The following is a 144179-nucleotide window of genomic DNA, read 5'->3' on the forward strand; positions in this document are numbered from 1 at the left end:
AAAACCCCTCAGGCATATTGGCGAACACCTGTGACTCGCAGTCGTTGCCAGCCATCTACAAAAGTAGGCAAAAATTCCGAATAGTCAAATCATAAATTTATGATGACCAACAGAAAATAGCTACATTTGCAAAATGCTGAAAAAGCACTAAAAACGATAATAACCGATTAGCAATCGCATCTAGTGGCTTCCTACAGTCAGCCTGCCTCTGATACCAAGTTTGTCACAACCGGTTTTCCAATAAAACATTTATTGAGAAACCGATCCCTTTAACGGACCAGTAGAGAAGAATCCTTCTTACTGGTAGACAAATTCTTGATTACAGAAATATCTAGGAGTACTAAATATAATACAAGGTTGAGCGGAGGCTGCTCAACAATTTATTACAAGCACGCCGATATTATACATAAAGGCGGATATGACACAAGGGGTCTGGTGGCATAACTACTGACTCGTAATAAAAGTGGTGGTGGATATGTCACAGTGAAGTGAGTGACAGGACTCCTAAATCTTACAGCTCATCGAGCGTCGGAGTGAGGCTCGAGGACTTTTATTTTGGGTAGCGGAAGTGTATATAATACAAGTGACCAAATCCAGGATCGCACGGGACTGACTGGGACTCCTCTAGGCGTCGGATTCGCTATCGAACTCTTCATCCATAAGATCGCCTTCGTCAACATCTGGCCAAATCAACAAGCCAGGTGAGTACTATGAAAGTACTCGCAAGACAGTTTGGACATAAGATATAAGAAATGCAAACATGATGCACATGAGCAGATTAATAATGCGCACTCCGATAATAAACTTTGCACTGCATGGGAAATAAAAAGGAAGTCGGGCGGTAGTCCTCCCGAAATCCCAATGTAATACTGAAGGCCAATCGAGTGTCTAAAATGACGCCTCGAAAGGGTACAAATAAATTAACAATGCCGCAGTCGGGCGTCAGGGCGACAGCACATAAAGGGCTTATATTGGAATATAAACGACAGTGCGTGCCACAGTCGGACGTCTGAGCGACATCACATAAAGGGATTATATCAAAAGTAAATAACGAGAGTGCCACAGTCGGACGTCTGAGCGACATCACATAAAGGGCTTATATCAAAAGTAAATAACGAGAGTGCCACAGTCGGACGTCTGAGCGACATCACATAAAGGGCTTATATCAAAAGTAAATAACAAGAGTGCCACAGTCGGACGTCTGAGCGACATCACATAAAGGGCTTATATCAAAAGTAAATAACAAGAGTGCCACAGTCGGACGTCTGAGCGACATCACATAAAGGGCTTATATCAAAAGTAAATAACAAGGGTGCCACAGTCGGACGTCTGAGCGACATCAGATAAAGGGCTTATATCAAAAGTAAATAACAAGGGTGCCACAGTTGGACGTCTGAGCGACACCCCATAAAGGGCTTATATTTCATAACTCGATATTCCAGTAGGTCATGAATCTAAATCATCTCAAGGAAATACTCAGGTACGAAATAATAAAGTGGTTAGTCCATCCACATGAATAACATTCAATCTGGGTTACCACTCAAGCTTGTTCACCGGGGATTCTCACTGAGAGTGACACAGGGACTGATGTGGATATGGATATGGATATGTTGACCAAGGTCCTTGACCATGGACACAATTTCTCAGAAGTTTTTGACTCTGCAGAGTTTGTACTTTTAACCACAGCCAACGGATTTCAGTAGTCACAAGGGACTAGTTCCGTTTACGGTATTTTAGGAGAAACACATCTAACAAGTACACACCCATTCCACATTCCGTTGCCAGGAATCACCCTAGGCAACGTTCGAGAAAAACCTTGAGACGGGGAGGCTACAACCTCGCGTAGCATGGGATCAAATTTATATCGCGCGCTCTAAGGGGTGCCCCCCTCTCGGTCCCAACCGGAAACACCCATGCCCCCTGACCGGATGACTGGCTTTAATCCAGGGCCATGGAACCCTCATCCCGGCCCCTCTGTTTGGTGTGTACGCGGAAAGAGGTTTGCAACTTACTAAACCGTATTCTTTGCAGAAAACATGTGGCAGCACGAAAGGGAACGAACGGTAACGTGGCTCGGTCCACGTTAACGTCGGAGTTTAACGGTTAACATAAGACTGGCATGCTACAACAATACCATCTTACTACCTCTCATGTCACCACATGATCAGGTCATCTCCCATCAAAAGATCACATCAAACTTTGAAGCACACTGGTAGTTGCCTTGCATGCAACGTAACACTCACTGATGCTCATATGCCATGCACAAACTATTCAAGAAAACATGCAAAACACTCATCATATCAAAGGTTCAAACATGCTTGCCTGGTTCGGAGAAGTCGGAGTCTAGCTCGGCGAAGTTCGCGGCTCCGTCACCTCCTCCGGTATCTACGGTATAAAGAAACCGTATACTAACGTGAATACCGTGTGTGTATAAACATTTATTCCAAAAAAATTCCAAATAAATACTATAAAAAACTAGACAAAAATATAAGACTGACAAAAAAAGAATCAATCAAAAAGCATATTTTGTTTAAAAGATATAAAGGTTTTAGTCCAAGGACTAATCTGTGATTAAACAGAAAAGATCCAAGGGCTTGTTTGAAAAAGCAGAAAACGCTTCGGTACGAAATATGCCAGCCCAGAAGAAAAACACACTTTGCCCGAAGGCACCTTCAGAAAACGGTTCGAAGAAAAGAGGGAGAGGCTGACGGGGGGTCCCACCCGTCAGGTTCAAACTTGAACAGAGCTCGCCGGCGCCCGAAGGCTGCGGTGGTCGCCGGCGTGGATCCATGGCGAGGTAGGGGGATCGGAGGGTACCTACGGGTTCAGGGTGTCCTTCCGCGTCGGTGGGTGGTGGACTTGGCCGTCGGCGAGCACCACGTCGACGGCGACCTTATCTCCGGCGGACGGTGGTTCGGGCGAGGATGAAACTCTCCGGTGGGTGCTGCAAACTTCAAATTGGGGCGCGGGTTAGAGAGGTGGATGCACTAGGAGGCTACTGGCATGAGTTGAGAGGCGGGGGTGCAGGCACTGGAGCGAATCTTGCCGGATCCCGAAGCGGGTCGAGGCGGCCGGAGTTGGGGAAGAAGACCTCCTCGAGGCCTTCCCAGTGGCTTGGCGTGGTTCTTGTGGGGTGGAGAGATGGTGCGTGCTTGAGATCGAGCTCGGGACCTCCTTTTATAGTCGATCCGAGGAGGTGGCCGTGAACGGGATAACGCCAGCGAGCAATTACGCCGAGGCAGAGGTCGGGCAGGAGGTTTAGGTGATTGGGCATCATCGTGGTGGTCCACTGGTACCGTTTCTCCGCTAAAACCTCGGTCGGACTTGGGTAATGCTCCGGCCCTCGACGGAATGGCCGTACGGGCACGTCGGCGGCAGGGAGCGCGCTCCGGGCCTCCCAGTTCACGACGACGGTTCTGCAGCGTGCACAGGGGGGCGGCCACGCGGTGGCCTCTGGTGGCTTGGGCTGTGCTGGACGGCGCCGTCCCTCGCTGCGCCTCTCTGGCAGCCGCAGCGGGTGCTACTGCCGCCGCTCACGGGGCGATGCACCTCGGCCAGCTCGCCGCCGACGCCCGCAACCTTCCAAGAGAACGTGCGGCGCGGTGGCTAAGAAGGAGGAACAGGGAGCAAGGCGCCACTGCAGCTACTGGCGAGATCGACGAGAGTTTCTGAAGAAAACGACACTGACACCTGAAACTGCTTCTCTGAAACTCTGAACTTGACAGTAACAGTGCACGCCAGGTGTTCGATGGTATGTTTTGGGCACGAGGAAAAATTTTCTGGAGCTGGGACTTGGTGAGGTGACCTCTTGATGCATCTAGAGGCTGCCTGAATTTTCTCAGACTTTTAGGAGAAGAGAACAAGTGAATTTCACCAAATTTTGCAAATATGGTCCAAACTTGCGGCAAGCACATTTTGAAAATTTTGAACTGGGGACCAGTGGTTCTTCATGGATCTTGGTTGAGGGTCCTAGGTACTAGCCAGGGAAACTTGTTTGGAGGCCAAACTCAAAGGAAAACTAGTGATTCCTTTGTAATTCTCTAAGGGCCAAAAATAGGAGACAGAAAAGATTTTGATTAAAAATAAAAGGAGATAAAATCATGGGGGAGTTAAACTTGCTAGATTGGAAGTTTGACTTGCACAAAGTGGGAAGATGGCCTTTGGGAGGGGGATTTCAACTTAGGTCATGGCAAGAGATAAATTTTGAAAGGGAAAGGATCACCCCATAAGCCATAGGGCTATTTATAAAAGAAGAGATTTTCAAAAACTTTCCCAATGAAAAACACTTGTGTTGAGTCAACACAACATGAAAAACCCTCAAGACCAAAGATCAAGTTTTGGATGAACCCAAGAAAAATACTTGTCATAAAAGAAATTTTTTGAGAACGAGAGTCCTTTAGAAAGAAAATTTTAAATAACCTCCTTCAAATCATAATAAAGAATTTGATAAAACCAAACAAATTTTTTGGGTGTGACAACTGTGCGTCTAAGGCTAATGGTAACAGGACGCGGGGGACACAATGTTTACCCAGGTTCGGGCCCTCTCGATGGAGGTAATACCCTACTTCCTGCTTGATTGATCTTGATGATATGAGTATTACAAGAGATGATCTACCACGAGATCGTAGAGGCTAAACCCTAGAAGCTAGCCTATGGTTATGATTGTTGATCTCGGTCCTACGGACTAATCCCTCCGGTTTATATAGACACCGGAGGGGGCTAGGGTTACACAAAGTCGGTTACAGAGAAGGAGATCTACATATCCGAATCGCCAAGCTTGCCTTCCACGCAATGGAGAGTCCCATCCGGACACGGGACGAAGTCTTCAATCTTGTATCTTCATAGTCCAACAGTCCGGCCAAAGTATATAGTCCGGCTGTCCGAGCACCCCCTAATCCAGGACTCCCTTAGGGGGTCGGGTAGTTTGTGCTGGACTAGATTTGCTTCCCTCACATAGGAAAAAGATTCAAAGAGAACAAACGTGAGACAACGCAGATATGCTGCTTGGCTACATACTCTGCATCACCCATTTATACGTGTGGACGCATATGGTGCTTGCATGTCCCTTGTCCCATACAACTATTTTGCTGTTGTTAATCTAAGAATGTTGCTGGAAAATTGAAGCAATGCCACTGTTAAAAGTAAACTACATTCTTAACGAATGTTGTTTTAAGAGAATGTCTTTGTTAATATGAATCAATGCAACCGCTTTAGAAATGCTAATGTCCTACTTTGTTTTCCATCAAGATAAGTTAGATGCTTCTTTTTGTTGCCATTTGTTTCATCCTCCTTTATTGGCCAGTAATTGTTTCATTCTTTCCTCTGTTAAAATAGGGATATCTATTCAACTTGTTGCTATAGCAAAATTAAATTTCACACCGGCGACTTTGCTTGATTTCAGTGCAACTGCACAAAACGAGATTGGATTTCCTATTCATGTTGGCAGATTTGTAGGTGATCTTGTGTGCGTCACGACAGGTTGCTACTTGCCTTCATTCACATGATCGAGCAGTGTGTTTTGAGATGCTGTGCTACTTGTATTCGTACTATTTTAAATAAATGTTGAATTGAAGCTATTGTACTGCTCTCTATTCCCATTAAGTAGTGAACAAAAATGGTACCAACCCAGACATGATGCTTGTTTCTTTGTTACAACAAACCTCTGCATCACCCCCTTTATAAGTAGATTGAAGCACATGGTTTTGTTGCGTCCACTCTCCCCTGGAACTGTTTATGCTTTTTGTTAATCTAATGCCGCTGGTAAAATTAAGCAATGCCACTCTCAGAATTAACTACTGAATCTTAGTTCAAAACTGCAACACTTGTTAGGCATTGGCGGGATTACCATTTTTGTGGCCGCATGTTTCATCCTCCTTTATTGGCCAGTAATTTATTCCTTTTTTGCCTCTGTTAAAACATGGATATCTATTCAACTTGTTGCTATTGCCACATTTTTCTTTGCTTAATTTTGGTGGAACTGCACAAAAGGAGACCGGATTTCCATATATGTGTTGAGATCTCTTTTAGGTCATCCTCACGAGTTGTTTAAATCTTGGTCTTGAAAGGTCAGTACCGACTTTCCTCAGAATTAACTACTGAATCTTAGTTCAAAACTGCAACACTTGTTAGGGATCGGCGGGAGTACCATTTCTGTTAGGGATCAGCCAGAGTACATGTTTAAGAAATGTATTGTTCAGATAATGTCTCTGTTATTATATATCAGTTACAGTGTTTTACAAATGGTACTATCCTGCTTTGTAGTTCTTCCTACATGTTTAACCAAGGAATTGTTAAGATAATGTCTCTGTTAAAATGAATCAGACGCATTGTTTTAGGAATGGTACTTTTTTGCTTTGTCGTTCTTTATACATGTTGAAACAAGGCATTGTTAAGATAATGTCTCAGTTAATATGAATGAATCACACTGATTGAGAATTGCTACTCTCTTGCTTTGTTTCCCATTAAGATAAGGTAGATCAATAGATGTTTTTCTTCTGGGAGTACAAGTCATCAACCGTTATTTCTCAGTAATTGTTTCCCTTATGCCTATTGTTGCTTACAGGGATATCAAAATTAAAGCTCGGGTTTATTCCGACTTTGATTTAGTTGAACTGCATAAAAGGAGCCAATGTGTCTAAGGAAAACTACTGCATTAGTGTGTCCAGTTGGTCTTACCACTTTGCACAAAGAAGCAGTCACTGTTTGCGCTACATTACACAAGGAATGATCGAGAAGCTTTACAGAATATTAGTAGACGCTGGTGACATGACTAGTCTGCAGAGAGCATAGGAAACTCTACAACACGTGGAGTGCACTGGGCAAAAAGTGCCCAAACAAGTACAAGAAGCCAGGACAGGACTCCAAGTCTGTCAATGTCATTCTAAGCAACAATGATGGGGCATCTGGGTATGGTAATCTGTTTACCGTACTTCCAGTTTGTTAGTCCACCGATTGGTGGGTTGACACTGGGGCCAATATTCATGTGTGTGCTGATGTGTCTTTTTTTCTTGCAGCATATAAATACGAAATCCATAGGGATGCTCAGCTTGATTTTAGTGGAACTGCACAAAATGTTCAGATGGTTCGTATCCTCCATAATACTTCATCATGCACAATACATCGAATGGTTCTCTAGTCATTTGTTGTCACCTTGAGCCACTGAACTATCAGGTGACAAACTGATGACAAACCCTGCATGTTCCACAATCATAGGCATTATATATTTTGAATGGGAAAAGCTTGTCAAAGTTTAATCATTGATGTTAGCAAGAAGACATTAGTTTAATATATTGGAATTGGAAAACCTTGTCAAAATTTTCTCATCTATGTTAGCCAGAAGACATGCATTTGATATTTTTAAGTGGGACACCCTTTGCTGTGAGCAACGTCAATCATTTTTTCCTATTCCTGTCTTCAGTTCGGAAATATTTACTCTGCTGAGATGCAGTCACATTAATGTTGACTTATGTAAGGTATTTTAAGAGTTTGTTTTCAATGTTGTCTATGTAATGCCAGGCCTTGTGAGTTTGTTCTGAATGTTTTCTATGGAATGTTGTGGCATGCGGCATCACGAGCTGCTCACCGTGCCTCCTGAGAATAATGCTTCATATTGTTTTGCATGTTGAGCTAATGCCTATGATTTGCATGTTATGAAGATCGTCCTCTTCTGCTGTTTCTATGCTTAAGAAGTCCATTGTCTTATGTTTCATTCATAGCCTATACGACAACTTGGGTAGGTTCGAGGTGAAACCATGTGATCTTCCGACCAACTCATCATCTTAGGCCGTGATTGGATCGTCGTTTTCCAACCAAAACCGCTTGTAAAACTGACGCTTGTAAATAAAAGCAGATGGTCTCAGGCGAAGCGCTTGGTTGGTCGATTTCAACTAGTAAAATATACACTGGTCTCTCAAATTACACGCGTAACACACCGGTTTCCTTTACAGACCTCGGTCCCTCGGTTTCATTACGCCTGTATTTTACGCGTTGTTTCCGATGATGAGTAAATTACACTTGTATCTTAATACAGGTGTGAAATAAACCAGAGCTCCCAAGCGCGGCCTTACCGTTTCATGTCGTCTCAGTCTCTCGAAGGTCCTCATAGGTGTCCGATGATCCTGGCTTCCAGAATGAGCAGCGGGCGCTGTATCAGACCATCCGTAGGGCCCGCGAGGCCCTGTCCGCCGTCCTTCGAGTTGTTGCGCTCGCTGTGGCACCGAGCATTGTCAACATGGTCAACGAATATGAGGATTCAGGACATGACTTTATTTTGACTGGATGATAGTAGGGACCCACTAGGGCCATAGCCGTACGTATGCAAGTGCCTCCTTATTATGTACAACTATATTTTTTTGCTTCCTCCTGGTTTCCTCACATCACGGTCCCACACCATTCTCAACCTATGTAGTTAATAAACGAGAGAATTGCACAAGGAGCGGCCGGCAGCTGGGACCAAGCAGCTCGAGCAGTATTTGTGTTTTTGAGGTGTGAGCACTGCAGAGTTTTTCTTGAGCGGTGTTTTCGTTGTTGTTCAGAGGAGAGCAGGGTATTAACTGGGCGGGCTGTGGCCCGTCTAGCCCAGGCCAGATATCCAGCCCAGATATTAATTTTTTTCAAGCTGAAAATGGCTAGCCCAGCTATACTTTTTTTTGAGGAATACCCACGCAAGGTCAACTTGTTATTCTCCGCCCCGCTGGGCTGCAAATCTTTCCTAGGAGGGATGCATTAGGCTTAACAAGAAAATGGGCTTTAAGAAATAATAAATGGGATGTAAATATAAAAACTGGGCAGTAACTATAAAAAAATGCAACCAACACGTAATTAGTTTATAAAATATTATTTTTGGATTTTAAAAATTTTAATTTCATTAATTGTTGCGCGCGCAATGTTTCATTGGATTTCTACGTAATACAAATTTATATTGAAATTGTATTTAATCTGACTAGAAATTTCAGGGTAAAATATTTCGAATCCCATCAAAATGTGGGAAATTTTATTGAATTCTGTTTTGAACGGTTGGTTGAAATTATTAATCGTTGTCCTAGCTAGAAAATGGGATGTACTTTTAATAAACTGTAAATGGGCTGTAGTAAATTCCATTAGAATTCAAAAATGGGATGTACATTCTTACAAATCGCAAATGGGCTATATGTTCTCTGCCACACACTTGTGGGCCTACTAAGTTGACGCGTCCCCTAAAAAAACTAAGTTGACGCGTATCCAAGGCTTTGTTAACTTATAGTCAACACACGGTTCTAGCATCAGTGGCCGTGGATGTCCATCCAACGGATGTCGTGCTTCTTCTTCAATCTCGGATATTCTAGCTTCAGCCGCCCAAAAAATGATTCCTCCCCCTGACATCTGGGGCGCACCGTTTCGGAGGCTGACCTGTGGGCCTACTAAGTTGACGCATACCAAGGGCTTTGTCAACTTAGTCAATATAAACGATTCTAGCTGCAATGACTGTACGATGTCCATCCAACGGCCGTTGTGCTTCTTCAACCTCTGGTCTTCTTGCTCCAGCCACCCAAAGCAGCGCCGGTCATGCCGCCTGCTACTGCCTCCCATGGCCGGCTGTGTTGCCACAGAGGCTTCACCGCCCCCTACTACTCCCACCGCTGGCCAGGCCATCCCTCTACTCACCCACACCCCTTGTTATTCTGCAGCTACGGCAGCCTCACACCATAGCCGAACCACTGAACCCTTGTACTCCGCTCCGTGTGGGCATCCACTGTTGCGTCTTCCCTGGCTCCGCGTCGTCCCCTTCCTAGGCCTCGCCGTCGTCCACCGCCCTGGTGCTCTCGGCGCGGTGTGGTCAATGTGGTCAAGGAACGACTTCCATTGGAAGAGTACAGTACGTGGAGAGGCTGATAGCTGGGTCCATGGCTGCAGCAAGGAAGTGCCTCCTTATTACATGGAAAATAATGATTCCTCCACCTGACAGCAGGGACCCACCTAACGGGCCACCATATTTCGCGAAAAAAAAGTTTCCCCCTGACTGCTGGGACTCACCAACTACATCTTTGCACGCAAGGAAGTGTGTCCATATTACGGGTAAAAAAATGATCCCCCCGACTGCTGGGACCCACCAGCTACATCTTTGCACGCAAGGAAGTGCCTGACAATCGGGACCCACGTGGTCGAAGCATACGTAGTGTTGCCATTCTGGTCGCGAATGTGTACGTACATACTGGTCGATGTAGAGGCGTGCACGTGTCGTAGTAGAGGCGCGCACGTAGCATGTACACGTACGTACAGCGGCCAGGGTGCAAGAAAGTAAATACGGCCACGTACGTACATACTGGCGGGGTCTCGAACGCCTACTCGCGCATACATACGGTCAGGGCTCGTGTACATGGCTGGGTCGGAACGGGGAAACTGCATTGTCGTCGTGTTCATGGGGAGGCAACGGAATGTGTCGTGTTCATCGGGAGGCAACGGAACGCGTGCTGTTCATCGGGAGCCAACCGGCTTCGACGGAACAGCCGATGGAAACGAGGCCTGGCATACCGCAGAACGGAGGAAACGGCCCTGTGTTCGACCGGCCACGGTCGAAACAGGATCATGTTCATCGGGAGGGGTCTGGCGTACCGCAAAACGGAGGAGACGGACCTCCTACGGTCGAAACGGGGTCCTGTTGATCGGGAGGGGTGTGGCGTACTGCAAAATGGAGGAAACGGACTTGTGTTGGAGCGCTACGGTCGAAATGGTGGTCCTGTTCATCGGGAGGGGTGTGGCGTACCGCAAAACGGGACTCCACGAGATACTGTTCATCTTCACCGTTGACCTCCTCCAGCCTCCACGGGCTACTGTTCATCTACCGTCGATCTCCTCCTGCCTCCACCTGCAGCTATTCATCCACAGGCTCCTGTTCATCCAGCCTCCACCGCGCACTCCTCCATCGGCTACTGTTCAACCAGCCCTCTCCACGGGGTCATGTTCAACCACGCCTCCACGGGCTACTGTCCATCCAACCCTCCACCGGCTACTGTTCAACCAGCCCTCCATGGGGTCGTCCTGTTCATCCTACCCTCCATGGGGTCCTGTTCATCCACCCCTCCACCGGCTCGATCGATCGTGGTCCTGTTCATCCAAGGGCAACAGCCTCTACTACCACGGGGTCCTGTTCATCCAACCCCCCACCGGGAACTGTTCCTCCAAACCCCCCCCCCAACAACACTCACTGTTCATCAAGAGGCAGCATCGATCGGCTTTAGTTAGCAGCAGTAGCTAAGGAATCACTCGGGTTCAGTTAACAGCAAGGGATCGATCGATCGCTCGGGTTCAGTAACGCGTAGCCTGTAGTGCAATCGCTCGGGTTCAGTTAGAGCCCAACGCCTTGCTCGGGTTCAGTTAGAGCGCAACACCTCACACACACGCGCGCACGTACGAGAGAAACGTGCATCGCTCGGCCCCCGACCACCCACCGTAACCGGGAACTCCCCCGATATTTTCCTCGCCCTCGCTTCTATCATGGTTTTTTCCGTCATGGATGGCCCAAAGAATGTCTTGCAGCTGCGTCTCCGGCCCGCCCAGGATGAAAAGTCCATTTTTTGTCATGATTTTTTGTCATAGAAGTAGGATCCCACCACATCTATGATGATACCGGGTTTTGTCACAATTATTGTCATAGAAGTGTCATAAGCATGACAGAAAAATTTTCGTTCGGCCCAAAATGTCAAGGATGTGTCTTTTTTTTGTAGTGACGGTTATTCATTTAAGTCAAAGAATAATTGTTGTTCTATTTACATGAATAAAACCTTCTACGGTCATACACTCAGTACAAATGGTTTATTGAATCTCAATCGTGGTGATACACATATTCATAATATTGATGCCAAAAGATGCAAAGTTGATAATGATAGTGCAACATATTTGTGGCACTGCCGTTTAGGTTATATTGGTGTAAAGTGCATGAAGAAACTCCATGCGGATGGACTTTTGGAATCACTTGATTATGAATCATTTGATGCTTGCGAACCATGCCTCATGCGCAAGATGACTAAAACTCCGTTCTCCGGAACAATGGACTGAGCTACTGTCGTATTGGAAATAATACATACCGATGTATGCAGTCTGATGAGTGTTCAGGCTCGCGGCGAGTATCGTTATTTTCTGACCTCAACAGATGATTTGAGCAGATATGGGTATATCTAGATGAAACATAAGTCTGAATCATTTGAAAAGTTCAAAGAATTTCAGACTGAAGTGGAGAATCATCATAACAAGAAAATAAAGTTTCTACGATCTAATCGCGGAGGCAAATATTTGAGTTACGAGTTTAGCCTTTGTCCTGGTTATCTCGCGGGCGGGCTCGCGAGACGACAGATGCCACGGGGTGGCTTGAGGTGAGGGCAAGACTGCTCTCGAGGTCAAGGGACGGGATTGGGCAAACAACACGCGGTGATTTACCCAGGTTCGGGGCTCTACGAAGAGATAATACCCCTACTCCTACATGTCTGAATATATATGCGATGTACATGTCTCGCAGTACAGAGTTGCTCCTGGAGCTGTATTATAGAACGCAGCTATGGGCATCTGGCCTCATGTACGCATGCGAGTAGTATGAGTGCTCTTGGCACTAGTGGCTGGATGAATGGGTGTGTGTGCTCGGGAGCATGTATGCATGCATGAGGGAGTAAGTGGGCATGTGTGCCTTGTGGCTTGTGGCTGAATGCAGGTGTGGCCAGGGAGCCGTGAGTGGATGGATGGATGGATGGAGCTTTTATGTGTGCATCGGTGTGTGTCCCCTTGAGCAAGGCAATGCTTTCTTGGCCAAGGGAGTGACCTCTTGCCCAAGTGAGAGCCTCCCCTGGGTCACTTTATACACTAGTGCCCAGGGACAAGTAGCACTGTACATGATGTCGTGTATGACGAGTGAATAGTATATGCTTTATCAGCAACAGTGGTCGCGGTATGGCCGTCTTGTCGGTGTCGTGTCAGATGGGACATCCTAATTGGCTTCGCGTAGCAGGCCGGCTGGAGCAGTCGGACAGGGAGCCGGCCGGGCGACCGGGATGGCTAGTTCGGCCGGGTTGAGGGACTAGGCCTGGTTGAGCAACCCGGCCAAGTGCGAGCCGGATTGAGGGGCGTTGCTGGCCCCGATGTTTTTGAAGCATCGTTCGCCGTCTTGGGCCTACCCGGGGGTCATCCCCCCGACAGTAGCCTCTGAGCATCCGGACAACTTGGAAAAGTTGCGCAGAGGGTTTTAGCGAGCGTCGATGTAGTAGATGGCGTCAAAGATGCCGGTTGCAGCCGGCGGCGGGCCTACAATAGGCGCGGCGTGTTCCGAGTGGGGGCACGCGAGCGCACCCACTGGGTGTAGCCTCTGAGCCTCCGGGCAACTTGGAAAAGTTGGGCGGAAGGTCTTGCTATTGATGATGAAGCCGACGGTGACGTCGAAAGCGTCGGGCGCGGACTCGGGATCCGCCGGCTCATCGGCGTGGGGCCCTGCCGGACGCGGAGTCCGCCGGCTGATGAGGGCGCGAGGCCCTGCCTGGCGCGAACACGGAGTGTGCTGGCTGAGTGGGGGCGCGGGAGCGCACCCACTGGGTGTAGCCTCCGATCCTCCGGGCAACTTGGAAAAGTTGCGCGGAGGGTCTTGTTGTTGATGAAGCGGACGGTGGCGTCGAAAACACTAGTTGCAGCCGGCGTCGGGCGTGCAACCCGCGTGTAGCCTCCGGGCGAGGAGGAGGTTACCCACGGCGATGATCGTGCAAAAGACAAGGTTAGTCCGTGCAGATATATCAAATGTTTGCTTTCAGCATTGTAAGTTTTATGCGGAGGGTTTCGTCCGAGCCCCCTTCAGTCTTTTTCATGTCCCCTCCACTCTTTGGCTTTGCCTCTTGTTAGCTAGACAGTCCGGTGCCGGTCTGTAGTTGTTACGAGAGTGGCTGCGGAGTGGAGCGTACAATACTCGGACTATGGGAGCGGATTCGACCGAGTAGATACTCATAAAGGAAACGGTCGGGTTGCCCAAGTCGTCTTCTCCCGGATGTTTTTCACGTGGGGTGACCTCCACCTTTTGCTCTCACTTAGCCGGACAGCCGCGTGACGATCTGTGGCTGAGAGCGGACCTTCGGTACCGTATGCGCTACTAAGCCGATTGCGGGAACGAACATATCGGGCCGAGTGGCCAGCCTCCGGGCCAAGACTAGCCGGCGCTGGGGCGAACAGTGATGTAGCTGTAATAAAGGCAGAGGTGGTCCTCGAGCGTCGCTCGGGCTTATCCGTGTTTGCACATGGTGTGAAAGTATACGGGTAAGGAGCTCACATTGATTTCGGACGAGGCAGAGGTTGCCGAATACAGCCGCCGCGGCTTGGCGCTCGCGGAACGCGCCGGCACATCCATTGGGGGTAGCCTTTGAGCCTCCGGGTGCTCAAAGGGAGTCCAGCCGGTCGGGCCCGACCGGCTGGGCGGCGGAGCGGGGTGTAGCCGAGCCGGCTTGGCACAGCCGGCCAGGCGTCGAGGCGGGCGGGACCGTCGGGGTAGCGGCGATGCGGATACGCAGGCGCAGCCGGACGGATGGCGACGCGGGCAGTTGGAGGCGTCTCGCAGCCCTTTGTTTCCTTTTTCAGCCGGCATCTCTTTTTTTTGCTTTCTCTTTTCCTCACGCAGCATCTGCCCGCGGCGGCTAAGCAGCGCGGGCACGCGAGGAGCCGGCAGGGGCGGGACGCGGCGGAAGACGGCGGTCGGGTAGCGGGGAAGCCGGCGCAGGCGAAGCCGGGCAGGTCGGGTTGCAGGGAAGCCGGCGAACACGGGAGCCGGACGGCCGGGTTACGGGGAAGCCGACGAGCGCGGGAGCCGGACGGCCAGGTTGTGGGGAAGCCGGCGAGCGCGGGAGCCGTACGGCCGGGTTGCGGGGAAGCCGGTGTCAGTGTCAAAACCGGCCGATCTCGGGTAGGGGGTCCCAAACTGTGCGTCTGAGGATCGATGGTAACAGGAGGTGGGGGACACGATGTTTACTCAGGTGCGGGCCCTCTTAATGGAGGAAATACCCTACTTCCTGCTTGATTGACTTTGATGAGTATAGGGGTTACGAGTGTTGATCTACCTCGTGATCGTAATGGCTAAACCCTAGATGTCTAGTCTGTATGATTGTGATTGCCCCTACGGACTAAACCCTCCGGTTTATATAGACACCGGAGGGACCTAGGGTTGTACAGAGTCAGTTTACAGAGAAAGGAATCTTCATATCCGAACGCCAAGCTTGCCTTCCACGCTAAGGACAGTCCCATCCGGACATGGGGGAAAGCCTTCTATCTTGTATCTTCACGGCCATCCACTCCGGCCCACGTCACACAACCCGGACGCCCAGGAACCCCCTTATCCAGGACTCCCTCAGTAGCCCCTGAACCAGGCTTCAATGACGATGTGTCCAGCGCGCAGATTGTCTTCGACATTGCAAGGCGGGTTCCTCCTCCGAAAACTTCAAAGTAGTTGATCAAACGAACTATATCCGGCTCTGTATAATAGTTACAACCCTGAACCACAAGGGCATAATACTTAAACAAAAGATAGGTTATGTCTTCTGATAGCTTTTCCGGTGAGGCGTTGTGTTTCGGCTTTATTATTATTTCGAACCGTTTTTTAGCCTCCCGCTTCGCGTTCCGAGGCGCGGTCTTCATTGACACGTCTTGTCAAAGCAGAGATCGTGTCCCCTTATTGCGGGATTCTCATCAATATGGGTTTGGGTAATCCAACCGTGCCGTTTGCATGACCCCTTGGGAATAGGCGAGCTTTAAGGCTCATGGGGGGACGCTCGATATTCACTGCCTTTATAAGAAGATAAGGATCCATCTTTTTACCACACGCCTTTCTCCTTCCTCGGCCCTTCCGTCCCTGAGCTCCAGCGCCCAAGTTCCAAACATTTCCCCTCGCCACCAACCACTCCAGCCATGTCCGGATCCGGCTCGCAAGGCAAGTGGATGGCCTCCTCCGTGACGGAGAAGGACATCAAGGAGCTTCGGGAGGCGAGGTATTTGACAGCAGAAATTAAACATAGACTCCTTGCCAAAGAGCAGGTTATCCCCACTCCAAAGCCCGGTGAGAGGGTTGTATTCCTCCCTCACTTTCTCCGCGGACTAGGGTTTAGCTTACACCCCTTTGTCCGAGGTGTCATGTTCTATTATGGGCTAGATTTTCACAATCTGGCCCCGAACTCCTTCCTCCACATCTCGGCGTTTATCGTCATGTATGAAGCATTCCTCCGCATCCCTCCACACTTCCGCCTGTGGCTCAAGACTTTTAATGCGAAACCGAAGGTGGTCGACGGGCAACACGCAGATTGTGGTGGTGACATGGTGAGCAAGCTTCCCAAAGCTATCTGGCCCAAAGGGGCCTTTGTGGACACTGTCAAAATATGGCAGCAGGAGTGGTTTTACATCACCGAGCCCCACGGCACCAAGTGGGTGGCCGCCCCTGCATTTAGATCCGGACCCCCGCTATGGCTTGCGTCATGGACCAACAAGGGTCTGGACTGGGGATCATCCGACGAGGTGCTGATGCTGCAGAAGCGCATCAAACATATCATAGGGAAGAACACCAGCCTCACATATGTGATCCAGGTGATGCTCATCCGTCAATCCCTTCCCTGCCAACGCCAGCCTCTCCGCATGTGGGAGTTCAATCCGGAAGGACCACAAACCTTGAAGCGATTCTTCGGCACAACGCACGAAGCAATTTGGAAGCTACTTTTCAAGACTCAAAAGTCGTGGCCAGGGACATCCGAGGACATCGGCCTTGACTACAATCATCCACCCTCCCCAGTAAGTGCTACCTTTATGAACACAACATAGTTCATTAATCAAAAGAGGGAGTGTACTGATAACTCCGTCCTGTAAAACAGAGCTGGATGAAGAAGGCAGAGCGGATCAGATGTTTCAGCTCCATTGCCCGAAAACCCAGTAGATCTTCTTCTAATGAGGATGCTGGTCCCGGTGCCCTATCAAGCGCCGGAAAAAATGTCCAGAAGAAGAACAAGGGAGCCAAAGATGGCCACCGCCGCAAAGGTACTTCGGACGCGATGTCCGGAGAAACCAATACTCGCTCCTCCGAGGAAGATGAAGACGGAGAGGAGGAGGAGGAAGAAAGCAATCCTTCCCCGAAGGGGAAGAAGAAGAGGGCAGCCTCCGAAGACCCCAAGGCGGGGGCGTCCAAAATGGAAAAATTATCTCTCCCAAATGGCTCTGATTCGGACGCCGAAGCCATCCCCGAGTGGCGCCCCAGGCCAAAGCCCCTCGCTGAATCGTAAGTATCCAAAGATGCCTTACATAAGTTCGGTCTTTATGATTACGGTCCTAACACATTGTATGGTGCAGTCTAGCCCGAGATCTCCCCCAACAATCATCGGAGAGGAATTCTTTAGATCCAGGGATGATGGAGAGCGAGTCGCCTCCGCGAGCCTCCCCGCCAACCGCCATGGACGACACCGAAGTGTTGTCCCACCGGGCCACGGAGCAGTGCAGGAGACCCTCAAAACGGCGCCAGAGGGTAATGTCTTGGCTGCTGAGAAAATGGGGGCCCAATCCCCATGAAGACCGATGGCGGGGGCCTTGATCAGTTCGGCCCCCAGCCGACCCTCGTTCCGGAAACCCAAACGGTTACAGAACCAAATAAGCAACCCCCTTCAAGCGAGGGAGTGTCGACTCCTACGGCAACCTCCACTAGTCCGGAGGTGCTGAACACCCTGATGGAGGCACTGCGACATGCTTACATGTCAGAGGAGCACCGCACCCTAATGGGTGTGGTGGTTGAAAAGGTCCAGTCCGCCAAGAATGGACTGAACGAGGCCTTCACTAGCCTGCTAACAGGCTTCGAGGTATGCAATGTAATATCCCTAACCTCTTTTCATATGAAAAGATGCCTGTGTATAGCTAGTAGCCCCTGAGACTCTGATCGTCCCTTTTGCTAAAAAAAGGGGGGACAGAGGATCGATAATTTTCGCAGGAGATAATATGCTTGTATACGTTGAAATGTAGGCTTCCTTGTTAGCGGCGACCGCTCAGGCTGCCGAAGTATCCGAACTTAAACGTAAGCCGGGGCTGGCCGATGAGGATCTAGTCCGCATCAACAAGAGATTGGATGAGGCGCAAGGTATATTTTAGAACACTTTGTTCCTGCCTGCAGATTTTGTGTCAAAGCTCATGCGCTGCTATGTGTATGATTCTAGGCAGCACGACTGCGGTTGAGGCCCTTCAGGGTGAACTGACCAAGGCCAAGGAGCAGGCAAGGGTGAACAAGGCGGCTGCTGATAAAGTGGCCGAGGACTTGAAGGCCGAACAGGCTGTCCGCTACCAGTACGAGGAGCGGGTGACCCAAGTAGAGCAGGTGCTCAAGGACGCTGCTGATAAGTACAAGTCCCTAGAGGGGAAAAGTAAAGCCCAGGAGACCGACCTTGCCGAGGCCCTTAAAGAGGCAGAGGAGGCGCGGGCCGAATCCCGAGCGGCGCGTGAAGAGATTAAACAAGCCGGACAAACAGCGACCGGTAAGCCCTTTCTTCTACAGTGTAAATTCGGCAATCAGTCATATGTTTTACTCACGCAATTGTGGAATGCTCCGGATGCCTTTGCGGATCTTCCGAAGAGTACCACCGATGCCACGCAATTCTTCGGGGCTCAGGAGGGACACGCGACGGAGGGACTATTCTGGTCACAGTTCGAGGCGCGGGAGCACCCAGCGATGCTAAATGACCAGATGGCGCGGTGGGCCGAGCTGCATAGGATGTCCGGATCGGCCATGAGGGACGTCATAGTCCGGTTGTGGCCAACCAAACCCGTTCCGAGAAGCTATTTTGGCCTAGTGTGGCGACTTGTTGACGCACTACCCCGTATTGACGCGGTCAAGCGGTCGTCATGCATAGAAGGTGCACGGCTGGCCTTTGCCCATGTCAAGATGCACTGGGCCAAGATGAAGGCCACTAGAGTGGCCATTGAAGGTCCGCCCGGAGACAAGGTCCACCGTACGCCAGAGCGCTATTTTGAAGACGTCCTAGAAGGTGCCCGCTTGATAGAGGGCCAGTGCTCAAAGGACATCTTGTTCGAGTGAATGTATCCGGACTATCTAGACAATGCATTATAAACCAAGTTGTGTAATATATTTGTGCCTGTTATCTTGAATTACTTCTCCTCCTGTGCGTCCGTTTGTATCTTTGAGAGTTTGCCAGTCGTCGGCTTCAGCCCCCACGTAGATAGTATGGGGGTGTTCCTTATAGCACATAATCACACTTGACCCAACGTCTTGGTCCGTAAAGGAGGTGTTAGTGCGACGAATGAGGCAATCGGACTATGTGGCTTTACCACTCTCACTTAGCCATAGGAGTTTGACAATGCGGTTGTAAGATAGCCCCTGGTGCGTATGCGGCTATCGAACTTAGATGCCTTTAGACGCGTGACTGAACAAGGCCAGCCCTTCGTGTAATACGGGAGAAATCGCTAGAGATTTAATAAGTCACCGGATTGCTGACCAGCTCTCGCCGCATCACGACAGTCAATTTTCGGCTTTTTGTACTGAGGTGCTTGACCGGGCTAGCCGTAAACACAATCGCAATAGTTCTCCCTTTACTACCTTAGCCAAAAAACGGAACGTAAGGTGGCAAGCACAGGAGCCGGGCAACCCAACTATTGACCAAAGACGTGATCCGGAGCCGATGCATATAATGCATTATCCAGGACGCCGAAGTGTACTCTGAGAGTGTTCGGACTTTCTGTCGTTTGAAGATATATATATATATATATATATATATATATATATATATATATATATATATATATATATATATACGGCTTGAATAGAGCCCCTAGCGATTTAAATCATACCAAGGTGTATATGCCAATCTGACGCAAAAAAGAAAAGAAAGGAAAACATATTTAAGAAATAAGCTGATACCAAACAAGGCTGGGCAAAACTGTTTCCATTATAGTATGATTGGTACGTCAAAACGTATATTTACAGAAGATGCAATAAGCATCACGGCTATTTTACATGCCAATAACAAGGGAAAGCTGTATACAGGTGCTAAATTTGAAAAGATGATCTAGAAGATCCTTTGGACACTCTGCCGCACGTCAGCGCCACTTTTCACCTTGGTGTAGAATCCTTTGAGAGGATCTACAATCGAGTACGTATAAGGGGCCTAGAAGGGAGGCCCTTGTTACCACCAGAAGTTGATGTGGGTTATAGAGAACCTGAAAAATAAAAACAAGAAGAAAAAGGTGGAGCAATATGAAGGTCTGGATAGGGTCGAGCCGTACCGTGGACCTTATGTTTAACCTGCCTCCGTCATTTCCCATGGAATTTTTAACGTGTAGTTATGCACGCGCGGTGCATATGCCGCTATCAGGCTGGGGCGTTGACAGAGGCTGAATTGTTAATCTAGCTTTGGATGAGCCGGACTGTTGTTCTGCAGGGTAGACCGGACTCGTTTAATAGTGTCCGGGGGCTTGACTACAAGTGTAGTATTCGGCTTAGCGAGGCCCCCCTGCACCTCAGCTGCGAGGGCCATGGTATGCTCCTCTGTACGGAGGGAGCGCTCCATGTTTCCATTGACTGTTATAACGCCACGTGGTCCAGGCATCTTGAGCTTTAGATAAGCGTAGTGCGGGACTGCATTGAAACGGGCGAAAGCGGTTCGTCCGAGTAGTGCGTGATAACCACTGCGGAACGGGGCGATGTCGAAGATCAGGTCTTCGCTCCGGAAGTTATCCGGTGAGCCGAAGATGACTTCCAGCATTACGGATCCTGTGCAACAGGCCTCTACGCCGGGTATTACCCCTTTAAAGGTGGTTTTAGTGGGCTTGATTCTTGATGGGTCAATGCCCATTTTACGGACGGTGTCCTGATAAAGCAGATTGAGACTATTGCCGCCATCCATAAGGACCCGCGTGAGGTGGAATCCGTCAATAATATGATCAAGGACTAATGCAGCCGAACCTCCATGACAGATACTGGTCGGATGGTCTCTGCGATCAAAAGTGATCGGACAAGCTGACCACGGGTTAAATTTGGGGGCAATTGGCTCGATGGCGTAGACATCCCTTAACGCGCGCTTGCGCTCCCGCTTAGGGATATGGGTAACGTAGATCATGTTCACTGTTTTGACCTCGGGGGGAATTTCTTTTGTCCCCCTGTGTTCGGTGGGCGAGGCTCTTCGTCGTCGTCCTTGCTGGGCGGCCCTTTCCCCTTGTGTTCGGCGTTGAGTTTGCCGGCCTATTTAAAGACCCAACAGTTTCTGTTGGTATGGTTGGGAGGCTTGTCAGGGGTGCCATAAATCTGGCAAGGCCGATCGAGTATTCTGTCCAAATTTGATGGACCATCTCTGTTTCCTTTGAATGGCTTCTTCCGTTGACCGGATTTAGAGCCACTGAATCCGGCGTTGACCGCCATGTCTTTGGTACCTTCATTATTGCTTTGATGCTTGGGCTTGTTGCGCCGTGGCTTTCCATTGCCATCCCTGGTTTCGGGGGTGCCGGGGTCGCTGGTGCTATTGCTTCTACGAGCTAGCCAACTATCTTCTCCCGCGCAAAAGCGGGTCATAAGTGCGGTGAGGGCTGCCATGGACTTCGACTTTTCTTGGCCGAGGTGTCGGGCGAGCCACTCGTCTCGGACGCTGTGTTTAAAGGCCGCGAGGGCTTCAGCATCCGGACAATCCACAATTTGGTTCTTTTTAATTAAGAACCTGGTCCAGAGTTTCCGGGCTAATTCTCTGCGTTGCTGGACTATGTGAATGAGGTCATCGGCGTCTGGCAGCCGAACATAGGTACCTTGGAAGTTGTCTCTAAAGGCATCCTCCAAGTCTTCATAGCTGCCAATAGAATTTTCTGGGAGGCTGTTTAGCCAGTGCCGTGCTAGTCCGTTTAATTTGAGCAGGAGGTATTTGATGGCACGGAGATCATCACCGCGGGCCATGTGGATATGGAGAAGAAAATCTTCGATCCATACTGCGGGATCTTTAGTACCATCGTATGATTCAATGTTCACAGGTTTAAATCCCTCGGGGGAACTGGTGCTCCATAACCTCATCGGTGAATCATAAGGGGTGTGCGGCGCCTCTGTATCGAGCGAAGTCGCGGCGCAGTTCGGATGAAATCCGAATGCGGCTTTCGGCTCAGGTGAGGTTGTGCCTGTCACGCCAGGCCTGACGGCCGTCCTCTCGCGTCGGAGCACGCCCCCTCGACCCATAGATTGATCTTGTCTGACCTGCTCTATTGTCCAGGTCCTTGCTAGGTCGTAGGTATAGCCCGGGGCTGTCGCCTCCTTGCCTCGACGGCGGGGTGGCCCGGGCTGGTGTTCGGCGTACGTAGTCGGTCTGTCCCGTCCACGTGGTGGTCGGTCAGCTTCGTCAGCAGCTTTATTCTTTGGTGGTATCGGCTCAACGGCCTCGTCGTCGAATTGTGGTAGTAGCTTGCGCTTCGGGCAACTCTTAGTTGGGCGTTCGAGGCCGTATTCTTCAGCTGCCAGGACATTAGTCCATCTATCATTGAGTAAATCCTGCTCAGCTTGAAGCTGCTGCTGCTTCTGTTTCAGGCTTCTTGCAGTGTCGATTAGCCGGCGCTTAAAGCGCTCTTGTTCGAGGGGTTCTTCTGGCACGATGAAGTCTTCGTCGCTGAGGCTGACATCCTCTTCGCAGATCGGTAGGTAGTTACTATCCTCCGAGCCTTCGTTCCCGATAGGGTCATCGGGGTTAACTTGCCCATCCTCCCACTCATCCTGTTCGGATGTTGGCTCGGCAGGGGCTTCGGGGTCTTCGATATTCTCCGGAGTATTATTGTCTCCGGCGCCGGTATTGCTGTCTTTGTCGCGACGCGATTTTGAGCGGCGCCGCTGACGTCGACGCTTTGGAGGTGCCTCAACAGGCTTGTCCTCAACCAGATCCTCCTTACCGTCGTCTCCCTCTTTGGGTGTGTCCACCATGTACACGTCGTATGTGGAGGTGGGCGTCCATCGTCCGGTAAACGGAGGGTCTTGGCCTTGTTCATCTCCGGCATCGTCGTCCATACCGTCGATGTCTTCGGAGGTGTAGTCCAGCATGTCGGTTAGATCTTCCACAGTGGCTATGACGTGGGTGGTGGGTGGGACGTAAAATTCTCCGCTCTCAGCCCCTAGTCCGGGCTGGGCATAATTCGGAAGCGATTCTTCCATAATGGTGAGTGATCGCATTAAGTCTAGAGCCTCGTTTAGGAGCGAGGTTTGGACAGAGAAGCGAGGGCCAGCAGGGCTGACCGGGGCAAGAGCCTCCTGGCCACGCCTGCTTGACGCGGACCTCGAGAGCTCGGATTTAGAGTCCAATGGAGAATCCGGCACTTTAGCGACGGGGAGAGCTCGGTTTGTCTTCGGGTTTGCCGATGACACCGTTCCCTCCGGATCTCCGGTAGCAAGTTTCATAACTGCAGACAGTCCGGCGGGCTCTAAACACCCATCTTCGGACCTGGTAGTGTGCTCCGGAACTAAGGCCGGAGCGACGATTGGGGCCGCGAACCCTTCGTAGATCAAGTCTTCGCGGATAATAGCGACATACTTCAGATTTCCAAAACTGATCTGATGACCAGGGGTGTAGCTGTCGATCTGCTCCAAGTGGCCAATCGAGTTGGCATGCAGTGCGAAGCCGCCGAATACGAAGATTTGGCAGGGGCGTAAAATCTCCCCTGAAACAGCATTATTGTAGATGATCGAACGAGCCATCCAACCTTCTATCGACAACACAGAGGAGCTCTCAATCAAAGCACCAATGTCGGTGTCAAAACCGGCCGATCTCGGGTAGGGGGTCCCAAACTGTGCTTCTGAGGATCGATGGTAACAGGAGGCAGGGGACACGATGTTTACCCAGGTTCGGGCCCTCTTAATGGAGGTAATACCCTACTTCCTGCTTGATTGACTTTGATGAGTATAGGGGTTACAAGAGTTGATCTACATCGAGATCATAATGGCTAAACCCTAGATGTCTAGTCTGTATGATTGTGATTGCCCCTATGGACTAAACCTTCCGGTTATATAGACACCGGAGGGGCCTAGGGTTGTACAGATTCGGTTTACAGACAAAGGAATCTTCATATCCGAACGCCAAGCTTGCCTTCCACGCCAAGGAAAGTCCCATCCAAACACGGGGAAGCCTTCTATCTTGTATCTTCACGGCCCATCAGTCCGGCCCATGTCACATGGCCCGAACGCCCAGGGACCCCCTTATCCAGGACTCCCTCAGCCGGCGAGCACGGGAGCCGGACGGCGGGGTTGCGGGGAAGCCGGCGAGTGCAGGAGCCGGCCGGAGCGGAGTGGGCGGAGGAGCAGCCGACGCGCGGGGACGCGCGCAGATGCGAGGGGCACCGCGGCAGAGCGCCGGCGAGGTGGCGGACCAAGGCGAGGCAGAGAGGACGGCCGAGCGGAGCCGATGCGCGGGGAGCGGTCGGTGGTGACGAGGACTGCGCGCGCGGTAGCATGCTGATGGGGGAGGCGCGGCGGCGGACGGAGCGGCGGGGTGACTCGGGCGGAGAGCCGGCTGGCACGAGGGCCAGGCGCGGACGAGGCGCGCGAGCCGGACGGTGGGCCAGCAGGCGCGGGCGGGTGGCCAGCCAGCGCGGGCGGAGGTGCGGCGGGACGATGCAGACGCGAGAGGAGGCGGTGCGGCGCAGCCGGGTAGCCAGGGAGGCATGGACGCGGCGCGGCGGGCGCTTGGAGCCGGCACGGGGAGGCGGCCGGAGACGCGTGCGAGATGCCGGCGAGGCCGGCTGGGGAGGGAGCCGGACCCGGAGCTGGCCAGGGCGGGCGCTCGGACGCGAAGGAAGCTGGCCGCGGGGCGAAGCCCGCGCGGCGCAGTCAGAGCCGGCACGTGCGGACCCTGCGGACGGCCGGGTCGCCGGGTGGCGGGGGAGAGCGCGGACGCCGGCTGGCGGGGCGGCGGACGGCCGGGTTGGCGCGGGGCTCGTAGCGGCTGAGCGCGTGGAGGCAGAGCAGCCGGCTGGCGAGCGGGCGCGGCCACGACGGAGTAGTCACAGGGACGACGCGCGCGGGAGGAGCAAGCGGAGCCGGTCTTTCCCGCGTGCATGACGAAGAGGCGGAGCCGGGCAGTAGGCAAGGCGCAGCTGGCCAGACGGCCAAGCAGAGCAGCCGGCCAGGCCGCGGCCGAACGAAGCCGAGCCGACCCGAGGACGCTATTGCCAGGGAGTGTGCGAGGTTGTTGACTAGGAGCGGGCGAAGCACATGTGCATGCAGCCAGCCAAGCTGACCACTACCTTGGCTGAAATTTACTTTTCTGTGGAGCCGGCCAACCAAGCTACTTTGACTGAATCTAAGTTATTGCGTGGGCGTGTGCATGTGCAGCCGGGCAGCAAAGAGCTCGTCGTGGAGGAGCGTCCGGCGCGCAGGCGCGCGCAGGCGCGAGGGGCGCCGCGGCACAGGTACGGCAAGGTGTGGTCGCAGCAGGACGGAGGCGCAGCGGAGCAGAGCGAGTGTGTAGTGTATGGTCAGTGTATCTGACTATTGTCTGACTATTATATGGGCAGCGAGAAGAGTGGAACTTGCGCCGGTGAGCCTGACACTGCGAGGACGGGCGTCCCGCGAGCCCGATGGCGAGGCGGAGCAGCGCTGAACAGTCGCTTGGACGGCAGGGCGCGAGGCTGCGGATGCTCGCGGGGAGTTGGTGAACGTCCGCGGCAGGGCCGGCCCATAGATATATGGGGTCCAGGGACAAGACAGCAATAACGGGCCCTTGTGTTTACTCAAAAACTGATCAAAATATTTATATTTCAAAAGCAAAGTAATATCCAGTACATAGCATAGTCTGATGATCTTAATTTGGACTCTAAAACCGACAGTACAAATTATTTATTGATAAGTGAACTACACCATGATAGTAATGAAATGATGTAGTTCGACAAAAGCTCGCTTTCCACAAAAGCTTGCATTTCTAAATTTTAATGGAGACTTAATTTTGTCCTGCAAAAAAACAAAATTCCTGTCAAAACTGGATCAAATTCAGCAATCATCTCTACACATGCCAAAAAATTACCATTATTGTGCTGGTAAAGTTTCTCACTAGATCCACGAAAAGCCAAGTTACGTTTACCAAGATATTTAACAATGGCTACTAATCTCACTAACACTTGTCTCAAACGTTCTTTCTCCTTATTGATTTGCTGCTGCAAATCCTTATCGATGGTTTTATTTTTGGCTAGTCTAACTTTTAACTCATTCCAAGTGTTCATGGTTTTAATATGCTCTACACCATTTTCATGTTCTTTAAGCCTCTCGCTAAGATGCTTCCAGTCACTCAATCCATTACCTGCTAACACACTCTTGTTGCTATGGGATTTGAAAAGCTTGCAACGAAAGCAGTACACTTTGTTAGCATGTTCAGAGTAAACCAACCATTTCCTGTCATGTACCTCTCCATTGCTTAACTTTCTCGAATAATAAGATTTTGAAAATGTCTAGAGTTACTATCTGAAGGGAACACAATATCATCATTTCTTACGGGACCCTTCTCAACTAAAATATCTCTAGCCTTATGATCCAGATTATCCCAGTTTCGTGGATCAAAAATATCAATAGTAAATGGTTGTTGTTTATCAACACTCGGTGATTTCGAATTTGGTGAATGAGATACATTTTCTTGCTCACTGGAATTGCTATTACCGCCATTCATATCATCAATAGAATTTGTATTTTCAGCTGGTTGTTCTTCAACACATACTATGGCCAATTCCAGGGGATCTCTAGAAGAACTACCAGGTCTGGAAAAAAATTCTTAAGTGATCCTTTTAGGGATTTTACCTCTTCATTTTTTTTCCTTTTTTCTCTTCCTTTTGGCACTACCAGATAAATGCTTTCTAGAGGACATCTCACTAAACAAGAAAAAGCAGCATAAAAAAATTAAAGCAGGGAACAAATGCACCTGAATGTCGATGTAGGTGGCCAAATCAGTAGATCCACAGGTTGCTGTCAGCACGAACGAGAACACAACACCCCTCCTTCTCCAGTTCAGCAGTTCTCCCAAGCACTCAAACTTAGATCCGCTGAAGTCTGAAGAGCAGAAGATAAGAAGAAAGATGTGGAGTCGTCAGAGGGGGAGGGTGTTGGGGATCGTTGCAGAAATTAAAATTTTCTACGCATCACCAAAACAATCTATGGAGTCTTCTAGCAACGAGAAGGAAAAGAGTGCATCTACATACCCTTTTAGATCGCGAGCGGAAGCGTTCAAGTGAACGGGGTTGATGGAGTCGTACTCGTCGTGATCCAAATCATCGATGATCCTAGCGCCGAACGGACGGCACCTCCGCGTTCAACACACGTACGGAGCGGGGACGTCTCCTCCTTCTTGATCCAGCAAGGGGGGAGGAGAAGTTGATGGAGATCCAGCAGCACGACAGCGTGGTGGTGGAAGTAGCGGGATCCCGCCAGGGCTTTGCCAAGTGCAAGCGGGGAGGAACAGGTGTCACGGGAGGGAGGGAGGCGCCAGGGCTTGGGGTACTGCTCCCATGCGCCTCCCCACTATATATAGGGGTAGAGGGGGCTGGTTTCTTGCCCTCCAAGTCCATTGGGGCGTTGGCAAAGGTGGGGGAAAGAAATCCTATCATTTCCCTTCCCCACCGATTGTTATCCCCTTTTTTAGGGATCTTGATCTTACCCCTTCGGGATATGATCTTATTCCTTCTAAGGTGGGATCTTGGTGCACCTTGACCAGGGGTGTGGGGCCTTGCCCCCACTACCCACGTTCATGTGGGTCCCCCCATGCAGGTGGGCCCCACTTCGGAACCTTCTAGAACCTTCCCGGTACAATACCGAAAAATCCCGAACATTTTCCGGTGGCCAAAATAGGACTTCCCATATATAAATCTTTACCTCCGGACCATTCCGGAACTCCTCGTGACGTCCGGGATCTCATCTGGGACTCCGAACAACTTTCGGTTAACCGCATACTAATATCTCTACAACTCTAGCGTCACCGAACCTTAAGTGTGTAGACCCTACGGGTTCGGGAGACATGCAGACATGACCGAGACGACTCTCCGGTCAATAACCAACAGCGGGATCTGGATACCCATGTTGGCTCCCACATGTTCCACGATGATCTCATCAGATGAACCACGATGTCGAGGATTCAATCAATCCCGTATACAATTCCCTTTGTCAATCGGTACGTTACTTGCCCGAGATTCGATCGTCGGTATCCCAATACCTTGTTCAATCTCGTTACCGGCAAGTCAGTTTACTCGTACCGTAATGCATGATCCCGTGACCAAACACTTGGTCACATTGAGCTCATTATGATGATGCATTACCGAGTGGGCCCAGAGATACCTCTCCGTCATACGAAGTGACAAATCCCAGTCTCGATTCGTGCCAACCCAACAGACACTTTCGGAGATACCCGTAGTGCACCTTTATAGCCACCCAGTTATGTTGTGACGTTTGACACACCCAAAGCACTCCTATGGTATCCGGGAGTTGCACAATCTCATGGTCTAAGGAAATGATACTTGACATTTGGAAAAGCTCTAGCAAACGAACTACACGATCTTGTGCTATGCTTAGGATTGGGTCTTGTCCATCACGTCATTCTACTAATGATGTGATCCCATTATCAATGACATCCAATGTCCATAGTCAGGAAACCATGACTATCTGTTGATCAACGAGCTAGTCAACTAGAGGCTCACTAGGGACATGTTGTGGTCTATGTATTCACACATGTATTACGATTTCCGGATAACACAATTATAGCATGAACAATAGACAATTACCATGAACAAGGAAATATAATAATAACCATTTTATTATTGCCTCTAGGGCATATTTCCAACAGTCTCCCACTTGCACTAGAGTCAATAATCTAGTTACATTGTGATGAATCGAACACCCATAGAGTTCTGGTGATGATCATGTTTTGCTCTAGGGAGAGGTTTAGTCAACGGATCTACTACATTCAGGTCCGTATGTACTTTACAAATATCTATGTCTCCATTTTGAACATTTTCACGAATGGAGTTGAAGCGCCGCTTGATATGCCTGGTCTTCCTGTGAAACCTGGGCTCCTTGGCAAGGGCAATAGCTCCAGTGTTGTCACAGAAGAGAGTCATCGGGCCCAACGCATTGGGAATAACTCCTAGGTCGGTAATGAACTCCTTCACCCAGATTGCTTCTTGTGCTGCCTCTGAGGCCGCCATGTATTTCGCTTCACATATAGATCCTGCCACAACGCTTTGCTTGCAACTGCACCAGCTTATTGCCCCACCATTGAAAATATACACGTATCCGGTTTGTGACTTAGAGTCATCCAGATCTGTGTCGAAGCTAGCATCGACGTAACACTTTACGACGAGCTCTTCGTCACCTCCATAAACGAGAAACATATCCTTAGTCCTCTTCAGGTACTTCAGGATATTCTTGAGCGCTGTCCAGTGTTCCATGCCGGGATTACTTTGGTACCTTCCTACCAAACTTACGGCAAGGTTTACACCAGGTCTGGTACACAGCATGGCATACATAATAGACCCTATGGCCGAGGCATAGGGGATGACACTCATCTTTTCTCTATCTTCTGCCGTGGTCGGGCATTGAGCCGTGCTCAATTGCACACCTTGCAATACAGGCAAGAACCCCTTCTTGGACTGATCCATATTGAACTTCTTCAATATCTTGTCAAGGTACGTACTTTGTGAAAGACCAATGAGGCGTCTTGATCTATCTCTATAGATCTTGATGCCTAATATATAAGCAGCTTCTCCAAGGTCCTTCATTGAAAAACACTTGTTCAAGTAGGCCTTTATGCTTCCCAAAAATTCTATACATCAACAGTATGTCATCCACATATAATATGAGAAATGCTACAGAGCTCCCACTCACTTTCTTGTAAACACAGGCTTCTCCATAAGTTTGTGTAAACCCAAACGCTTTGATCATCTCATCAAATCGAATGTTCCAACTCCGAGATGCTTGCACCAGCCCATAGATGGAGCGCTGGAGCTTGCATACCTTGTTAGCATTCTTAGGATCGACAAAACCTTCCGGCTGCATCATATACAATTCTTCCTTAAGAAAGCCATTAAGGAATGCCGTTTTGACGTCCATTTGCCATATCTCATAATCATAGTATGCGGCAATTGCTAACATGATTCGGACGGACTTCAGCTTCGCTACGGGTGAGAAAGTCTCATCGTAGTCAACCCCTTGAACTTGTCGATAACCCTTAGCGACAAGTCGAGCTTTATAGATGGTAACATTACCATCCGTGTATGTCTTCTTCTTAAAGATCCATTTGTTTTCTATCGCTCGTCGATCATCGGGCAAGTCTGTGAAAGTCCACACTTTGTTTTCATACATGGATCCTATCTCGGATTGCATGGCTTCAAGCCATTTGTTGGAATCCGGGCCCGCCATTGCTTCTTCATAGTTCGAAGGTTCACCGCTGTCTAACAACATGATTTCCAGGACAGGGTTTCCATACCACTCTGGTGTGGAACGTGTCCTCGTGGACCTACGAAGTTCAGTAGTAACTTGATCCGAAGTACCTTGATCATCATCATTAGCTTCCTCTCTAGTCAGTGCAGGCACCACAGGAACATCTTCCTGAGCTGCGCTACTTTCTGGTTCAAGAGGTAGTACTTCATCAAGTTCCACTTTCCTCCCACTTACTTCTTTCGAGAGAAACTCTTTCTCCAGAAAGGACCCGTTCTTGGCAACAAAGATCTTGCCTTCGGATCTGAGGTAGAAGGTATACCCAATGGTTTCCTTAGGGTATCCTATGAAGACGCATTTTTCCGACTTGGGTTTGAGCTTTTCAGGTTGAAGTTTCTTGACATAAGCATCGCATCCCCAAACTTTTAGAAACGACAGCTTAGGTTTCTTCCCAAACCATAATTCATACAGTGTCGTCTCAACGGATTTCGACGGAGCCCTATTTAAAGTGAATGCGGCAGTCTCTAAAGCATAGCCCCAAAATGAGAGCGGTAGATCGGTAAGAGACATCATAGATCGCACCATATCCAATAGAGTGCGATTACGACGTTCGGACACACCATTTCGCTGAGGTGTTCCAGGCGGCGTGAGTTGTGAAACTATTCCACATTTCCTTAAGTGTGTGCCAAATTCGTGACTCAAATATTCCCCTCCACGATCTGATCGTAAGAATTTTATTTTCCTGTCACATTGATTCTCAACCTCACTCTGAAATTCCTTGAACTTTTCAAAGGTCTCGGACTTGTGTTTCGTTAGGTAGACATACCCATATCTACTCAAGTCATCAGTGAGAGTGAGAACATAATGATAGCCACCGCGAGCCTCAACACTCATTGGACCGCACACATCAGCATGTATGATTTCCAATAAGCTGGTTGCTCGCTCCATTGTTCCGGAGAACGGAGTCTTGGTCATCTTACCCATGAGGCATGGTTCGCACGTGTCAAATGATTCGTAATCAAGAGACTCCAAAAGTCCATCTGCATGGAGCTTCTTCATGCGTTTGACACCAATGTGACCAAGACGGCAGTGCCACAAGTATGTGGGACTATCATTATCAACCTTACATCTTTTGGTACTCACACTATGAATATGTGTAACACTACGTTCGAGATTCATTAAGAATAAACCATTAACCAGCGGGGCATGACCATAAAACATATCTCTCATATAAATAGAACAACCATTATTCTCGGATTTAAATGAGTAGCCATCTCGAATTAAACGAGATCCTGATACAATGTTCATGCTCAAAGCTGGCACTAAATAACAATTATTAGGTTTAAAACTAATCCCGTAGGTAAATGTAGAGGTAGCATGCCGACGGCGATCACATCGACCTTGGAACCATTCCCGACGCGCATCGTCACCTCGTCCTTTGCCAGTCTTCGTTTATTCCGCAGCTGCTGCTTTCAGTTACAAATATGAGCAACCGCACCGGTATCAAATACCCAGGAGTTACTACGAGTGTTGGTAAGGTACATATCAATAACATGTATATCACATATACCTTTGGTGTTGCCGGCCTTCTTGTCCGCTAAGTACTTGGGGCAGTTCCGCTTCCAGTGACCACTTCCCTTGCAATAAAAGCACTCAGTCGCAGGCTTGGGCCCATTCTTTGGCTTCTTCCCGGCAACTGGCTTACCGGGCGCGGCAACTCCCTTGCCATCCTTCTTGAAGTTCTTCTTACCCTTGCCTTTCTTGAACTTAGTGGTTTTATTCACCATCAACACTTGATGTTCCTTTTGATCTCCACCTCCACTGATTTCAGCATTGAATATAACTCAGGAATGGTCTTTTCCATCCCCTGCATATTGAAGTTCATCACAAAGCTCTTGTAGCTCGGTGGAAGCGACTGAAGGATTCTGTCAATGACCGCGTCATCCGGGAGATTAACTCCCAGCTGAGTCAAGCGGTTGTGTAACCCAGACATTTTGAGTATGTGCTCACTGACAGAACTATTTTCCTCCATCTTACAACTGAAGAACTTGTCGGAGACTTCATATCTCTCGACCCTGGCATGAGCTTCAAAAACCATTTTCAGCTCTTCGAACATCTCATATGCTCCGTGTTGCTCAAAACACTTTTGGAGCCCCGGTTCTAAGCTGTAAAGCATGCCGCACTGAACGAGGGAGTAATCATCAGCACGCTACTTCCAAGCGTTCATAAAGTCTTGGTTCTCTGGGATGGGTGTGTCACCTAGCGGTGCTTCTAGGACATAATCTTTCTTGGCAGCTATGAGGATGATCCTCAGGTTCCGTACCCAGTCCGTATAGTTGCTGCCATCATCTTTCAGCTTGGTTTTCTCTAGGAACGCGTTGAAGTTGAGGGCAACATTAGCGTGGGCCATTTGATCTACAAGACATATTGTAAAGATTTTAGACTAAGTTCATGATAATTACGTTCATCTAATCAAATTATTCAATGAACTCCCACTCAGATAGACATCCATCTAGTCATCTAAGTGAAACATGATCCGAGTCAACTAGGCTGTGTCCGATCATCACGTGAGACGGACTAGTCAACATCGGTGAACATCTTCATGTTGATCGTATCTTCTATATGACTCATGCTCGACCTTTCGGTCTTCCGTGTTCCGAGGCCATGTCTGTACATGCTAGGCTCGTCAAGTCAACCTAAGTGTATTGCGTGTGTAAATCTGGCTTACACCCGTTGTATTCGAACGTTAGAATCTATCACACCCGATCATCACGTGGTGCTTGGAAACAACGAACCTTCGCAACAGTGCACAGTTAGGGGGAACACTTTCTTGAAATTATTGCGAGGGATCATCTTATTTAAGCTACCGTCGTTCTAAGCAAATAAGATGTAAAACATGATAAACATCACATGCAATCAAATAGTGACATGATATGGCCAGTATCATATTGCTCCTTTGATCTCCATCTTTGGGGCGCCATGATCATCTTCGTCACCGGCATGACACCATGATCTCCATCACCATGATCTCCATCATCGTGTCTTCATGAAGTTGTCACGCCAACGATTACTTCTACTTCTATGGCTAACGTGTTTAGCAATAAAGTAAAGTAATTTACATGGCGTTATTCAATGACACGCAGGTCATACAAAAAATAAAGACAACTCCTATGGCTCCTGCCGGTTGTCATACTCATCGACATGCAAGTCGTGATTCCTATTACAAGAACATGATCAATCTCATACATCACATATATTTCATTCATCACATCCTTTTGGCCATATCACATCACAAGGCATATGCTGCAAAAACAAGTTAGACGTCCTCTAATTGTTGTTGCATGTTTTTACGTGGCTTCTATAGGTTTCTAGCAAGAACGTTTCTTACCTACGTGAAACCACAATGTGATATGCCAACTTCTATTTACCCTTCATAAGGACCCTTTTCATCGAATCCGATTCGACTAAAGTGGGAGAGACAGACACCCGCTAGCCACCTTATGCAACTAGTGCATGTCAGTTGGTGGAACCTGTCTCACGTAAGTGTACATGTAAGGTCGGTCCGGGCCGCTTCATCCCACGATGCCGCCGAAACAAGATAAGACTAGTAGTGTCAAGAAAATTGACAACATCTACGCCCACAACAAGTTTGTGTTCTACTCGTGCATAGAAACTACGCATAGACCTAGCTCATGATGCCACTGTTGGGGATTGTTGCAGAAATTAAAATTTTCTACGCATCACCAAGAACAATCTATGGAGTCTTCTAGCAACGAGAAGGAAAAGAGTGCATCTACATACCCTTGTAGATCGCGAGTGGAAGCGTTCAAGTGAACGGGGTTGATGGAGTCGTACTCGTCGTGATCCAAATCACCGATGATCCTAGCGCCGAACGGACGGCACCTCCGCGTTCAACACACGTACGGAGCGGGAACGTCTCCTCCTTCTTGATCCAGCAAGGGGGAGGAGAAGTTGATGGAGATCCAGCAGCACGACGGCGTGGTGGTGGAAGTAGCGGGATCCCAGCAGGGCTTTGCCAAGCGCAAGCGGGGAGGAACAGGTGTCACGGGAGGGAGGGAGGCGCCAGGTCTTGGGGTACTGCTCCCATGCGCCTCCCCACTATATATAGGGACGGAGGGGGCTGGTTTCTTGCCCTCCAAGTCCATTGGGGCGTTGGCAAAGGTGGGGGAAAGAAATCCTATCATTTCCCTTCCCCACCGATTGTTATCCCCTTTTTTAGGGATCTTGATCTTATCCCTTCGGGATATGATCTTATTCCTTCTAAGGTGGGATCTTGGTGTGCCTTGACCAGGGGTGTGGGGCCTTGCCCCCACTACCCACGTTCATGTGGGTCCCCCCATGCAGGTGGGCCCCACTTCGGAACCTTCTAGAACCTTCCCGGTACAATACCGAAAAAGCCCGAACATTTTCCGGTGGCCAAAATAGGACTTCCCATATATAAATCTTTACCTCCGGACCATTCCAGAACTCCTCGTGACGTCCGGGATCTCATCCGGGACTACGAACAACTTTCGGTTAACCGCATACTAATATCTCTACAACTCTAGCGTCACCGAACCTTAAGTGTGTAGACCCTACGTGTTCGGGAGACATGGAGACATGACCGAGACGACTCTCCGGTCAATAACCAACAGCGGGATCTGGATACCCATGTTGGCTCCCACATCTTCCACGATGATCTCATCGGATGAACCACGATGTCGAGGATTCAATCAATCCCGTATACAATTCCCTTTGTCAATCGGTACGTTACTTGCCCGAGATTCGATCGTCGGTATCCCAATACCTTGTTCAATCTCGTTACCGGCAAGTCACTTTACTCGTACCGTAATGCATGATCCCGTGACCAAACACTTGGTTATGATGATGCATTACCGAGTGGGCCCAGAGATACCTCTCCGTCATACGAAGTGACAAATCCCAGTCTCGATTCGTGCCAACCCAATAGACACTTTCGGAGATACCCGTAGTGCACCTTTATAGCCACCCAGTTACGTTGTGACGTTTGGCACACCCAAAGCACTCTTGTGTTATGCTTAGGATTGGGTCTTGTCCATCACATCATTCTCCTAATGATGGGATCCCGTTATCAATGACATCCAATGTCCATAGTCAGGAAACCATGACTATCTGTTGATCAACGAGCTAGTCAACTAGAGGCTCACTAGGGACATGTTGTGGTCTATGTATTCACACATGTATTATGATTTCCGGATAACACAATTATAGCATGAACAATAGACAATTATCATGAACAAGGAAATATAATAATAACCATTTTATTATTGCCTCTAGGGAATATTTCGAACAGAGGGCACCTCTATTTAACTCAAAAGAGGAACGGGGTTATGGAGGGGAAGAAAAGAAGAACACGCATCGTCTCCTCTCCAACGTCCAGCTGATGGGGAGCGAGCAGAACGTTGAAGAACGAAGGGGAGTAGATTGGGGAGTCGATTGGCGCCTTTAGTCTCCATTAATGGCCGGCGGCGATTTTGCAATCGGATACGGCACGGGAACGGCGGCGGCGCGGTGCTGTTTTGGGAGTCTCGATTTGGGGAAGAGGAGATGAGGAGCACGGGAAAGATTGACCGACGCTGAACGGGCCTTCTTTACTCTCGCTGAACGGGAAAGATCGACTGACTACTAGAGGAAATAATACCTGGGCTGGGGCCCCTGCCTTCCGGGGGCCCAGGGCGGGCGCCCCGTTTGCCTGGCCTATGGGCCGGCCCTGGTCCGCGGAGAAGAGACCAAGGCGGACGGAGCAGAGGCTGTCGGCGAGGATGCGCCGTCCCGCGCGGCCCTCCCGGAGGCGTGTTGATGTCGAGCCCTTGAGCGTGGCCGGACAGACGGCGATGACATCGCGGTGATGATGTCGAAAATGGCGAGGCCGACGATGGGGACGCATCGTCCCGTGTGGCCGCCCGGGAGGCGTGTTGATGTTGAGCCCCAAGCACTACCGGAGAGACGGCGTGACCAGGCGGTGATGATGAAGATGGTCCCGCCCGGATCACGGTTTCGCGGCAGCTTGCCCCACGGTGGGTACCAACTGTCGTGGTTATCTCGCGGGCGGGTTCGTGAGACGACATATGCCATGGGGTGGCTTGAGGTGAGGGCAAGACTGCTCTGGAGGTCAAGGGACGAGATTGGGCAAACATCACGCAGTGATTTACCCAGGTTCGGGGCTCTCTAGAGAGATAATATCCCTACTCCTGCATGTCTAAATATATATGCAGTGTACATGTCTGGCAGTACAGAGTTGCTCCAAGAGCTGTATTACAGAACGTAGCTAGGGGCATCTGGCCTCATGTACGCATGCGTGTAGTATGAGTGCTCTTGGCACTAGTGGCTGGATGAATGGGTGTGTGTGCCCAGGAGCATGTATGCATGCGTGAGGGAGTGAGTGGGCATGTGTGCCTTGTGGCTTGTGGCTGAATGCAGGTGTGGCCAGGGAGCCGTGAGTGGATGGATGGAGCTTTTATGTGTGTGTGGGTGCGTGTTCCCTTGGCCAAGGAAATGCCTTCTTGGCCAAGTGAGTACCTCCCCTGAGTCACTTTATACATTAGTGTCCAGGGACAAGTAGCACTGTACATGATGTTGCGTATAATGAGTGAATAGTGTCTGCTTTATCAGCAACAGTGGTCACGGTATGGCCGTCTTGTTGGTGTCCTGTCAGATGGGATGCCTTAGTTGACTTCGCGTAGCAGGCCAGCTGGAGCAGCCGGACAGGGAGCTGGCCGGGCGGCCGGGATGGTGAGTTCGGCCGGGTTGAGCAACCCAGCCAAGTGCGAGCGGGATTGAGGGGTGTTGCTGGCCCCGATGTTTTTGAAGCAGCATTCGTCGTCTTGGGCCTACCCGGGGGTCATCCCCCCAACAACCTTCATTTAAAACAATGTGGAATAGTTTCACAACTCATGCCACCTGGAACACCACAATGTAATGGTGTGTCCGAACGTCGTAACCGTACTTTATTAGATATGGTGCGGTCTATGATGTCTCCTACCGATTTACCACTATCGTTTTGGGGTTATGCATTAGAGACAGCTGCATTCATGTTGAGACGACACTGAATTGTTTGGCAAGAAACCTAAGCTGTCGTTCCTTAAAGTTTGGGGTTGCGATGCTTATGTGAAAAAGCTTCAACCTGATAAGCTCGAACCCAAATCGGAGAAGTGCGTCTTCGTAGGATACCCAAAAAAACTATTGGGTACACCTTATCACAAATCTGAAGGAAGGTTCTTTGTTGCTAAGAATGGATCCTATCTAGAGAAGGAGTTTCTCCCGAAAGAAGTGAGTGGGAGGAAAGTAGAACTTGATGAGGTAATTGTACCTTCTCTCAAATTGGAAAGTAGCTCATCATAGAAAACCATTCTCGTGATGCCTACACCGACTAGAGAGGAAGCTAATAATGACGATCATGAAACTTCTGATCAAGTTACTACTGAACATCATAGGTCAACCAGAGCACGATATGCACCAGAGTGGTACGGTAATCCTGTTTAGGAAGTCATGTTACTAGACCATGACAAACCTACGAACTATGAGGTAGCGATGATGAGCCCAGATTCCGCAAAATGGCTTGAGGCCATGAAATCTGAGATAGGATCCATGTATGAGAACAAAGTGTGGACTTTGGTGGACTTGCCCGATGATTGGCAAGCCATAGAGAAAAAATGTATCTTCAAGAGGAAGACTGGCGCTGATGGTAATGTTACTATCCACAAAAGCTCGACTTGTCGCAAAAGGTTTTCTACAAGTTTAAGGAGTTGACTACAATGACACTTTCTCACCCGTAGCGATGCTTAAGTCCGTCCAAATCATGTTAGCAATTGCTACATTATGAAATTTGGCAAATGGATGTCAGAACGGCATTCCTTAATGGATATCTCAAAGAAGAGTTGTATATGATGCAACCAGAAGGTTTTGTCAATCCTAAAGGTGCTAACAAAGTGTGCAAGCTCCAGCAATCCTTCTATGAACTAGTGCAAGCATCTCGGAGTTGGAATATATGCTTTGATGAGGTGATCAAGGCATACGATTTTATACAGACTTATGCTGAAGCCTGTATTTACAAGAAAGTGAGAGGGAGCTCTGTAGCATTTCTGATATTATATGTGGATGACATATTATTGATTGGAAATGATATAGAATTTCTGGATGGGAAAACTATGTTTTTGCTACTCTAGTTTTTTCCCACTTTGTTTATGCCACTCTAGAATTTGACATCTCACTTTTGCCACTCTTAGCTTTTGACAATACATCACAAATGCCATTTAGTGGCAAAAAAGATAGTTTTTTATTTCACTTTTGCCACTCTTAGGTTTTGCAATGTATCACAATTGCCACTCTGAAAATTTTGCTTTTGCCACTGAATGGCAAAATTGATATATTGTCAAAAGCTAAGAGTGGCAAAAGTGAAATGTTAAATTCTAGAGTGGCATAAGCAAAGTGGGCAAAAGCTAGAGTGGCAAAAACAAAGTTTTCCCTTTCTGGATAGCATAAAAGGATACTTGAAAAAGAATTTTTCAATGAAAGACCTCGGTGAAGCTGCTTATATATTGGGCATCAAGATCTATAGGGATAGATCGAGACGCTTAATAGGACTTTCACAAAGCATATCCCTTGACAAGATTTTGAAGAAGTTCAAAATAGATCAGACAAAGAAAGAGTTCTTGCCTATATTGCGAGGTGTGAAGTTGAGTAAGACTCAAAACCCGACCATGGCAGAAGATAGAGAGAGAATGAAAGTCATTCCCTATGCCTCAGCCATAGGTTTTATAAAGTATGCTATGATGTGTACTTGACCTATTGTGTACCTTGCCATGAGTTTGGCAAGGGGGTACAATAGTGATCCAGGAGTAGACCACTGGACAGCGGTCAAAATTATACTTAGGTACCTAAATAGGACTAAGGAAATGTTTCTCGGTTATGGAGGTGACATAGAGTTCGTCGTAAAGGGTTACGTGGATGCAAGCTTTGACACTTATCCGGATGACTCTGAGTCCGAATCTGGATACATATTGAAAGTGGGAGCAATTAGCTAGAGTAGCTCCGTGCAGAGCATTGTAGACACAGAAATTTGCAAAATACATACGGATCTGAATGTGGCAGACCCGTTGACTATACCTCTCTCAAAAGCAAAACATGATCACACCTTAGTACTCTTTGGGCATTAATCACATGGCCATGTGAACTAGATTATTGACTCTAGTAAAACCCTTTGGGTGTTGGTCACATGGCGATGCGAACTATTGGAGTTAAATCACATGGAGATGTGAACTAGATTATTGGCTCTAGTAAAACCCTTTGGGTGTTGGTCACATGGCGATGTGAGCTATTGGTGTTAAATCTCATGGCGATGTGAACTAGATTATTGACTCTAGTGCAAGTGGGAGACTGAAGGAATATGCCCTAGAGGCAATAATAAAGTTGTTATTTTATATTTCTTTATATCATGATAAATGTTTATTAGTCATGCTAGAATTGTATTAAGCGGAAACTTGATACATGTGTGGATACATAGACAAAACACCATGTCCCTAGTAAGCCTCTACTAGACTAGCTCGTTAATCAAAGATGGTTAAGTTTCCTAACCATAGACATGTGTTGTCATTTGATGAACGGGATCACATCATTAGGAGAATGATGTGATGGACAAGAGCCATCCGTTAGCTTAGCATAATGATCGTTAAGTTTTATTGCCATTGCTTTCTTCATGACTTATACATATTCCTTTGACTATGATATTATGCAACTCCCGAATACTGGAGGAACACCTTGTGTGCTATCAAACGTTACAACGTAACTCGGTGATTATAAATATGCTCTACATGTGTCTCCGAAGGTGTTTTTTGGTTTGGTATAGATCAAGATTAGGATTTGTCACTCCGAGTATCGGAGAGGTATCTCTGGGCCCTCTCGGTAATGCACATCACGATAAGCCTTGCAAGCATTGTGACTAATGAGTTAGTTGCAGGATGATGCATCACGGAACGAGTAAAGAGACTTGCCGGTAACGAGATTGAACTAGGTATGAGAATACCGACGATCGAATCTTGGGCAAATAACATACCGATGACGAAGGGAATGAAGTATGTACAGTTTGACCGATAAAGATCTTCGTAGAATATGTAGGAACCAATATGAGCATCCAGGTTCCGCTGTTGGTTATTGATCGGAGATGTGTCTTGGTCATGTCTACATAGTTCTTGAACCCGTAGGGTCCGCACGCTTAATGTTCGATGACAATTTGTATTATGAGTTATGTGTTTTGGTGACCGAAGATTGTTCGGAGTCCCGGATGAGATCACGGACATAACGAGGAGTCTCGAATAGTAGAGAGGTAAAGATTGATATATTGGACGATGATATTCGGACACTAGAATGGTTCCGGAGTGTTTCGGGTTTGGAGTATCGGGAGGTTACCGGAACCCCCCAGGAAAGTAATGGGCCAACATGGGCCATAGGGGAGAGAGACGGGAGCCCACAAGGGGTGGCTGTCAGTGTCAAAACCGGCGGATCTCGGGTAGGGGGTCCCAAACTATGCGTCTAAGGCTAATGGTAACAGGAGGCGGGGGACACGATGTTTACCCAGGTTCGGGCCCTCTCAATGGAGGTAATACCCTACTTCCTGCTTGATTGATCTTGTTGATATGAGTATTACAAGAGTTGATCTACCACGAGATCGTAGAGGCTAAACCCTAGAAGCTAGCCTATGATTATCATTGTTGTTATCTTGGTCCTACGGACTAAACCCTCCGGTTTATATAGACACCGGAGGGGGCTAGGGTTACACAGAGTCGGTTACAGAGAAGGAAATCTACATATCCGAATATCCAAGCTTGCCTTCCACGCAAAGGAGAGTCCCACCCGGACACGGGACGAAGTCTTCAATCTTGTATCTTCATAGTCCAACAGTCCGGCCAAAGTATATAGTCCGGCTGTCCGGATACCCCCTTATCCAGGACTCCCTCAGTAGCCCCTGAACCAGGCTTCAATGACGATGAGTCCGGCGCGCAGATTGTCTTCGGCATTGCAAGGCGGGTTCCTTCTCCGAATACTCCATAGAAGATTGTGAACACGAGGATCGTGTCCGGCTCTGCAAAACAAATTCCACACAACACCGTAGAGAGAAATTTCACAAATCTAATCTGCTGACAGCTTTTGACAGCGTGACATCATGCCGTGGCCCGGTCTTTATACGAACCATTTTCTCCCAGCCTGCTACTACACGTATTGCGAGGCGGTTTTATTGGCACGTCTTGTCGAAGCAGAGATCGTGTCCCCCTTATCACGGGATTCTCATCAATAGGGGTGCGGGTTACCCAACCATGTTTGTTTAATATGACTCCTCGATTTTAGGAAAGTCCCAAACGGTCACACGGGGGACGCTCGATATTCGTCCTCTTTATAAAGGGGCCAAGGCCTGTCCTTTTCTTCCCACGCTCGATCCTTCCCCTCCCGTACCTAGAGTTCCAACACCCAAGGCTCAAGCTCAAGCACTTCGGATTTTTCGACTATGTCTGGATCCAACCTTCAAGGCCGGTGGATGGCCTCCTCTGTTACAGAGGAGGACATCAAGAAGCTTAGGAAGGCCAGGTATCTCACCGCCGAAATCCCGCACAGGCTGCCTGCTCAAGGGCAGGTCATTCCCACTCCCGAACCCAGCGAGAGTGTTGTATTTATTTCCCACTTCCTCTGAGGGCTAGGTTTCAGTCTCGATCCCTTCGTGAGGGGGCTTATGTTCTATTATGGGCTAGATTTCCATGATCTAGCTCCGGATTCTATCCTTCAAATCTCATCGTTTATCGTCGTGTGTGAAGATTTTCTCCGCATTACCCCCCACTTCGGCCTGTGGCTCAAGACCTTCAATGTGAGGCCGAGGGTGATTGACGGGCATCACATGGAGTGCGGAGGGGCTATAATAAGCAAAGGCGCCGACGCCCCATGGCCAAAGGGTTCTTTCATGGAGACTTCTGATTTATGGCAGCGGGAGTGGTTTTACATCACCGCTCCCCGAGGTACGAAGTGGGTGGCTGCTCCAGCGTTTCGCCCGGACCCTCCACCGCAACTGGTGTCGTGGGTCAACAAGGGGCTGGACTGGGGGCCGGCTAACGACGTGCTGACATTGCAAAGCCGCATCCGAGACCTTCTCAAGAGGAAGGTCAGCCTTGTTAAGATAATGCAAGTGATGCTGGTTCATCAAGTCCTGCCCTGCCAACGTCGTCCTCTCCGTATGTGGGAGTTCAACCTGGAAGGACCGCGAACCGTTCAACAGTTCTTCGGCATGACGCTCAAAGAGATGTACGAGTCATTCTTTGGATCACGAATAAAGTGTCCGGACACCACCGAGGACGCGGGTCTCAATTGCAACCGCCCGGATACCCAGGTAAATACTTCTGCTACCGAACAGACCATCCTTTATGTCCATTATGACATCCTTCTAAAAATTGCTCTCTGCCAGGACTCGCTGAGGAAGGCGGAGAGGATTAGGTGTCCGGCCCCTCTCCCCGAAGGCTCGGCAAATCCTTTGGTGACCAGGATGCTTGAGCGCGCGCCGTATCAGGAGCCATCAGGAGAAGACGAGGGGAGGAATAGAGGAGCCACATGCGGGCTTCATACTTTACACATCCAGATCGGGGGAGTGAGTGCCTCTACAAAGGAGGATAGTCGGGGAGGTGAATCCGAAATCCCCTCTCCCCATGGTAAGAAAAGGGCCGCCTCTGAAGACTTGGAAACGGAGGTTTCGAAGCGGGGGAAGAAACCTTCGCCAGGGGGCCCTGCCCTAGAGGGCGTTCTTACCGTACAGCGCCCGCAAGGGGGCCAGCCCTCAACCGAGCTGTAAGTGAAAAAAGGTACTTTGGTAAGTATATCCTGTTTTATCTCTGAGAATAATAACCGAAACATATTTGTTGTAGTCCAGCTCGTAGCCCTTCTCCACAGAGTTCGTCCTCGAGGGATCTTCCTCCGGAGATGATGGAGAGCGAAACGCCTCCCCCTGCCTCCCCATCACATGGGGCAGACGAACCCGAGGTGTCGTCACGGAGGATTTCTCCTGATCCGCCAAGGCCAGTAGTTGATACTTCGGCCGCCCAGAGTCTGGAATATCCGGCTCCCGAAGAGAGCTTCAGGAGGAGTCCGGGATTGCCCGGCACATAGCCGGACACACTAATGGGCCTTCTGGAGCGAGCGGCCATTCAGAGACACATCGTGCCTTAATAGGTACGGTGATTGAGAGGATTTCATCCGCAAAAAGCGGTTTGTATGAAGCTTTTACGAGTCTGCTGAGAGGCTTTGAGGTACGCAAAAAATAATATATGTATTTTTGACGGTATCGTACATGCTAGATGTGCTCTGCATAGATAGTAGCCCCTGAGACTCTGGTTGCTATCCAAAGATGGCGAACAGAGGATCATAATCTCTGGTAATAATCGCGCCGCTTTATGTGCAGGCGGTGAGCGTCCGGCAGCTGACCGGACTGCTGATTTTGCCATGCTAAAGCGGCAGCTTGACGTGGCCGATGCCGACATCGCGCTGGTTAACAAGCGGCTTGACGAGGCCTAGGGTATGTATATTCGGCTTGTCAGCAAATGTTAAGAGGAGCATGATGCTAGTATCTATAATATGTTGTGACTGCCGATGGAGTTGCTGCCGTGGAGACCCTTCGGGGGGAGCTTGCCCGAGCCAAGGAGCAAGCCCGAATAAGCGATGCGACCGCCCTGAAGGCGGTCAAAGAGTTAAGAGCCGAACAGGCTGCTCATCGCCGGAGCGAAGAAAAGATAGCCCAGATGGCTACCGAGCTGAAAGATGCCGCCGACCGTCGTGAGCTCCTTGAAAAGGAAAGTCAAGCAAAAGCGGCTGACCTAAAGAAAGCCCTGGAGGCAGCCAAGGAAACCCGCTCTGAAATGAGAGGGATAAGGGGGGAGCTTCGTGAAGCTGGAGATATCACAGCTGGGAAGCCCTATTTGTTGCGGATGAAGTTCGGAGATCCGAAGTATGCCCCTCTGGATCAGTTGTGGAGCGCTGCAGACGTGTGTGCGGACCTGGCAAAGAGTGCGGCTGATGCGACCGAATTTTACAAAGATCGGAAGGACCATAAGGTGGAAAGGTTATTCTGGTCACAGTTCAGTGCTCCGACGCGTCCGCTGCCATTGAATGAAAGGATGGCCGCCTGGGCCGAGCTCCATAGGTTGTCCGGGCTTGCTATGAGGTCTGTCGTGGATCATCTTTGGCCACGAGGACTAAGGCCGAACAGTTATTTTACATTAGTGCAACAATTCCTTGGCGCTGCGCCGCATATCGACGCTTTGAAGAGGTCGACGTGTATTGAGGGTGCGCGGATGGCTCTTGCCCGTGTTAAAACATACTAGGCCAGGATGGAAGCCACCGCTATTGCAACCCGGGGTCCGGCGGAAGGCCAGGACCCAGCCGAGCACTATTTTGAAGAAGTCCTAGAAGGCACCCGTTTAATAGAGGCTCAGTGCTCGAAGAGTGCCATGTTCGAGTGACATGTATCTCCATTGTAAAAACAATGCTATTTTGATTATAAAGGCTGTGTTTATACTTTTGCCTAAAAGTATTATAGTGCCTCCTGTGCGGCCGTTTATGTATGTATATAACCTGAAAGTTTGCAGTCGTCGGCTTCAGCCCCCACGCACATAATGCGGGGGTGTTCGAGAAAAACGCGTAGTCACTCTTAATCCAACGTCTTGGTCCGTTAAGGAGGTGATAGCGTAGCGAACCAGGCAATCGGACTATATAGCTTTAACACTTTCACTTAGCCATAGGAGTTTGACGGTGGGCCTACTATATAGCCCCTGGTACTTCCGCGTTCATCCGAAGATGGTGTGCGTATGTACGTGACCGGGAAACCGGTCCTTCATTAATGCGGAGGAATCGCGAAGATTCCGCTGAGTCATCGAGTGGTTGACCAGTCTCGCGCTGTATCATGACAGTCAGTTTTCGGCTTTCTCTACTGAGGTGCTCATCCAGATGAACTGGGGCACAATCGCAGTAGTTCTCCCGGTGCCGCCTTAACCGATAGAGTGGAACATAAGGTAGCAAAACATGGGAGCCGGCAAACCCAACATTTGACCAAAGACATGATTCGGAGCTGATGCATATAAGGCCAAACTCGCAACGCCGAACACTCCCTAAGGTATTCAGACTTTATAATGTGTACTGGGCTGAATAACGCCCTTGACAATAAGCCCTGAGTTTCCAGGTATGAGCAATAGTCTGGTGTGACAAAAATGCCGAAAATGCCAGTATCCCTCCCGGTTGTATAAAGTACCCGGAGGGGAAGAAGCAACAAGAGACATTAAAAAGGTTTATGCAGGGTCTTAATCTAAAAAGAAACCTTTGAGCGGGGCCCTGGTGCACGTCTGCGCCTTTATCTCCATTGTGCCGTATCCTGGAAGGGTGTAGCGCGATGATCATCTAGAAAAAAAGAAAAAACCCAGGTGAAAGACTTCGTGCGAGGTGTTCGTTAATCGGAGTGAACCATGAAAATGCGATATGTTATTGTATTGACAGGGTCGAGCCAAACTGTGGGCTCCTTTTGCGGACAGCCCCTAGCATCTTTTATGGGGAAATCATAACTGGGCTGTTACATTGAGTGGAGCGCCAGACTCGTCTAACCGTGTTCGTGGTCTAAACGACCAACCATTTATCCTGGTTGGAGGGGCCGCTCAGTGTTCGGCTGCTAGAGCCGCCACGTATTCTTCCGCGCGTAAGGAACACTCTATATTTCCGCTAACTGTGATGACGCCGCGTGGACCGGGCATCTTAAGTTTAAGGTAGGTGTAATGCGGTGCTGCATTAAAACGAGCAAAGGCCGTTCTTCCGAGTAGTGCATGATAGCCGCTTCGGAATGGAGCGATGTCGAAGGTTAATTCCTCGCTTCTGAAGTTGTTGGGAGAACCAAATACAACCTCTAGTACTAGAGAGCCCGTACAGTGGGCCTCGACACCTGGAATCACTCCTTTGAAGGTAGTGTTGCTTAGGCTGATTCTTGATGGGTCTATCCCCATTTTGCGGACAGTGTCCTGGTATATAAGGTTTAGACTACTGCCGCCGTCCATAAGGACTCGAGTGAGATGGTATTCATTGATTATTGGGTCGAGCACCAAGGCAGCCGATCCTCCGTGCCGGATACTGGTCAGATGATCCATGCGATCAAAGGTGATCGGGCAGGCCGACCAGGGATTGAATTTGGGGGCGACGGGCTCCACAGCGTATACGTCTTGGAATGCGTGTTTGCGCCTACTCTTTGGAATGTGAGTTGCGTAAGTCATATTCACTGTTTTGACTTCTGGTGGGAATTTTCCTGTCCTCCAGTGTTCGGCTGGCGAGGCTCATCCTCGTCTTCGCTTGGCGTCTCCCTCCCTTTGTGTTCGGCATTTAGCTTGCCGGCCTGCTTGAAAACCCAACATTCTCTGTGGGTGTGATTTGCAGGTTTTTGGGGGTGCCGTGAATCTGACATAATTTGTCTAGAATCTTGTTTAGGCTGGACGGTCCATCTCTGCTGCCTTTAAATGGCTTCTTCCATTGACCGGGTCGAGAGCCCCTGAATCCGGCGTTCACCGTCGTGTTCTCTGGGCTGCTATCGTTGTTTCGACGCTTGTTTTTGTTGCGTCGCCGTTTCCCGTTGCCATCCCTGACTTCGGATGTGCTTGGGTCACTGGTGCCGCTACGGGCCAGCCAGCTGTCCTCACCCGCGCAAAAGCGGGTCATAAGGCTTGTTAAGGCTGCCATTGTCCTCGGCTATGGCGAGCCATTCGTCCCGGATACTGTGTTTGAAGGCCGCTAAGGCTTCGGCATCCGGGCAATCTACTATTTGATTCTTCTTAGCAAGAAATTTGTTCCAGAGCTTTCGGGCTGACTCTCCGGGATGTTGAATTATGTGACTTAGGTCATCTGCGTCCGGAGGTCGGACATAGGTCCCTTGAAAATTGGCCCTAAAAGCATCCTCAAGTTCTTCCCAACTCCCAATTGAGTTTTCAGGAAGGCTTTTCAACCAGTGCCAAGCTGGTCCTTTCAATTTGAGGGGTAGGTATTTAATGGCGTGGAGATCATCTCCGTGAGCCATGTGGATATGAAGGATAACATCCTCAATCTAGACCCCAGGGTCTGTCGTTCCGTCGTATGCCTCTATATTCACGGGTTTAAATCCTTCCGAAAATTCATGGTCCAGCACCTCATCGGTGAAGCATAGGGGGTGTGCGGCACCCCTGTATTTGGACGTGTCGTGGCATGCTGTCGACGGTTGTTATGTTTGGTGCTAATTCCTAGCTGGTATTCGATCAATGTGATTGTTTTGGTAGCTCTGATCCTGTGCCGGAGCGCGCTTCCTAGATCCATAGATGGATCTGGTCATACCGGACTTTTTGTACAGGAGCTCACGTAAATCATGTGCTGACTTGTGTGCGGCATCATTAGCCATCTTGTCATGGCCACAGGGCGGTCGGTCCGGCTAATCGGTCGTTTTCGGCTGGATGGGCTCTATGGCCTCGTCGTCGAATTCGGGCAGCAGCTTGCGCTTTGGATAGCTCTTTGTGTGATGATCGACGCTGTATTTTTCTTCTATGTCGAGCACTTTGTTCCGCCTGCGGTTGAGCGTATCCTATGCGGCCTTAAGCCTTTGCTTCTGCTTCTTTAGGCTCCTCGCGGTGGCAATAAGCACTTCGCGAAGGTCTTCTTGTTCCAGTTGCTTTTCCGGGATGATGAATGCATCGTCGCGACTGTCCTCCTCTTCGGAGGCAGGTTTATGCGTTTTATCTCCACCGTCACTATGATCGGACAGCGGTCCCGGATTATCTTCGCCATCCCCTGGCTCATCCTGCTCCATTGCTGGGTCCCTGGGGTCATCCGGGGTGTTATTTCCTGCGCTGTTGTTGCTGTTTTTACTGTGGCGGGATTTGGAGCGGCGCCGACGCCGTCGCTTTGGTTGCTTATCAAGGGGATAATCCTCTGTTGCATCCTTCCGTTCCTCGCCGTCACTTTCTCTGGGTGTATCCACCATGTATATATCATATGATGAGGTGGCTGTCCAGCGCCCCGTGGGCGGTGGTTCCTGTTCTTCTAAGACATCGTCGTCCATACCGTCCATGTCTTCGGAGTCAAAATCAAGCGTGTCGGTTAAGTCGTCGACAGTGGCTATTAAGTGGGTGGTGGGTGGGGAACGAATTTCTTCGTCGTGCGCTTCCCACTCGAGCCGGACATAGTTCGGCTAGGAATCTCTCGACAAGGAAAGAGACTTTAGTGAGTTTAGCATGTCACCCAAGGGCGAGTGCTGAAAAATATTCGCGGCGGTGAACTCCATGACCGGTGCCAAATCAGATTCGATAGGCACGGCTGCACGCGGTTCGGATCCTGTGGCCGGAGACGAGTCCGAGGGTCCAATGACACCACTCTCACAGGAGGTGGAATCAGTGTTAGGCTTCGATGCCGATGAGTGTGCGGCTTCCGTGGCGAGGTCCATCGACCCACCCTTAGAAGGCACGATCTTCTCCGGAATGATTCCCGGTGCCACCGCGGGTGCGATCTTCCGAATACTGTCCGACGGCAGATCAAGGTCATGCCCGCCGTGACCGTTCGGCGCACCTGGCGTGGGCTCGAATCCGTCGAAGATCAAGTCTCCGCGGATGTCGGCGGTATAGTTTAAGCTTCCAGACCTGACCTGATGGCCAGGGGCATAGCTATCGATCTGCTCCAGATGGCCAAGCGAATTGGCCCGTAGTACGAAGCCGCCGAATACGAAGATCTGTCCCGGAAGGAAAACCTCCCCCTGGACTGCGTCATTGAAGATGATTGAAGGAGCCATCAAGCCTTATCACGATGACACAGTGGAACTCTCAATGAAAGCACCAATGTCGGTGTCAAAACCGGCGGATCCTGGGTAGGGGGTCCCGAACTGTGCGTCTAAGGCTAATGGTAACAGGATACGGGGGAAACGATGTTTACCCAGGTTCGGGCCCTCTCGATGGAGGTAATACCCTACTTCCTGCTTGATTGATCTTGATGATATGAGTATTACAAGAGTTGATCTACCACGAGATCGTAGAGGCTAAACCCTAGAAGCTAGCCTATGATTATCATTGTTGTTATCTTGGTCCTACGGACTAAACCCTCCGGTTTATATAGACACCGGAGGGGGCTAGGGTTACACAGAGTCGGTTATAGAGAAGGAAATCTACATATCCGAATATCCAAGCTTGCCTTCCACGCAAAGGAGAGTCCCACCCGGACACGGGACGAAGTCTTCAATCTTGTATCTTCATAGTCCAACAGTCCGGCCAAAGTATATAGTCCGGCTGTCCGGAGACCCCCTTATTCAGGACTCCCTCAGTGGCGCCCCCCATGGGCTGTCCAAATTGGACAAGGGCAAGGGTGTGCGGCCCCCCTTTCCTCCTCCCTCTCCCTCTCCTTTCCCTTTCCCCCTCCGAAAGAAAGGAAAGGGGGCCGACTAGGACTAGGAATCCTAGTCGGTTGCCCCCAACTTGGGCGCGCCCCTAGGGTCGGCCTCTACCCCTCCTCCTTTATATACTGGGATAGGGGGCACCCCAAGGCAGATCAATTTGTCTCTTAGCCGTTTGCGGTGCCCCCCTCCACAGTTTACTCCTCCGGTCATATTGTCGTAGTGCTTAGGCGAAGCCCTGCGTGGATCACATCACCATCACCACGCCATCTTGCTGATGAAAATCTCCCTCGACACTTTGCTGGATCAAGAGTTCGAAGGACGTCATCAAGCTAAACGTGTGCAGAACTCGGAGGTGTCGTACGTTCGATGCTTGATCGTTTGGATCACGAAGACGTTCGACTACATCAACCGCGTTAAGCTAACGCTTCCGCTTTCGGTCTACGAGGGTACTTGGACACACTCTCGCCCTCTCGTTGCTATGCATCTCCTAGATAGATCTTGCATGATCGTAGATTTTTTTTTGAAATTGCATGCTAAGTTTCCCAACACTTAGTTGGGCCCATGTAGCTTTGGGCCAATAATAGGCTGAATATTCTGCTGGCCTGTTACGGCCCAGAAGAAACCATGGGCCTTTAGCACGCCGAAATGCATGTTGGGCCTCAATTTTCACTAGTCGTCGACGGGCCTTCAGCAGGCTGAAATGTAGACCGGGCCTTTTTTGGCCCAGTTATATGATGGGCCGTTACCAGGCCGAAACATATCTCGGGCCTTAGTTGGCCCACTGATATCTGCCTTTAAGAGGCCGAAAGCTTAGTACAGGTATCAACGGGCCGAATTATACGAGAGGCCTTTAACAGGCCCAAAATCACGTTGGGCTGAACTGTTGCCACCTTTATCACGGACCGTTAGTGGGTCGGATGTCGCATCGGACCATATATGGCCCATGGGCAGCACGGGCCATTCCCAGGCCGAAAGACACACCAGGCTGAAATAGGCCCATGTCTACACTCGGCCTCTAACAGGCCGGAAGTCACTCGGCCGTAATTGGGCCCAAATATTCGGCGAATAATTAACGGGCCAAATCTGGCTTCGGGCCGTAAATGGGCCATGTTTAAATAGGCCGTTATTCGGCTGGCCCACTAGTACCTGAGTAAGTACTACGGGCCTTTGACTGGGCCGGCCTTTTTATCCTATATGGGCCTCTGTTGGGCCCTGCCACGTGTTGACGTATCATAGGCATGTCTCCTCCATTGGACAGACGACATCTGGCCCACCGAGGAGCAGACACGTGTTTCCTCCAGCCAATGATGATTTTACATGTGGAAAATCCCCATTAGTCCGGGCTGTTAACGGGTTATCGGATCCAAACCGGAACCCGATAGCTTAACGGCGACCTGTTACGGTGGATGCCACGTGTCGGTTACCCTTGACGAAAGAATTTCCATGACGCGCCACTTATCGTTATGGAAGTGGACACTTCTGTGATGATAATTTTGGTAATGTCATGGAACACTTCTACGACAGCACAGGTATGACTATCTTGATTCTGTCATAAAATCTCCATGGATGTACATGCATGAGAAAAAATGTGACCTACTGTGACAAACACGTATCATCACGGAAGTGTATTTTTTTGTACTGTGTTGAGCCTCCATTTCTGTCTGATGCTATAGTGCATGATGGCATCGTTTACGCGATTGACGCACAAATTGGCTGCCCATACTGGTGGAATCTATCATCTTGAATTGTTCTATCTCATCTCATCTTTACCTTATGAATATGACTGCCTGTTGATTGTTACAAATTTAGAATAGATAGTATGTCTATAACCACATCATTGCTATATGTTCCTCTCATTCCCTAGATTTTTCTAACCACACATGTTATTGTTAGAGTTGATATGAGAACAATTGGCATCTAATGATTGTTAGAATAGATATTATGAGTATAACCACATGATTGCTATATGTTACTCTCATTTCCAAGATTTTTATAACCACGCATGTTATTGTTGAGAGTTGATATGAGAACAGTAGTAAGTGCTATGGTAGAATATGAGTAGGCCTTGTCATAGCTGTTTTGATCTCATTGTTACATGATGTTTGAACCATGACATATTGCTAGAATATGAAAGCCGTTGGCTTTTTTTAACTTGGGTATGATTATGACCACGGCATTGCAATTCTCTATCTATAATATGTGTCACTGTTATAATAATCTTAATTCCACACATACTCTGAGCATGATTGTATATTTTTGTCCTTTTGGTCTCCAATTGGATTTGTTGCAGCAGACACAAATGCGCTGGCCTTCATGATTCCAGGACCTGGAATCATACTAGTCAATGGGTGGTGGTTTATTGCTCGTTCAACTGAAGGCGGTCATTTGATGCTCATTCGCACATACCAAATTAACCAATTCATTTCACCAAACCACATGCCATACTATGCCTGGTGTGTTCTGGACTATGATGGCTATGGCTGCTTCGTGTTCGAGAAAGATCCCAGCTCCGTTGGGCCAGGCGTATTCAACTCGAGGCGGGTTTACAGCCTCGGCAACCACTCCATGTTCCTCGGGCTCAATTATCAAATCATCCAACCAATCATCGGTCATATCGCCGGTGATGATTGCCGTGCTATGCAAGTTCCATTCGCTAGGGGGAACTATGTTTACGCATCGTACCATGGGTTTCATGAATCACCATATCCAGAGATTCGTCGACATAGCTTGTTGCCAGATAATATTCAATGTGTGAAAGGTGTCAAGCTTCCATGCGTTGAATGGCTTTGGCAAACCCGACATGCGGCGATGTGGTTCATGCCAACAGCAGATATGCACAACTTGATTCGTACTGAAATCTAGACTGAGCCATGTATCCTGCTGCTGTAGCATGACCCTCTTTTGTTGGATATTATTACTGTTGTTTGTTTGAAGGATAGATACCTTTCTTGGATCAAGTGCATCCTAACCCACCTGCGTAGAATGTACTCACACTACCGGAATCCACTTCTTTGCCGTCCGCTCACTGACGGCAAAGAAGGTCTTTGCCGTCAGCCACAAGGAAACGGACGGCAAAGATGTGGCTGACGGCAAACAAAGTCTTTGCCATCAGCCAGTTCTTTGCCGTCCGCTGGCTGACGGCAAAGAATCTTTGTCGTCCGCTAGCAGACGGCAAAGAGGTGCGTGGGTCCAGTTATTGTTTAACCAACTCAAGCCCACCGGCCCCACCTCTTTGCTGACCATTGGCTGACGGCAAAGAGGCGGGTACATTAACGGCCGTCCCGCCCCCCTCTCTTCTCTCCACTCTCTCATTCCTCGCCACCCACACCCGCGCCGCCACCGCCGACCTCGTCTGCCGTAGCCGGCCGCCCCGCCACCCCGGACCCCTCCCCTACGCCCCCCGACCTCCACCGCACCCCCGCCACCCCTTCCACATCGCCCCGCCCTCCCACCCCCTCCCCTCCGTCGCCATCCCCCACCCACACCGGCCCGCGCCGCCGCCGCCGACCCCGTCCGGCGTAGCCGGCCGCCCCTCCGCCCCGCACCCCTCCCCGACCTCCACCCCAGCCCCGCCGCCTCTTCCACGTCGGGCAGCCGTGCCGCGGCCGTCCCCGCCGCGGCCGTCCGGCCTCCCCCTCCACCGGGTCGCCGCCTCCTCCAGCGGCCGCGGTAGCCGTCCGGCCTCTCCCTCCACCAGGTGAGCTCCTCCACCTTTTTTTGTTTAACTAGCACAAATGCCAGTGCGTTGCAATGGGAGGAAAATATCGTAAAACGTGCTCTGTGTGCCATTACGCGACATTTCATATATGTAGTTCTGATAAACATCGGCTTTAAAATTACACTATTATCGCTTTTTGAAGCATGAAGCGTGGACGTGAAAAGGCCACTTTAATGTCTTTCATCTGATGGAAGAGTAGCGGTGCGTGAAATAGTCTATCAATCTGATGGAAGAAGAAGAAGAAGACCCCGACCCGACCCCCGACACCCGATCGACACCCCGACACCCTGACACCACACCCCGACCCCGACCCTGACCCCCGACCAACCGACACCCTGACACCACACCCCGACCCCGACCCTGACCCCCAACCAACCGACACCCTGACACCACACCCCGACCCCGACCCCGACACCCTGACACCCCGACCCCGACACAACACCCCGACCCCGACAACCCGACACCTTGAAACCACACCCGACCCCGACCCCGACCACCGACACCCCGACACCTGACACCCCGACCACCGACACCCTGACACCACACCCACCCTTACCCTGACCGCCGACACCCTGACACCACACCCCGACCCCGACCCTGACACCCTGACACCCCGACCCCGACACGACACCCCGGCACGACACCCCGACCCCGACACCCTGACACCACACCCCGACCCCATATATATTTGTGTTGATTGGGTGTATTTTTATTATGGTCATGATTATGATACACTTAAATTATATACATAGTATTATGTTCATGTTAGGTATCCAATTTTTTATGTTGTACTAATTTCGTTTACTTTTTGTCATTGCAGGTGTTGACAGGATGGTGGGCAAGGGTCAAGAGCGCCTCGATCCTCCTGCGAGCGCTACTGGGAGGAGTGGTTCCATTATTCCAGCCCAGCCCCTCCGGAGAGCGCTGCTAGACAGTATGCATACAACTGCGGCGGGCGCTTCTTCTTCGGCTGGGAGAGGTCGGGGAAGGACGAAGAAGCCTGCTAGAGGTGGGCGTGGCAGCGGGAGAGGTAGGAAGGCTGTTACGCCTTCCTCGTCGCCACCCTCAGCTGATTCACCCGACCACAGGAGTGCTCCGTCTGACATGGACCCGTCTTGGACTCCGGCCCATGAGCCTTCGGTCACTGGCAGACGGCAAAGAGCGTCGTTAACCCCCTAATGGCTCTCACGCCACCCACTACCGTCCGTTGTCTTTGCCGTCTGCTGGCCTAGGATGGCGGGCGGCAAAATCCTTTGACGTCTGCTTCCTGGAAGCGGACGGCAAAGAAGGCCTTTGCTGGCATGTGTTCAGACGGACAGTTTGTCGTCTGCTGGCGGACGGCAAAGACGTTTGCTGTCCGTGATCCATGCCTTTGCCGTCCGCCATGGCGGACGGCAAAGAAGCTGATTCCAGTAGTGTGATAATGATGATGGAGATGTTGTGCAGAAGCCATATATATAGAGTAGCACTATTCTGAACCTGGGATCAATAACTATTCTGAAAACTCCTTCCTTATATAGGGCCGAGGGAGAAGTTCCTGAGAAAAAACAGAGCGACTTACTGGCCCGCTGTGCACCTCCCGAACGGCCCGTTCCACACCCACGACCTTCACGATAACTCCACGATGCCTGGATCCCCACCGACCAAGCCACCGTGCCGCCCTCCCCGCTGGCCCCGCGCCGCCCATCCCCGCCGGCCCTGCGCCTCACCTCCTGGCCGGCCCCGCACCAACGGCTCTGCACCTCTCCTCTCAGCCAGCCCCGCGCCAACGGCCCTGCGCCTCCCCTCCCCGCCGGTCCCGCGAGCCACCTGGATCGTGTCGCCACCGGACACCCACGCCGGACGCCGCCGTCCTCCGCCACAACCACTTCTGCCACTTCCATCTGCCCCGACAACTTCAGCGGCCGTCGTCCTCCCGCCGACCACCTCCACCACCGTCCTCCGCCCCGACCACCTCTATCGCCGCCCTCCACACCCCACCCACATCCATCCCCGCCCTGCGTCCCAGCCACCTCCGCCGCGCCTGCCCCAACCACCTTTTCCATGGATGCCCTCCGTCCCGACCACCCCCGCCACCAACCTCCCCTGCGGCGCGACCTTCCCTCCGCTCCATCGCGACCTTCCCTCTGCTCCAGCGCGGCCTGCCCTCTGCACCGGCGCGTCCTCGACAACCTTCCTTCTCTCTCTACTGCGATGGCACCACGGGGAGCCGTAGCTCGTCACCGCCCACTCCTCGTCATCTTGTGGCTAGAGATTTATTTTGTTTGTTGCTATTTTGTTCAATTTCTTTGGGTTTCTTGCAAGATCTGTGTGTTGGGGCAATGAACTTTGCAAAAATTGTAGTTCAGGTCATGCTTTTGCTTGAACCCGTGCACCCTTACTACCGAAATCAGCTCTACTCGTTCAAGCTACAGGTTTGATGTTTGCTTCTCCAACATTGTTTGCAAATTCATTATTGTTGGTATGGATGCTTCTCTGTTATTCTGTTGGGGAACGTAGTAATTCCAAAAAAATCCTATGCACACACAGGATCATGGTGACGCATAGCAACGAGAGGGGAGAGTGTGTCCACGTACCCTCGTAGACCGAAAGCAGAAGTGTTATGACAACACGGTTGATGTAGTCGTACGTCTTCACGATCTGACCGATCCAAGTACCGAACGCACGGCACCTCCGAGTTCAGCACACGTTCAGCTCGATGACGTCCCACGAACTCCGATCCAGCAGAGCTTCGAGGGAGAGTTCCGTCAGCACAACGGCGTGATGACAGTGATGATGATGCTACCGACGCAGGGCTTCGCCTAAGCACTGCTACGATATGATCAAGGTTGATTATGGTGTAGGGGGCACCGCACACGGCTAAGAGAGCAAGAGATCAATTGTTGTGTCTAGAGGTGCCCCCCTGCCCTCATATATAAAGGAGGGAGGGAGAGGCCGGACCTAGAGGGGGCGCGCCAAGTGTGGGGAGTCCTACTAGGACTCCCAAGTCCTAGTAGGATTACCCTTTCCTTTCCGGAGTAGGAGAGAAGGAAAGAGGGGAAGAGGGAGAAGGAAAAGGGGGTTGCACCCCTTGTCCAATTCGGACCAGAGGGGGGCGCGCGCCTCCTTCCTTTTGGCCTCTCTCCTCTATTCCCGTATGGCCCAATAAGGCCCAATACTTCTCCCGGTGAATTCCCGTAACTCCCCGGTACTCCGAGAATACCCGAATCACTCGGAACCTTTCTGATGTCCGAATATAGTCCTCCAATATATCGATCTTTACGTCATGTCCCTGATCTCATCCGGGACTCCGAACTACCTTGGGTACATCAAAACACATAAACTCATATTATCGATCGTCACCGAATGTTAAGCGTGCGGACCGTACGGGTTCGAGAACTATGTAGACATGACCGAGACATGTCTCCGGTCAATAAACAATAGCGGAACCTGGATGCTCATATTGGCTCCTACATATTCTACGAAGATCTTTATCGGTCAAACCGCATAACAACATACGTTGTTCCCTTTGTCATCAGTATGTTACTTGCCCGAGATTCGATCGTCGGTATCTTAATACCTAGTTCAATCTTGTTACCGGAAAGTCACTTTACTCGTTCCATAATACATCATCCCGTAACTAACTCATTAGTTACAATGCTTGCAAGGCTTATAGTGATGTGTATTACCGATTGGGCCCAGAGATACCTCTCCGACAATCGGAGTGACAAATCCTAATCTCGAAATACGCCAACTCAACAAGTACCTTCGGAGACACCTGTAGAGCACCTTTATAATCACCCAGTTACGTTGTGACGTTTGGTAGCACACAAAGTGTTCCTCCGGTAAGCGGTAGTTGCATAATCTCATAGTCATAGGAACATGTATAAGTCATGAAGAAAGCAATAGCAACATACTAAACGATCAAGTGCTAAGCTAACGGAATGGGTCAAGTCAATCACATCATTCTCCTAATTATGTGATCCCGTTTATCAAATGAGAAGTCATGTCTATGGTTAGGAAACTTAACCATCTTTGATCAACGAGCTAGTCAAGTAGAGGCATACTAGTGACACTCTGTTTGTGTATGTATTCACACATGTATTATGTTTCCAGTTAATACAATTCTAGCATCAATAATAAACATTTATCATGAAATAAGGAAATAAATAATAACTTTATTATTGCCTCTAGGGCATATTTCCTTCAGTCAATAATCTAGTTCACATTGCTATGTGATTAACACCCAAAGAGTACTAAGGTGTGATCATGTTTTGCTTGTGAGAGAAGTTTAGTCAACGGGTCTGCCATATTCAGATCCGTATGTATTTTGTAAATTTCTATGTCAACAATGCTCTGCACGGAGCTACTCTAGCTAATTGCTCCCACTTTCAATATGTATCTAGATCGAGACTTAGAGTCATCCAGATCAGTGTCAAAGCTTGCATCGACGTAACTCTTTACGACGAACCTTTTGTCACCTCCATAATCGAGAAACATATCCTTATTCCGCTAAGGATAAGTTTGACCACTGTCCAGTGGTCTACTCCTAGATCACTATTGTACTCCCTTGCCAAACTCAGTGTAGGGTATACAATAGATCTGGTACACAACATGGCATACTTTATAGAACCTATGGCTGAAGCATAGGGAATGACTTTCATTCTCTTTCTATCTTCTGCCGTGGTCGGGCTTTGAGTCTTTACTCAATTTCAGACCTTGTTACACAGGCAAAAACTCTTTCTTTGACTGCTCCATTTTGAATTACTTCAAAATCTTGTCAAGGTATGTACTCATTGAAAAACTTATCAAGCGTCTTGATCTATCTCTATAGATCTTGATGCTCAATATGTAAGCAGCTTCACTGAGGTCTTTCTTTGAAAAACTCCTTTCAAATACTCCTTTATGCTTTCCAGAAAATTCTACATTATTTCCGATCAATAATATGTTATTCACATATATTTATCAGAAATGATGTAGTGCTCCCACTCACTTTCTTGTAAATACAGGCTTCACCCCAAGTCTGTATAGAATTATATGCTTTGATCAACTCATCAAAGCGTATATTCCAACTCCGAGATGCTTGCACCAGTCCATAAATGGATCGCTGGAACTTGCACATTTTGTTAGCACCTTTAGGATCGACAAAACCTTCTGGTGGCATCATATACAACTCTTTTATTAAGAAATCCATTAAGGAATGTAGTTTTGACATCCATTTGCCAGATTTCATAAAATGTGGCAATTTGCTAACATGATTCGGACAGACTTAAGCATCGCTATGAGTGAGAAAATCTCATCGTAGTCACCACCTTGAACTTTTTCAAAAAACCTTTTTCGACAAGTCTAGCTTTGTAGATAGTAACACTACTATCAGCGTCCATCTTCCTCTTGAAGATCCATTTATTTTCTATGGCTTCCCAATCATCGATCAAGTCAACCAATTCCACACTTTGTTCTCATACATAGATCCCATCTCAGATTTCATGGCCTCAAGCCATTTCGCGGAATCTGGGCTCATCATCGCTTCCTCATAGTTCGTAGGTTCGTCATGGTCTAGTAACATGACCTCCAGAACAGGATTACCATACCACTCTGGTGCGGATCTTACTCTGGTTGACCTACGAGGTTCGATAGTAACTTGATCTGATGTTTCATGATCATCATCATTAACTTCCTCACTAATTGGTGTAGGTGTCACAGGAACCGGTTTCTGTGATGAACTACTTTCCAATAAGGGAGCAGGTATAGTTACCTCATCAAGTTCTACTTTCCTCCCACTCACTTCTTTCGAGAAAAACTCCTTCTTTAGAAAGGATCCAAATTTAGCAACAAAAGTTTTTTGCCTTCGGATATGTGATAGAAGGTGTACCCAACAGTCTCCTTTGGGTATCCTATGAAGACACATTTCTCCGATTTGAGTTCGAGCTTATCAGGTTGAAGCTTTTTCACATAAGCATCACAGCCCCAAACTTTAAGAAACGACAACTTTGGTTTCTTGCCAAACCATAGTTCATAAGGCGTCGTCTCAACGGATTTAGATGGTGCCCTATTAACGTGAATGTAGCTGTCTCTAATGCATAAACCCAAAACGATAGTGGTAGATCGGTAAGAGACATCATAGATCGCACCATATCTAATAAAGTACGGTTACGACGTTCGGACACACCATTACACTGTGGTGTGCCAGGTGGCGTGAATAGTGAAACTATTTCACATTGTTTTAGCTGAAGGCCAAACTCGTAACTCAAATATTTTACCTCTGCGATCATATCGTAGAAACTTTTTATTTTCTTGTTACGATGATTCTCCACTTCACTCTAAAATTCTTTGAACTTTTCAAATGTTTCAGACTTGTGTTTTATCAAGTAGATATACCCATATCTACTCAAATCATCTGTGAAGGTTAGAAAATAAGGGTACTTGCCGTGAGCCTCAACATTCATTGGACCACATACATCAGTATGTATGATTTCCAACAAATCTGTTGCTCGCTCCATAGTTCCGGAGAACGGCGTTTTAGTCATCTTGCCCATGAGGCATGGTTCGCAAGCATCAAGTGATTCATAATCAAGTCATTCCAAAATCCCATCGGCATGGAGTTTCTTCATGCGCTTTACACCAATATGACCTAAACGGTAGTGCCACAAATAAGTCGCACTATCATTATTAACTTTGCATCTTTTGGCTTCAATATTATGAATATGTGTATCACTACGAACAAGGTTGTCAGAATCGCGATTTTGAATCGGATCAGAGCTTCGATGGTAGGATCGCAAATCATAGAATCTTCACTATCAAGATCGTAAAACATAGATTCTATGAACTAAAGTCGTAGAATCAGAGTGGTTTGTTTGGATCGTAAAGTCATAGAATCGTATAACAGAATCGCGATTCTGACAACCTTGACTACGATCGAGATCCAACGAACCATTTTCATTGGGTGTATAACCATAGAAGGTTTTTATTCATGTAAACAGAACAACAATTATTCTCTAACTTAAATGAATAACCATATTGCAATAAACATGATCAAATCCTATTGATGCTCAACTCAAACACCAAATAACACGTATTTAGGTTCAACACTAATCTCGAAAATATAGGGAGTGTGCGATGATGATCATATCAATCTTGGAACTACTTCCAACACACATCGTCACCTCGCCCTTAGCTAGTTTCTGTTCATTCTACAACTCCCGTTTCGAGTTACTACTCTTAGCAACTGAACCAGTATCAAATACCGAGGGGTTGCTACGAACACTAGTAAAATACACATCAATAATCTGTATATCAAATATACATTTGTTCACTTTGCCATCCTTCTTATCCGCCAAATACTTGGGGAAGTTCCGCTTCCAATGACCAGTCCCTTTGTAGTAGAAGCACTTAGTATCAGGCTTAGGTCCAGACTTCGGCTTCTTCACTTGAGCAGCAACTTGCTTGCCGTTCTTTTTGAAGTTCCCCTTCTTCCCTTTGCCCTTTTCTTGAAACTAGTGGTCTTGTCAACCATCAACACTTGATGCTTTTCTTGATTTCTACCGTCGTCGATTTCAGCATCACGAAGAGCTTGGGAATTTTTTCCATTATCCCTTGCATATTATAGTTCATCACGAAGTTCTAGTAACTTGGTGATAGTGACTAGAGAATTCTGTCAATCACTATCTTATCTGGAAGATTAACTCCCACTTGATTCAAGTGATTGTAGTACCCAGACAATCTGAGCACATGCTCACTGGTTGAGCTATTCTCCTCCATCTTGTAGGCAAAGTACTGTCAGAGGTCTCATACTTCTCGACACGGGCATGAGTATGAAATACCAATTTCCACTCTTGGAACATCTTATATGCCCCGTGGCGTTCAAAACATTTTTGAAGTCCCGATTCTAAGCCGTCAAGCATGGTGCACTAAACTATCAAGTAGTCATCATACCGAGCTTTTGTCAAAACGGTCATAACGTCTGCATCTGCTCCTACAATAGGTCTGTCACCTAGCGGTGCATCAAGGACATAATTCTTCTGTGCAGCAATGAGGAAAATCCTCAGATCACGGACCATGTCCGCATCATTGCTACTAACATCTTTCAACTTAGTTTTCTCTAGGAACATATCAAAATATAAACGGGGAGCAACAATGCGAGCTATTGATCTACAACCAGGGCCGGCCCATAGGCCGGGCAAACGGGGCGCCCATCCTGGGCCCCCGGGGCATAGGGGGCCCGGCCCAGGTATTCCTTCTCTAGTAAGTAGAATGGGCCAAGGAAAATACAAGGGAAAAATAAAGGCCCAAGGAACCGTGCTATGGAAAACCCACCAGGCAAAACTCACGTCTGTTCGCCGCACTGGACCATGATTGTTCTCGTCTCTTCAGCTCCGCGACGCCTTCGCTTCCCCAAATCCCTACTCCCGAACAGCGCCGCCCCTCGCATTCCTGATGCCTCTTCGATTACAAGCACACGGCCATGATACCTAGGGCACGAATTCACTCCCCAATGGTCCTCTCCTTCCATTCTCAACGATCTGGTCACTTCCCATCAACTGGAGTTGGAGAGATCAAGATGGTATGTGTTCTTGCTTCCCGTAACCTTGTTCCTCAATTCAAAGATTCACTGGTAATTAACCCTGCCCTCGGCCACTTACGATTCCACGTTGCACATTGTTCTGCCCTTCATTGGATCCAGATGTGAGAGAGTACTCAGGCAGAAGATTAGAAGAGAAAGGGTAAATTTTATTCACTTCATGGCGGCGGCGTCTTGTTCGTGCTAATTCTGGCTGCCGCGGCCAGTGGATCAAGCCACCTACATCCACATCAATCCGTTTCCAGGTTCTTCTGTTCTTGTATTAACAATTTTTATGCAGCTTGTTTGGTGACATGTCTCCAAGAAAGTATTTGTCTTGGTAGTGATTAAAGGAAGGAAGAAAAATGGATAGATGAACTGGTAGAATCCCAAAAAGGATCAATCGCTTAGTTTTCCTTTTTTTTGGCGGGTAATGGCTAAGTTTTCCAAAAGTAGTAATTCTTTGCACTTGACTGTAGTAAATGTCGAAGAGCAAAAACTGACAATATTTATGTTGCTGCTGATGATGATACCAACGAGGGTAATAATAGTTGTAGTAAACAAAAAACCTAGCTCACTCACCAAACTCAGAAATACCTTGTGTCGATGAACAACAATCATTCTTTGTTTGTTTTGTTTTACAGAAAAAATTCCCCATTGTAAAGTTTAGAAAATCGAGCTGTTCTGGAGCTATATTGTTCCATCAATCTACACTATGTACTGGATATTTACTTTGCTTCTAATTTTTAAAATAAATAAAAATTGAGCTTTTGTGTGTCAAGAAGAGCCCCATGTTCTTTTCTTGCCCCTAGGCCCCGTTTATTTGTGGACCGGCCCTGTCTACAACATAGATATGCTAATACTACCAGGTACTAAGTTCATGATACATTTAAGTTCAATTAATCATATTACTTAAGAACTCCCACTTAGATAGACATCCCTCTAATCATCTAAGTGATCACATGATCCAAATCAACTAAACCATGTCCGATCATCACGTGAGATGGAGTAGTTTTCAATGGTGAACATCACTATGTTGATCATAACTACTATATGATTCACACTCGACCTTTCGGTCTCAGTGTTCCGAGGCCATATCTGCATATGCTAGGCTCATCAAGTTTAACCTGAGTATTCCGCGTGTGCAAAACTGTCTTGCACCCGTTGTATTTGAACGTAGAGCCTATCACACCCGATCATCACGTGGTGTCTCAGCACGAAGAACTTTCACAGCGGTGCATACTCAGGGAGAACACTTATACCTTGAAATTTAGTGAGAGGTCATCTTATAATGCTACCGTCGATCTAAGCAAAATAAGATGCATAAAAGATAAACATCACATGCAATCAATATAAGTGATATGATATGGCCATCATCATCTTGTGCTTGTGATCTCCATCTCCGAAGCACCGTCATGATCACCATCGTCACCGGCGCAACACCTTGATCTCCATCGTAGCATCGTTGTCGTCTCGCCAACTATTGCTTCTATGACTATTGCTACCGCTTAGTGATAAACTAAAGTGATTATAGGCGATTGCATTGCATACAATAAAGCTACAACCATATGGCTCCTGCCAGTTGCCGATAACTCGGTTACAAAACATGATCATCTCGTATAATAAAATATAGCATCATGTCTTGACCATATCACATCACAACATGCCCTGCAAAAACAAGTTAGACATCCTCTACTTTGTTGTTGCAAGTTTTACGTGGCTGCTACGGGCTGAGCAAGAACCGTTCTTACCTACGCATCAAAACCACAACGATAGTTCGTCAAGTTAGTGATGTTTCAACCTTCTCAAGGACCGGCGTAGCCACACTCGGTTCAACTAAAGTTGGAGAAACTGACACCCGCCAGCCACCTGTGTGCAAAGCACGTCGGTAGAACTAGTCTCGCGTAAGCGTACGCGTAATGTCGGCCTGGGCCGCTTCATCCAACAATACCATGAACCAAAGTATGACATGCTGGTAAGCAGTATGACTTGTATCACCCACAACTCACTTGTGTTCTACTCGTGCATATAACATCTACGCATAAAACCTGGCTCTGATACCACTGTTGGGGAATGTAGTAATTTCAAAAAAATTCCAACGCACACACAGGATCATGGTGATGCATAGCAACGAGAGGGGAGAGTGTGTCCACGTACCCTCGTAGACCGAAAGCGGAAGCGTTATGACAACGCAGTTGATGTAGTTGTACGTCTTCACGATCCGACCGATCCAAGTACCGAACGCACGGCACCTCCGAGTTCAGCACATGTTCAGCTCGATGACGTCCCACAAACTCCGATCCAGCAGAGCTTCGAGGGAGAGTTCTGTCAGCACGACGGCGTGATGATGGTGATGATGATGCTACCGACGCAGGGCTTCGCCTAAGCACCGCTACGATATGATCGAGGTGGATTATGGTGGAGGGGGGCACCGCACACGGCTAAGAGATCAAGAGATCAATTGTTGGGTCTAGAGGTGCCCCCCTGCCCCCGTATATAAAGGAGGGAGGGAGAGGCCGGCCCTAGAGGGGCGCGCCAAGTGTTGGGAGTCCTACTAGGACTCCCAAGTCCTAGTAGGATTCCCCTTTCCTTTCCGGAGTAGGAGAGAAGGAAAGAGGGGAAGAGGGAGAAGGAAAAGGGGGTTGCACCCCTTGTCCAATTCGGACCAGAGGGGGGCGCGCGCCTCCATCCTTTTGGCCTCTCTCCTCTATTCCCGTATGGCCCAATAAGGCCCAATACTTCTCCCGGTGAATTCCCGTAACTCCCCGGTACTCCGAAAATACCCGAATCACTCGAAACCTTTCCAATGTCCGAATATAGTCGTCTAATATATTGATCTTTATGTCTCGACCATTTCGAGACTCCTCGTCATGTCCCTGATCTCATCCGGGACTCCGCACTACCTTCAGTACATCAAAACACATAAACTCATATTACCGATCGTCACCGAACATTAAGCGTGCGCACCCTACGGGTTCGAGAACTATGTAGACATGACCGAGACATGTCTCGGGTCAATAACCAATAGCGGAACCTGGATGCTCATATTGGCTCCTACATATTCTACGAAGATCTTTATCGGTCAAACCGCATAACAACATATGTTGTTCCCTTTGTCATCGGTATGTTACTTGCCCGAGATTCGATCGTCGGTATCTTAATACCTAGTTCAATCTCATTACCGGAAAGTCTCTTTACTCGTTCCGTAATACACCATCCCATAAATAACTCATTAGTTACAATGCTTGCAAGGCTTATAGCGATGTGTATTACCGAGTGGGCCCAGAGATACCTCTCCGACAATCGGAGTGACAATTCCTAATCTCGAAATACGCCAACTCAACAAGTACCTTCGGAGACACCTGTAGAGCACCTTTATAATCACCCAGTTACGTTGTGACGTTTGGTAGCACACAAAGTGTTCCTCCAGTAAGCGGGAGTTGCATAATCTCATATTAATAGGAACATGTATAAGTCATGAAGAAAGTAATAGCAACATACTAAACGATCAAGTGCTAAGCTAACGGAATGGGTCAAGTCAATCACATCATTCTCCTGATGATGTGATCCCGTTTATCAAATGACAACTCATGTCTATGGTTAGGAAACTTAACCATCTTTGATCAACGAGCTAGTCAAGTAGAGGCATACTAGTGACACTCTGTTTGTCTATGTATTCACACATGTATTATGTTTCCGGTTAATACAATTCTTGCATGAATAATAAACATTTATCATGAAATAAGGAAATAAATAATAACTTTATTATAGGGCATATTTCCTTCATATTCATCTTAGTATGTTATAAAAAAAGCAAGAACGATTGGGTCTGTATCTCCATAAAAAGAGAGCCCCTTTCTGAGTATTGATTTGACAATTCATTTCATATGTTGTTAAAAAAATTAACCATGTAGAATCTGAGGAACTGATATCTACGTGCTAATGTGTGTGTTCATGCACTGGTGTGCGTGCGTCCGAGGATCTTTCTAAACTTCTTTGCGTCTACAAACAGAGGACCATTCAGAAATCCTAATGTGAAGTTATTCTTGTGTGTGTGTGTTTTGTCCTTCAGAGCATTTTATTCAGGGGCAATGGAGAGCACCCTCACCTTGATCCAATCTGCAGCGCCGCCCTGAATCCTCCCAACGTACCCCTAAGCCGTTCAACTACCCGGCCCCGGGCTGTTCAACGATGGAGCAGCCGGCCGTTCATGAACGCAACACAACCCTGGATCCTGCTGCTCACCGTCCAGTTCTAATTTGTTAGCTACTTCAGGTTCAGCTAGCCTGTGTATGTGGCTACCAAGGTGGCATGTCTTCAGTGCGACTTGGTTTTCGTATCCACACGTCGCCAACGGCACTACAAAGAGAAAGGTCATCATCTAGCACTCTAGAAGTTCAGTTTGCTGATTTTCTAAAGTTTTTAAAGTGGACTACAATCGTGTATATTTTTGCAGGGCCTTGTGAAGTTCAATTTGTTTCACTTTCTGAAGTTAAGTTTTTTGATTTTCCGAAGTTCTATTTGTTGATTTTCTGAAGAAAAAGGTTGCTTCACTTGAACTCCTCTATCTAGTCCTGTGTGGTGATCTTCTCGACTCCTAGATTCGGTGCAAACCGAGAATTGTAGGCATCTTCTGAAGTTTAAAACGCTGAATTTGTGGCACTGACTGAAACAACATGGAAGCACTTTGACTGATGTATGCAAAAATTACTCGTATGTATTCAGATTGGCACATTACTGTAAAACATTGGCATTTTCTGAATAGATGATAGAGGGGGTCGGTTGTTGATTCAGGCAAATATATATATCTCTCTTTCAAGTTTCGTGTAATTACTGTGAAAATAGTGTTGTTTCCATGAGTGGATTTGTTCAGAATAAACTTCTTAGACAATTTTTTTAGAACAAAACAAAAAACATCTAATTTCTTGGGAAAACACTATAAGTTCACATATTAAAAATACATAAAATCTTAATGCACTGAAAAATGTAAGAAGTTCATAAATATCAAATCAAGAAGTTCAAGAAAAAAATTTGAAAGCTCACTGACAGTAGGAGAGGCTCCTACTGACTTTTAAGTTAATGCAACACCAGGATCAGGGGAGGTGTGGCCCCATAATTACAAAGTAGAGAACTGGGTATTAACAGACAAACTATTATAACAAAGAGGTAACAAAACCTACTAAAAAACAGACTAGGGGGGTAGAAATCAGATGGCGGCCACCAATCCTCTGGTGAAGGGGTGGAGAGAGTCTCTCGTGCGATGTACCATCATGGACATATCATTTTTGAATCTGCCCCTCCAGGACTCCAGTGAGGGCCTCCCATTCCTAAAATGTTTATTATTCCTCTCTTTCCACACACCCCAAGCTGCGATGATGAAAGTTTCCATGAATAACGGTCTCCCCCAGGACCTTTTTCCCCCATGGATGAGATCCAGCCTGCATTGAGAATCATGCCAGTGCATCCCAATCGCATCCAACACTCAGTTGCGAATGGGCATTTGAAGAACAGGTGGGCCACCGTTTCCTCCGGGGGCGAGTCACAAAGCACGCAGGTGTACACATCACCTTCCAGCTTATATTGTCTCCTCCTCAACATGTTTCTTGTATTCAGACGATCTGCAAACAGAAGCCAGGCAAAAACTTTCCACTTGTTCGTGCATTTGGAATCCCAGATCCAAGGAAAAACTGCATCCACGGGAACATCCTTAAAGCAGAACTTATAATAGTCACTTGATTTGAATGTTCCCAGCCCTCTATCATCCCAGACACAGCACCACTTGTCGGTTCTGTCACTCTCAGGATTAAACCCCGCAGTTAATGCCTGAATCTCCTCAACTTCCACTCTTGCCTGGGGAGAGAAAGGTATGTGAAAAGCCTCTCCAATGGTGCTAGACCTCAATAGTTTCTGTATTGACACATCCTCCTCTCTCGCAAAAGAAAACGCCCTTGGGTATGAGGTCTCAAGAGGCTGATCATTCCAGAGATCCTTCCAGAATAAGGCCATACTACCATCCCCAATTTTGATCTCAGTCACTCCTCTGAAGATGTCCGATAACTGCATGAGATCCTGCCACCAGAAGGAGCCACACGGTTCCGAGGCATGTGGTACATCGACTAAGTATAGCTGTTTGAGCAAAAGGCCTTGATTCTGAATTTTAAGGTCCACGATCCCAAGCCCCCCTACAGCCTTGGGGCGGCAAACGAGCTCCCAGGAGGCAAGGGAAATGTTTTTTGTCCCATCCTTCATCTTCTTGCTCCAGAAGCAATGTCTATGGATTTTATCCAGGTGTTCCACTATCTTAGGAGGGATCCTGATGGAACACATGGCATACACCATAAGCGATGACACCACCGAATTAACATAGGTGAGTTTTGATCCGTAGTCTAGCAAGTTACAAGCCACAGAAACTCTTCTCTCAACAGACGTCACAAGAGGCATGAAGTCCATTACTGTGGGTTTAGTAGTCCCAAGCGGGAGTCCTAAATATGTGAATGGCATTTTCCCCACAACACAACCAAAAATGTCAGCAAAAGCCAGTGCCTCAGTGGGTGTAACATTAATCGGGATCAGGGTTGATTTCTGAAAATTGAGTCGCAACCCAATGGAAGCCGCATAGTCCAACAGGAGTTTTTTCAGAGCCTCAACCTGCTCCTTCGTAGCTGGGAGAAAGACAATCCTGTCATCCGCATACCGAATTACCAGGTAGTCTTTCTCAGCTGTCGGGATTGGTTTCTGAAGTATCCCCTCGCGAAAGGCATGGTTGATGGCAGATTGCAACAGGTCAGCCGCGAAAGAGGATCCCCTTGGTGCACTCCCCGTTTGCAAGTGAACTGCCTCCCTGGCGTGCCATTGAGCAGGACCGAAGATTTTCCTGATTCAAAGATACAAGCAATCCAGTTTAGCCATTTGTCATTGAACCCCATCGCTCTCATGATCTCTATCATAGGGGCATGTTCAATAGTATCAAACGCCTTGGCGAAATCTAGGTTCAATAGCAAGACCTTTCTCCCTGATGCTTGACATTGATGAGTGTACTCGAACGCCCAAGCCAAGCAGTCCTGAATCGATCTACACTTGAGGAACCCGTATTGGTTTGTATGAATAATGCGCAAGATGATCCTCTGTAGACGATTCGCAAGCAGCTTGGTAATGATCTTCAGACAACAGTTCAGAAGGGTGATCGGTCGGTAGTCATTTCCTGTTTCCGGGGAGTGGCATTTAGGAATCAGTGTAATGAACCCAGTATTAATGCTTTCGAGGTCTAGATCCCCCTCATAAAAATCCATGACAAGCTTATAAAAGTCATGTTTTATAATATTCCAACATGACTTTAAGAAGCAACCGTTGAATCCATCTGGCCCCGGCGCTCTATCCACTGGCATCTCTTTGACCACTAGGTCAATTTCATCCATGGTGAAAGGAGCTGTCAATTCATCAAGGCCCTCCACTTTGTTGATGATGTGATACAAGTTGAAGCGCATGTTTGGAGGGTCAGAAGAGCCTAGTCGCTGTTTATAGGAGGAAAACAGCAAGGACGCTTTACCCATATGGTCATCAATCAACGTACCATCATCAAGTTTGAGTGTTGATATTGAGTTCTTGCGGTATCTCTCTGTGGCCACTGCATGAAAGAATTTCGTGTTACCATCCCCAACTTGAAATCTCCGAACTGTACATCTTTTCTGCCAATACATGCGTTTATACTCCAGTAACTTGAGGAGGTGCGCCTTGAGAATAATTCTGAAATTGGTTTCTGGAATAGTAAGAGGTCTTTTATTCTCTAAAGTATCCAAATTCAGAAGAGCTTCATTGGAATTATCAGTAAGAATTGGTAATCTCGAGATTTTCTTGCTCCAGGTCTTTAAAGCATAACGCAGCTTCTTCAGCTTTCTACACATCAAAGCCACTGAGTTAGCCGCATGACAAGGTTGGCTCCAAGAGCGTTGCACTACCTCGTGAAACCCTGAATGTTGTATCCAGTAGTTCTCAAAACGAAACACCTTGCTCTTAGGGATGCACGAATTTATACCAATGACGCAGGGGACGTGATCTGAAACAGGCTTACCCAAGGGCGATACAGTGGTATTAGGGTAGGAAGAAGTCCAGTGCACCGAGGAGAAAAACCAATCTAATTGCACCAGCAAAGGGTCATCTTGCATGTTACTCCACGTGTACATCCTACCCTTGATGGGTAGTTCAACTAGCGACTGGGTGCGGATAAAATCATTGAAGATCAACATATCGTTGGCATTGCCACCCGGCCTACTCCTGTTATCAGGCGCGTGACAGTAGTTAAAATCCCCAGCCAAGATCCAATCTTCAGAGACTGGAATGTGCATACTGAACAACCACGCCGTAAAGTTAGAACGATCAATACCATCACACAAGCCATAAACATTGATTAGATTCCACACAGCATTGGAATGCAAAGAAGTGAATTTAATTCCAAGGGCAAAAGACTCCTCCAGGAAAACCAAGCCAGAGAAAACAGACGAGTTCCAAGCAGTAAATAAACCACCCGAGGCCCCATTAGAGGGAATGAAAGCAAACATATCAAGTCGCTTAGGACAAATAGTTTTAACAAAAGCCCTATCGAGAATCTCACGCTTAGTTTCTTGCAAACATATAACATCACAACCACTTATATCAATAGCATTACGGATAGCAAGGTGTTTTTTGTCTGCGTTAATTCCATGAACATTCCAGCTGAGGATATTCCACCTCCTAGTTTGCGGCATCTTTGGGAGGGAGTGTAGCTTGCGGAGCAACCATCAACTTCTCAGCATTGAGTTCTTCAGGCGACACTCCACATCTGACAATGCCAATCTCTTGGATAACTGGGATTGGTGTAGGAGCAGGAACAGAATCCGAACTGACATCCAAAACAGCAGGAATACCAGACGGGGCCATAGCATACAGGTTGTGAGTGATAACAGGAGATTTCCTTGGTTTCACCTTGGACACGCCCTTTTTTATATCTGAAGGCTGAGGGACACGAAACCCATCGTAACGGGTTGATCGAGTGCTGCGACAGAGTTGAGTGGTGTCCACATGACCGGGCTCGTCCAGGATCATTTTTCCAAAATGATCAAACACACTGACCGCTTCCTCATCATAAACTAGACAAACATTCCCACTGCTCTCAATCTCTAGTTCAGTAGGAGAAACAGGGGCAGCATCAAACAGACCTAGGGCGCTTGAAACAGCAGCATCCGCCCCGGTAGTGCCAAGTAGATTCAGACCAGAAAGAGCAAATGATGAGATGTACTTCAACCCAGCAGGCTCAACAGAAATGCAAATAGTGTAGGTCCCATTGTCCCAAAAAAGAGATTTAGGAAGTCTGGCCAAAATACCCTCCTCCCTCATTACACTATTGCAGCATTGATTCCAGGTGTGAACCATGGCAGTGCCCACAATCGCAAACAATTTGAGCGGATTGATAGGGAACTGAGAGGCAATAAAAGAGCTGGGTGGAGAGCTATCATTGCAGAGTCTAGGTGTCCATATGCCGGCATAAATGAAACCAAAGGTGTCAAGCAGAGCAGCAAAATGATCAACAACCACTGACCTCTCAGAGCCAGAAGCACGGACGAACTGCAACCCTGGGGTGTCAACACCACGAACAAAGTTATCTGACGCCTCAGAAATATCTGAGTACATTGACCATTCATCCTGCGGATCATCAGAAAAATTACTATCATGCTCCACGCCATCCATCAGAGAATTGCCAGTGTACTGAAAATAAGTTCTGAAACTGAAGCCTCGGTATGGTGGCGGCACAACAGGCCAAGCTCCCCAGCCGTTGTCTTGCAACTGTTGATGCTGTTGCTGCGGTAGCCCCTGAGCCCAAGCTTCATCTACCTGTTGTTGAATCCATTGCTGGTGATCGAGTTGCCACTGCTGCGCTGCAGATAGGAACGGCAGCTCATATGGGTGTGGCGAAGCATTCATAGGAGGGGGGTCGTCCTCATTGCCAACTAATCCTGGCATCGTGTGACGACCATTCAAGATATAAACTGGCACCGACCACGAGCGCCCCATCCCTGGTAGGTGACTGGACCTCCTAACAACCAGACTATGTGGAACCAAAGCAATATCGCTGATTATGGCACGCACCAGCACTCTCTCCTTGTTCTGCCCAGGTCTGTGCCATAATTCAAGTTTACCAAAACAGGATACTGCTTTATTAATGTAGTGATCTGTTTGGTAGTCCATTGGGAAAGCAAGAAAGAGTATCCAGGCAACATACTGAAACGGACACAACCGCATATTTTCCCCTTCATCATGCGGATCCAGTTGGTGAGGGCTTTCTCTAATGTACTCATCCCTGATAAAAACATCCTCAAAAGCAACCATTCCAACTCCAATCGGATAAACAAAAGCATCGGGTATATTTAGATGAAAGTCATCTCGAAGGATATTAAGTACATCTTGCAACACTAAATCCTTGCGATGATCCAGAACTGCGGGGGTAACAGTGACAATAGCATACCTATCGTGGCTCAACGGAGGGTCATCCATGATTATGGTGTTTCTCTGCAACCTGTGGTCTGGCCCCCTCTCGAGTGCAGCTCCCTCCAGCACAAAGCAAAAAGGCATAGCAGGGAAGTTCGCCATGGCCGCACCAATACGCAGCTTGGGGTCAGGCAGGGGTGAAGGAGTAGGGGGAGATTGCAATGGCAGGACTATGGGTGGCAGGCTCAATGAATGAGAAAGAGCCGGAAGTGGAGGAGACGGCGAGAGAATACCTTTCTGCAACACAGAATCTACAGTAGTCCTGTTTTTGGGCACCCAAATCTGTTTGACCAAGGAAGGTTTGGGACTCCTCGGTATACTCGTTTTAGTCTTTTGGGCCTGACAGGAAACTTTCCAGCGGAGGTATAAGGCTATAGCAGCTCCACATTGGCGGCCCAAATGGCCCAGCAACCCACAATGCAGACAAATTAACTTAGACGGGCAGGTAGTGGCAATATGAGAGAAACTATTGCAGAAATAACAACTAGCTCGACGCGTATCAACAGATCTCATGCTGCACGAAGGAACCTTCCCAGAGCAATTACGGATCTGAAACATGCAATCAACATCAATGTGGCCAACTTTTGAACAAATATGGCATAGACCCAAACGGGCAATAATACATTGCCTATTAGGCACTGACAATAAATTCAAAGCTGCCATAATATCATCATTCGCATACTTGGCTTTCCGTAAATCCAGAATCTGGTAAAGCGTGTCATCCGGAATCAAATCCCAACACTTGGAAGGACAATTAATACCCACAAATTTCTTAGTTACCAATTTATCCTGTGATGTCACCGGATCAAACTGACCAAAAACAATCCCGTTATCGGCGGGTACAGCCTTAAATGTATTCCCCTTTGCACTTTCCTGATTTGGCTGATCGGGATGAACATCATGATCAAGAACTTGAATCAAACCAAACTTAAGCAATTCAGATGATTGATGACCAATAGGTGCCTCAAAATTACGTAAGAAATCCAAATTGGTCTTGACCGCGATGGGGCTATAAGAGAGAGCCAAAGGAATACCCATCTCCTCATCATCTTTATTGTGATCAACCGTCAACCAGAAATGATGATGAGGGCCAAAAAGATTGAAATGACATATAAAGTCAGGCCAAATTCGGTCTCTAAGCCCATAAATGAAATGACCAACTTTATTCGAAGCCACAGAGAATCGATAAGCATGATCATGTAAATGTATCACATTGAAACCATCCGCAATGCCACCAATACAGCATTGAAGCGCAAGGCAAACCAAAGAAACGGAGAGCTTGGAAGAGGCAGATGAGAAAGTGACCACCAAGAAGAATTCCTTGGTAGAGGCAGAAGGAGAGAAGTGGACCGTGGATCTGAAACGACGACGAACCTGTTCAGCCACTGCAAGGCCAGGATTGAAATCCCAGTGTAATAGACCATCCATGAGAACCTCCTAGATATCACCATGATCGACGGCGAGGAAGGGCTCGGTAGTGGAGGGCTCGGTGGTGGGGAGCATGGTGAAGGGCTCGGTGGTGGATGGCTCTTCAAAATTAAAATAATGGAAGCAATTCAATGTTTATAAGAAAAGAATCACATTTTCTAGAGAAAGCAAAGAACTTCAAATTAAAAAAATTGATTAGTTTGATGTGTTGTCATCATGATTTTTTCTGCTTCTAAAGAATAAAAAATAGAATTTCAAATTAAAAATGTTAACTCAGGGGCCACGGCGGGCTCCTCTGCAGACGACTTGGCTCCAGCCGTGCTCAAGGCCGCCACAACCCATGGCCATGCTCGAGGTCGCCTGGGGCTACTATGCAGCTGGGCCGAGGGAGTAGTGCCAAGCTGTGCTACGTACGCGCAGTCCATGATGCTTTTCACGGTCAGGTGCTCCATCAGGTGCCACTCAAATATACTAATGCTAGTCGGCCATATAACTTCAGTAGTGGTATAATGCTTTAGGTTCCTGACTATTGGTTTGATGTTTGGCCGTACTTGAGGTTTAGCTTGGTATTGTATATGGGAGCAGTTTGGATTTGTTATTTTTCTGTAGTTTGGCATCTTTTTATATGTATTTTAAAGTGCACAAAAATAGCACTTACAGTCAGATTTTGGTTGTGCAAGTGCGTATCCTCCATAGGTGCTTGTTGTAATCTGAAATCCATTGAAAACACAGTAAAGTTCATATGTTTAAAAACCCTGGGAAACCAAAACAAAATTCGACAAACAAAAATGCTAGTGAGTTCTTTGCAAAAACCACATGAAGTTCAATAAGTATAATTTTAGGGGTTCAAGAAATATGAGAACGCTAGAAGTTTGCGAAAGAAAAATGCCGGTGGTGCAGTTGTCGTCGGCAACATCAGTCGGAGCCCCTGCTCCTCCCTGAATCTGGCCAACCATGCGCCGCCGACGTCGATCCGCACTATCCCAATACCCGACCTTCACGGGGTGCCTACCCGACCTTCATGGGGTGCCAGCAGTGTCCTTCATCACTGTGTGTGGATGATGTGGGCCATCTGTTGATGAGCTATCGTGTACAAACTGAGCGATCACAAAACTCAAAATTCCCTGTTAATAAAAAATAAACTAAGAAGTTCAAATTCAAATAACATAGTAGTGAAATTTTTAGAATTCAAGAAGAAACCAAAAAGCATCACCAGAAAAATGTTAACTCTCGAAGTTCAAATTTAATAAATTTGAGATTTCAAAAGAAAATTCTATGACTATACAAAAAAATATCATTTATGTAAATTCAAGTCCTCGGTCGGAGAAAATTAAAAAAATTATTGTGAGAGAGGTTTGTACAAAAGGAATATCATTTGTGTAACACTAACGAATGGATGAGAAAATTACAAATGAAAATACGTCACAGAAGTTCAACGTGAAAACAGCAGGAAGTTCAAAAATTCTTGTGAGAGAGGTTGAACAAAAATACATGACAGAAGTTCAAGGTGAAAACAGCAGGAAGTTCAACTATTTCACGGAATGCGTTTCAGAAGAGAATAAAAAAACTAAAAGCCTAAAAGGTTTGTCGCAAGAAGTTCATGTGCTCCACCCTGCACGGTTCAAAAATTATATCTACGAGACGTCCGTCGTTCATTTACATGTTGTTTTAAAATGCAAAAAAACAACGTTATTTTTCCATTTTAAAAACTACTCTCAAACGGCAATGAATTTGTAACACATGACTACATGAAAAACTTGCTACGATTCATAAGCTTTCCACCAGGTATATTATGAGCCACATTTTGATGAACGGTTTAAAATTTTCATGTATACCATTTAAAACACGTTTTGATGTATTCGAAAAATTCTTACCTGCTGAAAGAAGTTCATAGTGAAAACAACGAAAAGTTCAAGTACTGCAAGGAATGCACTTCAGGTGAGAATAAAAGTATAGAAAAATAAAAGCTTAAAAAGTTTTTTGAAAGAAGTTCAAGTGCTCTGTCCGGAGAAGTTCAAAAATTCTTGCGATAGAGGTTCACCTTGTATTTCCATGTTCGATTTTTTACGTATAAAAATTGAATACAATTCTTTACTCAAAATATAAAAAGGTGAAGTTCAAATTGAAATAACAGAGAAGTTTGGAATTTATTAAAACCTAGGATTTACCTATTTAAAAAATAAAAAACACAACGCCTTTTTTTGCACTTTTAAAAACAACTCATAAACGAAAAAATGGTTGCTTGAAGTTCAAGTGCTCGGCGAGGAAAAGTTCAAAAAAAATTGTGAGAGAGGTTCACCATGTATTTAGATGTCCAAAATACATAAAAAATATGTTGTTTTTTGTGTTTTAAAATAATTCTCTCAAACCAAAGAGAAGTTCAAAGTGATAACATCCGGAAGTTCACGTACTACATGGTGTGTATTTCATATAAGAAAAATACAATAAAGTGAAACAGAGTGAAGTTCAAATAGACATGTCTCAGAAGTTCAACTACTTCACGCAGTGCATTTCCGTTCGCGATGAACGCAGAAATCATGATCTCCCATTTTCTAATTTACTTCAAAACGGCAGGAATATCATTTGTGTAAGTTCAATTCCTCGGTCGGAAAAAGTTAAAAAAATTATTGTGAGAGAGGTTTGTACAAAAGGAATATCATTTGAGTAACACTGACGAATGTATGAGAAAATTACAAACAAATATACGTCACAGAAGTTCAACATGAAAACAACAGGAAGTTCAACTACTACGCTGAATGAATTTCAGATGAAAAACTTTTAAAATCGTCGCGAGTATGAAAAAATGATCAACACGGGAAAGTTGCGTGTTTACAGCAGCTTTCCATCGATATATTACTTGCTCAATTCTGGTGAGTAGATGGAGAGCTAGGAGAAGTGGATGGAGATCTACGAGCAAAAAAAGCACGTGAAAACAGAGTGAAGTTCAAGTAGACATGCCGAGAAGTTCAAGTTCCTCACGAGGTGCATTTTTGAAAAATATGTTTTGTTATAAAGGCAGAAATTACTTCACGCCGTTTTCAAAATTACTTCAAAACAGCTAGGAATCAGAGAAACCCATCAACATGAAAAAGTTTCACATTTTTCGTAGCTTTTCAACGATAAATTATTTGCCCCATTTCAGTAAAGTTTGTAGAAATTACGGTGAAAATACGTTTTTAGCTATTTTCAAAATTGACTTAAAACAGTAAGGAATTGGTAGAAATAATATATACCAAAAAGTTTCGCATTTAGTCAAGCTTTCCAACGCCATTTCATTCAATGCATTCGGACGTATGGTTAAAAACTTAGCTCGAAAATACAAACTCGGTGCAACTTGGACCGTTTTCTAAATTACTTTTAAACCGTTCAAAATTGGAAAAAACTTTAAACATGAAAAAGTAGCGCATTTTAATAAGTTTTCCAAGGACATATTATTTGCCTCAATTGGAGTAGTCGTTTACAAATGACATTGAAAATACGAACTCAGCTGTTCGGTTTGTAAAATTTTACGATTTTCCAAATTCCTTTTTAACCATAAGGAATTAGAGAAAACTTTCAACATGTGGAAGAAGTGGTTTTTCAGCAGCTTTCCAATGCCATATTATTTGTCTCATTCCGATAAACGGTTTAGAAATATGATCGAAAATACGATTCGCGTTTTTTGTATGAAGAAAAAATGGTTTTCAAAACTGCTCTTAAACCGCTTACATTTTGCCAAAAATTTAACTTGGGTCATGATACTGGTGTCCATAGCTTTCCAACGGTATATTGCAAGCCCCATTTGGGCAATGTTGGCGGAAGTTTAACCTAACACAGGGGGAAGTTCAGGTCGAACAACTCAGGCAGTAAAACAGAGGCTTGTTTCATCACGACCCGAGAGCAAATCCGCCAATGAGCGAGATTCCTATTTAAAACAGGAATTTAGTTGTTAAAAACCGTTTGTAGATTACACCTACATCACATAGAACATGACTGACCAAAAAAATCGCGCGGGGAGACACGGTTGAGAAGATAGCCCGAAGGTCGGGTCCTACAGAGGGAAGTTCAGGCGTGTAACTCGGGAAGTTCATATATATATGGCGATGCGGATGTTCCCGAACTAGTTCATAGGAAAAAGGAAAAAGCCCCGCCCATCCTATCCCCGAATCCAATCGCCTCCCTCCCCGCAACAACCCAGCACGCTGTCGGCCGCCATCCCCACCGTTGCATAGCGTGCCGCCGGCCGCCTTCCCAGCGCGTCGCACCTGCCTCCCCGCAGCCCCTCGCGAATACCACCCCTGTGTGAACCTCCACCAGGCGCCGCCGCTGAGGTCCACCTGCCCGTGCTCCCCGTTTCCTAACGCCGCCGAGGTCCCCAGGACGTCGCCGCCATGCCCCTCCATGGGAAGAAGATCCGGCCATCGCCTCGAGTAGCTGCGTCGCCGTCGTTGTTCCAGGCGGGCGGCGGTGTTGCCCCCACCTCGGAGCATCCTCAATCTAGCAGAGGAGCTCCTTCCTGATCTGCTCGCTTGACGACGGAGGAGTGGAACAGCGCGTGCGTATGGGTGTGGAGGCAGAGGAGTGGAGCTGCGCGCAAAGGTCCAGCCAGATCTGGTCGGTGCGCCACTGACCACCGCTGCTGGCACGACGCACAGACAACCAGCAGCCTCCTTCCTCTCGTTTTCTCCCCGAGCACTGCACATCCACGATGACCTTCTCGCTCCCATTCCATCCAGTAGCTGGATTCATCTGGCGTATCACTGTCGCACGAGTGAGGATAACAACACTTTTTGCAGCGAAAAAATCTGCAAGAGTTCTTTCGATCCATCGGGGCATCTGAACCTGAACTTCACCTTGGATTACCATGGGAGTGTGGATTAGCAGGAAAAATACGACATGGTGTCCGTTGTCTGAAAAGAATGGATTCAGAGTAGGCCACCGTCCAGCTCCTCTGCAGACGAGCTGGCTCCTGTTGGAAATATGCCCTAGAGGCAATAATAAAATGGTTATTATTGTATTTCCTTGTTCATGATAATTGTCTGTTGTTCATGTTATAATTGTATTAACTGGAAACCGTAATACATGTGTGAATACATAGACCACAACATGTCCCTAGTGAGCCTCTAGTTGACTAGCTCGTTGATCAAAAGATAGTCATGGTTTCCTGACTATGGACATTGGATGTCATTGATAATGGGATCACATCATTAGGAGAATGATGTGATGGACAAGACCCAATCCTAAGCATAGCACAAGATCGTGTAGTTCGTTTGCTAGAGCTTTTCTAATGTCAAGTATCATTTCCTTAGACCATGAGATTGTGCAACTCCCGGATACCGTAGGAATGCTTTGGGTGTACCAAACGTCACAACGTAACTGGGTGGCTATAAAGGTACACTACAGGTATCTCTGAAAGTGTCTGTTGGGTTGGCACGAATCGAGACTAGGATTTGTCACTCCGTATGACGGAGAGGTATCTCTGGGCCCACTCGGTAATGCATCATCATAATGAGCTCAATGTGACCAAGTGTTTGGTCACGGGATCATGCATTACGGTACGAGTAAAGTGACTTGCCAGTAACGAGATTGAACAAGGTATTGGGATACCGACGATCGAATCTCGGGCAAATAACATACCGATTAACAAAGGGAATTGTATACAGGATTGATTGAATCCTCGACATCGTGGTTCATCCGATGAGATCATCGTGGAACATGTGGGAGCCAACATGGGTATCCAGATCCCGCTGTTGGTTATTGACCGGAGAGTCGTCTCGGTCATGTCTGCATGTCTCCCGAACCCGTAGGGTCTACACACTTAAGGTTCGGTGACGCTAGAGTTGTAGAGATATCAGTATGCGGTTACCCGAAAGTTGTTCGGAGTCCCGGATGTCACGAGGAGTTCCGGAATGGTCCGGAGGTAAAGATTTATATATGGGAAGTCCTATTTTGGCCATCGGAAAATGTTCGGGATTTTTCGGTATTATACCGGGAAGGTTCTAGAAGGTTCTGAAGTGGGGCCCACCTGCATGGGGGGACCCACATGAACGTGGGTAGTGGGGGCAAGGCCCCACACCCCTGGTCAAGGCGCACCATGATCCCACCTTAGAAGGAATAAGATCATATCCCGAAGGGATAAGATCAAGATCCCTAAAAAGGGGGATAACAATCGGTGGGGAAGGGAAATGATGGGATTTCTTTCCCTCACCTTTGCCAACGCCCCAATGGACTTGGAGGGCAAGAGACCAGCCCCCTCCACCCCTATATATAGTGGGGAGGCGCATGGGAGCAGCACCCCAAGCCCTGGCGCCTCCCTTCCTCCCGTGGCACCTCTTCCTCCCCGCTTGCGCTTGGCGAAGCCCTGCCGGGATCCAGCTACTTCCACCACCACGCCGTCGTGCTGTTGGATCTCCATCAACTTCTCCTCCCCCTTGCTGGATCAAGAAGGAGGAGACGTCCCCGCTCCGTACGTGTGTTGAACGCGGAGGTGCCGTCCGTTCGGCGCTAGGATCATCGGTGATTTGGATCACGACGAGTACGACTCCATCAACCCCGTTCTCTTGAACGCTTCCGCTCGCGATCTACAAGGGTATGTAGATGCACTCCTCCCCTCTCGTTTCTAGCATCTCCTAGATTGATGTTGGTGACACGTAGGAAAATTTTGAATTTCTGCTATGTTCCCCAACAGTGGCATCATGAGCCAGGTCTATGCGTAGATTCTATGCACGAGTAGAACACAAAGTAGTTGTGGGCGATGATTTGTTCAATTTGCTTGCCGTTACTAGTCTTATCTTGATTCAGCGGCATTGTGGGATGAAGCGGCCCGGACCGACCTTACACGTACTCTTACGTGAGACAGGTTCCACCGACTGACATGCACTTGATGCATAAGGTGGCTAGTGGGTGTCTGTCTCTCCCACTTTAGTTGGATCAGATTCGATGAAAAGGGTCCTTATGAAGGGTAAATAGCAATTGGCATATCACCGTTGTGGCTTTTGCGTAGGTAAGAAACGTTCTTGCTAGAAACCCATAGCAGCCACGTAAAACATGCAACAACAATTAGAAGACGTCTAACTTGTTTTTGCAGGGTATGCTATGTGATGTGATATGGCCAAAAGGATGTGATGAATTATATATGTGATGTATGAGATTGATCATGTTCTTGTAATAGGAATCACGACTTGCATGTCGATGAGTATGACAACCGGCAGGAGCCATAGGAGTTGTCTTAATTTATTGTATGACCTGCGTGTCAATGAAAACGCCATGTAATTACTTTACTTTATTGCTAACCGTTAGCCATAGTAGTAGAAGTAATAGTTGGTGAGACAACTTCATGAAGACACGATGATGGAGATCATGGTGTCATGCCGGTGACAAAGGTGATCATGCCGCGCCTCGAAGATGGAGATCAAAGGCGCAAGATGATATTGGCCATATCATGTCACTTTATGATTTGCATGTGATGTTTGTCATGTTTACATCTTATTTGCTTAGAACGACGGTAGCATAAATAAGATGATCCCTCACTAAAATTTCAAGAGATGTGTTCCCCCTAACTGTGCACCGTTGTGAAGGTTCGTTGTTTCGAAGCACCACGTGATGATCGGGTGTGATAGATTCTAACATTCGCATACAACGGGTGTTGACGAGCCTAGCATGTACAGACATGGCCTCGGAACACAAGCAAAACACTTAGGTTGACTTGACGAGCCTAGCATGTACAGACATGGCCTCGGAACACAAGAGACCGAAAGGTCGAACATGAGTCGTATAGTAGATACGATCAACATGGAGATGTTCACCGATGATGACTAGTCCGTCTCACGTGATGATCGGACACGGCCTAGTCGATTCGGATCATGTATCACCTAGATGACTAGAGGGATGTCTATCTAAGTGGGAGTTCATTAAATAATCAGATGAACTTAATTATCATGAACATAGTCAAAAGGTCTTTGCAAATAATGTCGTAGCTTACGCTTTAGTTCTACTAAGATATGTTCCTAGAGAAAATTTAGTTGAAAGTTGATAGTAGCAATTATGCGGACTGGGTCCATAAACTGAGGATTGTCCTCATTGCTGCACAGAAGGCTTATGTCCTTAATGCACCGCTCGGTGTGCTGAACCTCGAGCGTCGTTTGTGGATGTTGCGAACATCTGACATACACGTTTTGATGACTACGTGATAGTTCAGTGCGTAATGTTGAACGGTTTAAAATTGTGGCACCAAAGATGGTTTTGAAACGTTGCAGAACATATGAGATGTTCCAAAGACTGAAATTGGGATTTCAGACTAGTGCCCACGTCAAGAGGTATGAGACCTCTGACAAGTTTCTTAAGCCTGCAAACTAAGGGAGAAAAGCTCAATCATTGAGCATGTGCTCAGATTGTCTGAGTACTACAATCACTTGAATCGAGTGGGAGTTAATCTTCCAGATGACCACCAAGCTATTAGAGCTTCGTGATGAACTATAACATATCAGGGATAGACATGATGATCCTTGAGCAACTCGCGATGTTTGACACCGCGAAAGTAGAAATCAAGTAGGAGCATCAATTGTTGATGGTTAGTAAAACCACTAGTTTCTAGAAGGGCAAGGGCAAGAAGGGATACTTCATGAAACGGCAAATCAGTTGCTGCTCTAGTGAAGAAACCCAAGGTTGAACCCAAACCCGAGACTAAGTGCTTCTGAAATGAGGGGAACGGTCACTGAAGCAGAACTACCCTAGATACTTCGTAGATAAGAAGGCTGGCAAGGTCGACAGAAGTATATTGGATATACATTATATTAATGTGTACTTTACTAGTACTCCTAGTAGCACCAGGATATTAGATACCGGTTCGGTTGCTAAGTGTTAGTAACTCGAAATAAAAGCTGCGGAATAAACGGAGACTAGCTAAAGGTGAGATGACGATATGTGTTGGAAGTGTTTCCAAGGTTGATGTGATCAAGCATCGCATGCTCCCTCTACCATCGAGATTGGGGTTAAACCTGAATAATTGTTATTTGGTGTTTGCGTTGAGCATAGACATGATTGGATTATGTTTATCACAATACGGTTATTCATTAAAGGAGAATAATGGTTACTCTGTCTATTTGAATAATACCTTCAATGGTCTTGCACCTAAAATGAATGGTTTATTGAATCTCGATCGTAGTGATACACATGTTCATGCCAAAAGATATAAGATAGTAATGATAGTACCACATACTTGTGGCACTGCCACTTGAGTCATATTGGTATAAAACGCATGAAGAAGCTCCATGTTGATGGATCTTTGGACTCACTCATTTTTGAAAAGATTGAGACATGCGAACCATGTCTATTAGTATATATGCATGAAGAAAGTCCATACAGATGGATCATTTGGACTCACTTGATTTTGAATCACTTGAGACATGCAAATCATACCACATGGGCAACATGACTGAAAGGCCTTGTTTTCAGTAAGATGGAACAAGAGAGCAACTTGTTGGAAGTAATACATTTGATGTGTGCAGTCCAATGAGTGATGAGGCACGCAGTGGATATCATTAGGTTCTTACTTCACAGATGATTTGAGTAGATGCTGAGAATATTTACTTGATGAAACACAAGTCTGAATTATTGAAAGGTTCAAGTAATTTCAGAGTGAAGTTGAAGATCGTCGTGACAAGAGGATAAAATGTCTGTGATATGATCATAGAGATGAATATCTGAGTTACGAGTTTAGCACACAATTAACAAATTGTGGAAATTGTTTCACGACTAATACCGCCTGGAACACCATATTGTGATGGTGTGTCCGAACATCATAACTACACCCTATTGGATATGGTGCATACCATGATGTCTCTTATCGAATTACAACTATCGTTTATGGGTTAGGCATTAGAGACAACCACATTCACTTTAAATAGGGCACCACGCAATTTCGTTGAGACGACACCGTATGAACTATGGTTTAGAGAAACCTAAGTTGTCGTCTCTTAAAAGTTTGGGGTTGCGACGCTTATGTGAAAAAGTTTCAGGCTGATAAGCTCGAACCCAATGCGGATAAATGCATCTTCATAGAATACCCAAAACAGTTGGGTATACCTCCTATTTCAGATCTGGAAGCAAAAGTGATTGTTTCTAAAAACGGGTCCTTTCTCGAGGAAAAGTTTCTCTCGAAAGAATTGAGTGGGAGGATGGTGGAGACTTGATGAGGTCATTGAACCGTCACTTCAACTAATGTGTAGCAGGGCACAGGAAGTTGTTCCTGTGGCACCTACACCAATTGAAGTGGAAGCTTATGATAGTGATCATGAAACTTCAGATCAAGTCACTACCAAACCTCATAGGACGACAAGGATGCGTACTACTTCAGAGTGGTACGTAATCCTGTCTTGGAAGTCATGTTGCTAGACAACAATGAACCTACGAGCTATGGAGAAGCGATGGTGGGCCCGGATTCCGATGAATGGCTCGAGGCCATAAAATCCGAGAGAGGATCCATGTATAAAACAAAGTGTAGACTTTGAAGAACTACTTGATGGTCGTAAGGCTGTTGGGTGCAGATGGATTTTAAAAGGAAGACGGACAATGATGGTAAATGTCACCATTAAGAAAGCTCGACTTGTCGTTAAGATGTTTTCCGACAAGTTCAAGGAGTTGACTACGACGAGGCTTTCTCACTCGTAGCGATGCTAAGAGTCTGTTGGAATTATATTAGCAGTTACTGCATTATTTATGAAATCTTGCAGATAGGATGTCAAAACATTGTTTCCTCGACGATTTTCTTGAGGAAAGGTTGTATGTGATACAACCAGAAGGTTTTGTCAATCCTGAAAGATGCTAACAAGTATGCAAAGCTCCAGCAATCCTTCTAAGGACTGGAGTAAGCATCTCGGAGTTGGAATGTACGCTTTGATGAGATGATCAAAGATTTTGGGTTTATACAAAGTTTAAGAGAAACTTGTATTTCCAAAGAAGTGAGTGGGAGCACTATAGAATTTTTGATGAGTATATGTTGTTAACATATTGTTGATCAGAAATGATGTAGAATTTCTGGAAAGCATCCAGGGTTATTTGAAAAGGTGTTTTTCAATGGAAAACCTGGATTAAGCTACTTGAACATTGAGCATCAAGATCTATAAGGATAGATCAAAAACGCTTAATAGTACTTTCAAATGAATACATACCGTGACAGGATTTTGAAGGAGTTCAAAATAGATCAGCAAAGAAGGAGTTCTTGGCTGTGTTACAAGGTGTGAGTATTGAGTAAGACTCAAGACCTGACCATGGCAGAAGAGAGAGAAAGGACGAAGGTCGTCCCCTATGCTTTAGACGTAGGCTCTACAGTATGCTATGCAGTGTACCGCACCTGAAGTGTACCTTGCCATGAGTCAGTCAAGGGGTACAAGAGTGATCCAAGAATGGATCACATGACAGCGGTCGAACTTATCCTTAGTATCTAGTGGACTAGGGAATTTTCTCGATTATGGAGGTGGTAAAAGAGTTCGTCGTAAGGGGTTACGTCGATGCAAACTTTGACACTAATCCGGATGACTCTGAGTAGTAAACCGGATTCACATAGTAGAGCAGTTATTTGGAATAGTTCCAAGTGCCACGTGGTAGCTTCATCTACAAGATGACATAGAGATTTGTAAAGCACACACGGATCTGAATGTTGCAGACCCGTTGACTAAAACCTCTTTCGTAAGCATAACATGATCAAAGCCTAGAACTCATTGAGTGTTAATCACATGGTGATGTGGACTAGATTATTGACTCTAGTAAACTCTTGGGTATTAGTCACATGGCGATGTGAACTTTGAGTGTTAATCACATGGCGATGTGAACTAGATTATTGACTCTAGTGCAAGTGGGAGACTGTTGGAAATATGCCCTAGAGGCAATAATAAAATGGTTATTATTGTATTTCCTTATTCATGATAGTTGTCTGTTGTTCATGCTATAATTGTATTAACTGGAAACAGTAATACATGTGTGAATACATAGACCACAACATGTCCCTAGTGAGCCTCTAGTTGACTAGCTCATTGATCAAAAGATAGTCATGGTTTCCTGACTATGGACATTGGATGTCATTGATAACGGGATCACATCATTAGGAGAATGATGTGATGGACAAGACCCAATCCTAAGCATAGCACAAGATCGTGTAGTTCGTTTGCTAGAGCTTTTCTAATGTCAAGTATCATTTCCTTAGACCATGAGATTGTGCAACTCCCGGATACCATAGGAATGCTTTGGGTGTACCAAACGTCACAACGTAACTGGGTGGCTATAAAGGTGCACTACAGGTATCTCTGAAAGTGTCTGTTGGGTTGGCACGAATCGAGACTGGGATTTGTCACTCCGTATGACGGAGAGGTATCTCTGGGCCCACTCGGTAATGCATCATCATAATGAGCTCAATGTGACCAAGTGTTTGGTCACGGGATCATGCATTACGGTACGAGTAAAGTGACTTGCCGGTAACGAGATTGAACAAGGTATTGGGATACCGATGATCGAATCTCGGGCAAGTAACGTACCGATTAACAAAGGGAATTGTATACAGGATTGATTGAATCCTCGACATCATGGTTCATCCGATGAGATCATCGTGGAACATGTGGGAGCCAACATGGGTATCCAGATCCCGCTGTTGGTTATTGACCGGAGAGTCGTCTCGGTCATGTCTGCATGTCTCCCGAACCCGTAGGGTCTACACACTTAAGGTTCGGTGACGCTAGAGTTGTAGAGATATTAGTATGCGGTTAACCGAAAGTTGTTCGGAGTCCCAGATGAGATCCCGGACGTCACGAGGAGTTCCGGAATGGTCCGGAGGTAAAGATTTATATATGGGAAGTCCTATTTTGGCCACCGGAAAATGTTCGGGATTTTTCGGTATTGTACCGAGAAGGTTCTAGAAGGTTCCGAAGTGGGGCCCACCTGCATGGGGGGACCCACATGAACGTGGGTAGTGGGGGCAAGGCCCCACACCCCTGGTCAAGGCGCACCAAGATCCCACCTTAGAAGGAATAAGATCATATCCCGAAGGGATAAGATCAAGATCCCTAAAAAAGGGGGATAACAATCGGTGGGGAAGGGAAATGATGGGATTTCTTTCCCCCACCTTTGCCAACGCCCCAATGGACTTGGAGGGCAAGAAACCAGCCCCCTCCACCCCTATATATAGTGGGGAGGCGCATGGGAGCAGCACCCCAAGCCCTGGCGCCTCCCTTCCTCCCGTGACACCTCTTCCTCCCCACTTGCGCTTGGCAAAGCCCTGCCGGGATCCCGCTACTTCCACCACCACGCCGTCGTGCTGCTGGATCTCCATGAACTTCTCCTCCCCCCTTGCTGGATCAAGAAGGAGGAGACGTCCCCGCTCCGTACGTGTGTTGAACGCGGAGGTGCCGTCCGTTCGGCGCTAGGATCATCGGTGATTTGGATCACGACGAGTACGACTCCATCAACCCCGTTCTCTTGAACGCTTCCGCTCGCGATCTACAAGGGTATGTAGATGCACTCCTCCCCTCTCGTTGCTAGCATCTCCTAGATTGATCTTGGTGACACGTAGGAAAATTTTGAATTTCTGCTACGTTCCCCAACAGCTCCATGGTGTCCCACGGCCATGGCGGGCTCCTCTGCAGGCGACTTGGCTCCAGCCGTGCTCAAGGCCGCCGCCGCCCATGGCCATGCTCGAGGTCGCCTGCAGCTGCTATGCAGCTGGGCCGAGGGAGCAGTGCCAAGCTGTGCTGTAGTACGCGCAGCCCGTGATGCTGTTGACGGGCAGGTGCTCCATCATGGGCAGTTCAAAAATATTAATGCTAGTTGGCCGTATAGGTTCAGTAGTGATATAATGCTTTAGGTTCCTGACTTCTGGTCTTGATGTTTGGCCGTACTTGAGGTTCAGCTTGGTACAGTATACGGGATCAGTTTGGATTTGGTCTTTTTCTGCAGTTTGGCACTGTGTTATATGTATTTTAAAGTGCACAAAAAATAACACTCACAGTCAAATTTGTTGTGCAAGTGCGGATGCTCCATAGGTGCTTGTTGTAATCCAAAATCCATTGAAAACACAACAAAGTTCGTATGTTTAAAAAGCCTTGGAAACCAAAAACGAAATTCAACAAACAAAAATGCTGGCGAGTTCTTTGCAAAAACCACATGAAGTCCAATAAGTACAATTTTAGAGGTTCAAGTAATATGAGAACGCTGGAAGTTTTTAGAAGAAAAATACCAGTGCTGCAGTTGCCGTCAGCTACATCCGCCGGAGCCCTGTTCCTCCATGAATCTGGCCAACTGTGCGCCGCCGACGTGGATCCGCACAATCCCGATACCCGACCTTCATGGGGTGCCTACCCGACCTTCATGGGGTGCTAGCGGTGTCCTTCGTCACCGTGCGTCGCTGATGCCGGCCATCCGCCAATGAGCTGTCGTGTACAACCCGAGCAACAGCGGGCCTCGCGGGCCAACGACGGGCCCTGAAACTTAGCGCGACTGCTGCTCTTCGTCACCCTTGCCGTCGAGCGTGAGTGTAGAGCAAGGAATCTCTATCCTGATATGGGTTTCATCACGGTTGGACACAAAGTTGTCTTGTGAAGCACACAGAAAATATGGGCAGAAGAAATAACATGTGTTTGCAACCCGGTTTTGTTCTCAAATGCATGCAAGATGTACAAACAAAGCAAAAAAGTACGAGTTATCTAAGGCCGAGGTCCGCAATGTCACGCCGGTAGCGTTACCCACACACTGCCCCCTGCACATGCGTGGTTTTTCTCTCTAGTAACTAGCATGTTTCGTGAATTTGTGTAGTCCTGCTAGTACTAATAGAGAAGGAAAATCGCCAATGAACCTCATTTTGATATAAATGGAACCAATTTAGTAAACTTAGGAAGCACACAGTGTGTCGCCACCCATTTCTTTTATAAGATGGTGGTCGTGTGTGCGTGCATGTGGTGGTCGTGAATGGTGCGCTCGGTGTGCTCATCCTATGGGTATGCTTTTTTCCCTTTTTAATAAATCACAAGTTCATACATACAAAAAAAAGTTAAAAATATCTTATAAAAAATGTTTGTATGCAAAATTCACATGCGAAAAATGTGTTGTGTGTGTGGGTGCGAGCCAACACCACAAGATCGGATGAGGAAAAAGTAATAAAATGAAAACTAAAATTGTGCATTCAACAAAGCAGAGTAGTCTGATGTATGCGAAAATCTCAAATTCTTCCCGTTTCTAGGAAAAATAAAAGAAATGATTTTTTTTAAGTTTGAAGTTTATTTTAACATTATTTTCATTCTTTCTAAGAATAAAACAAAGAACTTCATATTAAAATAACAGAGAAGTTTAACTTATGGATTAAACATAGATTTTCTCCGATTCTAGGAAAACCAAGAAGTTCAACTTTAAATAACTAAGCAAATACAAGTAATTAAGCATTACAAAACTCAAAATTCCCCGTTAATAAAAAATGAACTAAGAAGTTCAAATTCAAGTAACACAGTAATTCAATTTTTATAATTCACGAAGAAACCAAAAAGCGTCACCCAAAAAATGTAAACTCTCGAAGTTCAAATTTAATAGATTGGAGAGTTCAAAAGAAAATGTTATGTCTATACAAAAAATCCCGTTGATTGCCTCGTTATAGAAAAAAGTTAACTAAAAAGTTCAAATTAAAAAAATGATCATTTCAAAAATCTATAAAACAAATGGATTTCCTTATTTCTTGAAAATACCTAAAGTTTCAAATTTAAAAGATGAAAATTTTAAATTTTATTACAAATAAAAGAAGGTTAAATTAAAACAAACAACAATGCATCTCAATTTTTTATATTAAAAAGGTATTTTCTTTGTTTAAAGAATCTAGAAGTTCAAATTTTATAAACGAAGCTACTCGATGTGTACCAAAACACTAGATTTTCCTCGTTATTAAAGAATGGAAACAAGAAGTTCAAAAATTAAATAACAGGAAGTTCAACTTTTAAAAATAGAGCGCTTCAAAAATTCATAAAAAAGATTAAGAACAAAAATCCGGACGTCCATATTAAAAAGATGGAGAAATTCGACGATTATAGAAAACTCAGATTTTCCTTGTTATTAAAGAATGGAAACTAGAAGTTCAAAAATTAAATAACAAGAAGTTCAACTTTTAATAATAGAGTGCTTCAAAATTTCGTAAAAAAGATTAAGAAATTCAAATTAATATTCATAAAAAACTCAGATATTTTCGTGTAACCGAGAGAAGTTTAGATTAATAACTGCCAGAAGTTCACGTACTACACGGTGTGCATTTTGTATTAAAAAAGAATCAAAAAGCAAAGACTAAAAGTTTTCTTGTTGTAAGTTCAAGTCCTCGGTCGGATGAAAAGTTATTTTGAGATAGGTTTGTACAAAAGTAATATCATTTGTGTAAAACTAGTGAATGGATGAGAAAATTACAAACGAAAATACGTCACAAAAGTTCAACGTGAAAACAGCAGGAAGTTCACCAACTACACTGAATGAATTTCAGACGAAAAACTTTTAAAATCGTCGAGAGTATGAAAAAAATGATCAACACGGGAAAGTTGCATGTTTACAGCAGCTTTCCACCGGTATATCACTTGCTCAATTCTGATGAGTGTTCCGGTGAGTGGATGGGAAGCTATGAGCAAAAAAACACGTGAAAAATAGAGTGAAGTTCAAGTAAACATACCGAGAAGTTCAAGTTCTACATGCGGTGCATTTTTGAACAATCTGTTTCGCGATAAAAGTAGAACGAATGATCCCTCCGTTTTCGAAATTACTTGAAAACGGCAAAGAATCAGAGAAAACCATCAACATGAAAAAGTTTCGAATTTTCCGTAGCTTTTCAACGGTATATCATTAGTCTCATTCCGATAAAAGTTGTAAAAGTTACAGCAAAAATACGTTTTTAGCTATTTTCAAAATTGACATAAAACCGTAATGAATTGGGAGAAATAATATATACCAAAAAGTTTCACATTTCCTCAAGCTTTCCAACACCATATCATTTGCTGCATTCGGACGTAAGGTTAAAAATTTGGCTCGAAAATACGAACTCGGTGGAACTTGTACCGTTTTCTAAATTACTTTTAAACCGTTCAAATTTAGGAACAACTTTCAACAAGAGAAAATAGCGCATTTTCATAAGCTTTCCAACGCCATATCATTTGCCTCAATTGGATTAGCCGTTTAGAAATGCCATCGAAAATACTAACTCAGCTGTTCGGTTTGCGAAACTTTACGTTTTTCCATATTACTCTTTAACCATAAGGAATTAGAGAAAACTTTCAACATGTGGAAAGAGCGGTTTTACAGCAGCTTTCCAACGCAATATTATTTGCCTCATTCTGATAAACGGTTTGGAAATGCGATCGGAAATACGATTCACGTTTTTCTATAAAGAAAAAAACGGTTTTCAAAACTGCTCTTGAACCGCTTACATTTTGCCAAAAAGTTAACTTGGGTCATGATACTGTTGTCTATAGCTTTCCAATGGTATATCGCAAGCCCCATTTGGGCAATGTTGGCAGAAGTTCAACCTAGCACTGGGAGAAGTTCAGGTCGAACAACTCAAGCAGTAAAATTGCAAAAAAACGCAATTTCATCACGACCCGTGAACAAAATCCGCCAACAAGCGAGATTCCTATTTAAAACCGGTATTTAGTTGCTAAAAAATGTTTCTAGATTACACTAACATCATATAGAACATGACTAACCAGAATAATTCGCGGGGGAAGCCACGATTGCGAAGATAGCCCGACGGTCGGGTTCGTACACAAGGAAGTTCAGGCGCGTTACTCAGGCAGTTCAGGTTGTGATCAAAATATTATTCTAATCCCGTGATCAGAATAGTGTTTATATATATATATATATATAGAGAGAGAGAGAGAGAGAGAGAGAGAGTAGCACTATTCTAATCCCGGGATTAGAATAACTATTTTGATCACACCAGCCTATAAGGGCCCGACTGGATGTTCCTCAACTCCCCGACGGCCCGAACCGACAGGCAGAAAAAAAATGAGAACACCACCCCCAATTAGACGTGGCCATGGGCAGCCCGGCCCGAACGGCCCGGCCCGAAAAAGCCCGACCCGGCCCGACCCGATGCCGCTCCCGGGCCGGGCTCGGGCTTAGATTTTGAGCCCGAAGGCCGGGCCCGGGCCCATCGTTTTCGCGTTTTTTTTGAAGGACGGGCCGGGCTCGGGCCCAGAAAACAGGCCCGACGGCCGGGCCGTGCCGGGCTCGGGCCTGGGTTTTTTGCGTCGGGCTTTGCTAGGCCCGGCCCGAGGTATGGCCAGGTATACCCCCAATCCACGAACCACCCTCCACCTTCCCCGAACCACCCCAATCCCGCACCTCTCACTCTCTCCCGATCCACCATGGCGCCGCCGCTGCTACCTGCCCCACGCCATCGTCGGTGCGACCTGCCCAGACCACCGCCTCGCTATCTTCCCCGCGCCTCCCACCACCGCAATACAGCCATCCAAAAATTGGGCGCCGCCGGACTTCCGAGCGCCAGCGTCGCCACCCGTTTCTCCTGTCGCCGCGTGCCTTCTAGGACCATGTCCCTCTCAAGTCTCCCCCACGCAGGCCCCGCCGTGCATCCGACGACCCTACAACAACCATGGATGCGGGAGAAGGAGAGGTCGCCGGATCCCAGTGCGCTGCCGCCTACCCAAGCGCCTCCACTGGCCACCGCTACCTCGCGGCCAAGCATAGCAACCGGCCGCCAGAGCGCGCACCACCCGACGCCCTCGCGTCAGCGCGCCACCCCTGCTTCCTCTGCAGCCATGCATCACGCGTTGAGCGCCACCAGCAGGTCCCGTCCCCCTCCTCCTCCTCGATGTGAAGGGGAGACGACACCAAACTCCGTCGCGCCCAGAAAATGACCTTCCCCGTGGCGCAGGTCTGAACTGCAACCTCGATCTTCTTCCTCTGGAGTTAAAGCAACCGATGCTAGCAATTTGTTGATGCTGCTCCTCCTCCTGCTCGTGTAGGCCAAGCTGCTCCCTCGAGCTTTGCTGCCCTTCTGCCTCCATCCTCTCCTCATGAACTACCGGAACCAGAGCTGAGGGAAGCTGAAGTAGCAGCTGGGAGCAAGTCGCTCAAAAGAATTGGAAGATGCTCGTCTTTTTAGCCGCGAAATAAGCAGTGTCGGTATGGTGGACAAAAAAATGGACATGACCCTGGAGGAGAGCGGCCTTCCTGCACACAGCGGCAGCTGATCGCACCTATCCAACCGGTGGTCGAGACAAGGTGATTCGTGCACTAAAATTCATTGAAATGCGGAAAGTGGACATACATCGGCCGATACATGCGAATACCCTTGGCCACGTCGGTCTCGTGGGGTGCACTTCTGACGCAAAAGGAGCCTATCCGCAGAGTGTGCAGCGAGGTACCTGTACCTCTATTTTTTTACTCCGCATGGCAGGGTACTGTTTTCTGTACTGCGTTGTTCCTCTCCTCCATCTTCTCTCGTCCTAATCAGTTAGTCTGCCGTCCTGCCCAGTGCACACGTATTTGTGTGGTAATGATCGGAAAAAAGGGATTGACTGAAAGAATGGATGTTGAAAATTACTTACTGTCAGGTTCGGGTACAAAATCTAATAGATTTGTTAGTGGCGATGGTATGTCGTGGCAATCTGTAGTAATAAATCTTTGTTTCTGGTACTCTGTTTTCATCTGATAAATTTGTTCGCGACAATTTGGAAAGCTGCAAAAATTGCTAGCTCGCTGTGTAGTCTCTTCGATTTATCTGGTGGGGAAGCTTTTGTCAGGGAGAAATTATGATATATGTGGACTTGGGCAACCTCTGGCCGCTGCTGCGCTTTGCAGGTACTATGGTCTTACGTGACAAAATGAATTGAGGGCCCGTCCTGCACAGACCATGCACTTGTGTCAGGTCATGTTGTCAGTCATGGTCCTTCCAATACGCATATACAATAGCCAACGTTCACCTATACTCTAACTAGCGCGCTTCCATGATTCGAATCGCGAAGTTGCTGTCGCTGTCGATGCCGTGCGTGCAGCTGCCGCTGCGTGCAGCGATGCACTTCTCGACCCTGGAGTGGCTTCTTACCACTACTACAACGACCTTGTTGTTAACATCATTCGTCCACTCTACAAGTCAGAAGTTATCTTCTTCCCACAAGACATTCAGCCAGTGTGTTTACCGTTCTTGTTGTGCTTCTACCACCATATTCTCTCTTCCCCCTTCGGCCCTTCGGGTGGTGATTTTGCTGCACCTGTGACGAGGAACAAGCAAATTCTCACAAGCACACTTCAGCTCCGAATGCAACCCGACGCACGATACACTAGTCAACAGTGAGGAGACCCAAAGAAGTAGCATCAGAGAGGAAGGTAAGTCCAGAGGTACTGATTTCTTAAATCACACCATTTTGAAACAAACCGACGATCATTACCAAGCTTTCTTCAAGGAAAAAAGAACCAGGACAAGACCGATACTGATGGAGCGTTTTTTACCATAAGTTGTTTCTCTAGTTTAAATACTGATGACAGCCAGTCTCCCTGCTTCTTGCCCCATTTTGTTTGGTGATGTGTATCTAATGTGTACGACATTCGTAAGATCAGCTCCCCCTTTTAGCAAGTTACTAGAAGCCGAGAACGGCTGTAGTGCTCAGATTGTTCTTGTTCTGAGTTGGAGAAGCTAGAGGCACCAAGCAAAAATGTTGGTCACTCTTTTCAGTGGCAAACAACGTTGCCAGTGAGCAATAATTTTTGAAGGGAAGGAACCACATTTGAGTATCTCGTCGATAAATTTGCAATTAAGCTAGCGTCTGGCTGGCTGCTCGTGGAAGGCTTGCGATTCTAAAGAATCTCTGATGCAATGTTGTTTGCCCTGACTGTTCGCTTCCCTGACTTAGCCAATGGCTGAAATAAAAGTAATTTCATTTGCAAGTAATATTGAAGTTCAGAGACATTTCATTTCGTAGCTTGTACTGTTGCTTCAGTGATAAGATATCATTGGTTCATTGCACATGAGTGCATGACAGCCTGAAGCCTCTGCTACCCCCTGCAGTGTCGGTAATATACCTGGTCGCTGTTGTCGTGTGTGGACTGCAGCGACGGCCGAATCCGACCTTCCTAGGCATCACCTTTCTTCCTTCTCTCATTTTCATGTTCTTGCAACTAAGCTCCACTCCTGTCTACTATTTCAGTCTATATTCTCAGCAGTACTAGAGATTCCAAATAAAAACATGGCCTTTATATATTCATGCATATTTAGACTCACTCATCTCGCTCGTTCAATTCATTCATTCATCAGGAGGGGACTTGCTTGTGTGTTTAAATCTGCAGTGCAACAAAAGTTGATGCTCCTCTTGGAAACCAATTCAAGAACATTGATCTGAAAAGCAGACGACCGCCTTCTGCTACTACCATCGAGCGATGCCCGCTGCACAACGCGCCGACTAGCACCTGCACCCATGTTGCCACCTCAAAACGTGGATACAGAGAATGCTCTGTTTGTCTTGTATTACTATGCTTAAATTTTTATTTGTGAAGGTCAAACTGTTGTGTTCGAGAAGGTCAAGTATATTATGTGTATCTCAGCAAGTTCAAACTATTTAAACATGCAAGGAAAACCATGGGAGATTTGCGACTTTTTAGAACTTGAAGTGACAAAATAAATTTAAAAGAGCACAAAAAAAATTTAAGTCTAGAAAATTCACTTCAAAACAAAATTACAACATGTGAGCATCAATGTGTGGGTGTGTGTTCTATTATATGTGTGTGTGTGTGTGTGTGTGTGTAACTTTGCACAAAAATAAACTCTAGAAGTTCACAAAACCCCAAAAAGCCTATAAGTTAAAAGATGAAATAGTAGACATTTTTTCCGTCTCTGAAACTAAACCAAGAGTTCAAATCTAAGATACATAGCAGGTCAAAGTTTATAAAAAAATCCGAAAATTTTGTATCTAAAGAAAAGCAAGAAGTTCAAAATTAACATAACACATGACTTTGATGTTTTTCTTATAAAAGGAACATTGTTTTACAGTTTCAGAAAAATGGAAAAAGAGCGTATTTCAAATAAACCAAGAAGTACAGATTGTAAAAGTAGAGAAGTTCGATATTTATAAAAAAACACAGGTTTTCTTTCGTTACTAAAGAATAAAATTAAAGAATTTCAAATTAAAATAAAAGGAGTAGTTTGATGTTTACGGAAAACTCAAATTCTTTACATTTCTAGGAAAAATGAAAGTATGAGGTTCAATTTAAAAAAATGTTTGTTGCTTATTAGAAAACATTATTTTTTCTAAGAATAATACTAAGAAGTTCAATTTAAAATAACATAGAAGTTTGAAGTATATAGAAAACTAATATTTGTTGCAAGAAGTTCACGTGCACCTCTGTGCACGGTTCAGAATTTATATTGCGGGACGTCCGACCTCCAATTACATGTTTTAAAAAGGCCAAAAATAACATCCAACCATCAGTTGTGTGTAATTCGACGTATACAAAAAAATGTGACAGAAGTTCATAGTGAAAACAATGAGAAGTTCAAGTACTGCAAGGAATGCATTTCAGGTGAGATATAAAAGTATAGAAAAATAAAAGATTAAAAGGTTTGTTGAAAGAAGTTCAAGTGCTCTGTCCGGAGAAGTTCAAAAATTCTTGCAGAGGGGTTCACCTTGTATTTCCATGTTCGGTTTTTTCCATATAAAAATCAAATACAATTCTTTACTCAAAATATAAAAAGGTGAAGTTCATATTGAAATAACAGAGAATTTCGGAGTATATTAAAACCTAGGATTTACCTGTTCAAAAAATAAAAAACACAACGCCATTTTTGCACTTTTAAAAACAACTCATAAACGAGAAAATGGTTGCTAGAAGTTCGAGTGCTCGATGAGGAAAAGTTCAAAAAACTCTTGTGACAGAGGTTCAACGTGTATTCAGATGTCCAAAATACATAAAAAAATATGTTGTTTTCTGTGTTTTAAAATAATTCTCTCAAACCAGAGAGAAGTTCAAAGTGATAATAACCAGAAGTTCACGTACTAAATGGTGTGTATTTCTAATAAGAAAAAAACAATGAAGTGAAACAGAGTGAAGTTCAAATAGACATGCCCCAGAAGTTCAACTACTTCACGCAGTGTAAAAAACAGCACGTCAAAAACAGAGTGAGGTTCAAACAGACATGCCCGAGAAGTTCAAGTACTTCACACAGTGTGTTTCCATTCGCAATGAAGGCAGAAATCATGATCTCGTCATTTCTCTAATTTACTTCAAAATGACAGGAATATCATTTTTGTAAGTTCAAGTCCTCAATCGGGGAAAGATAAAAAAATATTGTGAGAGAGGTTTGTACAAAAAGAATATCATTTGTGTAACACTGATGAAATGGATGAGAACATTACAAATGAAAATACATCACAGAAGTTCAACGTGAAAACAGCAGGAAGTTCGACTACTATAGTGAATGAATTTGAGATGATTTTGTTTTAAATCGTCGCGAGTATGAAAAAACAATCAACGCGAGAAAGTTGTGTGTTTACAACAGCTTTCCACCGGTATATTACTTGCTCAATTCTGGTGAGTGTTCCGGTGAGTGGATGGAGAGCTACGGGCAAAAAAAGCACGTGAAAAACAGAGTGAAGTTCAAGTAGACATGCCAAGAAGTTCAGGTTCTTCACTCGATGCATTTTCGAAGAATCTGTTTCGCGATAAAGGCAGAACGAATAATCTTGCCATTTTCAAAATTACTTGAAAACGGCTAGGAATCAGAGAAAACCATCAACATGAAAAAGTTTCGCATTTTCCTTAGCTTTTCAACGGTATATTATTTGCCCCATTCCGATAAAGTTCATAGAAATTACAGCGAAAATATGTTTTTAGCAATTTCAAAATTGACTTAAAACATTAAGGAATTGGGAGAAACAATATATACCAAAAAGTTTCGCATTTCCTCAAGCTTTCCAACGCCATATCATTTGCTGCATTCGGACGTACGGTTAAAAAATTAGCTCGAAATACGAACTCGGTGGAACTTGTACCGTTTTCTAAATTACTTTTAAACCGTTCAAAATTAGAAAAAACTTTCAACATGAGAAAGTAGCGCATTTTCATAAGCTTTCCAACGCCATATCACTTGCCTCAATTGGATTAGCCATTTAGAAATAACATCGAAAATACGAACTCGGCAGTTCGGTTTACAAAATTTTACGATTTTCCAAATTACTCTTTAACCATAGGGAATTAGAAAAAACTTTCAACATGTGGAAAGAGTGGTTTTGCAGCAGTTTTCCAAGGCCATATTATTTGCCTCATTTCGATAAACGGTTTAGAAATGCGATCGAAAATATGATTCACGTTTTTTGTACGAAGAAAAAACGGTTTTCAAAACTGCTCTTAAACCTCTTACATTTTGCCAAAAAATTAACTTGGATCATGATACTGGTGTCCATAGCTTTCCAACGGTATATCGCTTGCCCCATTTGGGCAATGTTGGCGGAAGTTCAACCTAACACTGGGAGAAGTTCAGGTCGAACAACTCGGGCAGTAAAATTGCAAAAAAACGCAATTTCATCACGACCCGAGAGCAAAATCTACCAACGAGCGAGATTCCTATTTAAAACCGGGATTTAGTTTCTAAAAACGTTTCTAAATTACACTAACATCATATAGAACATGACTAACAAGAATAATTTGCGGGGGAAGCGTGTTCGGGTATTGTGGACTTCAGATTTGGAGTACCACTTATATATCGAAATCTTTCATCATTCACTTAAAACAGTCGATTGATCATACATTGAGTACCATATAACTGGAATTAACCGATGCAAGTCCAAGAAGGATTGGCTGGTGCTGCCGGCTGGCGTCAAGTTCGATCCCATGGATCAGGAGCTGATTGAGCACCTTGAGGCCAAAGTGCGTGTTGACAGTGCAGGATCTCACCCTCTCATCGGTTTTTTCATACCAACCATCGACAGCGAGCACGACATATGCTACACCCATCCTGAGAAACTTCCAGGTGAGACACTGATCGGCCGTCTACTTGCACAAACATATTCCTTTGTTTATAGCTCTATTTTTATTTTTAGACGCAGACCTAGTGAAGCAATTACAATTTGATAGTTAATAAAAAGTGAAACAAGTGACTGCAAGATGCCAAAGATGTTATAAAAATGCCAACTACATACACTAAAACATGTATTCGACAATACTGCAGGTATCACACTGAGTGGCCTAAGCAAGCATTTCTTCTAGCGCAACTCCAGGGCGTTCAAAAGGGGCACGTGGACGCGTCGCAAGATACAGCCGGAGTGCGGCATGACGTGATGTGGCACAAGACTGACAATACCTTGCCGGTGATGGTCAACGGCCGGCAGACGGGCAGCAAAAAGGTTCTGGTGCTGCACACCAACAAGAACTTCGACCAGAAGAGGACCAACTGGGTGATGCACCAGTACCACCTCGGGGACCTGGACCAAGAGAAGGAGCGGGAGCAGGTCCTCTACAAGATTTTCTACCAGACGAACACTAGGGCCAGGGCTAAAAAGATTATAAGTTAGTCTGGTATTGGTACTTGTACTATCTGGTCGTCTGCAAGTTGGTATTGTTGTTAACGATCTTTTGGTATGAACTTGGCATTTGCTTCCAACCATCATGTCGAGGGTCGACGTGGATATAAAGCTGAATCATTTGTTTCGAAACGAATTTTCAGGCACCTGATTTTTATTTGATGGGTACCATAAGCACCTGTCGTTTGAATTTCCAGTTCTCCAAATTTTTTACATCTTCGAAGTACGCAGGGGATCCATCCGGTTTCACAGGCTGATAGTTGGACGCTGCACATCAGAACTGGGCTGTGGTTGCCAAGCCCAGCTACAAATTGTTAAAAGAGAGGAGCAATGGATTTGGGCCTTCCAGAACAGTTAAGTGTCGCGACCTCGATCGTGAAGCGCCTCCCATGGACTAAAAAAGGCCTAGTCCGTTATTATTAGTTAAAATATGTAACATATTGCATAATAAAAATAAATATGTAAAATGCAATGAATTGGCGACGTGCCCTGGAAGTTGGCGACGAAGCGGTCGCGCATCTCGTCCCAGGAGGAGATCGAGCCTGGAGGCAGGTTCAGGAGCCACGAACGGGCGCCGTCTTTGAGTGCCATGGGGAACCAGTTCGCCATGACTTTCTCGTCGCCGTTGGCCGCCTCGATGCTCAGCTCGTAGAGCTGCAAGAACTCCACGGGGTCGAGGGTGTCATCGTAGCAAGGAGGTAGATCTGGCTTGAACTTGCCCGGCCAGGCGACGCTATGCAGCTCAGGGGTGAAGGCACGGCAACCGGCCGTGGTCGCCGGGGCCCGTCTTGGAGGTGGAGCTTGGTCTTGACGCCCACGCGCCGCTACGGCAAGTGGCGCGGGGGCCTGTCGCGGCAGACAATCTTGGCATGGCGGTGCGAGGAGTGGCGGAGCGTTCCCTTGCGGCCGAGGAACTTCTTGGCAGCTTCCTTCTTCACGCACGGGCGCTGGATGCGGCGGATCGCGTCGCGAAGCTGCACGCCTTGGCGCCAAGGCGCCCTCTTGGGGCAGAGGCGGTGGAGGTGCTCCCTGAGCTACGTCGCCCGAAGCCGGCGGAGGGCCAGGCGGAGAGAGGGAAGGCGCAGGGGAGCCCCCTGCGGTGCAGACAAGCTCGGCGATGCGGTCGAGCTAGTCCTCGTAGAGGTCGTCGACCGGGCGGTAGCGCAGGAGCTCGTGCGCCATGAGGAGCGCGGCCCATGCGTCCATGGGAGCGCGACGAGCATGGGATAACGAACCAACGGGAGTTAGCGATGGAGTGGCGGTGTGGCCGTCCTGCCGCACCGAGGGGTGCAGCGAGGACGCTTGCTGCTCGTTCCCCGCCAGTCCAGTGGTGGCGTTGGCGGCCGGGGACGGAGAATGACGAGGTGGCCCACCGACGGGAGCCGTCTGGGCGACGCGGGTGGCCAGGGCAGCCCGGCGCTCAGCACGAGCATGGCGAGCGTCCGCCATGGAGACAACGGAGCAACTGGCCACGAACGACGGACAGGAAGCTCCGGCACACCCCTACCTGGCGCGCCAAATGTCGGATCACGGGTTCCGGCAAAACCCTCAAGGTTCAAATACTGGGGTGCGCGCGAAGATTCCTCCCTACTGATCTACGCCGTGGCTCGCTAAGATCTCGCGGACGAACTCCACGAACTCGCAACACAAAGGACACAAGATTTATACTGGTTCGGGCCACCGATGTGGTGTAATACCCTACTCCAGTGTGGTGGTGGTGGTGGATTGCCTCTTGGGCTGATGATGAACAGTACAAGGGGAAGAACAGCCTCCTGAGGTCGAGGTGTTCTTGTTCTCGGTGTGTGGCTAAGGGTTTTATCCGTGAGCTATCAGATGCCCCTGGATCAGTTATCCCCTACGGTGGTGGCTAGTCCTATTTATAGAGGCCCTGGTACTCTCCCCAAATATTGAGCGGGAAGGGAGCCAACAATGGCCAATTTGAAAGGGGACAGCTAGTATAGCTTATCCTGACAAAAGCAGTCTTCACCTGCAAAAGGCTCTGGTGGTGACGTCGTCTTGGGCTCCATGGTGACCTCCGTCCTGCCGTCCTGCTGGTCTTGGTCTCGTTGCACCGATATGGAAACCTTTGCTTGATGCCTCGGTACTCCGTGCCTGCGCTTGCCTCATTAGCACCAAATAGGAAACAAGGATGATGCGCGCGCTGGCGCCCGCCTGGTCTTGATCGTCATGGCTCCCGTCACGAGAGCCTCGCGAGGTTCGCCCTGCCTTGATATCTCCGCTCCTCGTGAGGCAGCCTGATGAAGCCGCTCCCGAGGAGGTCTTGCGTCGTCCGCCTCGCGAGGCTTAGGCCCTCGCGAGGGTCTTGAGTGTCTTGTTGGTGAAGACGGGCCGTACAGGCCTGCTAGCATAGCCACGCCGTGGGCCGCAGGCAGGCAAGTCTGGGGACCCCCGTTCCCAGAACGCCGACAATATTATTGATTGGAAATGACAGAGAATTTCTGGATAGCGTAAAAGGATACTTGAATAAGAATTTTTTAATGAAAGACCGCAGTGAAGCTATTTGAATATTCGGCATCAAGATCTATAGGGATAGATCGAGACACTTAATAGGACTTTCACAAAGCACATACCTTGGCAATTTTTTAAGAAGTTCAAAAATAGATTAGTCAAAGAAAGGGTTCTTGTCTGTGTTGCAGGGTGTGAAGTTGAGTAAGACTCATAACCCGACCATGGCAGAAGATAGAGAGAGAATGAAAGTCATTCCCTATGCCTCAACCATAGGTTCTATAAAGTATGCCATGCTGTGTACCAGACCTATTATATACCATGCCATGAGTTTGGCAAGGGGTTACAATAGTGATCTAGGAGTAGATCACTAGATAGTGGTCAAAATTATCCGTAGGTACCTACAAAGGACTAAGGAAATGTTTCCTGGTTATGGAGGTGACAAAGAGTTCGTCGTAAAGGGATACGTCAATGCAAGCTTTGGCGTTGATCTAGATGAATCTGAGTCTCAATGTGGATACATATTGAAAGTGGGAGCAATTAGCTAGAGTAACTCCATGCAGAGCATTGTAGACATAGAAATTTGCAAAATACATACGGATCTGAATATGGAAGACTCGTTGACTAAACCTCTCCCCAAGCAAAACATGATCACACCTTAGTACTCTTTGGGTGTTAATCACATGACGATGTGAACTAGATTATTGACTGATAACCTACAAGTATAGGGGATCACAAAAGTTTTCGAGGGTAGAGTATTCAACCCAAATTTATTGATTCGACACAAGGGGAGCCAAAGAATATTCTTGAGTATTAGAAGCTGAGTTGTCAATTCAACCACACCTGAAAGACTTAATATCTGCAGCAAAGTATTTAGTAGCAAAGTAGTATGGAAGTAGCGGTAACGGTGGCAAAAGTAACAATAGTAGTATTATAGCAATCGTACCAGTGGCAACGGAAAAGTAACTTAGCAAAGATCAATATGTGAAAAGCTTGTAGGCAATGGATCCATGATGGATAATTATGTCGGATGGCATTCATCAAGCAACGATTATAACATAGGGTGACACAGAACTAGCTCCAATTCATCAATAGAATGTAGGCATGTATTCTGAATATAGTCATACGTGCTTATGGAAAAGAACTTGCATGACATCTTTTGTCCTACCCTCCCGTGGCAGCAGGGTCCTATTGGAAACTAAGGGATATTAAGGCCTCCTTTTAATAGAGTACCGGACCAAAGCATTAGCACTTAGTGAATACATGAACTCCTCAAACTACGGTCATCACCGGGAGTGGTCCCGACTATTGTCACTCCGGGGTTGTCGGATCATAACACGTAGTAGGTGATGATGTCTACTACGCAACCTTCTTCTTGTAGACATTGTTGGGCCTCCAAGTTGCAGAGGTTTGTAGGACAGTAGCAAATTTCCCTCAAGTGGATGACCTAAGGTTTATCAATCCGTGGGAGGCGTAGGTTGAAGATGGTCTCTCTCAAACAACCCTGCAACCAAATAACAAAGAGTCTCTTGTGTCCCCAACACATCCAATACAATGGTAAATTGTATAGGTGCACTAGTTCAGTGAAGAGATGGTGATACAAGTGCAATATGGATGGTAGATATAGGTTTTTGTAATCTGAAAATATAAAAACAGCAAGGTAACTAATGATAAAAGTGAGCGTAAACGGTATTGCAATGCTAGGAAACAAGGCCTAGGGTTCATACTTTCACTAGTGCAAGTTCTCTCAACAATAATAACATAATTGGATCATATAAATATCCGTCAACATGCAACAAAGAGTCCCTCCAAAGTCACTAATAGCAGAGAGCAAACGAAGAGATTATTGTAGGGTATGAAACCACCTCAAAGTTATCCTTTCCGATCGATCTATTCAATAGTCCGTAGTAAAATAACACGAAGCTATTCTTTCCGTTCGATCTGTCATAGAGTTTATACTAGAATAACACCTTAAGATACAAATCAACCAAAACCCTAATGTCACCTAGATACTCTTATGCCACCTCAAGTATCCGTGGGTATGATTATACGATATGCATCACACAATCTCAAATTCATCTATTCAACCAACATAAAGAACTTCAAACAGTGCCCCAAAGTTTCTACCGGAGAGTCAAGACAAAAACGTGTGCCAACCCCTATGCATAAGTTCACAAGGTCACTGAACCCGCAAGTTGATCACCAAAACATACATCAAGTAGATCACGTGAATATCCCATTGTCACCACAGATAAGCACATGCAAGACATACATCAAGTGTTCTCAAATCCTTAAAGACTCAATCCGATAAGATAACTTCAAAGGGAAAACTCAATCCATTACAAGAGAGTAGAGGGGGAGAAACATCATAAGATCCAACTATAATAGCAAAGCTCGCGGTACATCAAGATCGTGCCAAATCAAGAACACGAGAGAGAGAGGTCAAACACATAGCTACTGGTACATACCCTCAGCCCCGAGGGTGAACTACTCCCTCCTCGTCATGGAGAGCGTCGGGATGATGAAGATGGCCACCGGAGAGGGATTTCCCCCTCCGGCAGGGTGCCGAAACGGGTCTAGATTGGTTTTCGGTGGCTACAGAGGCTTGCGGCAGCGGAACTCCCGATCTAGGTTATGTTCTGGGGTTTTTTTATATATATAAGAGGTTTTGGCATCGGGAACAACTCAGGGGGGTCTCCGGGCTGTCCATGAGGTAGGGGGCGCGCCTCCCACCCTCGTGGGCAGCCCGGGACTCTTCTGGCCCAACTCTTTACTCCATGACCTTCTTCTGGTCCAAAAATAAGCTCCGTCAAGTTTCAGGTCAATTGGACTTCGTTTGGTTTTCCTTTTCTGCGATACTCAAAAACAAGGAAAAAACAGAAACTCGCACTGGGCTCTGGGTTAATAGGTTAGTCCCAAAAATCATATAAAATAGCATATAAATGCATATAAAACATCCTAGAAGGATAATATAATAGCATGAATACTTCATAAATTATAGATACGTTGGAGACGTATCAGGTGACTATAACTTGTAATATCGGATCAAGAACACAAATATATTCATGAAAACATAATAGGTTCAGACCTGAAATCATGGCACTTGGGCCCTAGTGACAAACATTAAGCATAGCAAAGTCATAGCAACATCAATCTTAGAACATAGTGGATACTAGGGATCAAACCCTAACAAAACTAACTCGATTACATGGTAAATCTCATCCAACCCATCACGGTCCAGCAAGCCTACGATGGAATTAGTCACGCACGGCGGTGAGCATCATCAAATTGGTGATGGAGGATGGTTGATGATGACGATGGCGATGGATTCCCCTCTCCGGAACCCCGAACGGACTCCAGACCAGCCCTCCCGAGGAAGAACAGGGCTTGGCGGCGGCTCTGTATCGTAAAACGCGATGAATCCTTCTCTCTAATTTTTTTTCTCCCCGAAAGAGAATATATGGAGTTGTAGTTGAGGTCGGTGGAGGTCCAGGGGGCCCACAAGGTCGGAGGGCGCACCCTAGGGGGGTGGGCGCGCCCCCCACCCTTGTGGCTAGGGTGTGGGCCCCCTGCTGCTGATTTTTTCGCCAATTTTTTTTATTAATTCCAAAACTTATCTCTGTGAATTTTCAGGTCATTCCGAGAACTTTTTATACTGCACAAAAATAACACCATGGCAATTCTGCTGAAAATAGCGTGAGTCCGGGTTAGTTCCATTCAAATCATGCAAGTTAGAGTCCAAAACAAGGGCAAAAGAGTTTGGAAAAGTAGATACATTGGAGACGTATCAACTCCCCCAAGCTTAAACCTTTGCTTGTCCTCAAGCAATTCAGTTGACAAACTGAAAGTGATAAAGAAAAACTTTTACAAACTCTGTTTGATCTTGTTGTTGCAAATATGTAAAGCCAGCATTCAAGTTTTCAGCAAAGGTTATGAACTAGCCATATTCACAATAACTTTGAGGTCTCACATGTACCCATATCAATGGCATAATAAACTAGCGAGCAATAATAATAAATCTAAGATGACAACACTTTCTCAGAACAATCATAATATGATATAACAAGATGGTATCTCGCTAGCCCTTTCTGAGACCGCAAAACATAAATGCAGAGCACCCCTAAAGATCAAGGACTGACTAGACATTGTAATTCATGGTAAAAGAGATCCAATCACAGTCATACTCAATATAAATTAATAACAATGCATACAAATGACAATGGTGCTCTCTAACTGGTGCTTTTTTATAAGAGGATGATGACTCAGCAATAAAAGTAAATAGATGGGCCCTTCGCAAAGGGAAGCAAGGATTTGCAAAGGTGCCAGAGCTCAAGTTTTGAAATAGAGATAAATAATATTTTGAGCGGCATGCTTTCATTGTCAACATAACAACTAAGATATCTCGGTATCTTCCATGCCACATACATTATAGGCGGTTCCCAAACAACATGGTAAAGTTTATACTCCCCCACCACCAACAAGCACACTCCACGGCTGGTCCGATACAACGGGTACCGTCCAACTAACAACAGTCCTGGGGGAGTTTTGTTTGCAATTATTTTGATTTGATTTGCTTTGAGCATGGGACTAGGCATCCCAGTTACCATCCATTTTCTCATGAATGATGAGCGGAGTCCACTCATCGTGAGAATAACCCACCTATCATGGAAGATATTGACATCCCTAGTTGGTACATGAGCGATTCGAGCATACAAAACATATTATCATTTGAAGTTTTAGAGTTTGGCACATGCAAATTTACTTGGAACGGCAGGTAAATACCGCATATAGGAAGGTATGGTGGACTCATATGGAACAACTTTGGGGTTTATGGAAGTGGATGCACAAGCAGTATTCCCGCTTAGTACAAGTGAAGGCTAGAAAAAGACTGGGGAGCGACCAACTAGAGAGCAACAACAGTCATAAACATGCATTGAGATTAACCAACATTGAGTGCAAGCATGAGTAGGATATAAATCACCATGAACATAAATATCGTAGAGGCTATGTTGATTTTGTTTCAACTACATGCGTGAACATGTGCCAAGTCAAGCCACTCGAATCATTCAAAGGAGGATACCATCCTATCATACTACATCACAACCATTTTAATTTCCATGTTGGCACACAAGGTAAAGCATTATAAACTCCTAGCTAATTAAGCATGGCATGAGTAACTATAATCTCTAATTGTCATTGCAAAATGTTTCATTCATAATAGGCTAAATTAGGAACGATGAACTAATCATATTTACAAAAACAAGATAGGTTGAGTTCATACCAGCTTTTCCTCATCTCAATCATTTCATCATATATCGTCATTATTGCCTTTCACTTGCACGATCGAACGGTGCGGATAATAATAATAGTGCACGTGCATTGGACTAAGCTGGAATCTAGAAACATTTATTCAAAGGAGAAGACAAGGTAATATGGGCTCTTTGTTAGATCAACAATAATGCATATGAGAGCCACAAACATGTTCATTGTGGTCTTCTCCTATCGAACCCCAAAGAAAAGAAAAGAAAATAATTTCAAAGAAACACACTGAAATATTTTTGGAGTTTTTGTTTTTCTAAAGAAAATAAAACAAGAACGAGAAAAACTGTTTACACGGGAAAACTCCCAACAAGCAAAAGAAGAACGAGAAATCTTGGGTTTTCTTTTAATACTACAACTAAGCATGCATAGAAAGTAAACTAGCTACAACTAATTTTTTGGTTTTTCTTAAGGTTTATCAAACACACAAGAAGAAAGCGGAAAAGAAAATAAACTAGCATGGATAATACAATGAAAGAGTATGAACACCGACAACTAGAATGAGTGTGTGAGCATGAATATAATGTCGGTGAGAAATACATACTCCCCCAAGCTTAGGATTTTGTCCTAAGTTGGTCTAAGGCCACTGGCCTGGTGGATATCCAAAGTTGTAGTTGGGGTCGTACTGAGACGCATCAGCTACTGCCTGAAGGGTTGCAGCATGGAGGCGAGCAGCCTCCGATGTTCTCTCATACTCGTTTGCCTCCTCTCTGGTTATAAAATATCCCCCATTTGCCTGAAAGTTAAAGAAAGCAGGAGCAGGAAGAGTAACATGTACGGCGCCCCGTCTATCAAAGATTAGTCTGTACTGGAGGAACTGCTCGTTCCTCTTAAGAAACTGATATCGTACCATAGCCTCATAATCTAGAAAGGCAGGTGGCAACTCCATGTCGTACCCTCTTATGGACACACCCAAATAATTAGCTAAACGAGTTGCATAAATCCCACCAAATAAATCTCCATCCTTAGCATTAAGATGTAACCTCTTAGCAATAATGGCCCCCAAATTATATTGTTTATCACCTAACACCGCACACTTGAGGACACTAAGATCTGAGGCACAGAGGTGGCTATGGTCATGTTTACCACTAATGCATCTGCCTATAAAGAGAGCAAAATAATGTAGGGAAGGAAAATGAATGCTCCCCATGGAAGCTTGTGTGATATTTCTAGTTTCTCCAACAGTGATGCTAGCAAGGAAATCATTATATTTAGATTTATGAGGCTCACTAAGACTACTCCATTGTGGGATTTTGCATGCATCACAAAAATCTTCTAGGTCCATGGTATAAGATTCATCATAAAGATCAAATAGGACAGTATGAGTATTACGCCTAGATGAAAACTCAAACCTCCGCATGAAGGAATCGGTGAGATAATAATACTGTAAGCACTTGTCCGATAAGAAGTCCTCGAGGCCGGCATTTTGTACGTACGTATAGAATTCATCCTTGAAACCTGCACGATCCATAAATTGATCCGACGACCATTCGCATGGCTTCACTTAAGCTTCCCTTAGTGGTTCAAGGTCCAGTTCGCGTATCGCACGCCTCGGTGCTTCCTTCCTTGAAGGACCACCTTGGTACATTTTCCTAGACATTTTTCTTTCTCTGAAAAATTTCTGAAATTTTTATTGACTCAAAATAGAAGTGAACCAAACTCAACAAAATTGATAGCAACTACTCCTACAAGTGCCTAGAGGCTATATCATGCATTGAAACTACTTTGGAGCATATAAATTTGGCATGCAAGCTCAAGAACAAGGTCACCACAGCAGCAAAAATTTGCAGTAAGTAAAGCACTAGAATAAAAACTAATTGGACCATTGGAGGAGTCACATACCGAAGAACAATCCCCCAAAGTAGTTTTGTGAACGGAGCTTTGAGCAAGGAGATCGAAAATCGCAGCAAGATGAGCAAGAACACGAGTTTGAGCTATGGAGTGATTTTTTCTGGAGGAAGAAGGAGTGGATGGGTGCTGGAATAAGTGGAGGGGGGCACATGGGGCCCACAAGGTTAGGGGGCACGCCCCAGGGTGGTGGGCGTGCCCTCCACCCTTGTGGCCAGCTGGTGAGGCCCCCTGGTGTGTTCTTTGCACCAGAAATTCTAAAATAATATATAAAAAATCATACTGAAATTTCAGGGCATTTGGAGAACTTTTATTTTCGGGACATTTTTTATTGCATGGATAATTTAGAAAACAGACAGAAATACTATTTTTTTCTTTATTTAAACTAATTAGCAGAAAGTAAAAACTGGGTGCAGAGAGTTGTGCCTTCTAAATTCATCCATCTCATGCCCATCAAAAGGAATCCATTAACAAGGTTGATCAAGTCTTATTAACAAACTTCTTCCGAGTGACATGAAACCGGAGAACTTTCGAATAACACTAGGTTACCTTAACGGGGATATGCATTTCCCCAACAATAAGAATATCATATTTCTTTTTGACAGTAGGAAGAGGGAATTCAAAACCTCCAATAATAATAGTTAAAAAAATTCCAATAGAATTGATACTATGAACTTGAGGTTGTTTCTTCGAAAAGTGTACCGTATGCTCATTACCATTAACATGAAAAGTGACATTGCCTTTGTTGCAATCAATAACAGCCCCTGCAGTATTCAAAAAGGGTCTACCAAGGATAATCGACATACTGTCATCCTCAGGTATATCAAGAATAACAAAATACATTAAAATAGTAACATTTGCAACCACAACAGGCACATCCTCACAAATACCGATTGGTATATCAGTTGATTTATCAGCCATTTGCAAAGAGATTTGAGTAGGTGTCAACTTATTCAATTCAAGTCTACGACATAAAGAGAAAGGCATAACACTAACACCGGCTCCAAGATCACATTAAGCAGTTTTAACATAGTTTCTTTTAATGGAGCATGGTATAGTTGGTACTCCTCGATCTCCTAGTTTCTTTGGTATTCCACCTTTAAAAGTATAATTAGCAAGCATGGTGGAAATTTCAGCTTCCAGTATCTTTCTTTTATTAGTAACAATATCTTTCATATATTTAGCATAAGGAGGCATTTTAAGCATATCAGTCAAATGCATACGGAAAAAGATAGGTCTAATCATTTCAGCAAAGCGCTCAAAATCCTCATCATCCTTTTTCTTTGATGGCTTAGGAGTAAAGGGCATGGGTTTCTGAACCCATGGTTCTCTTTCTTTACCATGTTTTTAGCAACGAATCTCTCTTATCATGGCGTTGATTCTTTGATTGTGGGTTATGAAGATCAACAGCAGGTTCAATCTCTACATCATTATCATTACTAGGTTGAGCATCAACATGAACATCATTATTAACATTATCACTAGGTTCATGTTCATCACCAGATTGTGTCTCAGCATCAGAAATAGAAATATCATTGGGATTCTCAGGTGTGTCTATAGCAGGTTCACTAGCATGCAAAGTCCTATCAATTTCCTTTTTCTTTTTAGTACGAGGACTAGGTGCATCAGTATTAGTTGTTTGAGAATCCTGCTCAACTCTCTTAGGATGGCCCTCAGGATACAAAGGTTCCTGGGTCATCTTACCACCTCTAGTCATAACCCTAACAGCATTATCATTGTTCTTACTATTCAACTCACTAAGCAAATCATCATGTGCCTTAAGTACTTGTTCTACTTGAGTTGTAACCATGGAAGCATGTTTACTAATAAGCTTAAGATCATTAACAGTTCAACTCATATAATCACCCAAGTGGTCAAGCATGTAAGCATTACGTTTCAATTGTCTACTAACATAAGCATTGAAATTTTCTTGTTTAACAATAAAATTATCAAACTCATTCAAGCATTGACTAGCAGACTTATTATGAGGAATATCACCTTCATCAAATCTACGGAGAGATTTTACCTCTACTACCTGTGTCGGGTTATCAAGACTATGTATTTCTTCAATAGGCGGTAAATTTTTAACATCTTCAACTTTAATACCTTTTTCTTTCATAGATTTCTTTGCCTCTTGCATATCTTCAGGATTGAGAAATAGAATACCCCTTTTTTGGCGTTGGCTTTGGAGTTTTTTCAGGAAGTGTCCAATCATTTTCATTACTCAATATATTATTCAATAGCAATTCAGCTTGCTCAACAGTTCTTTTGCTGAAAACACAACCAGCACAACTATCCAGGTGGTCTATGGAAGAATCAGTTAGTCCATTATAAAATATATCAAGTAATTCATTTTTCTTGAGAGGATGATCAGGCAAAGCATTAAATAATCGGAGAATCCTCCCCAAAGCTTGTGGGAGACTCTCTTCTTCAATTTGCACAAAATTAAATATTTCCTTCAAAGCAACTTGTTTCTTATGAGCGGGGAAATATTTTGCAGAGAAGTGATAAATCATATCCTGGGGACTACGCACACAACCAGGAGCAAGAGAATTAAACCATAACTTAGCATCACCCTTTAATGAAAAAGGAAATAATTTAAGGATATAGTAATAACGAATTTTTCCTCATGAGCAAATAGGGTGGCTATATCATTCAATTTAGTAAGATGTGTCACGACTGTTTCAGATTCATAACCATGAAAAGGATTAGATTCAACCAAAGTAATTAACTCAGGGTCGACAGAGAATTCATAATCCTTATCAATAACAAAGATATGTGAAGCAGCAAAAGCGGGATCATATTTCATTCTAGCATTCAAGGATTTTTCTTTCAGCTTAGCTAACAATTTCTTAAGATCCTCTCTATCATTGCAAGCAAAGAAGTCTCTAGCAGTTTCTTCATCCATAACATAACCCTTAGGAACAACAGGCAATTCATATCTAGGGGGAGAATCATAATCACCAGTTTCAATAATATCATCAGTTTCAGTAATTTCATTCTCTCTAACCCTAGCAAGTTGTTCATCAAGAAATTCACCTAGTGGCACAGTATTATCAAGCATAGAAGTAGTATCATCATAAGCATCATGCATGGCAGAAGTGGCATCATCAGTAACATGCGACATATCAGAATCAATAGCAGGTGTAGGTGTCGCAAGTTTACTCAAAACAAAAGGAGAATCAAGTGCAGAGCTAGATGGCAGTTCCTTACCTCCCCTCGTAGTTGAGGGGAAAATGTTAGTTCTTTGATCTTTCAGATTCCTCATAGTGATCAACAGATATAAATCCCAAGTGACTCAGAGAATAGAGCTATGCTCCCCGGCAACAGCGCCAGAAAAAGGTCTTATAACCCACAAGTATAGGGGATCGCAACAGTTTTCGAGGGTAGAGTATTCAACCCAAATTTGTTGATTCGACATAAGGGGAGCCAAAGAATATTCTTGAGTATTAGAAGCTGAGTTTTCAATTCAACCACACCTGAAAGACTTAATGTCTGCATCAAAGTATTTAGTAGCAAAGTAGTATGGAAGAAGCGGTAACCGTGGCAAAAGTAACAGTAGTAGTATTGTATCAATCGTAACAGTGGCAACGAAAAACTAACTTAGGAAAGATCAATATGTGAAAATCTCGTAGGCAATGGATCCATGATGGATAATTATGTCGGATGGCATTCATCATGCAATGGTTATAACATAGGGTGACACAGAACTAGCTCCAATTCATCAATATAATGTAGGCATGTATTCCGAATATAGTCATACATGCTTATGGAAAATAACTTGCATGACATCTTTTGTCCTACCCTCCTGTGGCAGCGGGGTCCTATTGGAAACTAAGGGATATTAAGGCCTCCTTTAAATAGAGTACCAGACCAAAGCATTAGCACTTAGTGAATACATGAACTCCTCAAATTACGGTCATCATTGGGAGTGGTCCCGACTATTGTCACTCCGGGGTTGCCGGATCATAACACGTAGTAGGTGACTATAACTTGCAATATTAGATCAAGAACACAAATATATTCATGAAAACATAATAGGTTTAGATCTGAAATCATGGCACTCGGGCCCTAGTGACAAGCATTAAGCATAGCAAAGTCATAGCAACATCAATCTTACAACATAGTGGATACTAGGGATCAAACCCTAACAAAACTAACTCGATTACATGGTAAATCTCATCCAACCCATCACGGTCCAGCAAGCCTACGATGGAATTACTCACGCACGGCGGTGAGCATCATGAAATTGGTGATGGAGGATGGTTGATGACGATGGCGACGAATTCCCCTCTCCGGAGCCCCGAACGGACTCCAGATCTGCCCTCCCGAGGAAGAACGGGGCTTGGTGGCGGCTCTGTATCGTAAAATGCGATGAATCATTCTCTCTGATTTTTTTCTCCCCGAAAGAGAATATATGGAGTTGGAGTTGAGGTCGGTGGAGGTCCAGGGGGCCCACAAGGTCGGAGGGCGCGCCCCCCACCCTGGTGGCTAGGGTGTGGGCCCCCTGCTGCTGATTCTTTCGCCAATTTTTTTATTAATTCCAAAACTTATCTCCGTGAAGTTTCAGGTCATTCCGAGAACTTTTTATTCTGCACAAAAATAACACCATGGCAATTCTGCTGAAAACAGCGTCAGTCTGGGTTAGTTCCATTCAAATCATGCAAGTTAGAGTCCAAAACAAGGGCAAAAGAGTTTGGAAAAGTAGATACATTGGAGACGTATCATTGACTCTAGTAAACCCATTGGGTGTTAATCACATGGCGATGTGAACTATTGGTGTTAATCACATGGCGATGTGAACTAGATTATTGACTCTAGTGCAAGTGGGAGACTGAAGGAAATATGCCCTAGAGGCAATAATAAAGTTGTTACTTAATATTTCCTTATATCATGATAAATGTTTATTATTCATGCTACAATTGTATTAACCAGAAACTTGATACATGTGTGGATACATAGACAAAACACCGTGTCCCTAGTGAGCCTCTACTAGACTAGCTCGTTGATCAAAGATGGTTAAGGTTTCCTAACCATTGACATGAGTTGTCATTTCATAATGGGATCACATCATTAAGAGAATGATGTGATGGACAAGACCCATCTGTTAGCTTAGCATAATGATCATTCAGTTTTATTGCTATTGCTTTCTTCATGTCAAATACATATTCCTTCGACTATGAGATTATGTAACTCCCGGATACCGGAGGAATACCTTGTGTGCTATCAAATGTCACAACGTAACTGGGTGATTATAAAGATGCTCTACAGGTATATCCGAAGGTGTTTGTTGGGTTGGCATAGATCGAGATTAGGATTTGTCACTCTGAGTATCGGAGAGGTATCTCTGGGCCCTCTCGGTAATGCACATCATAAGAAGCCTTGCAGGAAAAGTGACTAATGAGTTAGTTACAAGTTGATGTATTACAGAATGAGTAAAGAGACTTGCCAGTAACGTGATTGAACTAGGTATGTGGATACCAACGATCGAATCTCGGGCAAGTAACATATCGATGGACAAAGGGAATAGCGTATGTTGTCATAACGGTTCGACCGATAAAGATTTTCGTAGAATATGTGGGAGCCAGTATGAGCATCTAGGTTCCGCTATTGGTTATTGACCGGAGAGGTGTCTCGGTCATGTATATGATGACCCACAAGTATAGGGGATCTATTGTAGTCCTTTCGATAAGTAAGAGTGTCGAACCCAACGAGGAGTAGAAGGAAATGACAAGTGGTTTTCTGCAAGGTGTTCTCTGCAAGCACTGAAATTATCGGTAACAGATAGTTTTGTGATAAGATAAATCGTAACGGGTAACAAGTAAATAAAGTAACTAAGGTGCAACAAGGTGGCCCAATCCTTTTTGTAGCAAAGGACAAGCCTGGACAAACTCTTATATAATGCAAATCACTCCCGAGGACACATGGGAATTGTTGTCAAGTTAGTTTTCATCATGCTCATATGATTCGCGTTCGTTACTTTGATAATTTGATATGTGGGTGGACCGGTGGTTGGGTGCTGCCCCTCCTTGGAAAAGCCTCCCACTTATGATTAACCCCACTCGCAAGCACCCGCAACTACAAAAGAAGTATTAAGGTAAACCTAACCATAGCATGAAACCTATGGATCCAAATCAGCCCCTTACGAAGCAACGCATAAACTAGGGTTTAAGCTTATGTCACTCTAGCAACCCATCATCTACTTATTACTTCCCAATGCCTTCCCCCATTTTCCAAATAATGGTGAAGTGTCATGTAGTCGACGTTCACATAACACCAGAGGAAGGACAACATACATCTCATCAAAATATCGAACGAATACCAAATTCACATGATTACTTATAACAAGACTTCTCCCATGTCCTCAATAACAAACGTAACTACTCACAAAGCATATTCATAATCATAATTAGAGGAGTATTAATTGTCATTAAGGACCTGAACATATGATCTTCCACCGGATAAACCAACTAGCATCAACTATAAGGAGTAATCAACACTACTAGCAACCCATAGGTACCAATCTGAGGTTTTGGGACCAAGATGGAATACAAGAGATGAACTAGGGTTTGAGAGGAGATGGTGCTGGTGAAGATGTTGATGGATATTGACCCCCTCTTGATGAGAGGATCGATGGTGATGATGATGGCGATGATTTCCCTTCCTGGAGGGATGTTTCCGCCGGAGCCCTAGATCGGTTCTGTGCAGGTTCCGCCTCGAGACTGCGGCGCTTCGTCCCGAAAGCTTCCTTATGATTTTTTTCCAGGGTAAAAGGCACCATATAGAAGAAGATGGGCACCAGAGGCCTACCAGGGGGCCCACAAGGGCGGGGCCGCGCCTAGGGGGTAGGGCGCACCCTCCAGCCTTGTGGCTGGCTGGTGGCCCCCCTCTGGTACTTTCTTCGCCCAATATTTTCTATATATTCCAAAAATAATCTCCGTGAAGTTTCAGGACTTTCGGAGTTGTGCAGAATAGGTATCTAATATTTGCTCCTTTTCCAGCCTAGAATTCTAGCTGCCGGCATTCTCCCTCTTCATGTAAACCTTGTAAAATAAGAGAGAATAGGCATAAGTATTGTGATATAATGTGTAATAACAGCCCATAATTTAATAAATATCAATATAAAAGCATGATGCAAAATGGACGTATCAACTCCCCCAATCTTGGACCTCGCTTGTCCTCAAGCGAAAGTTGATATCGATAATATGTCCACATGTTTAGAGCTAGAGGTGTCGATACAATAAAATACGGACATGAGGGCATCATGATCATCTTTAGAACAGCAACATATAATGCCATATAATTTCTTATGCTAAAGTAACAATTCGTTCACAAGGTAAAGTATGAATCAGAAACTTCACTGAAAACTAAGAAACTATGATCTCGGTCATTGAAGCAATTGCAATTTATCATAACATCAGAAAGAGTCAAATAAAGAGCTTTTCAACAAGTCCACATACTCAACTATCATATAGTCTTTCACAATTGCTAACACTCACGTGATACTTATGGGTACAAAGTTTCAATCGGACATAGAGAAAGATAGGGGCTTATAGTTTCGCCTCCCAACCTTTTACCTCAAGGGTAATGTCAACAATAACACATTATGATAACTTACATCCGAGTGGATATATATATATATATTCGGATCTCTCCAACACACAGAGCTTGCCAAAGGAAAAAGTATAAAAAGGAAAGGTGATGATCACCATGACTCTTGTATAAGGGTAGAAGATGAAAGTAAAAGATAGGCCCTTCGCAGAGGGAAGCAGAGGTTGTCATGCACCTTTATGGTTGGATGCACAAAATCTTAGTGCAATAGAACATCACTTTATATTGCCGCTTGTGATGAGGACCTTTTTTATGCAGTCCGTTGCTTTTATTTCTTCCATATCACAAGTTCGTATAAAGCTTATTTTCTTCACACTAATAAATCACACATATTTAGAGAGAGCATTTTTTACTGCTTGCACCGATGACAACTTACTTGAAGGATCTTACTCAATCCATAGGTAGGTATGGTGGACTCTCATGGCAAAACTGGGTTTAGGGGTATTCGGAAGCACAAGTAGTATCTCTACTTAGTGCAAAGAATTTGGCTAGCATGAGGAGGAAAGGCAAGCTCAACATGCTGGATGATCCAAAACAATATAACTTCTATTTGGATATAAGAAAACATAACTCATTATGTTGTCTTCCTTGTCCAACATCAACTTTTTAGCATGTCATATTTTAATGAGTTCTCACAATTGCAAAAGATGTCCAAGATATTACATTTATATGTGAAGCCTCTCTTTCTTTATTACTTCCTATTAATTGCAACAAGGACCAAAACTATGTTTGTCAACTCTCAATAACTTTTATTCCTCATACTCTTTATATGTGAACTCATTACTCTCCATAAGATCAATATATGAACTTTTTATTTCTTTATTTTTATTTAATCCCCTCAAGATCATAGCAAGAAAGCAAAGCCCTCAACTCAAAACAACTCTTTATTATATATCTCACAGACTTGAATACATAGACAGAACATAAAGCAAAACTCAAAACTAGATCATACTAAAACTTTATTCTACTAGATAAAGATATAACCAAAAGGATCGAACTAAGAAAAACGATAAAGATAAAGATGTGATGGTGATACGATACAGGGGTACTCCCCCAAGCTTGGCAGTTGCCAAGGGGAGTGCCCATACCCATGTAATTAGATCTCTTTCTTCGGAGGTGGTGATGATGGAGTTGTTGATGAAGAAGGCTTGTCATCCATCTTCCAAGGCATAGGCTCACCATCGTAGAAAGATGAACGAGTCTCCGGGATCCTCAAATCTGTAGCCAAATTCATCCTCTTAAATCTGTATTCATACTCATAGTTTCAGTTTTGCGGGTCATAGATCTGGGCTTGGCGGTGCTCGATTTTCTCGTGAAGCTTGAAGATGGCCTCCCCAATGTTCTTGGCATCCAGCTTGTGATTGTTGGTGAACTCCACGATCATCATGTGATTGGCGTTGAGTCCACGCTCCACCATCCCTTGACACTTGAAAACTTGTTACTCCATTGCTTTGAGTCTTGTCTCCATGCTTCCGGTTTTCTTCGGCCCCTCGCGGATGTGCAAAACCCCCTCACGCATCTCAATGGCTTGAGGGTGTCGTAGCACCTCTACAAGGTATGGGTAGATGACCTTCTCGAAAACTTGTCCTTGAGGGCGCTTGGAGATGTCATAGCGTTCTAGATCTGTCAGGAAAAACAGCTCGAAACAAAAACAGGAGATATTTGCGTGGTACGGTGGTCAAAACCTTCGGAAGATTATATAATGAATTTTTACCGACCATAAGAAGTATCGTGCAAGAAAATGGAGTCCGGAGGGCACACGAGGTGCCCACAAGGTTGGGGGCGCCCTCCACCCTTGTGGTGGCCTCGTGTCTCTTTCAGAATACTTTAAATTTTCCTAATTTTTTAAATATTCCAAAACGGAGAAAATTTATCATTGGAAATGTTTTGGAGTCGGTTTACTTACCGTACCACATACCTATTCCTTTTTGGAGTCTGAAATGTTCTGGAAAGTGTCCCTTAATTTCTTATCAACTCTTTGTCCTAGAACATCACCAACAGCATAATCACTAGCATCACACATAATTTCAAAGGGTAAATTCCAATCAGGTGGCTGAACAATAGGTGCAGTAATTAGGCCTTTCTTAAGTATTTCAAATGCTTCTACACAATCATCATCAAAAACAAAAGGAACATCTTTTTGCAAGAGATTAGTGAGAGGGCTAGAAATTTTAGAGAAGTCTTTAATAAACCTCCTATAAAAACCAGCATGACCAAGGAAACTTATATCTTTAATATCTTTAGGACACAGCATCTTTTCAATAGCATCTACTTTAGCTTTATCAACTTCAATACGTCCTTCATAAATTTTATGCCCCAAGACAATACCTTCATTAACCATAAAGTGGCACTTCTCCCAATTAAATACAAGATTAGTTTCTTCACATCTCTGCAAAACTCGATCAAGGTTGCTTAAGCAATCATCAAAAGAAGTTTCATAAACGGGGAAATCATCCATGAAAACCTCAACAATCTTTTCACAAAAGTCAGTGAATATAGCAGTCATACATCTTTGAAAGGTAGCAGGTGCATTACATAAACCAAAATGCATACATCTATAAGCAAAGGTACCAAAAGGGCAAGTAAAAGTGGTTTTCTCTTGATCCTCTTTTAACACAGGTATTTGAGAGAAACCAGAATAACCATCTAGAAAGCAAAAATGTGTATGTTTGGATAATCTTTCTAGCATTTGATCAATAAAAGGTAGAGGGTAATGATCTTTTCTAGTAGCTTTATTTAATTTGCGGAAATCAATTACCATTCTATAACCTGTAACAATTCTTTGAGGAATCAATTCATTCTTATCATTAGGAACAACAGTAATACCTCCCTTCTTAGGGACACAATGAACATGACTTACCCATTGACTATCAGCAATAGGATAAATTATACCTGCCTCCAGAAGCTTTAGTATTTCATTTCTTACCACTTCTTTCATCTTAGGATTTAACCATCGTTGGTGATCAACAACTGGTTTAACATCTTTCTCCAGTTTAATTTTGTGCTGACATAGAGTGGGACTAATGCCCTTAAGATCATCAAGAGTATATCCAATAGCGGCATGGTGCTTCTTCAGAGTTTTCATCAATCTCTTTTCTTCATGCTCTGAAAGGTTAGCACTAGTAATAACAGGATATATCTTATTTTCATCAAGATAAGCATATTTCAGAGTATCAGGTAACGGTTTAAGCTCAAATATGGGATCACCCTTAGGTGGAGGAGGATCTCCAAGGATTTCAACAGGCAAATTGTGTTTCAAAATAGGTCCCTGATTAAAGAATACTTCATCTATTTCTCTTCTTTCATTCATAAACATATCATTTTCATGGTCTAGCAAATATTGTTCTAAAGGATCATTAGGAGGCACAGCAATAGAAGCAAGACGAATAATTTCATCTTTACTAGGCAATTGTTTATCATGGGGTTGTCTAAGAAATTTAGAGAAATTAAAATCATGAGGCATATCCCCCGAACCAACAGTAACAATATTTTTCTCGCAGTCTATCTTAGCATTAGCAATATTCAAGAAAGGTCTAGCAAATATAATGGGACAAAAATTATCTTGTGGGGAACCAAGAACAAGAAAATCAGTAGGATATTTTATCTTCCCACACAAGACTTCAACATCTCTAACAATCCCAATTGGTGATATAGTTTCTCTATTAGCAAGTTTAATAGTAACATCAATATCTTCTATCTCAGCAGGTGCAATATCATTCATAATTTCTTTATATAATGTGTAAGGAATTGCACTCACACTGGCACCCACATCACATAAGCCATGATAACAGTGATCTCCAATTTTAACAAAAACAACAAGCATGCCAACAACAGGTCTATGCTTATCTTTAGTATTAGGTTTAGCAATCCTAGCAGCTTCATCATAGAAATAAATAACATGCCCATCAATATTATCAACCAAGAGATCTTTAACCATAGAAATACTAGGTTCAACTTTAATTTGTTCAGAGGGTGTAGGTGTTTTAGTATAACTCTTACGAACCACAGCTGAAGCTTTAGCATGATACTTTATTCTAATAGGGAATGGCTGTTTCTCAATATAAGCAGTAGGAATAATAGGATCAACATTATAAGTAATAGTTTCTTCTTCAACTTTAATAGGTTTAACTACTTTAACTTTAATGGGAGGATGATATTTAAACCACTTCTCCTTAGGGAGATTGACATGAGTAGCAAAATATTCACAGAAAGAAGCTACTATCTCAGAGTCAAGTCCATATTTAGTGCTAAAATCACGAAAAGCATCGGTATCCATAAGAGATTTAACACTATCGAACTTAAGGTTTATACCTGACTCCTTACCTTCGTTGAGATCCCAATATTTAGAGTTGCATTTAATTCTTTCCAATAAATCCCATTTAAATTCAATATCCTTCTTCATATAGGAACCAGTACAAGAAGTATCGAGCATGGATTGATCATTATGAGAAAGTCGAGCATAAAAATTTTGAATAATAATTTCTCTTGAGAGCTCATGACTGGGAATGAATATAACATTTACTTAAGCCTCCCCCAAGCTTGAGCGATACTTTCTCCATCATGAGGCCAAAAATTATATATATAATTCCGATCACGGTGAACCAGATGCATAGGATAAAACTTCTGATGAATTCCAATTTCAATTGGTTGTAGTTCCATGATCCAATATCATCCAATAGCCTATACCATGTCAATGCCTTTCCCTTCAAATACAAAGGGAAGACCTTCTTCTTGACAACATCCTCGGGCATACCTGCAAGCTTAAATAATCCACAAACTTCATCCACATAGATTAGGTGCATATCAGGATGTAATGTTCCATCTCCTGCACAAGGATTAGCTAACAGTTTCTCTATCATACCCGAAGGAATTTCATAATAAATATTTTCAGTAGGTGTAGTGGGTTGAGGATCAACTAATTGTGGTCCTGATCGAGGTGAAGATACCCCGAACAATCCCCTCAAAGGATTATTTTCCATAGTAACTAGTCACAGTAAATTGCAGCACACTATATAAATGTTTCCTTACCAAAGGCGCTTCACTCCCTGGCAACGGTGCCAGAAAAGAGTCTTGATGACCCACAAGTATATGGGATCTATCATAGTCCTTTCGATAAGTAAGAGTGTCGAACCCAACGAGGAGCAGAAGGAAATGACAAGTGGTTTTCAGCAAGGTGTTCTCTGCAAGCACTTAAATTATCGATAACAGATAGTTTTGTGATAAGATAAATCATAACAGGTAACAAGTAATAAAGTAACCAAGGTGCAGCAATGTGTCCCAATCCTTTTTGTAGCAAAGGACAAGCCTGGACAAACTCTTATATAATGCAAAGCGCTCCCGAGGACACATGGGAATTGTTGTCAAGTTAGTTTTCATCATGCTCATATGATTCGCGTTCGTTACTTTAATAATTTGATACGTGGGTGGACCGGTGCTTGGGTGATGCCCTTCCTTGGACAAGCCTCCCACTTATGATTAACCCCTCTTGCAAGCATCGGCAACTACAAATGAAGTATTAAGGTAAACCTAACCACAACATGAAACATATGGATCCAAATCAGCCCCTTACGAAGCAACGCATAAACTAGGGTTTAAGCTTCTGTCACTCTAGCAACCCATCATCTACTTATTACTTCCCAGTGCCTTCCCCTAGGCCCAAATAATGGTGAAGTGTCATGTAGTCGACATTCACATAACACCACTAGAGGAAGGACAACATACACCTCATCAAAATATCGAACGAATACCAAATTCACATGATTACTTATAACAAGACTTCTCCCATGTCTCAAACGTAACTACTAACAAAGCATATACATAATCATAATCAGAGGAGTATTAATTATCATTAAGGATCTGAACATATGATCTTCCATCGGATAAACCAACTAGCATCAACTACAAGGAGTAATCAACACTACTAGCAACCCACAGGTACCAATCTGAGGTTTTGGGACCAAGATCGAATACAAGAGATGAACTAGGGTTTGAGAGGAGATGGTGCTGGTGAAGATGTTGATGGAGATTGACCCCCTCCCGATGAGAGGATCGATGGTGATGACGATGGCTATGATTTCCCCCTCCCGGAGGGATGTTTCCCCGGCAGAACAGCTCCGCCGGAGCCCTAGATTGGTTCTGCCCAGGTTCCACCTCGAGATGGCGGCGCTTCGTCCCGAAAGCTTCCTTATAATTTTTTCTAGGGTAAAAGACACCATATAGTAGAAGATGGGCACCGAAGGCCTGTCAGGGGGCCCACAAGGTCGGGGGGCGCGCCCTCCACCCTTGTGGCTGGCTGGTGCCCCCCCCTCTGGTACTTTCTTCGCCCAATTTTTTATATATTCCAAAAATTATCTCCGTGAAGTTTCAGGACTTTTGGAGTTGTGCAGAATAGGTCTCTAATATTTGCTCCTTTTCCAGCCCAGAATTCCAGCTGTCGGCATCCCCCTCTTCATGTAAACCTTGTAAAATAAGAGAGAATAGGCATAAGTATTGTGATATAATGTGTAATAACAGCCCATAATGCAATAAATATCAATATAAAAGCATGATGCAAAATGGACGTATCAGTCTACATAGTTCTCAAACCCGTAGGGTCCGCATGCTTAACGTTCGATGACGATATAGTATTATATGAGTTTTGTGATTTGGTGACTGAATGTCGTTCGGAATCCTGGATGAGATCACGGACATGACGAGGAGTCTCGAAGTGGTCGAGAGGTAAAGATTGATATACAGGACGATGGTATTCGGACACAAGAAGTGTTCCGGAGGGTATCGGGTACTTATCGGGTCACCGGAAGGTGTTTCGGGTACCCCCGGCAATCCTATGGGCCATATGGGCCTTCTGAAGGAACACACCAGCCCACAAGGGGCTGGTGCGCCCTATAAGGCTATAGGAGGAGGAGAAGGAAAGGGGGGAAGGGAAAGGAATGTGTGAATTAGGATTCCCACTTCCTTCCCTCACCCCTCCCCTCTTTCCTTCCCCATCATGCATACATGGAAAGGGGGCGCAGGGCAAGGCATGGCCCCTAGGGGCAGGGGCCAACCCTAGGGCGCCCCTGGCTGCCTCTCCTCCCCTCCCACCTATATATATGTGGGGAGCGGGCGCCTAGAACACCCACAACATCAATTGTTAGCCGTGTGCGGCGCGCCCTTCCACAGTTTACACCCCCGGTCATATTCTCGCGGAGCTTAGGCGAAGCCCTGCGCGGATCACTTCACTATCACCGTCACCACGCCTTCGTGTTGACGGAACTCATCTAATTCCTCGACACCTTGCTGGATCAAGAAGGCGAGGGACCTCATCGCGCTGAATGTGTGCAGAACTCGGAGGTGTCGTATGTTCGGTACTTGATCGGCCGGAGCTAGAAGAAGTTCGACTACATCAACCGCATTGTGAAACGCTTCTGCTTTCGGTCTACGAGGGTACGTAGACACACTCTCCCCCTCTCGTTACTATGCATCTCCTAGATAGATCTTGCATGAGCGTAGGAAATTTTTAGAAATTGCATGCTACGTTTCCCAACAACTGCATAGTTGCTTCCATCATTTTTCAATTTTTCTTTCTCTAGGAATGCATTAAAATTCGAGGGAGCTACAATGCGAGCCATTGATCTACAACATAAATTTGTGAAGTCTTTAGACTATGTTCATGATAATGGGTTCAGTTAATCAAATTACTAGTGAACTCCCACTTAAATCAACATCCCTCAAGTCGTCTAAGTGTCACATGATCCAAATCAACTACCCATGTCCGATCATCATGTGAGATGGGGTCGTCATCAATGGTGAACATCTCCATATTTATTATATCTACTATATGATTCATGTTCGACCTTTCAGTCCTCCGTGTTCCGATGCCTTGTGTGTACATGATAAGCTCGTCAAGTTTAACCCAAGTATTCCGCATGTGTAAAACTGGCTTACACCTGTTGTATGCGAACGTAGAGTCTATCACACCCGATCATCACGAGGTGCTTCGAAACGATGAACTTTCGCAACGGTGCATACTTAGGGAGAACACTTTTATCTTTTAATTAAGTGAACGGATCATCTTATAATGATACCATCGTTTATGCAATACAAGTTACTTTTTAACCTTCTACAAGGATCGCAATTGACAAATCAGATTCGATTAAGGCGCGAGAGACACACACCCGCAAAGCCACTTTTATGCAATACAAGTTGCATGACAGTCAGTGAAACCGGTCTCTTGTGCGTGGACAGGCAAGGTTGGTCCGAGCCGCTTCATCCCACGATACCGTCGAATCCAAATAAGACAAAGGAAGTAAGCAATTTGAACATCAACGCCCATAACTTTTTTTGTGTTCTACTCGTGCATATACATCTACGCATAGATCTAGCTCAAGATGCCACTGAAGGGGAACGTATGTAACAACGAGAGGGGAGTATGTCTACATACCCTTGATCGTGTTGAGGATCGAACCTACAACCTCCATCTTTCCATCCTCGACGGCACAACCAGTTGTGCCAGCTCTTGCTTTTGATAGAATGGAGGCCCGCTTTCTAATAAAACTTCTCCACCCGTAATTAAAAAGCCATCGGGCCTCACATGCCCCACCAATTATTTTTCTAGGTTTTAACCCTCCACCTCTTTAGTTTTCGATTTCCAGGAAATTGCATGCATCATCTAAGAAAAGGTTACTGGTGCTTTTTAGTATTACAGTTAGCTAGAACACAGTTGAACTAATCAAACTTGATTAGTTTTTATTTTGATTTGTTGGAACACAACCGGATTGACTGATTTTAATTAACTTACTCGAGTGTTGGCTCCTGATTTTTTAGTTACAATATAATTTTTATGCATTCATTTTATCGGGGACGATGCATGCATCAGATGAAGGTGAGACGGTGGTGGTGCTCATCATAACTAAAATAATTATGAGTATGTGTAGGGAAGGGCTATGGTCGACGAGGAGGATTGACGACATGGGTGGAAATTGGACTATGGTGCATGAGTGTGGGTAAGGTGCATGTACAAAGTGTAGATGAGAAAGGGGTGACATATGCAGGTATTTCAAGTCCACAAAATTACAAATTGATGCAATAAAGGGCTCAAGAATGCAGCCCTGCTAGAGTGTGATGACAAAGCATACTGTCTTGAAAGTAATCGCATCCATCATGAATAGGTTGACAACATGATCATCGTCAAGGTGGTGAAGAGAAGAAGTGACAACAGAAATGTGTGTTATGTGTGTGTGACAATTTATTTCTCCCATTCCACACACGAGCATTTTTCTAGTATATATTACAAATATATGGAAAATTCTTGGAGACGGCAAGTGATACGTCTCCAACGTATCTATAATTTTTGATTGTTCCATGCTATTATATTACCTGTTTTGGATGTTTTATATGCATTAATATGGTATTTTATATTATTTTTGGTACTAACTTATTAACCTAGAGCCCAGTGCCAGTTTTTATTTTTTTCCTTGTTTTTGAGCATCGCAGAAAAGGAATACGAGACGGAGTCCAAACGGAATAAAACCTTCGCAATGATTTTTCTTGGACCAAAAGACACCCGGGAGACTTGGAGTGCAAGTCAGAAGATCCACAAGGCGGCCACAAGGGTGGAGGGCGCGCCCGGGGGGTAGGGCGCGCCCCCTACCTTGTGGGCCCCTCGATGACCCCCTGACCTAGATCTTCCTCCTATATATTCACATATATTTCCAAACCACCAGAGGTATCCACAAAAACCCTTCTCCACCGCCGCAACCCTCTGTTCCCGTAAGATCCCATCTTGGGGCCTTTTCCGGCATCCTGCCGGAGGGGGATTTGATCATGGAGGGCATGAACATCAACTCCATTGCCCTAACGATGAAGCATGAGTAGTTTACCTCAGACCTATGGGTTCATAACTAGTAGCTAGATGGCTTGTTCTCTCTCTTTGATTCTCAATACCATGTTCTCCTCGATGTTCTTGGAGATCCATCTGATGTAATCTTATTTTGCGGTGTGTTTGTCGAGATCCGATGAATTGTGGATTTATGATCAGCTTATCCATGAATATTATTTGAATCTTCTCTGAGTTATTATATGCATGATTTGATATCTTTGTAATTCTCTTTGAACTATCGGTTTAGTTTGGACAACTAGATTGGTTTTTCTTGCAATGGGAGAAGTGCTTAGCTTTGGGTTCAATCTTGTGGTGTCCTCTCCCAGTGACAGTAGGGGTAGCAAGGCACGTATTGTATTGTTCCCATCGAGGATAAAAAGATGGGGTTTACATCATATTGCTTGAGTTAATTCCTCTACATCATGTCATCTTACTTAATGTGTTACTCTATTCTTCATGAACTTAATACTCTAGATGCAGGCAGGAGTTGGTCGATGTGTTGAGTAATAGTAGTAGATGCAGAATCATTTTGGTCTACTTGACAAGGACGTGATGCCTATATTTCACAATCATTGCCTTAGATATCGTTGTAACTTTGCGCTTTTCTATCAATTGCTCGACAGTAATTAGTTCACCGTATTATTTGCTATCTTGAAAGAAGCCTCTAGTGAAACCTATGGCCCCCGGGTCTATTTTCCATCATATTAGTTTCCGATCTACTATTTTGCAATCTTTTACTTTCCGATCTATAAATCCAAAAAAACAAAAATATTTACTTTATATTTTGTTTAGTTTTATCTATCTTTATCAGATCTCACTTTTGCAAGTGACCATGAAGGGATTGAAAACCCCTTTATCGCGTTGGGTGCAAGTTGTTTGATTGTTTGTGCAAGTATTGGTGATTTGTGCGTTGTCTCCTACTGGATTGATACCTTGGTTCTCTAACTGAGGGAAATACTTATCTCGACTTTGTTGCATCACCCTTTCCTCTTCAAGGGAAAAACCAATGTAAGCTCAAGAAGTAGCAGGAAGAATTTCTGGCACTGTTGCGGGGGAGATCTACACCAATTCAAGCCTACCAAGTACCCATCATAAACTCTCATCTCTTGCATTACATTATTTGCCATTTTCCTCTCCCCCACTTCTAAAACGATTTTCAAAAAGATTTGCCCTTTTCTTCGCCCTTCTATCATTCGTCTTTTCGTTTGCCCTTATGTCTTACTCGTTTTGTTTGCTTGTTTGCTTGGTATAATTGTGTGTTTATTGAAATTCAGAAACAAAGTTTATGGATCCACTTAAAGTTCTCTACTTGGATCATCTTCGTTCCATATGTGCTCATGCTGAAACCCCAACTAGTTTAGTTGAGAGAAAATCTTTAGATGAGCATGCTCATTTTGTGCGTCACCATTTGTCTGAAAAAGGGAGACTCCTATGGAATCAAATAAATTGTTTGCTATTCTATGCTTGGAATCTTTGTGAACTTTTTGATTTTACTTGTTGCTCTAAAAACCCTAAAAACACCTTCCCTACCTATGTGAGTTTAATGATAATGAAATTTTGTCTTCTTATGAAAAGGGTGTTTATAGTTACTATGATAACAAATTGAAGAATTTGTTGCTTTTAAGGGTGCTTATGAAGTTGCTTATTTGATTGAAAAGTATGATATTACTTAAATATTTCTATGAAAACTATGCTCACAATGCCTATGTCAAAGAATTTATTGAGAGAATGACCGTTGCTTTGAAAGAAAATAATGATATGCATGAATCTATAGATAGTTATGATTCCGATGATTTGATTGAAATATCCCTTGATGAACATGATGCTTGCTATTCTTGTGGACATGATGCCAATATTTATGGAGATGAATTTGCTATAGTTCCTTATGTTAAATATGAGATTGTTGCTATCGCATCCATACTTGATAGTTCCTTGAATCAAAAGCATGATTGCAATGATGTTATTATAAATTCTATTAATGTCAATTGTGCTAATGATATGCAAAACCCAAAGCTTGGGGATGCTAGTTTTGCTATGTCCTCTACTTATTACGATGATCATCATTGGGGTGATGATTCTTCTTATGATCTTGAAAATTTATTTAAGCCTCATGATGAATTTACGATAATATTGAAAGTGGGTTTGGAAGAGTGTCAACTTTAGGAAAAAATTAACCCAGAAGAGTGTCAACTTTAGGAAAAAATTAACCCACTACCTTGGAGATTGATCAATCCTATGAATGTTTTGATAAAAGTGTGTTTGGAGAGGTCATGACTTTATTTGATGATAATCCCACTATTTTGGAAGAGTGTCAACTTTGCATGCATGTGGATCATGTTGAGAATATTTTATGTGATAGTTATGTTGTTGAATTTAATTATGATCCTACATGTAATTATTATGAGAGAGGAAAATATGGTTGTAGAAATTTTCATGTCACTAAATTACTTCTCGTTATGTTGAGATTGCTATTGTTTCTTTCTCCTTCCTTGCATATGCTAGTTTTTGCTTGTCTTGGTAATTTGTTTGCTCATATAATGCCTATGCATAGGAAGTATGTTAGACTTAGATGTGTTTGTCACGTGTTTTATGATGCTCTCTTTGTGCTTCAATTCTTGTCTTTGTTGTGAACATCATTAAAATTATCAATGCCTAGCTAAAAGGCTTTAAAGAAAAGCGCTTGTTGGGAGACAACCCAATGTATTTCCTTTCTGTTTCTGAATAAATAATTCATCTAGCCTCTGGTTAGATGTGTTTTTGTGTTTTAATTAGTGTTTGTGCCAAGTAAGACCTTGGGATGGCTTATGGTGATAGTTGATTTGATATTGCTGAAATACAGAAACTTTTGCGCTCAGGAAAACAATTCTAATTTTTAACTAAAGCGTGATAAAATATTGATTCTTTTTGCAGAATATTAATATACAAATTGCCCAAGTTCACTACTGGAATTAGGATCTTTGCCGTTCTTTGCCATCACCTAGCTGACGGCAAAGAAGGTCTTTGCCATCAGCTTACCGAAAACTGACAGCAAAGATCATATTTCCCATCAGCCAGCTCTTTGCCGTCTGCATCAGCCAGCTCTTTGCCGTCTACTAGCAGACGGCATAGAAGCTTTGCCGTCTGCTAGCACACGGCAAAGAGGGAGGGTGGCCCACTAAAGAGAACCACCTAACAGACACTTTCTTTGCCTCTTTGCCGTCCGCTAGCAGACGGCAAAGAGAATAGCCAACCTAACGGCTGTGTCCCCCTGGCCCCATCCCAATAGCTACGCTCTTTGTCGTCTGCTAGCAGACGGCAAAGAAATTAAACCTAACTAAAAAACGGTCGGCCCTGCGCCCCACCCCTCTCTCTCCCCCTCTCTCTCTCTCCCTCACCTCACCCCGCGCTGCCCCCGTGCCAACTGTCCCCGTGCCTGTCGCCCCTGCCGCCGACCCCCACTGCCCTCGCCGCCCCCGACCCCCACCGCCCCCAACCCCCACCGCCCCGACGCCCATGACCCCCTGCCGGCCCCCGACCACCCTGTCCCCCGACCCCCCGCCGCTCAGGCCGCCCGCTGCCCCGGCGCCCCGCCGCCCGTCAATGCTCCGGCCCCTGGTGAGGTTTCTTCCCTTTTTTCTTTCTTTTTTTCTTGCTGTTTTTTGATTTAGGTTAATTAGTTAGTTAGTTTTTTTAGGTTAATTAGTTAGTTGTTTTACCCTACTGTACATAGGTTAATTAGTTAGTTAGTTATTTTTTAGGTTAATTACTTACCTAGTTAGTTAGTTAGTAGGTGGTGTTTTACCCTACTATACATAGTCAAAAAAGGAAATTTAGGTTAATTAGATTTTAGTTGATTTTAGGTTAGTAGGTTTTAGTTGATTTTAGGTTAATAGATTTTAGTTGATTTTAGGTTAATAGATTTTAGTTGGTTTTAGGTTAATAGATTTTAGATGATTTTAGTTTAGTAGATTTTAGTTGATTTTAGGTTAATAGATTTTAGTTGATTTTAGGTTAGTAGATTTTAGTTGATTTAGGTTAATTAGTTTATTTAGGTTGATTAGTTGAAGAAGAAAAAGAAGACAAGAGGAAGAAGGAAAATAAGGAAAATGACGAAGAAAAAGAAGACAAGAGGAAGAAGGAAAAGAAGGAAGAAGAAGAAAAAGAAGTAGAAGTGGAGATGAAAAAAAGAAGTAGAAGATGAAGATGAAAAAAAGAAGTAGGAAAAGTAGAAAAAGAGGGTCGTCGAGTGGTCGAGGGCTCGAGGATCGAGGGGAAAAGGAGTCGAGGGTCTAGGCGGGTCGAGGATCGAGGGGAAAAGGAGTCAAGGGTCTAGGGGTCGAGGATCGAGGTGTCGAGGGGTTGAGGGTCCAGGTGTCGAGGGGTCGAGGATCGAGGAGAAAAGGAGTCGAGGGTCTAGGGGTCGAGGGTCGAGGGGTCAAGGATCAAGGGGGAAAGGGGTCGAGGGTCTAGGGGTCGAGGATCTAGGGGAAAAGGAGTCGAGGGTCTAGGGGTCGAGAATCGAGGTGTCGAGGGGTTGAGGCGAAAGGGGAAAGGGGGTCGAGGGGTCAAGGATCGAGGGGAAAAGGAGTCGAGGGTCTAGGGGTCGAGGATCAAGGTGTCGAGGGGTCGAGGGTCGAGGGGAAAAGGGGTCGAGGGTCGCGGCCCCGACCCCATGACCCCGACGCCGACACGACACCCCGACCCCGCCTCGACACCCGACACTGCGACCCCAACACAGCACCGCACACAGCACCCCGACCCCGACACAGCACCCCGATACGACACCACCGACACCCCGACCCCCGACACGACACCCCGAGACCCCGACACGGCACCCCTGACCCCGACACAGCACCCCGACCCCGAACGACACCCCCGACACCCCGACCCCCGACACCTCCCAAAAAAGATGCTCTTCGGCCTTCCAGAGGCCAACGGGGTCATATATTTGTGAATTATGAGTTAGGTCAGGTATTCAATTATTATTATGTACATATATATATATTATTAATTAGTTCATGTTATTAGGTATTCAATTTTTATTGTGTTCATGATGATGATACACACTTAAATATTTTATTATGTTTATGTTGTACTAATTTCATCTACTCTTTGTCATTACAGGTGTTGATAGATGGTGGGCGCGGGTCGAGAGCGCTCCGAGCCTCCTTCCTCGGCGCGTGCTGGGAGGGGTGCTATTATTCCACCCCAGCACCTTCGGAGAGCACTGGTAGAAAACATGACGACACTGGCGGGCGCTGTGACAGCCTGGATTTTGCCTTCTCTCTTTTTCCAGACTTGCCTTCTCTCTTTTTCCGGACTTGGTTTTCACCGTGGTTTTTGCCCTGATTTGATTTGGGTTTTGAATCATTTCAAATGGACTTGTCACTTGGGAATATCCTTGACTTTCACCCAAGTGACCTATCTACCTTATTCTTCCAACAAATTCCCAAAATAATCAAATGAATATTTTTCCTGAAAGAAAAATATTCATTTTCCTCTCTGAAATTCAATTCAGAAACTTGTGCTCCAAAGCAACCTCAATTTTTCTTGCTCAGAAAAATCTGAGATAAATCATGAATATTCTTTGAACCTTGGCACACCTTCCCATGCAAAAATATTGCATCACTTTTTGTAATATTTTTTCTGTAGAAAATCTTTTCACTTCTAGACCAGAAATGCACTTTGTACAGCAAGTGCATTTTTCCTTGAGCTTTTAACCTTGAGCTTTCTTGAGCCTAAGCACCCTCCTAAGAAACCCTAAACACCAGGAGATCAACCCTAATGGCCTTCTAGAAGGTGGCCAAACTTGGCGACCAAGTTTCTGGACAGAAACTTGCCAGCTTAGTTGAGTCCAATCTGGTCGGCCTGGGTATGAGCCATCACCTCTCCTAGACGTAACACTGCATGGTCGAGCACGTAGACAAGGTTTGGCCGCTCCTGGACGTCGTTTTGACCATGCCAGCTTGGTGACCACGCGAGGACACAGCGCCTGGCAGCGTCTCGACGCGCTCTGGCTGTCGCCTTGCCCTCTGTTTCGCGCGTGCTCGTTCCAGCGCTCGCCGACGACTGCCGCACCGCGCCACAAGCCTCGACCCATCACCCTTGACCGCTCCCTGGCGCTTGCCCCACCGCAGCAAGCACGGGCGCGTCGCGTCCAAAATGCCACAATGCGCGCGTGCGCTTGTCCACTTCCCCAACCGCCTCCTGTGCTAGTCCGCGAGCGTGGGCACGCTCCTGCGTTGACACTGAGCCTTGCCCCTCGCGTTGGAGCTTCTCGTCGACGTTCGCCGCGTGTCTAGACTGCTCCGGCGGCGACACGTCCCCCCTCTTGCTCCGGCTATATATAGCGCTCCCCACCTCGTTTTCGAGCCAAGCCCCACTCCACCCAAACCCCACGAACACGTAGAACGACCGCAGCTCGGTCGGGCAGGCCTCTGGCCGTCGCCCCGACCCGAGGACTCCGGCGATCCCCGCAGGCCAGCCGTCGCTCTCCAGGGCCTCTCGAGCTCAAGCAGCTGCTTGGGCGGGGCCTTGGTGGTCTGTTGGTGCTACCTGGACACTGCCAAGCCCTCGGAGCCGCTCCTAGCCACCGTCTTCAACCTCTCCGGCGAACTCTGTCCGCCACCGAAGCTTGTGAGCTCGAGCGCGAGCCACTCCGTCAACCTCTCGCCAAGCCATGGGTACGGGCAGGTGCACCTCGAGCCCTGCTTCAATCCTATCCCTCTAGCCTAGCCCCAAACCCCCTCGTCGCCGGCGTAAGCTCCGGTGAAGCGCCCCCCCCCCCTCTGATCTCGATCCCCTCTCTCTCTCCTGACAGGCGGGGCCCAGTGTCAGCCTCACCACTCGCGCCCAAAGCGGTACGAGTGGAGGCGCACTCCCGTTTTACGCCTTCGATGTCACCCCCTGGTTTCTGTTTAATTCAGAAATTTGACTGAACTTTGACCAGCCACCATTTCTAAACCATAAGTCCAAATGATTTGATTCTTTTTGCATTGTCTTTGTTACAGAAAGCTCTAGCAGCACACCAAAGGGTGGATTTTTCTCTGCTGCCTAGAATTTCTGGTGATTTTCAGAATGTGTTTTGACATTTATTTTTGTGGTTTTAAATTATTTTCAGAAGGAGAAGCTCGTCTTGAAGCAACCCAAGAGGAGTGTGATCCTCCTCTACACTAAGGCAAGCCACACCAGCATTTGGATGGTGTTATTTCAATATCTATGATTTTCTACTTGAATATGAGTTATTATTTGCATTTAAAATTTGATAAATAATTTTGGTAAATTGCTAGCTACTTTATTCTGCTAGATGTGCTTGTTTTAGTTACTGGTTGAATGCATGAACTTGTTTGGATAATTAGAGTAAGGTTTGCACTATGCATATTGCTATGGAGATTAATGGTAGTAATTATTACTAAGTAATATTTTCATTTAAATAAAGAACTAATAAAAATATTGTTTGATGATAAAAATGAGTTATAACCAGAGAGTTTTGGTTCTTAGTATTGCAAGATGTTTATGTTGTTAAGTTGGATCCATGACTTTAAGTTGTTTGCATTGCATGATGAGTAGTGCATTATATTACGGTGATCATAAAAAGTTTTTATCAAAGCTAAACTTGATTAAGTTCAACTTGAATATGATGTTGATCACATCATGGTGCCACTGAATCGGGTTTTAATTCAGTGCAACCACATTTACCTAATGGGAAGGTCTTGATTCGGTCCTTTGTTGTGGCTCTCACCGGTGCATCCCACGAGGGAAGGTTATGGGCGTGCATACCCTGGCCCGGTAGGCAGACATAACCTTGTGTGCTTGTTTTTGTTTTTATGGTACCTTGTCCCCGTTTGGGACCGTTTTGCCATGACGGTGGCCGTTGGTGTCTTTGGTAGACACGGGGCCACCCAAGACCTAGCCCTGAGAGGGAGATGGTCGGAGTGGCCGGGGAGAGTGCATGACAAAGGGAGGGTTTCGTCGGAATACTTTGGTCCACCCGAACGGGATTGCAAGGCCAGGTATTCCGTAGTGTGGGTAAAGTGCACTACCTCTGCAGAGTGTATTTAATCTATCGATAGCCGCGCCCTCGGTTATGGGCAAGACTCGGGAGTAAGTCACACCATGGATCAACTTTTATAATAAATCTTGCAAACTAAGCGATTGTTGTGGTGCATTGTTTCGTGGTGAACCTTGAACACTCGAGGTGTTCATGAGTAATTGCTTTCAGGTGTGACCCCGGTGTGGTCACCGTTTGGTTACGAGGTAACCGTCTGGTAAGCGAGTCTGTGTGACTCGGTGCACTGTTTGGCTGCATTGCATCTGTAGTACTTCTTGCATTGATTTAACCTGATTAATTATCATGATATTGTCTGTCATCATGCTTATGTTTTTTGTGAGCTTGCAAGTACATTCAATGTACTGACCTGGCGTGTTATGCCAGCTTTCAGGCAAGTCGATTCGCATCGGAGCGCATCTCGTGTCTAGGCCGTGTCCACGTCGGTGTCCCTGTGCTATGGAGTTCCACTTCGTCGTTATTCTGCTGCCGCGTAGTTCGTGTGATCGAGGCCCCAGCCATGTTCATTAAATAATGTACATACTGTCTAGCAGCACCGTGTGTGCCGCTTGGCCTCATATCTCGATGTAATATCAGACCTATGTACTCCGCTAGCATCAATAAAGCGGTTGTTTCTGTACCATGTTGTTGTGTATTGCCAGAAGACTCAATCTCTGGGCTGGCAATGCAGGGTAAACCGGTTGCTCTGAGCCGGGGTGCCACAGGCGCTTCTTCTTAGGTCGGGAGATGTCGGGGGAAGACGAAGAGGGCTGCTAGAAGTGGACGTGGCGGCAAGAGAGGTAGGAAGGATGCTGCACCTTCCTCGCCGCCACCCCCAGCTGATTCTCCGGACCACGGGAGTGCTCCATCTTAGGTGGACCCGTCTGACTTGGACCCGTCTCGGACTCCGGTCCACGAGCCTCAGGCCGACGAGCCTCGGGTCGCCGAGCCTTCATCCCACGACTCGGGCCCAGAGTCTTCGTCCCACGAGACTCCAGTCTCAGAGTCTTTGTCCCACGTGACTCCAGAGACTAGTGGCCATGCTGGTGGCGAGGACACCTTTTCTAACGATAGCTATAGCGAGGGCGAGCTGGTTGAGGGGGCAAGAAGGTCTACCAGAGTGGTGGTACGAAGCTCCCGCCCGTGCCGGTGACCCGCGATCACAGGTGGTTGATTGAGCCTAATAGGGAGAAGTAAGTGCATTTACTCTTTTTTGACCTTTGGCCTTCATGTTTCTTCAAATTAATATCTAATGTGTTGGCCTTGTCATACTGCAGGGGTTGGAAATATGGCCCTGGTGTCCGCAGGCCCAACCAGGTCCTTGGTGTGCTTTGCCGGCACCACTTCCCGGGGTGGGTCACGTTGGCCGGTGAGGGTCAGGTTCCACAGCTAGCACTGAGCTGGGAGCTCTGCCCCGGCCCCGCCGGAGGAGAGGGTCGACGGTGTCTTGTGCGAGACGGTGGCCGACATTGTAAGGCGGCGGTTTTGGGTAATTTCTCCTTTACAGAATTAAAAATCAACAGTACCTAGTGATTGTACTAATCAATGTTGTCTTGTTCGATTGCAGACCTTCTACAGGTGTCTTGAGGAACACAAGCCGGACGCGGCTATGGTTCTCGAAGCCGAGTGCAAGTGCCTACTTCAGAACTTACGGCACGAGGCTAGGGTGCATGCTGTTCGAGACTACTACGCCTCGACTAACATTAAGAGGGCCAAGAAGAAGTGTTGCGGCAAGTATCTGAGTAAGGAGAAGTACATGAAGGTAATTACCTATTCTTAAGGCCTTGTACTTAGTTTCCTTGATCCAGAGATCGTGATGCTATCTGGTGACGGGAGGTACCATGGCTCGGTAGCCATTGGGGATGGACTCATACGTTGTCCTAGAACTCTCCGGGAGATCAAGAAGCGCCAGACGAGCTCCGATCCTGAGATACTGCCTCATCCACAGCCAATGGAGCTCGCCATCGAGGCTAGGGCCCAGGAGCTTCTGGCGGAGGCAAACAGGCAGGCTAAGCAGAGGGAGAGGGAGTTGGAGGAGAGGATGGCTAGTCTATTGGAGGCGGAGAGGAACCAGACTGACGCATCTCACCGGGCCCTATACGAGATCCTCGTGCTAAGTTTCTCCTGCATATTAGCCAAATCATGCATGTAATGTTCGTTTCATTACTAACTAATATGACTGGCTCGTGAAAACAAAATGTGCAGTTCGTGTGCGAGAAAAATGGTCATACCCCTCCGTCGATGTCCCAGATTGGTATAGCGGACACGGTGAGTTTCATTTGAATGGTCATCAGTTACTAGTATTCATATTTCAGTTGCATCGTGCTAACGAGACATTGCAAATGATCTTTGGTGCAGCATGCCTCCCGACAAGCATCGACCGATCCTTCTCCGTCTCGCATTGGCGCAACCCCGACCGGTCCTTCTCCGTCTGGCACTGGCGCAAACCCGACCGGTCCTTCACCTCCGTGATGATGGTAAGTTTTTTCAAGTGTTTTGCTTAACAAATGCATACTTAGCTTAAGAAATGACCTACTTAGCTCCAAAATGACCTATACTTAGCTTATTTTCCTCGAAAATGACATAATAACCTTACTTAGCTCCAAAATGACATATTTTACCTAGGATAGCTATAACATGACCTATACTTAGCATTTTTCCTCCAAAATGACTTGATATGCTTAGTTAGCTAAAAATGGCATAACTACCTAGGATAGCTCAATAATGATCTATACTTAGCTTAGCTAGTTCATTTATGACATAATTAGCTCACTTAGGTAAAAAAAATGGCATAATAACGTTGGTTTAGGTCCAAAATGACCTATACTTAGCTTATTTTCCTCGAAAATGACATAATAACCTTACTTAGCTCCAAAATGACATATTTTACCTAGGATAGCTATAAAATGACCTATACTTAGCATTTTTTTCCTCCAAAATGACTTGATATGCTTAGTTAGCTAAAAATGGCATAACTACCTAGGATAGCTCAATAATGATCTATAATTAGCTTAGCTAGTTCATTTATGACATAATTAGCTCACTTAGGTAAAAAAATGGCATAATAACCTTGGTTTAGCTCCAAAATGTCCTATACTTAGCTTATTTTCCTCGAAAATGACATAATAACCTTACTTAGCTCCAAACTTACATACTTTACCTAGGATAGCTATAAAATGACCTATACTTAGCATTTTTCCTCCTAAATGACTTGATATGCTTAGTTAGCTCAAAAATGGCATAACTACCTAGGTTAGCTAAAAATGACCTATACTTAGCTTCTTCAGTTCATTTATGACATACTTAGGTAAAAAAATGGCATGATAACCTTGGTTTAGCTCCAAAATGACATAGACTTAGCTTATTTTCCTCCAAAATGACATAATAACCTTACTAAGCTCCAAAATGACCTATTTACCTAGCTTAGCTCTAAAATGACCTACACTTAGCATTTTTACCTAGCTTAGCTAAAAAATGGCATTTTTACCTACGTTAGTTAATTAGAAGAAGAAGAAGATAAAGAAGAGGAGAGGAGAAAAAGAAAGAGAAGAAAAATTCTTCTTCTTCTTCTTTTACATCTTCTTCTTCTAGCTAGTCTTCTTCTTCTAACTTTCTTCTTTCCCAATTTGCTGATTTCCTTTAGATGAGGAAGCTTGCATTGATGGAGTCTACTCTTCTTCTTGTGCTTCCTTTATGTTTTTGGAAACTTGTTGCAAACTTGTTGTTGGATATGTATGTATGGATGAAACCATTTTATGTTGCATATGTTGTTGGATAACTCGTTGTTGGAAACTTGTTATATATATGTTGTTGGAAACTTGTTATATATATGTTGTTGGAAACTTGTTATATATGTGTGTGTGTGTGTGTGTGTGAAATTCTGTGAAATTGAATGAATTTAAGAAAAAAAATAGAAAAAACAGGGGTTGTACAGGCTCTTTGCCATCAGCCAGCAGACGACAAAGCTGCCATGTGGCAGCTACCTGTGCAACCTGGGGTGCACTTGGCTGGCCTATTTAGCAGCTTTGCCGTCTGCTGGCAGACGACAAAGACCTTTGCATCTTTGCCATCTGCCAGCAGACGACATAGCATCCCACGTGGCAGCTACTGGGGGGGCATCTGGGCTGGCCTATTTGGGCACTTTGCCGTCTGCTGGCAGACGACAAAGCACGTCGTTAACCCCCTAACGGGCCTAAGCTGCGACGTGTGTCGTCCAGGCTCTTTGCCGTCTGCTGGCAAAGTCCTTTGCATCTTTGCTGTCTCCAGCGGACGGCAAAGTGCCCTTTGCCGTAGTTTGTTCAGCCGGATGTGTTGCCGTCTGCTAGCTGACGGCAAAGGCCTTTGCCGTTCGCCAAGCATGCCTTTGCTGTCTGCCATGCTAGACGGCAAAGTTCCTGATTCCTGTAGTGGTTGTTCTAATTTTTCAGAATTTTTGGAGTAACAGAAGTATTCGAGAGTTACAGATTACTACAGACTGTTCTGTTTTTGACAGATTCTTCTTTCTATGTGTTGTTTGCTTATCTTGATGAATCTATGGGCAGTATCGGGGGGTATGAACCATGGAAAAGTTGGAATACAGTAGATATTACACCAATATAAATAAAGAATGGGTTCACAACAGTACCAAAAGTGGTGATTTATTTTCCTATACTAACGGAGCTTATGAGATTTTCTGTTGAGTTTTGCGTTGTGAAGTTTTCAAGTTTTGGGTAAGGATTTGATGGACTATGGAATAAGGAGTGGCGAGAGCCTAAGCTTGGGGATGTCCAAGGCACCCCAAGGTAATATTCAAGGACAACCAAGAGCCTAAGCTTGGGGATGCCCCGGAAGGCATCCCCTCTTTCGTCTTCGTCTATCGGTAACTTTACTTGAGGCTATATTTTTATTCACCACATGATATGTGTTTTGCTTGGAGCGTCTTGTATGATTTGAGTCTTTACTTTTTAGTTTGACACAATCATCCTTGCTGTACACACCTTTTGAGAGGGACACGCATGAATCATGATTTATCAAAATACTCTATGTGCATCACTTTTTGAGCTAGGCAACTTTGCTCTAGTGCTTCACTTGTATCTTTTTAGAGCACGATGGTGGCTTTATTTTGTAGAAATTATTGAACTCTCATGCTTCAATTATACTATTTTGAGAGTCTCTAAACATCATGGTAATTTACTTTGGTTATGAATTTAGTCCTAATATGATAGACATCCAAGAAGGATATAATAAAAACTTTCATATAAAGTGCATTGAATACTATGAGAAGTTTGATTCCTTATGATTGTTTGAGATATAGAGATGGTGATATTAGAGTCATGCTAGTGAGTAATTGTGAATTGGAGAAATACTTGTGTTAAGGTTTGTGATTCCCTTAGCATGCACGTATGGTGAACCGTTATGTAACGAAGTTGGAGCATGAGGTATTTTTTGATTTTCTTCGTTATGAGTGGCGGTCGGGGACGAGCGATGGTATTTTCCTACCCATATATCCCCCTAGGAGCATGCGGGTAGTACTTTGTTTCAATGACTAATAGATTTTTGCAATAAGTATGTGAGTTCTTTATGACTAATGTTGAGTCCATGGATTATACGCACTCTCACCCTTCCACCATTGCTAGCCTCTCTAGTGCCGCACAACTTTCGCTGGTACCATACACCCACCATATACCTTCCTCAAAACAGCCACCATACCTACCTATTATGGCATTTCCATAGCCATTCCGAGATATATTCCCATGCAACTTTCCACCGTTCCGTTTTATTATGACGCGTTCCATCATTGTCATATTGCTTTGCATGATCATGTAGTTGACATCGTATTTGTGGCAAAGCCACCTTTCATAATTTTTTCATACATGTCACTGATACGTCTCCAATGTATCTATAATTTTTTATTGTTCCATACTATTATATATTCTGTTTTGGATGTTTAATGGGCTTTATTATACACTTTTATATTATTTTTGGGACTAACCTATTAAGCCAAGGCCCAGTGCAAACTGTTGTTTTTTGCCTATTTCAGTGTTCCGCGGAAAAGGAATATCAAACGGAGTCCAAACGGAATGAAACCTTCGGGAGCGTGATTTTTGGAACAAACGTGATCCAGAGGACTTGGAGTGGACGTCAAGAACCAACCGAGGAGGCCACGAGGCAGGGAGGCGCGCCTGCCCCCTCTTGGCGCGCCCCCACCCTCGTGGGCCCCTCGTGGCTCTCCTGACCGACTTCCTTCGCCTATATATACTCATATACCCAGAAAACATCCAGGAGCATCCGGAGGGGGCATCGATCACGGAGGGCTTCTACATCAACACCATAGCTTGTCCGATGATCTGTGAGTAGTTTACCTCAGACCTTCGGGTCCATAGTTATTAGCTAGATGGCTTCTTCTCTCTCTTTGGATCTCAATACAAAGTTCTCCTCGATCTTCTTGGAGATCTATTCGATGTAACTCTTTCTGCGGTGTGTTTGTCGAGATCCGATGAATTGTGGGTTTATGATCAAGATTATCTATGAACAATATTTGAATCTTCTCTGAATTCTTTTATGTATGATTGGTTATCTTTGCAAGTCTCTTTGAATTATCAGTTTGGTTTGGCCTACTAGATTAATCTTTCTTGCAATGGGAGAAGTGCTTAGCTTTGGGTTCAATCTTGCGTTGCTCGATCCTAGTGACAGAAGGGGAAACGACGCGTATTGTATTGTTGCCATCGAGGATAAAAAGATGGGGTTTATATCATATTGCTTGAGTTTATCCCTCTACATCATGTCATCTTGCCTAATGCGTTACTCTGTTCTTATGAACTTAATACTCTAGATGCATGTTGGATGGCGGTCGATGTGTGGAGTAATAGTAGTAGATGCAGGCAGGAGTCGGTCTACTTGTTGCGGACGTGATGCCTATATATATGATCATGCCTAGATACTCTCATAATTATGCATTTTTCTATCAATTGCTCGACAGTAATTTGTTCACCCACCGTAATACTTATGCTATCTTGAGAGAAGCCACTAGTGAAACCTATGGTCCCCGGTCTATTTCCCATCATATTAATCTTCCGTCAACTAGCTATTTCTTTCTCCATTTATTTTGCAATCTTTACTTTTAATCTTTATCATAAAAATACCAAAAATATTATCTTATCATCGCTATCAGATCTCACTTTTGCAAGTGGCCGTGAAGGGATTAACAACCCCTTTATCGCGTTGGTTGCAAGGTTCTTATTTGTTTGTGTAGGTACGAGGGACTTGCGTGTGGCCTCCTACTGGATTGATGCCTTGGTTCTCAAAAACTGAGGGAAATACTTATGCTACTTTGCTTCATCACCCTTTCCTCTTCAAGGGAAAACCAACGCATGCTCAAGAGGTAGCAAGAAGGATTTCTGGCGCCGTTGCCGGCGAGTCTACACACAAGTCAAGACATACCAAGTACCCATCACAAACTCTTATCCCTCGCATTACATTATTTGCCATTTGCCTCTCGTTTTCCTCTCCCCCACTTCACCCTTGCCGTTTTATTCGCCCTCTTTTTCCATTCGCTTTTTCTTTCGCTTGTTCCTTGTGTTTGCTGCCATGATGTCTGAATCTGGGAGGTTATCGTCGATATGGGCAATAATAATAACATGGGAAATTTTGATGCTTTCGATGATCCTCTTGAAGAACCTACTATCTTGCATACTAAAAGGTTTCAAATCGGTATCGGTAATATTATTGGGAAAGGAGTTATTCAAGATTTCTTTACTTGCGCCGGTGCTTTGCCCATTATGGGTGGTTCTATTCTCCATAAAACTAGCAGTCTTGCGGATGCAATATCCTTGCTTGTAGTTGAACTTGAAAGGCAATTTCTTCATATGCATCCTTGCATACAGAGAATTTTTCTAGAATTTCCAATATTGAGCACTCTTCTGTTAAGCGAGCAGCTACTATCTTTTTGGCTCATGAGTTCAGATTTATAATGAAAGAGGCCAAAGAAATTTTTGCGCATTATAAGGTGGACGCAGGTCGTCCTCCCATAGAAGCTATCCTTTTTAACCAAGAAGACATAATGCGTTCACAATCCTTGGATCATGTTGCTTATACTGAAAACCTTAGAAAAAAGGTTCCTACCGATGTTCTAGTTGATAGAATTTCTGAACTTAATGATGATTTTGCTATTCAGAATAACGGGTTAGGTTTTTCTCTTGAACAAAGGCTCTTGACTTTTTGCCAAAAGAACGCTTGCAATGATGAATTGATTGTGCAATATAAGGGGCCACAGGAGGAACCCATACCTCCCGAGCTTGATCTTGGGGACATTTGTCCCATTAAATTTAGCCCCTTTGATTACTTTTGCTTGCCATAAAGAAAACTTTCTGCTGAACGTAGAGAATATGAGAAGAGTTTTCACGACTTGCTTTACCATTATTATGGCAATACCTAGATCTATCCTTATTTTTATGCCTAGCTAGGGGCGTTAAACAATAGCGCTTGTTGGGAGGCAACCCAATTTTATTTTAGTTCCTTGCTTTTTGGTTCTGTTTAGTAATAAATCTTTCATCTAGTTTCTGGTTAGATGTGTTTTTATGTTTTAATTAGTGTTTGTGCCAAGTAAAACCTATAGGATCTTCTTGGATGATAGTTATTCGATCTTGCTGAAAAAGTCAGAAACTTTCTGCTCACGAAAACAATTGTTAAAAATCACCAGAACGTGATAAAATACTGATTCCAATTGCAGTAGATCAATAAACAAATTATATAGGTCTTCCTATTTTGGTAGAATTTTTGAGTTACAGAAAGTTTGCGTTTGATACAGATTACTACAGACTGTTCTGTTTTTGACAGATTCTATTTTTCGTGTGTTGTTTGCTTATTCTGATGAATTTATGGCTAGTAATGGAGTTTATGAACCATAGAGAAGTTGGAATACAGTAGGTTTAACACCAATATAAATAAAAAATGAGTTAATTACAGTACCTTAAAGTGGTGGTTTGTTTTATTTCGCTAACGGAGCTCATGAGATTTTCTGTTAAGTTTTGTGTTGTGAAGTCTTCAAGTTTTGGGTAAAGATTTGATGGATTATGGAATAAGGAGTGGCAAGAGCCTAAGCTTGGGGATGCCCAAGGCACCCCAAGGTAAAATTAAGGACAACCAAAAAGCCTAAGCTTGGGGATGCCCCGGAAGGCATCCCCCTCTTTCGTCTTCGTCCATCGGTAACTTTACTTGATGCTATATTATTATTCACCACATGATATGTGTTTTGCTTGGAGCATCTTGTATGATTTGAGTCTTTGCTTTTTAGTTTACCACAATCATCCTTGTTGCACACGCCTTTTGAGAGAGACACACATGAATCAGAATTTATTAGAATACTCTATGTGCTTCACTTATATCTTTTGAGTTAGATAATTTTGCTCTAGTGCTCCGCTTATATCTTTTTAGAGCACGGCGGTGGTTTTATTTTATAAAATAATTGATCTCTCATGCTTCACTTATATTATTTTGGGAGTCCTTTAGAACAGCATGGTAATTTGCTTTGGTTATAAAATT

The sequence above is a fragment of the Triticum aestivum genome, chromosome 7D, assembly GCF_018294505.1.
Source record: "Triticum aestivum cultivar Chinese Spring chromosome 7D, IWGSC CS RefSeq v2.1, whole genome shotgun sequence".
Lineage (NCBI taxonomy): Eukaryota > Viridiplantae > Streptophyta > Magnoliopsida > Poales > Poaceae > Triticum > Triticum aestivum.